We start from the raw sequence: 144,179 nt of genomic DNA on the forward strand, positions 1-144,179 counted from the left end.
AGAACATTGCCCCAATACACCAAGGTTGTGGGTTCAATCCCCAGTTAGGGCTCATATAAGAATCAACTAGCGAATTCAAAAATAAGTGAAACAATGAATTGATGTTTCTCCTTCTCTTCCTTCTTCTTTCTCTCTCAATTCAGGTTTATATTTGTTTTGTTTGTTTTAGGTCATAGTACTGTCATAAAAACAGACACATATATCAATGAAACAATAGAAAGTCCAGAAATAAAACCACACTATATGGTCCATTAATATTTGACAAAGGAGGCAAAAGCATATAATAAAGACAGGTTTGCTCAATAAATGGTATTGAAAAAACTGGGCAAATACCTGCAAAAATATGAAACTAGAACACCTCCTTACATCTTATACAAGAATAAACTCAAATTGTAATACTTGAAACCATAAAACTCCTAGAGGAAAATATGGGCCAATAAATCTTTGACATTTCTCTTTGCAATATATTTTTCTGATATATCTCCTGGGCAAGGGAAACAAAAGAAAAAATAAACAAATGTGACTACATCAAACTAAAAAGATTTTACATGGCAAAGGAAACCATCAACAAAAAAGACAACCTACTGAATGTGGAAAGATATTTGCTGATGATACATCTGATAAGGAGTTAATATCCAAAATTTAGAAAGAACTCATACAACTCAACACTAAAGAAACACACTAAAACAAACAAACTAACTAACTAACTAACTAAAAAAAACAATTAAAAAATTGACATGAGTAGACACTGCTCCAAAGAGGACATATAGATGGCCAATAGACCTTTGATAAGATGCTCAACACCACTAATCATCACATAAATGTAAACTAAATCACAATAGAATTTCACCTTAGACTTGTCAGAATGGCTATCAATAAATCAACAAACAAGTGTTGATGGATATGGAGCAAAGGGAACTCTCATGTACTCTTGGTAGTAAAGCAGATGGTAGATCAGGGCAGCCGCTATGGAAAACAGTGTAAAAGGAGCCAAATACTAGTAGATCATGACTGAAGATGATTCGATTTTGGGTTGTGAGAACACAATGCAAACACAGATCATGTATCATAGAAATATGCACTTGAAATCTATATGATCTTATTAACCAATGCCACCTCAATAAATTTAATTTTTAAAAGGTGCTAGCTAATTGAAATATTTTTTTAAAAAATTAAATAAATACATAATTCCAAAATAAGAAAAAATAAAAATTAAAAGTGGAACTGCTCTATGACCCTGCAATTCCACTTTGGCTTCATATCTGAAGAAACCCCCAAATATTAACTTAAAAGAACACATGCACCCCTATGTTCATTGCAGCATTATTTATAATGACCAAGATATGGAAGTAAACCAAGTGCAGTAGAAGAAAAAATACAATGGAACATTACTCTCCACGAGAAGAATGGAATTTTAGCATTTGCAATATCATGGATAGATATAGAGGGTATTATGTTGAGTGAAATAAGTCAGAGAAAGATAAATATCATATGATTTCATGTATATGTTGAATCTAAAGAAAAATAAACAAACAAAAACAAAACAGACTCATATATCCAGAGAACAAACTGGTGGTTGCCATATGGGAGGTAGATTGGGGGAACTGGTGAAAAAGGTGAAGGGATTTAGAAGTACAAATTGGTAGTTATAAAATAGTCATGGGAATGTAAAGTACAATATTGGGAATATAGTTCATAATCTATAATAATAAAAGGGTAATATGCTAATTAGACCAGAGGTCTTCCAGATGTCATTCTGGACATCCTTTCTGATGAAGCCGGGGCCGGAGGGAAGCCAGACGGGTCCTGGGTGCCTGTGGGTGGACTGAGGGAAGCCAGCCCGGGTGCCAGAGGGAAGCAGCCAGGAGAAGGAAGGCCTAATCTTGCACAAATTTTTGTACATCGGGACTCTAGTATTATAATAATTATGTATGGTGCCATGTAGATATTTGAAATATCAGGTGGGGGAACACTTTGTAAATAATATGATTTTCTAATCACCATGCTACACCTGAAGCTAATACCAAATAATGAATGTGAACTGTTATTGAAAAAAGTAAAATTAAAATAAAAAAGAAAAACTAGCCATAGATTCTTCTTCCTTCTCTAAGAAGGTAATGTAGTCTCATTTTGTCTGAATTTCAATTAGAAAACAGTCCTTTAAGGCAAAGCATGTAGATGTTATTATAAGTTTTTCTATGGTCATAATTTAAGTATCAATAGGTATAGTAACAACTAAGATTTCCAGATGGATGACAACTGCATGTCCTTGGCCTCACTTAGGGACAGTGAAACCAAGAGAAACTACCCTGGATATGTTATATCAGTTCCTATTCAATGTCTCAAAAGACAATATACTTTTATTTTATTTTTAAACTAGAAGCCAATGCATAAAATTCGTGCAAGAGTAGGCCTTCCTTCCCCCAGCTGACACCACCGGCTTCCCTTAGGCACCTGGGACTCAGGCTTCCCTCACAGCCCCAGTTTCCTCGAGAAGGTGGTCCAAAAGGACATCCAGAAGATCGTCCAGTCTAATTACCATATTATGTTTTTATTATTATAGATTAGAAACTATGTCAATATACAATAATCGAATATAAATGGTTTCTTTCTGCCAATCAGAAAACTATAGAAATTTAGATTTACTTGCTTTTGCTAAAATCATATGCCTGTCTTCTTTAGAAAAGTATCTATTTAGGTTCGTTGCCCAGGAAGGCTAAGAGGCATATGAAAACATGCTCAAAGTCACTAATTATCCGAGAGATGCAAATCAAAATGACAATGAGGTACCACCTCACACCTGTCAGAATGGCTATCATCAACAAATCAACAAACGGCAAGTGCTGGCAAGGATGCGGAGAAAAAGGAACCCTTGTGCACTGCTGGTGGAAATGCAGACTGGTGCAGCCACTGTGGAGAACAGTATGGAGTTTCCTCAAAAAACTAAAAATGGAACTCCCATTTGTCCCAGTGATCCCACTTCTAGGAATATATCCCAAGAAACTAGAAACACCAATTAGAAAGGACATATGCACCCCTATGTTCATAGTAGCACAATATACCATAGCTAAGATTTGGAAACAGCCTAAGTGCCCATCAGCAGATGAGTAGATTAAAAAACTGTGGTACATCTACACAATGGAATACTACACTGTGGTAAAAAAGAAGGAGTTCTTACCATTTGTAACAGCATGGATGGAACTGGAGAGCATTATGCTAAGTGAAATAAGCCAGGCAGAGAAAGATTAATATCACATGATCTCACTCATTTATGGAATATAATGAACAACATAAACTGATGAACAAAAATAGATCCAGAGACAGAGAAATATCGATCAGACCGTCAAACCTCAGAGGGAAGGTAGGGGAGGGTAGGGGTGAGGGAGAGAGATCAACCAAAGGACTTGTATGCATGCATATAAGCCTAACCAATGGACAGAGACAACAGGGGGGTGAGGGCATGAAGGGGGATGGGGAGTAATGCGGGAATAAGAACACATATGTAACACTGTAATCAATAAGGAAATTTAAAAAAATCATATGCTTATCTCCATACTGTCTTTTTATATTCTTGCAATTTCATGAAATATACTATAGACACATTTATTCAGCTTTTGGCTCCTCCTTTTTCTCCTCCTCCTCCTCCTTCCTCTTTCTCCTCCTTCTTCTTCCTCTCCCTCTCCTATTTTCTTCCCCTTCTCTTTTTTCTTATTTTTCTGCATCTGTTTTGGCTTCTGTAATTCCAGTAGGCACTACTACCAGTTTTAAATTCTAATAGTGGTATCTATATTTTTTATTAACATCATGAATCAATAGCAATAAGGTAATTACATAGGCTAGGAAATGTAAAATTATGAATTAGATGTAGACACCAGTAAGTCAAGGATTCATATTTTAACTACTAGCATAACAACTAATAATAATAATAATAATAATAATAATAATAACAATAATAATAATAAAACAATTCAAAAAATAAACCAATCTGATTAAAAAATGGATAAAGGACTTGAATAGACATTCCTCCAAAAAAGACATACAATGAGCACATAGGAAACTGCTCAACATAAATTATCATTAGAAAAATGAAAATTAAACCTACAATGATATATCACTTCACACCAATTAAGATGGATATTCTCAAAAACAAAAACAGAAAATAGCAAGTGTTGACAAGGATGTGGATTAAATATGAGTCCTTGTATATTGCAGGTAGAAAAGTAAAATGGAGTAGCTACTGTGGAAAATGGTACGGTACGTCCTAAAATAATTAAATACAGAATTACCATATGACTCAGATATTTATTTTTATTTGTATTCTGAAAAACTAAAGAGATATTTATATATCCACTAGCGGCCTGGGGCAAGAAATTTGTGCACAGGAGGGGGTTGTCCCTCAGCCCAGCCTGCACCCTCTCCAATATGGGACCCCTCGAGGGATGTCCAACTGCCCGTTTAGACCCGATCCTACTGGGCCTAAATGGGCAGTTGGACATTCCTCTCACAATCCAGGACTGCTGGCTCCCAACTGCTCACCTGCCTGCCTTCCTGATTGCCCCTAAATGCTTCTGCCTGCCAGCATGATCACCCCCTAACCACTCCCTTGCCAGCCTAATTGATGCCTAACTGCTCCCCTGCCAGCCTGTTTGCCCCTAACTGCTCTCCCCTGCAGGCCTGGGTCCCCCCCAACTGCCCTTCCCTGCAGGCCCAGTCACCCCCAACTCCCCTCCTCTGCCAGCCTGATCACCCCAAACTGCCCTCCCCTGCAGGCTTGATTGCCCCAACTGCCCTCCCCTGCAGGCCTGGTCCCTCCCATCTGCCCTGCCTTGCTGGTATGATCACCCACAACTGCCCTCCCTTGCAGGCCTGGTCCCTCCCCTGCTAGCCATTTCATGGTGGCCATCTTGTGTTCACGTGGGGGCAGGATCTTTGACCACATAGGGGCAGCCACCTTGTGTGTTGGAGTGAAGGGCAATTCACATATTACTCTTTTATTAGATAGGATAGAGGCCTGGTGCATGGGTGGGGGCTGGCTGGTTTGCCCAGAAGGGTGTCCCGGATCAGGGTAGGGGTTCCCTTGGGGCATGGGGCAGCCTGGGCAAGGGGCCTGTGGTGGCTTGCAGGCTGGCCACACACCCCGGCAACCCAAGCAGAGGCCTTGGTATCTGGGATTTATTTATCTTCTATAATTGAAACTTTGTAGCCTTGAGCAGAGGCTAGGGCAAGCCAGGTTGGGCGAAAAGCTTGGCTTCCTCCATTGCTGGGGAAACCCAAGCCTCCTGCTCATTCCATGGCCGCAGCCATCTTGGTTGGGTTAATTTGCATACTCGCTCCTGATTGGCTGTGTGGGTATAGCTGTGGGTATAGCAGAGTTACAGTCAATTTGCATATTACTCTTTTATTAGATAGGATGTTTATAGCAGCACTATTAACAGTAGCCAAGAAATGGAAATAATTCAGCTGTCCATCTATGGATAAATGGATAAGCAAAATGTGGTATATACAAAGATTAAAATATTACACAGCCTTAGAAAGGAAGGAAACTTCATTATATGGTACAACATAGATGAAACTTGAAGACATTATGCAAAGTGAGTACACTTATATATGGTACCTAACGTAGTCAAATAGTTTGTATAAAATGAATACTATTTTGTTATAATAATTTATTCTTAGTATTTTGGTACTTACCAATAATTTATCTATTTGAAATAAGGTATTTTTGTTTGTTTTACTGATTTTGGAGGAGGAAGGGAGAGAAAGAGAGAGAGAGAGAGAGAGAGAGATATCAATGTGAGAGAGAAACATCTATTGGTTGCCTCCTGCACATGCCCCATCTAGGGATGGAACACATAACCTGGGTGTTTGTCCTGACTGGGAATCAAACACATTGCCTCTGTTTTCAGAATGCATGATACCTATTAGTATATTGGTAAGCCTAACTAAAAGTGTGTAAGTTCCTAGGTTTAAGAACAGGTGAACACTTCTTATCTGTTCTATATGTAGATGATCTGCATTTAAGGGATAATCTTCACAACTTTACTATTGATCCATGAAAAAACTCTTTGACAGCTGAAGTTTTCTGTAAGAACATTCCCAGAATTTTGTTTTTTAATCTATTAATAAAACTTTATAATTTTCTAAAAACAAAACAGGGTTCTATATACCCCTACTAATTTATGTGGGACAGCCACATGTATTCATGCATCCAAGAAAATATGTGTTCCATACATCAGTTCTTTTCTCACCAATAAGATCACATATGTAGGGTATATTTCTATTCATACATGTTTATTTTTTGTTTATTTCCCTATGAGGAAACTTAATATATTAATTCATGGCTAAATTGAAAAAGATAAGAATAGACTATTTGCTATCCTTTAGTGGCAGCATTTTAATACTGTTGCAGGCTGTTTGCTTATTTTGCAATGCCTTCCTCCAGAGGAATTAATCTTCTTATACAAAGTTAAAGTAAAAAAAAAAAAAAAAAAAAGACATCCTATTGAACTGAAAGAGCAGTCATCTCTCAACACATAGCACGTAGGTGGTTGACACAGTCTTGCTTCCTACTTGCAAGCATCCTTTTGAAAAGGAACAGTGCCAATATTCTCCTGGAAAGATATGCAACATACAAATATGCCACCTTTATTATTCTGATTCTGTAACAATGCCTTGGACACCTCTAGGACAACTGATCAGATTTGCTGTATTGAGGTGATTATCCTTTCCTATTTTTTCTCCACTATCATTTAAGTATAAGGTCATCACAATTTCTCCCTGTCATTTTTATTCAGAAAATCCTCAGTGATAAGGTGACAGAGATTTTTGTGTGTTTTTTTTAATCTATTTTTATTGATTTCAGAGAGGAAGGGAGAGGGAGAGAGAGATAGGAACATCAATGACGAGAGAGAACCATTGATCCACTGCCTCCTGCACACCCCACATTGGGGATCGGGCCCACAAGCTGAGCATGTGCCATGACCAGGAATTGCATCATGACCTCCTGGTGTATAGATTGAAGCTCAACCAGTGAACTGTGCTGACCAGGCTAAGTGACGGAGTTTGACAACCCATTTACCTCTCTGGTTACTATCACTCATTCTACTGAGTGCTCTGTTTTCATTGTGAAGATACATAGGTAATTGCCTTTTTCTTACAGATTTTTCAAGATGATCTTGCAGATATTGGACAAGAGTTTATAAATGAGATTCCTCACCCTAACCACCTGCTTTCTCAAAGTTAATTCAGAATTTTCCCTTATGTAAATACTAGTATATAAATATGATTGCTAATTTTTAAAAAAATTTTGATGTTATATGAGTAGGTACAGAATAATAAATGAGATCTTCACAAAAAATTGAAGACAGCACATCCAAAACATTTGTAATCAGTAGCATTTATTGTCTAAATAGATTACTGAATGATAAAGCAGGTTTAAGGTAAAACAGAATATCAGTATCTCTATACTTAGTTCTTTATTATATGTCACACAATGTATGTCCATCTATTCATATAATAAGCATAACATTTATTAACTCATAGAATTTTAGATTCAGTTTCATTTAAACCCAGACTAGTATTTTTAACCTTTGTGACCAAAATAATTGGACAAACTTTTCTTTTGCCTGAATTAACTGGTGATTTAGCATAATTGAATGTTAAATTACAAGTCAGTTGTGTAAAAACTAAATCCCACTGTTAATGTAACTTGGAAATAAATTGAGAAAAAAATTCTCACTTGTCAAGAGAAACTTAATTCATAATGTTTGTTTTGGGGATTAGGGCTTAAAAAGGTTTCTCCATGCTGAGAAAGAAAGAAATCATGTCTCTGCTATAAATATGATTTAAAGTGCTTAAGATATTTGTGTTTTCTTTGTTACATGTTTTCTACTATATGTTTTATTTTTTTTCAAATCCATGAAGGAAATATTATTAAAAATTGCAATGAATATATCCTAGAGTTCTCATTCAATTGACATACTTTTCTTTGAGAATTATTCATCACCTAATAAAACTATCCTTTATATTTATAACCTAAATACAATCTACTTCTCTTTTCCTAGCTCACACACAAATGCCTATCTATAGCTGATAGTGCAGAAGTTGGAATCAAGATAAGCCAATCAGATTGTCTATCCAAGTCATGATACTGCTACTCAATACTAGGTCCCATGAGTAAGAGAAATCAGGAAGTAAATAATAATCTGGGTTATGGTGACATTGAAAAGAGTAAAAAATTAAATAGAAGTAAAAGGAAAACTATCATTACAAAGCAATATGGAGAAAAAGAAAACGTAAAGCATGGATCCAAACTTGCTGATTCCTAGTTCTCAGATGTATTCCTTCTAGAATTTGATTCCTATTCTGTGGTTAACAACTGTTAACTTTGTATGCTAACTTTTATGGGGAAAAAATGTAAATGTATTGCTTCATAATAATTGAATGTTCAAATCATTTCTAGTGATGGCACAGATCTATAACTTGACTATTCATGATATATTTGAACACTTGTTGCTTAAATTTCCATGTCTGTTGAGTAACCATCTGTTCAACTCAGGATTATTTTTTCTTCCATATCACGCAAGCTTCTACTTGATGGTGACCTAAACTCAAGGAGTACTGACATGTTGCTCTAGCATTAAAAATGAAGACTGCTATTCACAGTAAATCCAATTCTTTGAAGCTTTGCACTTGTGAGATTTTCATATAACCCTGTCAAATAATTATTCTTACATATTTCTATATTTTTCAGCTCTATAGGTTTTTGGTTAAATTTGGTGAATGATTTTGGACTTCTCTCAGATACTGGCTTTGTGAATACAAACCACTTTGGCTTTCAAGGCTATTTATTATCCTATGATTTTTCAAGGTACTATTAGTCACTTTGTTCTTTACAGTATTGGTCTCCTCCTGAAAGCAGTATGTATAGAATTGCATAGGTGCTCCCAGAATCAATGATATAGTGGAAGAGAATAAATAACATCTCAAAAAGTATCTTCTGCATAACTTTATAAATTGAATAAAAAACATTAACAGTGAATTCTGTAAACTGTGGACTCTGAGTGATAATGATGTGTCAATGTAGGTTCATCAATAATAGGAGGGGCTATGTATGTGTGGGGGCAGGACTATATGAGAATTCTCTGTACTTTCCACTCAGTTTTTCTATGAATCTAAAACTGATATAAAAAAATAAGTCTATGAAAAATTACTGTCATAATATTATCACCAATATTAGATTGCCCTGGGATAACTCATGCATTCAGTAACTTAGTGAGATGGTAGTTTAAGCATCTTTTCTTTCTTTCTATCACTATTTCTGCCTTAATAAACAATTTAACCCTTTGACATTAAAATCAACTCATTTATAGAATACATCTAAACAAGACCATAATTTTTTAAATCTCAATATGAAGTTTTATTTAGTAATTTGAATAATTTTTAGTTATTTTTTCATCTGCCTTTTTGCCATATTTATTTTGCATTGTGAAATATCAAAATGCAATTTGTAGTATATGGATTGCAATGAAATGAGCCGCCATATCCTATAGTTCAGGATAACACAATTCTGTATTCAATTGTTTTACAAAGAAATTTAGTTACTGGAAAACTGCATCTATATATCAATACATATAAAAATGTTTTTATTCTAGAATGAATCAGAATATGGTTTTATAAATGGATGTGATATTTATGCCCAGTCATTATATAAGGATCTGTTGTCCTCTAACCTTTCTCTTATTTATTATCATAATCTTACCTGAACTAAACTTTTCTTCACTCAGTTTCCTTTTGTCTTATTCCTTTATTTTGTACTCTAATTTTCCTTTAGAAATTTCCTGTACCCAATATTAATATTTATTAATGTTTTCTAGATTAATAGTGTTAATTACATAAAAACTTGCAATTATAAAAGTAAGAGACTACTTTGTATTAAATATTCATGGTTGACAAACCAATAAGCATTGAAAAATGTACGGATGTTTCATAGAGATTCATTTATATACAGTATATATATATATATATATATATATATATATATATATATATTATGAAATAAACATGAAATTATCAGAGAAATCAACTCATATAAAATTTTTCTACATTATAGTTGTCCCCCTCATCTGTGGGGGCATGTTCCAAGACCCCAAGTAATTGCCTGAAACTGCAGATAGTACTGAACCCTATATAAACAAGGTTTTATCCTATACGTGTATACCTTTCACTTAAAGGAAGCACTTTATGGCTTCTCTTAGGCATATCCAAAATACCAGCATTGGTACCCTTTCACTCTGGGGACGTTGTTAAATAGCATAGGGTTAGTTGAGCACAGCGCTGTGATAGCAGGACAATCAATCTGAGACAGATACCAAGTGACTCACAGGCAGGTAGCATATACAGGTGGAGACACTGAACTAAGAGATGATTTACATCCTGGGTGAAACAGAGCTGATGGTGGGAGATTCCATCACACGACTCAGAAAGGCCTGCAATTTAAAACTTATCAATTGTTTATTTCTGAAGATTTTTATTCACTATTACAGTATAAGACCGCTGTTGATTCTGGGTAACTGAAATGGCAGATAGTGAAACCGCAGATAAGGGAGGATTACTGTATTTAATTTCTTCCATTGCTTTATTTGTTCAATGGATTAGAAATCTTTTGTAAGCCCTGGCAGGGTGGCTCAGTTTGTGGGAGCATCGCCCAGTACACCTAAAGATTGTGAGTTTGATTCTCCATCGGGGTCTGTACGGAGGCAGCCGGTCAATGTTTCTCTCTCTCCCTTGAACTCTCTCTAAAAAATCAATAAAAACATATCCCTGGGTGAGGATTAAAAAATATTTTGTATTGCCTTGTTAATTATGCTGCCCACATTTAATAAAATGAAATGATGCATTTAAGGCCATTGAGCAAGTAAAGGATTTGGTAACTAGTGTAAGAACATACAGTAATTGTTATAAAATGGGATGAAAGAAAGCTAGTGTGTCCACTACACAATGCATTGATAATGTTTCTATATTCATTAAGATGGGGGAATTATACTACCACTTAAGTTCTGCACTTCGGTTATTGTAAAAAGAAAACAATAAAAAAAAAACACAAAATAAAATTTAATAAGTTCAAATAGTATGGTGCCAGATTTCTATTGTGTAGTATACATATTGGAAAAAAGATATTAATAAGAGATAAGATTTTGCTATTAACTCTCATTTTGCTTTTGATTTTTTAATAACATTATAATAAAACTGAATTTTGTTAACTTCACTGAATATAGGTGTAAATGTGCACATAAAGAGGATATCTACTTAAGCAGTGGCTGAATGGCTCGGTTGATTGGAGTGGCATCCCATACATCAAAAGGTTGCAGATTTGATTCTCTGTCAGGGCACATAGATAGGTTGTGCGTTCAATATACATTTCTCTCTCACATCGATGTCTCTCCCTCCCCCTCACTGCCTTCTTCTCTCTCTAAATATCAATAAAAACATACTTTAATGTGAGGATTAAAAGAAAGAGAGAGTACTCAAACGATTTTTGAAAGTGGTAAAGCATTAAACTGATGTCTTCTTATGAAAAGAAAAAATTACAGTGCTTAGCACTATTGCAATAGTCTTAGACTGCTCACCAAGCTTCTCCTATGTGTAAGCCAATAAATAATACTGTTGTTGTTTTTTTTAATTGGTTTGAGAGACTGCTGAGACATTTAAAATGTAAAATATCACTTTAAAGGTAATAAGGAAATTTTTATTATTTTAAATTAAAAGCATTTATAAAGAATATTATTCTGTCTCTCGGCAAAGGTTAGTTGTTACATTCTTGCTGTTATTGAAAAACAATGGTTGCCCTCTTTTACATTTATTGTGATCCCACTGAGCTACCTGTTTGAACAATAATGCTTTCTTGAATCTCATTATTTGATGATGTGATTGTGATATTGGATTTCATAGAGATAATCAACATAAACATAACTGAAATTTATACTTACTCTACAGTCCTGCTGTTTTTAAAATGTCCTAAAAATAAAAATTTTATTAGAGTATGATTTTTCATTTAAAAATAAACCAACATCAAGCACTTTTGAAGTTTTTAATAAAGAATTTAGGAATATAGTTTTTCCTCACAATCAGGATGTATTGTAAGCTCTCTAGACATATGATTACTAGTACATAGGTATACGATGTTCTATATCACTTATAATTAAATCAATGCATATGTCATGATACTAAATCACAGGTAAAAATAATTGAATATGTCATTTCACTTTGCTCGTGTCAACCTAAAAGCTTATATATTTATACATGTGTTTGCTATAAATATTTGTTTTCCTCATATCACCTATTACAGTACAACGAAAAGAAGCATCCTACCTAACAATAGACAAATATGCAAATTGACCATACCTCCGACACACCCACAAGCCACACCCACCATCCAATCAGAGTGAGTATGCAAATTAACCCAACCAAGATGGCTACAGCCACAGAGAGCAAGGTTTCCTAGGTAACAGAGGAAGCCAAGCTTTCCGCCTGCCCTTGCTAGGCCTAAGCCTCCAATCAAGCTACAAAGTTTCAATTATAGAAGGTAAACAAATTCAAACAGAAATGGCAGCAGAATGGAGCTTGAGAGAGCAGGCCAGGGTTGTCCCCGGCAATAGGGGAAGCAAAGCTTTCCTCACACCCTGGCTGGACTCACCCACTTAAGGCTACAAAGTTTCAATTATAACCCCAACACAAATGGCTGCCGACCTCGGAGGGAGTCCCAGGCTTGGCTCCGCTCCAGGCTACAAAGTTTCAATTGTAGAAGGAGAATAAATTCCAGATACCAGGGCCTCCGCTTGGGTTGCCAGGGGGCATGGCCAGCCTGAAAACCACCACAGGCCCCTCGCTCAGGCCACCCCACGCCCCAAGGGTACCCCACCCTGATCAGGGACACCCTTCAGGGAAAACCAGCTGGCCCCCACCCCTGTACCAGGCCTCTATCCTATCTAATAAAAGAGTAATATGCAGATTGATCATCACTGCAACACACAATATAGCTGTCCCCATGTGGTCAAAGATCCTGCCTCCATGTGGACACAAGATGGCCACCACAAGATGGCCAGCAGGAGAGGGCAGTTGGGAGGCACCCAGCCTGCAAGGGAGGGCAGTTGAGAAGGACCAGGCCTGTAAGGGAGGGTAGTTGAGAGGGATCAGGCCTACAAGGGAGGGCAGTTGGAGGTGATCAACCCTGCAGGAGAGGGCAGTTAGAGGTGACCAGGCCGGCAGAGGAGGGAAGTTGGGGGCATACAGGCTGGCAGTGGAGTGGTTAGGGGGTGATTAGGCTGGCAGGAAGAAGTGGTTAGGGGCAATCAGGAAGGCAGGCAGGCAAGCAGTTGGGAGCCAGCAGTCCTGGATTGTGAGAGGGATGTCCGACTGCCTGTTTAGGCCCTATCCCACCTAAACGGGCAGTCGGACATCCCTCGAGGGGTCCCAGATTGGAGAGGGTACAGGCTGGGCTGAGGGACAACCCCACTCTGTGCACAAATTTCGTGCACAGGGCCTCTAGTAGGTTATAAAGAATTTGGGTGTCTGTCATTAAATTTAAGGTTTTTTCCACTGTGGATTTTCTTCTATCTTAAAGAGAAGTATCCAGTGAACAGTCTGAAGTAATTTTATGTTTCTAAATGTGTTGTCTCTACAAGTATTTCCTAGAATTTTTTTTATTGAAAACCTCTTTGCCAACTTTCTCTCCCCCCACCCCCCGCCCCCACTCCATCACAATAAATGTGATAGAACATGCTTCAGGTAGCAGTTTAGGTTTATTTCCATGTCACAGGTCTTTCTTAAAAGTTCAATTTTAGAGATAAGACAATAGGGAACTTTATGGCACTGGTTTACACAGTTCTTTCCCTTGCTGAGAGAGAGGAAAAAGAAGAGAGAAAGAGATGGAATGGTGAGCACAGTCTGAAACTGATGTCAGAAAAGTTACAACTGTCCAACATGCAGTTATAAATGCCCAATAGAAAAAAACAAACAAACAGGTACATATTCTATGATATTAACAATAGAACCACTAGGCTATATTATGGTATGGAATGTGTATGGGTTTTGACAGTGAACAGTTTGTCAGAGTGACTAATGAACTCAGTTCACTGGATGTTCCTTAAGTTTCTAATAACCGCAGCTCAGCTGGAGGCCACCCCACTGTTTCCCCCTTGATGCTGACTAACTATATCCCTATGTTAACCTAGTTTTGAAACAGCTGCCTCTCCACAAGAAATTCAATCATCTCAAGACTTTTGTAGAAACACAAGCGATTTAAGAAACAACGGGGAGGAATGCAATCTGCATTCTGTCATCTAGCCCCCCCACTCCAGCACTCAGTCTCTTTCTTACACCCCTACCTGCCCTATGCCCCATCTCCTAATTCTTTTCATTTTATCATACAGAGTTCCTTCTGTCATGCTTGGAATCCTGGTAGTCAACCATCACCTGAGCTCTGTATTTCAATTTATAGACCAGGAAAAATTATTATGGCTTAGTCTCAATATTGGAAAATGCCTCCCTAAGAGAAATAATTAGGGTGTGTCACTACACAAAATAAATTTGTTTAACTCTTTATGTAATTAAATATTTGATTTGAACTATATGCAGAATCTATCTATTCTCACAATTGCTATGTGGGCATATTTGTGATATTTTGATTTATAATAAGAATATATATTTGTTCTATTTCTATAAAAAATGTCTTTGGTATTTTGATGGGGACTGCATTATATATATACATTGTTTAGGTAATATGGCCATTTAACTAAATTTTGTATGGAAACAAAAAATACCTCAAGCAGCCAAAGCAATCATGAGGGGGGCTGCTGGAAGCAAGCTGAAGGGATCACACTCTCTGAGTTCAAATTAAACCACAAAGCTACAATAATAAAAAAGTATGATCACACAGACAGAATTGAATTGAACAGAATTGAGAGCCCAAATATACACCCATATGTATATGAGCAACTAATTTTCTACAAAAGAGCCAAAAACATACAACAGAGAAAGGAAAGCCTCTTTAATAAGTGGCATTGGAAAAAATTGGAAACCCACTACAAAAGAATAAAACTAGTTTTATTTGACACCATACACACAAATTAGCATAAAATAGATTAAAGACTTGAATATAAGATCTAAAACAATAAGATGCATAGAAGAACACATAGGTTCTAAAGTTATAAGTTTGTCTTAGAGAGGTTATTATGAACTTGACCCCAAAGACAGGGGAAATAAAACCAAAAACAAATGAATGGGATAACATCAAACCAGAAAGATTCTGCACAGCAAAAGAAATAATCAATAAAACAAAAAGCCAACCAACCATGGGAGAATATAATTGCAAATGATACCTCCAATAAGGGGCTAATATCAACAACAAAAAAATTATAAATATATATACTCTTACAACACAACTGCAAAAATGCAAACAATTAAATTAAAAAATAAACAGAGGACCTGAACAAAGACTTTACCCATGAAGATATACAGAGGGCCAACAGATATATAAAAATATACTTGCCCTGGCCTGGTAGCTCAGTTGGTAGAGTGTCCTCCCCATATACCAATGTGGCGGGTTCCAGCTCCAGTCAGCACACATATAAGGAGCAACCAATGAATGCATAAATAAGTGGAATGAAAAAGTGATGTTTCTCTCTCACTTCCTCTTTCTCTCTAAAAATCAGTAAATAGAAAACATAAGTAGTAAAAGCTCAGACATTTCTCATAGCAATATTTGTGCCAATATTTCTCCTTCAGTAAGGGAAACAAATGAAAAAATAAATAAGTGGGATTACATCAAAATAAAAAGCTACACAGCAAAAGAAACCATGGACAAAATGAAAAGGCAACCTACTGAATAGAAGAATATATTCAGCAATGATACATTTGATAAGGGGTTAATTTACAAAATATATAAAGAATTTACTTTTACAACTCAACACCAGGAAGACAAACAATCCAATTTTAAAATGGGGAAAGTACCAAATAGACACTTCTCCAAAGAGGACATAGAGATGGCAAATAAACATTAGAAATTGCTCAACATCACTAACCAGAGACATGCAAATGAAGATGACAATGAAGTATCACTTCACACCTGCCAGAATGGCTACCATCAACAAGTCAACAAACAACAAGCGCCAGTGTGGATGTGGAGAAAAACTGTTGTGGGAATGCAGATAAATGCAGCCACTATTGAAAATAGTATGGAGTTTTCTCAAAAAATTAAAAATGGAACTGCCATTTGACCCAGTGATCCCACTTCCAGGAATATATCCTAAGAATCACGAAAATCAAATAAAAAAAGAATATATGCACCTCTATGTTCATAGCAACACTATTTACAAAAGCTAAGATCTGGAAACAGCCCAAGTGCCTCATCCTCTCTAATAAAATGGTAATATGCAAATTAACCATCACTCTGCTACATAAGCCACGCCCACCAGACAAGCCACACCCACCAGCCAATCAGGGAGAGTATGCAAATTAACCCCATCCAAGATGGCTACAGCCACAGAGAACAAGGTTTCCCATGTAATAGAGGAAGCCAAGCTTTCCAATAGCCATTGCAGGACTAAGCCTCCACTCAAGCTACAAAGTTTCAATTATAGAAGGTAAACAAATTCAAACAAATGGCGGCAGAATGGAGCTTGAGAGAGCAGGCCAGGGTTGCTGCCGGCAACAGGGGAAGCAAAGCTTTCCGCACACCCTGGCCGGGCCCACCCGCTCCAGGCTACAAAGTTTCAATTGTAGAAGGAAAATAAATTCCAGATACCAGGGCCTCCACTTGGGTTGCCAGGGGGCATGGCCGGCCTGAAAACCACCACAGGCCCCTCGCTCAGGCCGCCCCACGCCCCAAGGGAACCCCACCCTGATCAGGGACACTCTTCAGGGCAAACAAGCTGGCCCCCACCTGTGCACCAGGCCTCTATCCTATCTAATAAAAGAGTAATATACAGATTGATCATCACTGCAACACACAATATAGCTGCTCCCATGTGGTCAAAGATTCTGCCTCCATGTGGACACAAGATGGCCACTACAAGATGGCCAGCAGGGGAGGGCAGTTGGGAGGCACCCAGCCTGCAAGGGAGGGCAGTTGTGAGGGACCAGGCCTGCAAGGGAGGGCAGTTGAGAGGGACCAGGCCTTCAAGGGAGGGCAGTTGGAGGTGATCAACCCTGCAGGAAAGGGCAGTTAGGGGTGACCAGGCTGGCAGAGGAGGGAAGTTTGGGGCAAACAGGCTGGCAGGGGATCAGTTAAGCATCAGCCAGGCTGGCAGCAGAGTGATTAGGGGGTGATCAGGCTGGCAGGCAGAAGTGGTTAGGGGCAATCAGGAAGGCAGGCAGGCAAGCAGTTGGGAGCCAGCAGTCCTGGATTGTGAGAGGGATGTCCGACTGCCCGTTTAGGCCTGATCCTGCTGGGATCGGGCCTAAACGGGCAGTCGGACATCCCTCCAGGAGTCCCAGATTGGAGAGGGTACAGGCTGGGCTGAGGGACAACCCCCGCTGTGCACGAATTTCGTGCACCAGGCTTCTAGTCAGTAGATAAATGGATAAAAAAGCTGTGATACATTTACACAATGGAATACTACATGGCTGTATAAAAGAAGGAACTCTTACCTTTTGCAACAGTATGGAAGGACCTGGAGAATATAAACAAAATAAGCCAGTCAGAGAAAAACAAATGCCATATTATCTCACTTTTATGTGGAATCTAATGAACAAAATAAACTGAAGAACAAAATAGAACTAGAAGCATGAATACATGAAGCCAACTGACAGATCTCAGAGGGATTGAGGGGGAGGCAGTGGGCTGGAAGAGATTAGCCAAAGAACATATTTGCACACATGCATAGCCCATGGACACAGACAACAATGTCAAGGTCAGGGGGTAGGGGCTGGGTGAAGGGTGAAGGTGGGGGAATAGGGGACATCTATAACAGTGACAACAATTTTGAAAAAAACAATCATTATTTTTTTAAAAAGATGCTTAGCCCTGGCCAGTTTGGCTCAGTGGAGAGAGCATCAGCCTGTGGACAGAAGGATCCCAGGTTAGATTCTGGTCAAGGGCATGTACCTCAGTTGCAGGCTCCTCTCCAGCCTGGGCCCTAGTCGGGGCACGTGCAGAAGGCATCCAGTCGATGTTTCTCTCACATTGTTGTTTCTCTGTATTTTTCCCTCTCTCTTCCATTCTCTCTAAGGGGTAAGGGGGAGAGATCAACCAAAAGACTTGTATGCATGTATATAAGCATAACCAATGGACAGAGACAGCAGGGGGGTGAGGGCATGTACCATGTATGGGAATGGGGTGGGGGGGCAATGGGGGGATATGGACACATATGTAATACCTTAATCAATAAAATAAAATAAAATCAATGGAAAAAGTGTCCTCAGGTGAGGATTTTTTTTTTTTTAAAGAAGCTTAACTTCACTACTATAAGAGAAATATAACTCTGGCCAGGTGGCTTAGTTGGTTAGAGCTTCATGGTAATACACCAAGGTTGCAGGTTTGATTCCAGGTCAGGGCACTTGTAAGAATCAACCAAAGAATGCATAAATAAGTGGAACAATAAATCTATGTCTCTCTCTCTCTCCCTTTGTCTCTCTCTAAGCTTAGTAAATTAAAAAGAGAGAGAGAATTACAAATCAAACCACTGTGAGATACCTGTTAGAATGACAACTGTCAATAAATAATAAGTGTTGGAGAAGATGTGGGAAAAAAGGAACCCTTATACACTGCTGGTGGGAATGTAAATTGGTACAGCCACTATGGAAAATAGTATGGAAGTTCCTAAAAAATAAGTAAATAAGGATACAACCCAGGTATTTGGAAAGATGTTCTTACAGAGGGCATAGAAATTTCATGTCCTTTCCCCATACCTAGCCCTGTGCATCTCTTCCATCTGGTTGTTCCTGAGTTATGTGCTGTTGTAATAAAGTGGAAATTTAGTAAATAAATGTTTCTCTGAGTTCTGTCAGCTGCTCTAGGAAATTAATTAAACTCAAGGAGGGGGTCATTAGACCTTTGAGAGCCAATGGATCAGGCACATACGTGATAATCTGGACTTACAAATGGCATCTGAAGTAAGGGAGGGAGCAGTCTTGTAGGACTGAGCCCTCCCTTGTAGACACTATCAGAATTGAGTTAAATTATGGTATAAGCAGCTAGTGTTGAAGAATTGCTTGGTTTTGGGAGGAAATCCATACATTAGAATTGGTGTCAGAATCTTAACATTGATTCAAAGCACCTTCTATCTCTTCTGAGAAATTATAAATATCCCCTAACTGCTTTGCCCCTGAACCATACACAACAACCCGAGATACCCTATGAAATGGAAAATAGGGTATGTCCCTGTTATGTTCAAGACGTTACTGGTGTCCCATCTCATGCAGAGTAAAAGAAAATGTCCTTTCTGTTCTCATTATCTTATACCTAGCCAGGATCATGCCAAAGTACCCTCCTTTTGTACCATCTAACACATCAACCTGCTCCTATCAGGGCCTCTGTATTTGCTGTCCCATTCCCTAGAATGCTTTTTTCAAGATATCTGCATAGGTCATTCACTCTTTAACTTCTTTCATGACTCAGCTCTTGTGTCATCTTTTTTTTTTTTTTTAATATATTTTATTGATTTTTTACAGAGAGGAAGGGAGAGAGATAGAGAGTTAGAAACATCGATCAGCTGCCTCCTGCACACCCCCACTGGGGATGTGCCTGCAACCAAGGTACATGCCCTTGACCTGAATCAAACCCGGGACCTTTCAGTCTGCAGGCCGACGCTCTATTCACTGAGCCAAACTGGTTTCGGCTCTTGAGTCATCTTAAGAGGGCTGCAAAATATAGCAACCAACTTTTCCATATCTCTCTCATCATGACTGGTATCTTAATAAATACATGTAAATACAATAAATACATGACTGAAACCTCAGATTTATCTTTTGCGTATAGAACATAAAACATTATTTCAATTTATGAAAATGTATTTCATTTATTCACGTATTCTGCAAATAATTTAATTTTTGTTTGCCTCAATTTATTCAATTGTAAAATAGGAAAATGTTTTAGCAACTACACTTATGATGTTTTAAATAATTTAGATTCAGAAGATATGTTGAAGTAATTGGTTTAGTGCCTATCTAGAATTGCCAATCAATATTAGCTATTTATATTATAATTTCCTTGAGGACAGGTAATTACATTAATAATAAAATAAATAATAACATTCCTTTGTCTATTTATAGGTGCTTTTAAGTCTTAAGTAGCAGAGCCTGAAATGAGAATTCTCCTTGAGGAGATTAAGCAAAAGAAAGCTTTGAGGAGAGGGAGTGAAGAAAGTAGGACAAAGCAGAGAGAAAAAAGCTAAGTAATGTGGTGCCTGATCTGGGTAGATTTTTTAGGGGGATGGGGGAGGAAACAAACATACAGCCTGGATAGATGTGAGGAATATTGTGCCATAAGCAGATTTACTTTAAGTGGCTAAACTAAGTTTAAAAAGCAAAGTAACAATAAAAGAAAATATTTCCAGTACAGAACCAACAGGACAAAAAGTAATATATGAACGAGTACCTGAATAAATACCCTTTTTGAAATAGTTTAACTTATAAGTACATTTTGTTAACTGTCCATAGTCCACAAATCCACACTTCAACAACAACATGATGATAGTTCTTTAAAATAACTATTTAAAACCCAGGTGTTTCCTTATTTGACCAATCTTATCTAAGTTTAAAAGTGCAGAAGGACTTAGATATATACACTGAATGGCCAGATTATTATGATCTCTGAAAACATAATAATCTGCCCACTCAGTGTATATCCTATATAATAAAAGGCTAATATGCAAATTGTCTCCTCGACCAGGAGTTCGACCAGCAGGCAGGCCGGCCAACCACCCATGTCCCCTCCCCCTGGCCAGGCTGGCCGGATCCCACCCATGCACGAATTCATGCACCGGGCCTCTAATATACATACTGAGTGGCCAGATTATTATGCGTTCAGAGATCATAATAATCTGGCCACTCAGTGTATATCCAGAGTAAGCCACATGCAACATGTTACTTGATTAATTTTCTAAAATAAGGTTACAGGGTAATGATAGTAAGATAAGGGAAGAACCATCCACTAAAACTTCTAAAATTTTATCACAATGTCAGAAATTAAAGATAACATTGCAGAGATTGAAACTAATTCACGAATAGCTCCATGTTTCAGTAGTCCTAATTTATGTCCCTTCTATTGTCTCCCCACCTTTAATTGAACTCCAAGTTTAGACTGATAATCACACTCAATTTCAAAGCCTCACAGGAATCCCTGAAACTTGTAAAGCACACTGTGGAATGGTGATTGATTTCTTTCAGTTTGTTTATCTGAAATTACAAGGAGATTAACAGATGGAATGTCAGATTCAAATGAAGCTTTATTGGTTCAAGTGAAAAAGCACAGTCCACTTGAACCCCTATCAGTTCTAAATACCTACCACTAAGACATGCAACTATAAATCCTAGGGAGCTGAATAGCAGCCAAAGCATAACCAGCCATTGATAAAACTTTTTTATCCTTGAATTATACTTTCTGTTGAATCCACTTGTCAATAATAATAGCTATTTTGTTTTTTATTGTCCAAATATATGCTGAACAGGATAAATTTTAAAGATTTTGATGCGTCATGTTAAAATATAATAAACTGAAAAAAAATTTAATGATTAAAATGTCAACAAATGCAATGCAGACCATAAAGCACCTGATGTGGCAAATAAATAATGAGAACAGTTCCTGGATTATCGGAAAAACCAGGACTACTTTTTAAAAGGTTCATTTTAAATAATAAAAATCCACTAAGATTTAGCACCTCATGAACCTCTTCCCAACTCAAGCTTGGCTCTTCAGCCTTACAAAAAATGGATGTAGCAAAAATGGTTTTAATAGCAAAACTTACAATAGTTTATACTCTAGTATACTTTAAATCACTTCCAGATAGATAGCCATTACTTATATGATTTACTGTTTCAATTCATTTCAAAGAAACCTATGATACTATCCTCATAAAATACACACAACAAATGGCAGAAGAGGTGACAACAAGTAATATATGAGTATAGTTATATAACTCATACACCTGATAGAAGCACAATAAAATTTTGCTAAGCACTGAATTAAAAGTGACTAATTATATAGTACCTTATAGTATGGTTTCAAAACCTTGACACTATTGCAGTTTGGGGCAGATATTTCTGTATTGTGGGGGCTATCCTGTGCATTATTGGGTGTTTTGCAACATTTCTGACCACTATTCACTAAATGCTAGTAGCACCTTCTTCCTAACTTGTGGCAAGCAAAAATGTTTCCAGACATCGCCAAATGTCTTGGGAGAGTGTGTGTTGTCATGGGATGAGGGAGTGGGGGGATCCCCAATTGTTACATCTGATGTAAAATCATGTTAATTATTGAGGATGCAAAAGAGGCAATACATAAACTCAGTACTCAGCAATATTGTTGTTTATTACAAGGCTATGTAAGGTTTAGTCTTAGGTAAATTGAAGAGTCAAAGACGGCTGGGTGGTGGAGAAGGCACATGAAAGAATGTCAAGTCTACTATCCCATGGGCTGAACAACGTTCCAGCCAACTAATAGAAGCACCCCTGAGAAAAAGAAATTATAAAGCCCACCTGCATTCATCGGGTTTGCTATCGTGTTTTAAGCTTATGCAGACAACCTCAGAAGCTGTCTTTATTATATTTATACTAGAGGCCTGGTGCATGAAATTTGTGCAGGATGGGGGGGTGTCCCTAAGCCCAGCTTGCATCCTCTCCAATCTGGGACCCCTTGAGGGATGTCTGACTGCCCGTTTAGACCTGATCCTGGTGGGATCGGGCCTAAACGGGAAGTCGGACAACCCTCTCACAATCCAGGACTACTGGCTCCCAACTGCTCACCTGCCTGCCTTCCTGATTGCACCTAACTGCTTCTGCCTGCCAGCCTGATCACTCCCTAACCACTCTCCTGCCAGCCTGAGTGATGCCTAACTGCTCCCCTGCCAGCCTGTTTGCCCCTACCTGCCCTCGCCTGCAGGCCTGGTCACCCCTACCTGCCCTCCCCTGCAGGCCTGCCCCCCCCCACTGCTCTCCCCTGCAGGTCTGGGTCCCTCCCAACTGCCCTTCCCTGCTGGCCTGATTGCCCATAACTACCCTCCCTTGCAGGCCTTGGTCCCTCCCAACTACCCTCCCCTGCTGGCCATCTTGTGTCCACATGGGTGCAGGATCTTTGACCACATGGGAGCAGCCATCTTGTGTGTTGGAGTGGTGGTCAATCTGCATATTACTCTTTTATTAGATAGGTAGAGGCCTGGTGCACTGGTAGCAGGGCTCGGGGCCTGTGGTGGTTTATAGGTTGGCCACGCCCCCTGATGACCCAAGTGGAGGCCCTGATATCTGGGGTTTATTTATCTTCTACAATTGAAACTTTGTAGCCTGGAGCGGAGCCAAGCCTTCTGCTTGCTCCGTGGTGGCAGCCATTTCTGTTGGGATTTATGTATCTTCTATAATTGAAACTTTGTAGCCTTAAGCTGAGGCCTGGGCCAGCCAGGGTGTGTGGAAAGCTTGGCTTTCTCCATTGCCAGGGGCAACCCTAGCCTCTTGCTCTTTCCAGCTCCATGGCTGCCGCCATTTCTATTTGGACTTATGTATTGTCTATCATTGAAACTTTGTAGTCTTGAGTAGAGGCCTAGGCCGGCAAGGGCAGGTGGAAAGCTTGGCTTCCTCCATTGCCTGGGAAACCCAAGCCTCACTCCTGTTCTCTGTGGCCGTAGCCATCTTGGTTGGGTTTATTTGCATATTTGCTGATTGGCTGGTGGGCGTGGCAGGTGGGCATGGCTTGTGGGTGTAGTGGAGTGATGGTTAATTTGCATATTACTCTTTTACTAGATAGGATGTATAACTATAGCATTTCTGTCCTCCATCCTGACTGTTTGAATCACAGTCTGTATGGACCATATTCTGTGAAATCATGTGTGTGTGTTTGTGTGTGTGTGTGTGTGTGTGTGTGTGTGTGTGTGTGTGTGTGAAAGAGAGAGAGAGAGAGAGAGAGAGAGAGAGAGAGAGAGAGAGAGAGGAGAGAGAGATGGAGAATAATGGCAATTTTAATTTCCTAAACTCCTGTTCTAACTTCCAACATAACTATTCTTTATTCCAACATTTAGCATGCCTATACATTAAATAATTAAATTATATGAGAGAATGTTGAATTTTCTCTCCCAATATCCCAGTAAAATGCTAAAGTATATCCCATAACAGTTATAGAAATCTAGAAATATTGTTGGGAGACAATTCTCTATGACTCACATTTTTTTCACATCTTGCCAGCAGAGATACTAACTACCTTTATTTCAGATAATCTTTTCATGATGTTTCTAAAGTGGAAAGTTGTAGAGAGTAAAGATAATGTCTGTATCGAGGCACAAGAAGAGGCATGCTTACTGTCCAGTATAATAAAGAAAATGTTTCCTTCTGAGGCAAAAATAAATCATGTTTTTTGTTTGTTTGTTTTGTGTGTTTTGTTTTGTTTTTTGCCTATTTAAAAGATGTGGGTTTGCTAGCTCAGAGCTTCTACACAACTCACTGTATGTACAGGCTCATCCTTACACTTTTCACATCGCCCTATGGCAACTAGAGCTCAGAGAACAAGACCAAGAAAATGCCAAGATTCTGACTGCTGCCATTTCTGGGAATGATAGAGTCCTTTGTCTCTGAACCAGGGATGGCATGTCTTGTGTCAGCATACATGAAACTGGCAGGCAAATTTATACTTTCTAGTCTTTGATGCTGCTTCTCCATGCACATTTTTTAACCTAAGCTGTGTACATCCATCCTGGTTTGCCTAGACTTTCCCAGTTTTAGCACTAAAAACTCTGCATCTAAGGAAACCCCTTAGTTCTGAAGAAACCAGGACAGTTGGTCACCATACAACAAATATGTAAATTTTCTATTTCTTCTGTTTTTCTTTTATTTACTTTTTATCTTTTTTTTTCTTCTTTTTTTCCTTCTCCACCTTTGTCATCATTATCTTCTCTTCCCCCCTTTTTTCTCTCTCCGTTTCCCCTCTTCTCTCTTCTTTCTTTTTTTCCTTCCTTTCTTTTATTCTGCAATTATTCAATTAGGATTTTAAAAAGAAAGCACCAAAGAATTTGTTTCAAGTGTTGGCACCAATAAGACATGCCTCTGGTGTAGTTACTATAGGTTTCACTTTTGAAAACTGATCGAAACCAATTCTTGATGATTTAATAATTTTAATCTGTATTACCTACTAGCCATAGATAACTTTTCTCATGTATATTAATTTTAGGTTCTGAAATTGTTTCTACAACTGTTCTCAAACATTTGCTGCCCATGTTTGTGAGAGGGTTTGGTTCCCCATTCCACTCATCAGGCCTAGACATGTGATTTGAATGCTTCTTTTTGTGGGGGTTTTAAGCTTCCAACTTTATGAAATCAAAATTGCCTCTGTGACTTACCTTCATGAAGGAAATGTGAGAAAAATAACTCATAGCCCTTTCAAAAAGAAGTTTCAAGAGTCAGAAAATCATTCCACCATTTTCCTTTGCTTGTTTTAAGATTGGCAATATCTCACAAAAGACTAACCAAAAATTTGCATCAGTTTATCTTTCTCTCCCATATAGTGATACAAATATATATAATCTCAGGTTTTGCTAATGTCTTTTTCATTCTTTATCCATTTTAGCTTAGAAATGGAAAATTATTAGCCACATGGAATAGTTAGAAGTATTGCTGATTAGTTTGTTACCAGAGATCAGCAGCATAAAGCCATATAAGATTCTATATCTGATTTTAAGAAATTATTTATAAGTCTGAGGTATATTTTGTATTCTAGAATTATTCTATATATTTGAGGAAACAGTCTCTAAACCATAAAAAATAAGAAAATAGAAATAATTAGTATTAAGTAGAAATTTTAAATAAAACTACTTTAAGAGAACCTTGACAGAACTTATGTCTATAATAAACTATGACATTAAGTTTATGAGAAAAATAATATAGTAGTTGAGGAAAACATATACCCATACAAAGAAAGAGAACACAAATTACTAATATCAGAAATGAAAGAGGGGATATCATTAGAGTGCCCATGGACATTAAAAGAAAAATCAAGGAACACTGAAAAAAATATTAGCAATTCAACCAACACTGTGTAAAAAGAATTATACACCACAACCAAGTGGGATTTATCCCAGGTATGCAATATTGTTTCAACATTTGAAATCAATTAATGTAGTTCAACACATAGCATGCTAAAAAAGGGGAAAAAATAACACATGATCATATAAATAGATGTCAAAAAGGCATCTGACAAAATCCAATACCACTCATGATAATAACTCTCAGTAAATTAAAAGTCACCCTGCCCCACGTAGTTCAGCTGGTTAGAGCATCATCTCTATATGTCAAGATTGTAGATATGATCCTTGGTCAGGGCACATACAAGAATCAACTAATGGCCGAAACCGGTTTGGCTCAGTGGATAGAGCGTCGGTCTGCGGACTCAAGGGTCCCGGGTTCGATTCTGGTCAAGGGCATGTACCTTGGTTGCGGGCACATCCCCAGTAGGGAGGTGTGCAGGAGGCAGCTGATCGATGTTTCTCTCTCATCGATGTTTCTAACTCTCTATCCCTCTCTCTTCCTCTCTGTAGAAAATCAATAAAATATATTTTAAAAAAAAGAATCAACTAATGAATGCATAAATAAGCGGAATAATAAATCAATGTTTCTCTCTCCCTTTCTTTCTCTCTAAGAGTCAATTTAAAAAAATGTAAAAGTGAAATTTGTCAACTGGTAAAGAATGTCTGTATTAAAAAAAAAAACATCAGCCTACAGCTATCATATATTTCATAGTGAGAAACTCAGAATTCCTCACTAAGATGGGGAAACAAGGCTAGGATGATACCTCTCACCACTGCTGAATACATATCATGAAGGAAAAAAACAAAACTTTATTTTTTCATGGATGAAAATTCTAAGGTATTGACAAAAAACCTGGAACTAAAGCATTTCACAGCATGGTTATGGTATACAAGGTTAGTATACAAAAGTCAATAACTTTCCCACAAACCAGCAATGAGCAAATGGAATTTAAAAAGACTATTCTTTATATTTACAACTCCAAAAAATGAAATACCTAGTTACATAACTTTTTACCAACAAAATATGCACAAGGTTTATATAAGGAAAAGTACAAGATTCTAATGAAAGAAAACAAAGGAGAGCACAATAAATAGATATTCCATGTTTATGTAGAGACTCAATATTGTCAAAAGATCAGTTCTTTCCAACTTGATCTAATGATTCAAGACAATCCCAATCAAAATCCTGGCAAGTTATTTTGAGAATATCAACAAATTGACTCTAAAGTTTATATGGAGAGGCAAAAGACCCAGAATAGTCAACACAATATTTAAAGAGAAGTAGAAAATTGGACTGACACTACCCAATGTCAAGAGTTACTATAAAGTTACAGTAATAAAGACAATTTGGTATTGGCAAAATGATAGACAAATAGATAATGGGAACAGACCAGATAGACCAGATGTAGATCCACATAGATATAGTCAGGTTATCTATGACAAAGATGTAAAGAAAATACAATGCAACAATGGTAGTATTTTCAACAAATGGTGCTAGAAAAATTAAACATCCACATGCAAAAAGCAATGAATGTAGACACAGAGCTTACATGCTTAACAAAAACTATTTCAAAATGTTTCATAGACCTAAATGTAAAGTGAAAACATATAAAACTCAAAAGATAACATAAGAGAAAATCTGGATGACCTTGGATATAGTGATGACTTTAGATACATCACCAAAAGCACAATCCATGGAAAATATAATTAAAAGCTGGACTTATTGAAAGTAAACACTTCTGCTCTGCTAAATACAACCCCAATATAGAATGAAAAGACAAGCCACTCTAGAAGAAAATATTTGCAAAAACATATGTAATAAAGTGCCATTATGCAAAATATTTTTAAAAATATTTAAATAAAACAGTAAGAAAACAAACAACCTGATTAAAACATGGGCCAAAAATATTAACAGACTCCTCACTAAAGAATATATAAAGATGACAAATAAGCACATGAAAAGATGAGAGTATGTACATAGTAGTGTGGCAAAAATCGAGAACACTGACAACACCAAGAGCTAGTGTGGATGTATTGCAGAATAAGCAAACTGATTTCTTTCTTTTTTTAAAAATTATTTTTTCTTTATTGATTAAGGTATTACATATGTGTTCTTATCTTCCCGTTGCCCCCCCCAACTCATGCCCTCACCCCCCTGGTGTCTGTGTCCATTGGTTAGACTTATATGCATGCATACAAGTCCTTTGGTTGATCTCTCCCCCATACCCCCACCCTCTGTCAGAGAAAGGTAAATATCACATGATCTCACTCATTTGTGGAATATAGTGAACAACAAACTGATTTATTTCTGACAAAAATGCAAAATGGTACATACACTTTGTAAGACAGTTTGGCAATTTCTTAGAAAACTAAACATTTTTCCATACATCCAGCAATCACTCTCCTTGACATTTCCCCAAATTAGTTGAAGACTTATGTCCACACAAAAACTTGCATATGGATGTCTATAACAGCTTTATTTATAATTGTCAAAACTTGGAAGTAACCAAGATATTCTTTAATAGGTAAATGAATAAATACACTGTGTTACAGCCACACAATAAAATATTATTCATCACTAAAAAGATATGTCATGAAAACACATGGAGGAATCTTAAATTCTTGTCATTAAGTGAAAGAAGCCAATCTAAAAAGGCTATACACTGTATGATTCCAACTATATATCATTCTGGAAAATGCAAAACTGTGGAAACAATAAAAATGTGTGATTTCCATGGGTAGAGGAAAAGGAGATATGAATAGGTCAAGCACAGAGAATATTCATAGGGCAGTGCAATACTATAATAGAGTGTACATGTTATAATTATCCAAATGCTCAACACCAAGAGTGAACCTCAATGCAAACTATGGACTTCACATGATTATAATTTGTCAGTGTAGGTTTATCAATTGTAACAAATGTACCACTCTGGTAGGGGATGTTGATGATGGGAGATGTTTACATATGTGGGAGCAGGAGACATATGGGAAATCTCTGTACTCTCCACTCAGCTTACTGTGAACCTAAAATTTATTTTTTAAACTCTTTTACACATACACACTCTCACAGTTCTGTAAGCTTGGACAGCTGATTCTAGTCCTTGTTTTCCCATAATTAGCTGTTTAATTATTTGCAGGTCACAATAGATTTCTGTATATAGTTCCTTAATGGAAAGTGAAGTGAATGAGGTCTTTAATTATAATATTTAGTGATCTCTCTCCACTTTACTTTAATAAAAGTTAACTTTCATAACATGAATTTTCTTCTTTTATGAGGGGAATACATATTTTTATAATGTTATGTTCTAATATTGAGTTACTCTTCCTTTCTCTAAAATCCTTGAATGTTCAGATTTAATATGTTTATATATACAAGTAATCACTTCACTTATACGTGGAATCTATGAACAAAATGAACTAAAAAGCAAAATAAAGACAGACTCATAGAGAGTAGGGTGGCAACTGTCAGGTGTGGGGTGAGGGTAGGTGGAGGGATTAAGCTAAAAAGAAAGAAAAAGAGAAAGAACTCATGGACACAGGCAAAAGTGTGGTGATTGCCAGGGGGGTAGGGGGCTGGGGGTGGTAGAGGAGGGTGTAGGGGGGATAATTGGTGATGGACAAAGATTTTACTTGGGTGGTGAACACACAATACAGTGTACAGATGATGTGTTATAGAATTGTGCACCTGAAACTTGTGTAACTTTGTTAACCAGTGTTACATCAATAAATTCAATAAAAAATTAAAAAGTAAAGACATTGGCAGAGATTTAAAAAGTCAATTAAAAGTCAATAATATTAGAAATATTGGGGGGATAATGTAAAGAATATGATTATCTAACCACTATGCTATACACCTGAAACTAATACAAAATAATATTGAATGTAAACCATAATTGAAAAATAAAATTAAAAAAAGAAAAAACAGAAATTAAACAAAAAAGAGCAGTTAATAAAAAATAAACAATTTAGGACTGCTTTAAATAACATTACTGTTCAACCAATGTAGAAATACAAAGAAAATATTGAAAAGGTACAGACCAAATATTTTTCTTTGCAGAAAGTTGTGGACATACTTTCATGCAGGGTTCAAACTCTACTATCACCAATGTTTAAGACTGAATAAAGATGTACGAATATAATAGAATTCATGTGTCATTTCTGAAGCAACACAGTGGTCCTGAGTCACCATATGAGTCAATATTAATTATGGTTCAAATTACCACCTTTCTAAATGGCATGATGGCTCTCAATGGGGAGTAGCACTAGGCTGTAAAAATATGGAATCAGTTTGACTTGTACTACATACGATGTGAATTATTCTCTTTTGTAAAATAAATTTGTGTACAGATCAGAGTACATTTAGTTCTTTCTCCAGATCATAGCTGGCTGAAGACTCCAAATTAAGTGTTTCTCTAAAGGTTGTTAGAAAAATTTCAATTTGATATTGAAGCTGGAAAGATTCAACATAAATTAATGAGATTGGCCATCTGCAGAAGTGACCTATTCTAACAGATGGTTCCTAAATGTAAGAATGATTACACAAGGGTGCTTCTCAAATCTTATTAAAGAGACTAAAATAAAACCAATGTATGATAAACTGTGACCTAATTAATTGTCATTTCTTCTATGTAATGTCAGTAGAAGGCTAAGGCTTGCCTCTGAAGTCTGAGGTGGGAAGAAAAAAGAGCTCAGGGGTCCTATTTAACACTGCCATCCATTCAGACAACATTTATTGAATGCCTACTTATGAGCCAAGTATTAAGTAATATGTTAGAAAATAGGTACCACAACACTGAAGATAAATGTTTGTATATGCTTGGCAAATATTTCTTTTTGGTGTAGGGAATTGGATTAAACTACCAGTTTTTATTAATTCTACTAATTTAAATCCTCCAAATTCCTCCAGTCAGATATTTTAATAAATTTGCAAACTTATTAACCAATATATTTTATTTCACTATTATTTTATTAATTTCAGCATATATTAAAAATTATTTTATTGAGAAAATACTGAGTGGAAGATATTTAGAATAAAGCTATGGAGAATGCAATAATAGATGTGTCTTGATGTCTTATTTGCTGTTTTAACAGAGGATATAAAATCCATGAAAACATAGCTACAATATTAAGTAAAAGGATATAGAAAAGAGATAATTCTTCATTTGGCATTTGGAAAGAAGGGGAGAATAATAGAAGCTTTCATGAAGGAGATAACATGACCTGAATCTAAAAAAAAAAAAAAGTGAACAGCTGTAGGAATGAGGAATAGAACTCCAATTGGAGGGTATAAGGTAGTTAATTCAATAAAGCAGAAAAAGGTGAAGCTGGAAAAAATTCTGGATATAGGAAGGAAGGAGAGAAGTAATAGATAAGGGAGGGTTGAAACATGTTTGGAATAAGGCCACTGTGTGCTACATGACACGATAAATATAAACTTAATTTTATAGCATGCAGAAGCCACTTAAAAATTGAGTAAGATGTTAATGGGGATCAAATGGTTAAACATTTGAAAGTCTTCATTCACAGTTATAAAATTGTTTTCTGACTTATTATTTGAATGAATATACTAGCACATGAACATCCCTAGATAAAGTGACAAAATTAATATCCAGATTATACTAAAAGCCAGACTCTGGTTTCATGATATAACTGTCTTATGAAGTTTTAAGATAACAAAAAAAATGTTGTATATTTTTCCACTTGTCCTCTCTTTCCTCCCCAGTGATGGGCAACCTTTTGAGCTTGGTGTGTCAAACTTCGCCAAAAAACTGAGCATAACTCGGGTAGTGTGTCACTTTGAGGAAAAAACATTATTTTGCAAATGTTTCATCCTCAGGAGCAGCAAATGTTTCATCCTCGGCATGCGGCCGCCTCAGCAGCCACGTGTTATCAGAAATGGCTACGCGTGTCAGTGCTGACATGTGTGTCATAGGTTCACCATCACTGCATCTAGGCTATGATAAAGCCCAAATTTTAAAAGCTGAATTGTCGCCAAAACCGGTTTGGCTCAGTGGATAGAGTGTCAGTCTGCGGACTGAAAGGTCTCAGGTTCGATTCTGGTCAAGGGCATGTACATTGGTTGCGGGCACATCCCCAGTGATGTGCAGGAGGCAGCTGATCGATGTTTCTCTCTCATCGATGTTTCTAGCTTTCTATCCCTCTCCCTTCCTCTCTGTAAAAAATCAATAAAATATATATTTTTTAAAAAAGCTGAATTGTCACTGATTTAAAAACTAAATTTAGCCCAAACTATGATTTATTGGTAAAATAATGTCTTAATTAAAAGAAGAAGAAACAAAATGAGCATTACCTAAATAGTAGATCATCACATTGCTGTACATGTGTTCTCCTTAGAATTTGAAATTTCACATACTTTGAGTGGAGTATTGTTTCAGCTATCTTACTTCTAATGAAAAACCCATCTTTTGGTAGTATGTTTTAAAAATATATTTTCATTTGTACTTCAAGTCAGAGAGTATATAGTTTTAAAGTACTTGTCCATTTTATTTTTCTTTGGTAAGGAATATTTAACATTGATATTAGTAATCTCTACTGAACTGCTTTTCTTTTCAGTGTGTTCCTGAATTAGAGAACAAAGTGTCAAGGTATTTGCTCCTAGAGACCATTTCTCGAGAAGGCTACCATAAACATTGAGAAAATTAGAACAACTACTTTATTTACTAACTTCAATATAAATGATTTTTTTCTCTTCAGTTATTTTGATAACTTGATTCATTATCTAGACAAAATTTCTGCTTAATATCAGATCTCAGTACAAGGTAAAACTGAGAAAATAATTCCATATTTATATGTCACTTGGATATTCACTATATTATCAATAATATGTTTGTATGAAAGTACTTTTTAATTTCCTAATTTAAATATGTCGGTGCATTGCTGTTTCCTTCCAGATAAGCTAGTGTCTGTCACCTTAGAAATTCCTGTGGAAATATGCAATAATAAGTAAAAATAGAAAATGAAAAATTAGAAGTACTTTCATATGACCAAAAATATGAGAAAATATTATTTTCTCATAGAATAGTGTAATATTAGGCTGCCAGAATGGTGTGAATGCAATGATGATTTTGGTTAACTCTTACTCAAGACAAACAGAATTAGTTCAGAGCCCATGTGTTCCAACAGCACATTACCAACCCTTGGGTTTGTGTGGGCTTAAATGGCTCCTCCCCACTCAATTCTAACCATGCTGCCAGCTTCACTTCATAATACCCAAGAGCAGTGGTGATAGTAGCAGGCATCTTTTACCCTATGTGTAGCCCATCCTTGGCATCATGGGAAGTTATCCCACCTCTTGTGCAGGATCCATATCAGGCATCAGATAGTCTTCCAAGGATAAGCTTATACATTGCAATGTGTACCTGCAAATTAGTATTTCAGTAATGCTCAGAAACTGTGATTATGACCTTATTTGGAGAGTACTTGCAGATGATCATGGGAAGATGAAGGCATTAGGATGGGCACTAATTCAATGTCTGTGTCCTTCTCAAAAGGGAAAATTTGAACATAAAGATAGATACACAGAAAAAAATGCCATGTGGAAACTGTAATTATGCTGCCTCTAGCCAAGGAACACCAAAGACTGCCAGCAAAACAGAAACTAGGAGATAGGCACGAGGTAGGAAGTACTTGGGAGGAAACAATTCTAACCTCCAGAACTGAGAGACAATAAATTTCTGTTGCTTAAGCTATCCACTTTGTGATATTTTGTTATGGCAACTAATATAAGACACTAATACAGGTAATCATAACTATCCCTTCTGAAAGCAATTTAAGATTGTTGCTCCATAAAACTAACCAACTCTGCTAATCAATGTGGTATTTCCAACATCTCCTAAATTGGTCTTAAGCTCTGTCAGACAACAAAGGACAGACATTCTTATTTCATTCTTACTTAGTGTCCCTTCTGATGGTGGGTACAAAAAACATGGATGAAGCCAAAATTGGAGAAGATCACAACCTAGGAATGCAGTAGTTATTACCCAAAGACTTTTAGAGAAGATATTTTTAGTGGTGCATCATTCTATGTTAATTAAGTCACTAGTATAAAATTCTGAAAGGTCAACTTAACATGACCAAAAAATGAATTATTCACATTTTCCTGTATATTCTGGATAACACTTGATTTGTGGTTATCATCAATTAAGCACAGTAAAAATCTTTCAAGGAGTCATCAGGAGCCAGCATTCATGAGCAACACAGTGGATGATAAACATAATGAATAATAATGAAACCCTAGCATTATGCAAATATTAAGGAAATACAAAGGCAAGAAGGCCAATATTGGTTCAGTACCAACAAGTTCTGTACTAAATACAGAGGCAAGGCACTGTGAGTAACAGCAGAGTCTGCCTTTTTCTTTCTTTCTTTCTTTCTTTCTTTCTTTCTTTATTTCTTTCTTTCTTTCTTTTTCTTTCTTTCTTTCTTTCTTTCTTTTGTTTTTCTTTCTTTCTTTTTCTTTCTTTTTGGTAATAGGAGATATAAAATCAGTCAGTACTATAGACTCAAAGTTTGTGTTCTCCCAAAACTCATATTAAAACCTAGTTCACAGTGTAGTAATATTTGGCAGTAGGCTTTTGGGATGGGATTAGGTCATAAGGGTTGAGCCCTTGTTAAAGGGAATTAGTGTCCTTAATAGAGACCACAAAGAGGTCTCTGCTCCCAGTGAGAAGATATCTCTCATCGGACAATGAATCTGCTAGTGCCTTGATCTTAGACTTTTTAGCCTCCTGAATGGTGAGAAATAAATGCTCATTGTCGAAGTTACCCAGTCTATGGTATTTTTTAAAATATTTTTTATTGATTTCAGAGAGAGGAAGGGAGAGGAGAGAGAGATTGAAATATCAATGATGAGAGAGAATCATTGGTTGGCTTCCTCCTGCACACCCCCTACATGGGATTGAGCCTGTAATCCAGGCATGTGCCCTTAACTGGAATCGATCCCAGAACCCTTCAGTCTGCAGGCTGACACTCTATCCATTGAGCCAAACCAGATAGGGCTATAGTATTTTTGTTATAGCAGCTAGAACAGACTAAGACAACTAAGCATGGTGAATTTAAAAATAAAGAATACCAATAGATGATTTCTGGACTGGAATATAAAAATATGATAATAGATACCAAACATATATATGCTCACCAATTGAATAGTAAATAAATATATATTTGTTATTTGGCTTCTTTGATGTTTAAGCACCCATAAGTATGTAAAAAAAAATATGACTAGTTTATATCCATTACATGTTCTAAAACTTTATTTATTTTTTTTATGTTTTAAATCTTAATTGATAAATCACTATGCTTCACAAGTTCTCATAAGTTATGTATCACACTTGAACCAGCTTGTTTATATTGCAAAGAGCATTAGAAGTGAGGGTTGATATTAGCTAATGGGTGGGGAGAGTCTTTCTCCAGAAAGGGACCAGTGTTACTACAGATTACAAGAACCAGATAGGTCCCAGGAACCAGTGATCTCAGTGAAAATCACTTCCAGATCCCCTTGGCTGCCCTCATGTCAATCCTTTCGCCTTCTTTTTCCTCTGATCTTCAAAGTTCCTAGTGGGGAGCAGGCCTAAGCCAGCAGTTGGACATCCTTAGCGCTGCCATGGAGGCGGGAGAGGCTCCTGCCACCTCTGCTGCCCTTGCCAGCCTTGAGCTGAGCTTCCTGCGTTGAGTGTCCGCCCCCTGGTGGTCAGTGTGCATCATAGCGACCAGTCATTCCGCTCTTTGGTAGATTTGAATATTAGCCTTTTATTATAGAGGATTATTATAGAGGATACTTGAGGAAGTTCTCTTTCTTTTTATTTCCTCTTATTTTTTAATTGAATCTATTTGGGTGACACTAGTCAATAAAACTATACACATTGTCTGAATAATGCATCATGAGCTTTCCACTCAAAGTAAAGTCTCTTACTGCCACCATTTATACCATGTTTGCTCTCTTCCACCTTCCCCCTCCTTTTGCTCTGTCAATCACCATACTGCTGTCCATTATCTGTTTTGTGAGTTTTTTTTTTTTATTTTTAATCCATTTACCTATTTCACCCAACCTAACCCCCTTTCCCTCTGACAGCTGTCAGTCTATTCTATGTATCTATGATTCTGTTTCTATTTTGTTATTTTTTGCTCATTATATTACATGTTTAAGTGAAACATTAAAGACTTCAATGTAAGTAAAAAAAAAAATAATAACAATAAAAATCCTAGAAGAAAACATAGGCAGTAAAATCTTAGACATTTCATAGCAATATTTTTTCTGATATATCTCCTTGGACAAGGGAAACAAAGAAAAAAATGGGACTACATCCAACTAAAAAGATTTTGCACAGAAAGGAAACCATCAATATTCACCAATGATACATCTGATAAGGGGTCAATATTCAACATTTCTAAATAACTTATGCAACTCAACACCAAAAACAAAACAAAACACAACAATCTAATAAAAAAAAATGTACAAAGGACCTGAATAGACACTTCTCCAGAGGACACACATATGGCCAACAGATGTATGAAAAGATGCTCAACATCACTGATCATCAAATAAATGCAAATTACGACCACTATAACATATCCCCTCACACCTGTCAGAATGGCTATCATCAATAAATCAACAAACAAGTGTTGACTTGGATGTGGAGAAAGGGAATACCTTGTGCACTGTTGGTGGGAATGCCAACAGGTACAGCCACCTTGGGAAACAGTACAAAGTTTCTTCAAAAAATAAAAAATGAAACTACCTCATTACTCAGCCATCCCACTTCTGGGAATATATCCAAAGAAAATTGAAACACTAATTCAAAAGAATATATGCACCCCACTATTTATTGCAGCATTATCTACAATAGCCAAGATTTTGAAGCAGCCCAAGTGCCCATCAGTAGATGTGGATAAAAAATCAGTGGTACCTTTACACGATGGAATACTACTCAGATGTAAAAAAAAAATAAGAAGATTGTACCTTTTGTGACAGCATAGATGGACCTAGAGAATATTATGCAAAGGGAAATAAGCCAGTCATATAAAGGCAAATATCATAGGAAGTTCCCTTTCTTAATCCACTCCAGTAGTATTTATCTGCTCCAGTGATGCCTTCATGTTCCATGTGGTATACCAAATGTGGAAAATCAAGCCCATTTCTAGATTTCTTTCCTGTATTTTTTGTCTGCTTTTTTCCCACCCATGGCTCTGAGTCTCACAAGAGTCCCAGAAGAAGGTATTATCTCCTGAAGTTATAAATGTCAACAAGGTCGAAGACAACACAAAGGCTCTTATAACCAGTCCCAGCTACCCAGAATATACACACCCTCCACAAACACTTGAAAATGTGGCTTTGATAATCTCCTTTTCACTTGCACTAGTGGCAGTTGAAACCCTGTGGGAGAATTCCACTCTAGAACTGGTGAATTCTGTCAGTTAGCTCTGCATTTCACTGCCATTTCTTTTTCAGATGGGGGGCTGAAGTGAATGAATACTCATCCCCAGGAAATAAAGACTCCAGTAGCACTACCCTACCCACCTGAGGGTGATTAGATCTTGGGATACAAAAGCTGGTTAATGACTCCCATCAGGGACACCTTGTCTGTATGCCATAGACGCCAATGAATTGGTGACACACTGAAGTGCCTGGGGAAAGATTTGTTGGTTGTGTTTAATGGGTTAGACCATTATTGATGCCATCACCTATGGCATAGATGTCCATTCTACAAGTAGAGTAGACTTCAAACAAAGCTTGTTGACTGCCAAGGTTGACTACAAACAAAGGTTGTTAGGTCATTTGTAGAAAAATGATAATACATTGGCTAGTGTCAGGATACTGTATAAACTGAACAGAAAGTGTGTGTTGCAGGGACAAAGCTCCATGCCATGGTTACTCTGGCTGCCAGAACCTTTTATTATGCCAGAATATTTATTTTCCTTCACCCTTTTCTTGGGCCAGAAATATTTGCAAAAGTAAACACAAAATTATGACTTAAATTCCTTACAGTAGAAAAATATGTATTTTACTGTAAATAAGAACAAAAAATCATTCAACTTAAGATAAAAATCAGTAATCCTATATAATAAAAGCCTAATATGCAAATTGATAGAACAGCAGAATGACTGCTGGAACAACCAGTTGCTATGATGCGCACGCTCAACACAGGAACTGCCCCCAGCCCTCAGGCCCCAGGCCAGCCAAGGTGGGTGCCAGCAGGGTCCCCTGATTGCCCCGCTGGTCACCTCCCTCTTTGGAAGGCAACCAGTGGCGGCAGCAAGGTGCAGGGGGCAGGGCTGGCGAGTGGGCAGTGTCAGTTCAGCCAAGGCAGGTGCCAGCAGGGGCCCCCAATTGCCCCATGGGTCACCCCACAGATTGGCCCTGATCTCCAGCCAGGCCTAGGGACCTTACCCGTGCATGAATTTCATGCACCAGGCCTCTAGTTAAGAATAAATGTATAAAAATGGAATCAAATCAGAGCAAATACCTCTTATGCTATCAGGAAAACATATGAAATTTTCTAATTCACAGTCCAAATAATATTAATATTTCCTATATAAACCAAGAAAAGTCAGCCATGAAAGATGACAAAATTAGTACTGTAGGTTGAGAAATCACCTCAGACTTCCATCTTCTGCACTTTATTTTAGGACTAGTGGCTATGGATGGTCAATTACACTAGCTTTGGGACATTTTGTAAGTTTCAGTTCCTAAGAGCGTTAGGCAATTTTTGTTCTGCTGCTCAAAGATGAAACATTCTGCACTTCAGGGGTTGCTTTGTTTTCTTTGTTCTGTTTTATTTTCCAGGGTCAAATGGTGGTGGTGGAGCAGATCCTTTTCAAAGTTAATGTGTTTTCACTATTCATGGATTGCTGCTTGTAGCGTCTCAGGTGTCCCCAGCCTTTTAAAATTCAGTGCTTTAATGAGACATTTTTTGCAGTTCTGCTACAATTCTTTTAATTCCGCAATTGAAGTCACTCATAAATAATGATTGGCATGAGCTGGAAAATATCTGTTCAACATTAAAATTATTTTAATTTTAGGTTTCTGAAAATTGCTGATGATATAGCTATTTTGACTAGAATCTAACATATTTCCTAAAAACAATCTGGCTGTGAACACAATACTTTCTCATTATAAATCAATACGTACACTAGATGCTTTTCTGCATAAACAGTTAGTGGCTATAAGGTGTATTTTGCCTTAAAGAACTTTAGAGAATAATTCTGTCTTGGCTTTCTGCTCTAAAAAGAAAAATGTGTTCAAAATGAGTCCTCAGTTATTTACACTCTTTTTCATGTTGCAGAGAGGCAGTTTTTAGGAGTCACCACAGATGTTAACTGTTCTGATGTAACTGAATCCTGTAAGAAACTAGCCCTGGAGACTGCTTCTGCTAAATCAACTAATCTATCAGTAAGTGTTTATTGAGCTCCAGCAAACACAAAACTGAGCTAAGTAATGTAGGGAATATAAAAGAAATAGGTTAAACTCTAACCTTTAAATAGTCTATGAGAGTTCTCTTACCTAATTCTGTTGCTTTTTTATCATTTGTTTATCCAAGATTATTTCAGGGATGGCAGAAACTACAAGTTTGGAGGTCTCCACATCTCACTCACAAACCCGGAATTTCTAAACTTTCACACCCAGGCAGGTACTGATAACTAAATATATGTGTGTTCTTAATATTTAGAGTTGCCGGGCAGTTTGTAGCAAATGTCTAAATACTATTAACCACTTTGTTACCACTACACAATCTAATCTAACAATTTAAGGTACTGTATCTCATCACAAATATCTGAGGATCATTAGAGACTGTAATTTCCATAGTTGCTTAGAGACTTTGCATACATAATTTTGTGGAATATTTTAATCATAAGCAAGAGCAAGTATTTTAAATAATTGACATACATCATCCAGAGAATTTAGGTTTTATTTCTGTTTTAACATAAATTATTGTAAGAGTTCTGGAATTTCTTAGAACTCTACTCTTTAAAATGACGGATTACATTAGATAACATTTCAGATTCTTTGCTGGAAATATATCTATATAGATAGATAAATGATAGATGATAGTTAGGTAGATGATAGATAGACAGATGATAGATTCTATGGGATAGTAAAAGTCTAAAGTCATGGAAGCTTAGTTGGCCAAAAAGATCCTATATTATAAAAAGCTTGTGGTCATGATGCCCTCACGCTGTAACAACCGATCACCAGGAGGCTGTCTGTACAGCAGATGTGCGCCGTTGGGCGGGGACATGACCCTGCGTTCCTGCGGGTGCCAGCGGGGACTTGACCAGGAGGTACATCGGGGGAGTCCCACAGCACCAGCCCCACAGGGCTGGACTCCAGGACTCCGGGAAGTCCTGCATGGCTGAAGGTCTGGGTCTTGCAGGATTTCGAGGCATGTGAGGGTGGGCAGTGCTGCGTGCAGGGCAAGGCATGTGCAGGTGAGTGGGGACTTGACTCTGGGTCTCCTGGTGCAGGCAGGACTTGACAGTGCGTCCCTGTGGGCGCTGGCCCAGACTCTGACAGGAGGAAGGAGAGAGCCCAATACCCACACCCAGGACTTGGCAAATAGTGATATTAAAATACTTCTTCTAATTAATTCCCTTTCAATGTGCACAAATTCATGCACTGAGCCACTAGTCTATAATAATCATGAAAACCACTGGAAATGGCCAAACTTAGTAGTTATAGCTCAACTGTGGCTCTCCTAAACCTTCTTCCCAGCTTCAGTTCTTACTGGAAATAATTCCCATTTATATCTGTATCCTCAGTTGGGTGGATGGCATGCTAGCAGATATATTGGTTAAATACTGTATATATATAATTATTATGTGGGCTGTATTATTTATGTGGGCTTAATGCAATCACAAGGATTCTTATAATGGAAAGAAGGAAGCAGGAGAGTCAGAGGAGAAGATGAGATAAGTAAGCAAGTGTTGGAGTGATCAGCCATGAACCAAGGAAGGTGAGCAGCCTATGAAAATTGGAAAAGGCAAGGAATAGATTCTCCCCTAGAACCTTCAGAAGTAACTCAGTGGTGCTAACACCTGATTTTAGCCCCATTAGACTCATTCTCAGACTTCTGCCTCCAGACTTTAAGATAACACTGTCTTGTGGTAAGCCACTAAGTTGGTGGTAACTTGTTACAGCAATGACAAGAAACTAATATAATCTTTGTGTTTAAAATATTATGGTGGAAAATTTAAGTTTGAGGTCAAGTTGGCAGAAGAAGCAACCTTATCTGCCTTTCAGTTCCCTCTAACTCTTATTGCAATGAAGTACAAAATGTTAAAATATGTAACAGTTAGGAGTATAATGCTCATAGGATGGATGGGTCAGCAACATGCAAACACAATTACAATATTTCTTACAGGTTGAAAATCAGACAAACTTATTGAAAAATTAATCAAAATAGAAGTTGCAATCTAGTACACAGAAGGTCAAAGGAGAAATGGGAGGAAACATTTTATAAGTTCATGACTTTGGGACAGATAAGTTTTAAAAGTGGGAATAGTAGAACAGAAAAGAGGTTAATTAGTTAAAAGGTTTGCTATGGAATAAGTTGCTTGTTCAGTTGCTCCTACTCTCTCCCCATGCCCCAACTCAGCTTATAGAGGACTTTAACGTCTGATTTTTCTCTAAAAGGGAAAAATAAATCTAGAGTTCTGCTTTTAGAAATTGCACTTCTAGAAAAAATAAAGTTTTCTTAGATGATATTAGGACTTCGGAGTCATTCAATCTCATTTTAGATTTGCAGGGAAGGAGTAAGAGCAACAGCATGCCTGCTTCTAATCTCTACATATGTTTACCAAATCTTTGCAGGCAAGTCTCACAGCTCTCCCACATAGGTTCACCTGCCAGTCAGCCTTAGGACTAAGGAAGCAGGACTTTTGAGAAACTGAGCCCCATTACATAATGACAGAGGAAACCCAGGACACCTACGTATACTGATCAACATGAGCACAGTATTAAAGCATCTCTGACAGACTGGAAGACAAGGCATACATATTGAGAAATTAATCCAAATAGAAGAGCTGTGATCCAAATTCTTTGTTCTTAAGCATTAACAGAAAGCCAAGATTGCTGACTCTTAGAGAAAATAATATTTCAGACAGCAAGTAGAAAACTACATACATTTTACATATATTAAATTTATATCTTTTGATATGTTTGATAACTTATTAAAATGTAAAGAACACAACAAAAATTTAAAAAATAAAATTTACAATTTTAATAATTAAAAACAATCCTGTTGGATAATCCCAAAGAGGAAATGAGCATTTTTAAAAATAAATAAACAGAGAAATGGTCAGGGGAGATAACATTAAATTAACAAAATGATTGAAAAGATAAAATTTAAAAAATGGTAAATGAGAAAATTATCCCCTCAAACATTGGGAGAATCTTTCAGATTAAACAGGATTAGCAAATGCCCCAGAGGTTAGTAACAAACACACAGCCTCATGAAACGTCAGAAAATCAAAAGCGAAGAATCTAAAGGCATTTACATCAACAGCAATAAAAAAGAGGAGATTCCAACCAACATCAAACTTTTCTGGAATTTACTTACAAGAAATTTTAAAATAATTATATATAAATATTATTAATTTACAGCTGGAAATAGCTTTCAGTAACATTTAAATCAATTCACCATTTTCTAACCAACTGTTATTAGTATACTGCAGCTAAATACCTCTCCATAACACTTAGCCCTGTCTCTGTTTACTTCTTCACAATCTGCCTCTGCTACAATCTGGTCCCCAACTAGAATGTTGCCTCCTGCTTACCATCTAGCTCTGTACCTCTGGACTTGGCATTTATGTCAGGTTACTCAGCAGATCCCTGTCTCCCCGCTTGGACTCTGGCTTAGTTTCATGCTGGAAGCTATCCATTGATTACACTATTATGAAAGTGCATCAAGGAACTTGGAAGGCTGATGGACCTTGAGCTTTATCGAAGGCTAAAAGCTATGCACTGATTGTTCTGTTGAGACAATGGTGGCTCAAGCAATTTCCTGACCTAATAGTTTCAAAGTAAATCTTCACTAATATTTACTGACCTTTAAGATAGTCTGTCTGCTACTGGATTGCCTGCCTGACTAAGGGCAAGATGTGTATTCTAAAATTGAATAAAAGCTAACAGGGCCTGGGCCCCAGTGAAGCCTTTCCACTGGAAAGGGGTTCTCTGCCTGGCCCCCCATGATTTCTAAATTCATATTTCTTGTCTAGAGTCTTCATTTGTGCACAGCCCTTCTCCAGATCCTGAACCCTAGCCATGCTGGTTGCAGCTTTCACAGTTTCACACACTGACCTTCTTACAGTGAATTACTTTTGAAAGCACATAGCTTTCTTATCCTTCCAACCCAATAACCAACCAGAAAGTCCTCTGCAACAAGGAGAATGGAAAGTCTTATGCTTTTTGCTTGAAATGACCAAATTCATTTTAATCATTCAGGTGGATTTATCTTTTTTGTTGTTTTTAGGGAAAAGGTTTTTTTATTGTTCTTGTTTTTACTTTAGTTTATTTCCTCAGTGATTGAAATGAGATACAATTTCATCCCATAGTATAATTGTCAATTTTTTTTAGTCATTCAAAGTTTGCTCACTGTATAGTATGTTTCTGAGCCATCTGCAACTATAATTCACAACCCATGCATGTCCAGATCAGCAAATTGTATTTCAATAGAGATAAGTTGAATGATACCATTATCATTAATTCAAAAGTGACACTAATTAAAATGTTCAAAATATAAGATTTGTTGCCTGTTCTATTGACAAAAATTAGTCCTATTGAAAATTAGTTATGCATGCTGCACAAGGAAGCAAAGCCTAAAGAGGTTTTTCACCCTAAAATGTTGACTAAGAAAATGCTACATGATTTTCAAAAATGCAGTCATTCAAGAACATACTAGGTAAGAAGCTGATGTGAGCACTACTGTGTGCAGTTTTATGTGTAAACCCAGCAGTCACTTCTTACTGTAAATGAATGAGGTGGTAGAGACCTCCCTAAGAATAGTTTCTGAATGGACCTGAAGCCCCAAATCAATGTTTACCCATGTTTTTCACAGCACTTTGCTTTCAACATTGATTGAGCTTATTGAAAAGCTCCCATGTTCATTTTTAAGTATCAAGTTAAATTGAAAGTTCCCAGTGGTGTTACTGAAACCTACAACTAGCAGGCACCTTGGTTTTTCAAAGAGCCAATGACCCTGACTATCATTGGTTGTTTAATCTCTTGGCAAGCAGCCACAGGATATCTGAAATTAACTGCTTTTCTGGACTGTTTTCTTTGTATTAAAAAAAAATTATAGAAAGTAATTACAAAGGCTTTAACTTAATTCTAGTAATTAAATGTGACTGCATCTATTATCATTACTGCAGGAAAGGGGAGTTTCACATAGGAGTTTATGCCTCGCTGGGCATAATAAATTACATAAAATAAATGGACATACTACAAATGTATTATATTTGGACAACTCAAAAAAATTAGTATTCTTGTTTTGAGTGGGAAGAGATATTAATTTCATAATGAAAGTAAAGTTGTATGACCAGATCAAACAACACTAAAATGACCAAGTTCTACTTTTTTGCCCAAGTTTTGTAGTTTTGTTTTTTTTTTTTAAAAAAAGATAAAACTAGTATTGAAAATGGCAGGAATTCAGAGACTTGTATGACTGAATTCTTTTTCCTAAATTACCTCTACCTTAAGTTGAAAAAAATAAAGAAGCATTTTGGAGAAAAAAAGTATGCCATGCCATGTCTTCCATTTACTCTCCATGTGGTATTTATGGCATTTTGACTAATGCCTATGTATATGATTATCATTTATTGAGTACCAGTTTAGCATAAGAATGAGCAACAAAAGGAATGAGAAGATCTCTTTATGTATTAATAAAACTTGTGTATTAAATTAATACCTAGAAAGTGGTTATTTCTTTCTATGACACTCATAAGTCAAATATGAAGAAGCAGAAGAAAATTATGTATTAGTTAACAAATATTTATTTATTCCATTCTGTCTTCAAACTATTTAAAATTAGAGGGTTCCTCATGATATTCTCATAGGTTACATTAGAAGGTTAATAATTGCACTCATTATTACTGCTTACTCTTTACTATTGTTCCTAGTTCCTACATGCTATTCCAGGAGGTCAACCAAACTCCAATCTAGGAAAGCAGGCATGAATCCTTTATTACAGCAATCATCACAACCCATACCCTAACCACAGTATTGGTTTCAGTGATGAGAATGTGATTGAGCTGGTCCAACTGAAATGCAGCATAGAAACTTTGTGCACAATTCTAACGTATATGCTCTCTCCAAAAAAGATGATATATTGGAAAGATCGGTACTACCTTTTGACTACAAAATGAATGTCAGCTTAAGGAAGAACTGATACATGAAGAGATCAGAGTCAGTGATGAATTCCAAGCCTTCCACAATCATATCAATACATTTTAGTTAATACATAATATATATTTTTTGTAAAACTGAGTATATTCGTTGTTTGAATGAAACATCAAATGCCACTAAAATAGTAGATGATATTACATCTAGGCTTAGTCAGTTGCCCTAATCAGGAATTTGAATTCCAAGGATATCAACACTAATAAAAAAGAAAGATGCAAATTGACCGTACCTCTGTGACACCCACCAGCCAATCAGGAGTAAGTATGCAAATTAACCTGACAAAGATGGCAGGTTAATTTGCACACACAGGTGGCAAGCAGCCTGGGTCCTGGGAACATCCTCAGGACCCAGACCACTCTGAGCCTGTAGGCCGTGCATAGGCCCTGAGCAGCCAGGGTCCCAGGACACCTCCGGCCAGGAGTGGCCTACGGCTGTCGGTGCCAAGTGGCCCAGGTCCCGGGACAAGCAGCAGGGGCCACCAAGTGGCCTGGGTCCCAGGATGAGCAGCTGGGGGCACCAAGCGGGCTGGTTCCCAGGCCGCTTGGCGCAGACACAAGCGGCTCTTACCTGCAGCCGGACACAGTGAACGCGGGTCCATGGGTCCATGCCCCCCAGCCTGGGCCCATGCCCCACAGCCTGGCGGACACAGTGAACTTGGGCTGGGACTTGCACCTAGCCCAGTGGACACAATGCAGGGGATCCTCTGCACATGGGCTGCAGAGGAAACACCTTTTCTTTTCTTTTTAAAAAATATATATTTAATTGATTTTTTACAGAGAAGAGGGGAGAGGGATAGACTGTCAGAAACATCATTGAGAGGAAACATTGATCAGCTGCCTCTTGCACATTCCCCACTGGGGATGTGCTCCCAACCAAGGTAAATGCCCTTAACAGGAATCAAACCTGAGACCCTTCAGTCTGCAGGCCAACACTCTATCCACTGAGCCAAACCAGTTTGAGCATAAACACCTTTTCTGACGACTCATTGGCTAAGCTTCCTGTACGCTGCCACTTGCAGTGTTCTTGGTAACATGGGTAATAAGAATCCAAGAAGGTGATTTAGGGTTTTTCCACCTCACTCTTGGAGAAAAAAAAATGAAGGACTGCTGCTGGAGGGGCTAAGAAATGTCATATCCTGCCCTACCCAGTTTGGCTCAGTGGATAGAGCCTCGGCCTACCAACCGCAGCGTCCAGGTTCGATTCTGATCAAGCGCATGTACCTAGGTTACAGGCTCCTCCCTGGCCAGGGCCTAGGTCAAGACTCATGCAGGAGGCAACCAATCAAAGTGTCCCTCTCACACTAATGTTTCTCTCTGTCTTTCCCTTTCTCTTCCACACTCTCTAAAAATCAATGGAAACATATCCTCAAGTGAGGATAAAAAAGAAAGAAAGAGATGTCATGTTCTATGAAAGACACATCTTGAAAATGCCTAAAGAAAGTTGTCATTTTTTCATGGTAAAGGGACTGGAGTCCATGTTGATGAAAACACCTTGGTGGCTGGCAGTGGCTACAGCAGCGAGGTGATGGAGCTGGCACCTTCCCCTGATAAGCCCGGTCACCTCCCACAGAGGGAGGCCATACTGCGGCTTAGGCCCATCCCCATGGGGAGTGGGCCTAAGTCATCAGTAGGACATTCCCTGAGGACTCTCAGTCTGTGAGAGGGGGCAGACTGAGCTGAGGGACCAACCCCACCCCAATGCATGAATTTTGTGCACTGGGCCCCTAGTTCAGTTATAAGAAAACTTAGGAAATCTAAACTTAGGAATAACTACTGAAAGCACTTCTAGTTCTAGTATCCATGTTTCAATCTATACTAAGGCTTTTTCCAAATAGCATAACGAATATTAGAAATACATTTCTACTGGTGATATTAATGGCTTGTTAATCACCATCATGAATATTAGCAATGGGTTGTCAGTAAAATTAATAGTATTCAAGATATGTGAATTGACTAAAATAAGTAAGAATCACTCATATTTGCATAATCAAAGCATAAAATTCTTACAAACTTGATCATTAAATAGTTTGTGTCCAACTATTGGGTTCAAAAACATCTAATTTTTGTTATCATCTAAAAGTAAAATAGAATTTTATCTCTGGAATATTAGCATGTCTTCCTTATGTGAACCTTTCATTCAAGGTGTGGTCAAAGCATCAAAAAGTCAGAGAGCTGGGGTTGTATTGAACTCACAAGATAGTGGGATGAACTATTTTGTGTCTACTGGTTAATGTTTGCTTAATCAATTTCTGTATATATGGCTGGAATTGCTCTAAGGGTTTCTTTCATTTTAAGCTTTTAGCAAGACTAGAGATTGAGCTTATCTTCACCTACCTCAAAATTCTCCAGTGATTATAATTATCTAACAACAACAAAAACTAAGCATTTTACATAACACAAATGGCTTAGAAAAGTTCACAATACCTATTGTTGACACGGTGTCTCTCAGATATAACATTGTGATGCATGTATTTGAAGGTATAGTTTAGAGTTAGACAAAACCTGTTTCAAGACATAGGTAAAATTATAACTTTGTCAGATTATCTAGAGTTGAAAACAGTTATATTCTAATATTGACACAAAACTAAATGTCAACTGAATGAAGAACATTAGGCTTGGAATTATATATTTTCTCAAAGATATAATTGTATTTATTTTAAGTTGATTTTAAGTAAACTTTAAAGTTTTACTCTGAATGCAAAGCTCTTTTAATTGAAGTATAGTTGACATACAATATTAGTTTCATAGAGATTTGACATTTATATACCTTACGAAGTGATCACCATTAGAAGTCTAGTAACCATCTGTCACCATACAGTTACTCTGATATTATTGAGTATATTTTCTATACTATACTGTATAACCATGATATGAAAGCAACTGAGGTGTCCATCAATATATGAATGGATAAAGAATAAGTGGGTAGATAGGGTGTTCCAAAAAATGTATTCATATTTTAACAGCTGATGGCTTAGTTTTGAAAATTAAATGTATTTTAATAAACACTGCCTTTGTCATTATTAAAAGTATGTATAATACATTTTGGGATAATCCTGTCTAATAAAGAGGGAATATAATTGACCCGCACACTGTCGCAAAGATGGTGGCGCCCACAGCCAATAAGGAGGGAATATGCTAATTGACTGCCACGCCCTCAAAGATGGTAGTGCCCACAGTCACAAGAGGGCAGCGCCCAGTCCCCTCAGCCCTGCTGGGGTGGCAGGCATGTGGCAAGGCCTGCCTTTGGAGTACCCCAGTCCCCTGAGGCCACCAGAGAAAAACAAATACTCATTTCACTTACATGTAGACTCTATAAAAACTAAATAAATAAAAAGCAAAGAAAACAGTCTCATATATAGAAAACAAACTGATAGTTGCCAGAGTATTAAGCAGGGGGTAGATGGGCAAAAAGGTGAAGAGGGTTAATAGGTACAAACATAAATTAAAATTTTTATTACATAAATAACATAATTCTTTATACAAAAATATTGATTGATTATACATAATAATAAAGTCACTGCAAATATTGCTTATAATAAAACAAATCTATCTTCTCATTGGTTATTAATTTTTTTTCATCTCCAAGAAATGTTTTCTTTGTAGTCACAGCTACATGCACACACACATGTACCATGGGAAATCCTATATAATAAAAGGCTAATATACAAATCAACCGAACTGTGGAACAACCAGTCGCTATGATGCACACTGACCACCAGGGGGCAAACGCTCAATGCAGGAGCTGCCCTCTGGTGGTCAGTGCACTCCCACAGGGGGAGCACCGCTCAACCAGAAGCCGAGCTAAGGATGTCCAACTAATGGATGTCCCTGGGGTGTGGGCCTAAGCCATCAGTTGGACATCCCTTGAGGGCTCTCAGAATGCAAGAGGTCTCAGGCCAGGCTGAGGGACCCCCCTCTCTGCCTCCCAAGTGCAAGATTTTGTGCACTGGGCCTCTAGTATATATATAATTTAAGAGAGATGAAGAAAAGTTATGAAATATATTAGTTTTTCATTTAGCATTTTCTTAGCAAAGTAATGCACATAATTCCAACTATTGTTTCAACTTAGTCATATTAAATTGTGTATTTTTTCTCTATTACAAACAATGTTGCACTGAATGTAATTATAATGTTATTTTGTTAATAGAGAAGTATTTATTCATGGGTTAAGATGGGAGTATTTCTCCCACCCTAAATTATAAAAATTAGAAGTAGAATTGCTGAGTCATAGAGAAAGTATATGTAAAATTTTAATAAATAAAACTAATTGTCTTTTAAGTGCTTCTCCAGCTAATGTGAGGGTCTATACTAATTTTATATAGTAATTTTCTTAACAACTCTTGATTTTTTTCATTAGATTATCAAACATATTTTAATAGTTTAATCTATATCCCATTCACACTTTATCTGATTCTAAGTTTAAAAACTGTTTTATAAGTGTATTTGTGATTGGAATTTCCTGTTTTGTGAATTTCCTGTTCATAATTTTAGTCTAGAAATGCTTTCATAGGTACAGATGATCATTGCTATTTAGCATTAGCAATTACTAGTGATTTACAACTTGTTTATTGTTTTGACTTTTAATTTCTCAGTTGTATCACTTACAAAAACAATCTACTGATTTAAAAAGGTGGGCTACAAAAAATGATTGTGAATCACTGCTAAATTTAATGAATCTATACTTATGTAAATAGATATCTATACTAATAAAAGGGTAATATGCTAATTAGATCGGGAGACCACACATCTTCCTACCATCTGATTTCCTTCTGGACAAAGCCATCGTGGGGGGAGCCGAGGCAGAGGCAGTTAGGGGAGATCAGGCCAGCAGGGGAGGGCAGTTGGGGGCCATGAGGCTGGCCAGGGAGGGCAGTTGGGGGCCATCAGGCCAGCAGGGGAGTGGTTAGGCAGCGATCAAGACAGTAGGCAGGCAAGTGGTTAGGAGCCAGCAGTCCTGGATTGCAAGAGGCACATCCCCTGAGGGGTCCTGGATTGGAGAGGGTGCTGGCCAGGCTGAGAGACCCCCCATGCATGAATTTTGTGCACTGGGCCTCTAGTGTTTATGTAAAAAGTGTACAACCCTTCTGAAGAGGAAATTATGGGAAGAAATTACTAAATGTGTGGGGTTTTTTTTAACTTCACGTTCAAAGGCACAAAACATAATGGATTTTTTTTTATAAATTTTGAAAAACAAATTACAGATATGGAAATTTTATTTTTCAGAAAAAAAAAGCCTTATTTTAATGTCAACAAAAGTATTAAAAACAAATAAATTGTTCAATGAATTTATTTTCATTAATTGTTCAGTAGATCAAAATATACCTACATAGCTTTAGATATGAACTATTTAAATATTTGGAGTCTTGCTTAATTATATTTTTTCTTCTATGCCTTAAGTAAATTCTTCAACCACTCTGGTTTTTATTGTCCTTGTTCACAAAGTGGAAAAATATTTAAGTCACAGTGTTGTTATAAATTATTTTATTAATGATGTGAGCAAATCATGCACTACAGCAATCCTATATAATGAAGAGGTAATATGCAAATGGACCCTCACATCACAAGACGGATTCCCCCATGTCATCACAAGAAGGCCGCAACCACATTGTCACAAGATGGCTGGCAGGGGAAGGCAGTTGGGGGGGACCAGGCCTGCAGGGGAGGGCAGTTGGGGGGGACCAGGCCTGCAGGGAAGGGCAGTTGGGGGGACCAGGCCTTCAGGGGAGGGCAGTTGGGGAGGACCAGGCCTGCAGGGGAGGGCAATTGGGGGGACCAGGCCTGCAGAGGAGGGCAGTTGGGGTGGACCAGGCCTGTAGGGGAGGGCAGTTGGGGGGGACCAGGCCTACAGATGAGGGCAGTTGGGGAGGACCAGGCCTTCAGGGGTGAGCAGTTGGGGGCAACCAGGCCTGCAAGGGATGGCAATTGGGGGTGATCAGGCCAGCAGGGGAGGGCAGTTGGGGGGGACCAGGCCTGCAGGGGAGGGCACTTGGGGGTGATCGGGACAGCTGGGGAGGACTGTTGGGGGCGATCGGGCTGGCAGGGGAGCAGTTAGGTGTCAATCAGGCCAGCAGGGGAGCAGTTAGGGATATATCAGGCTTTCAAGCAGAGTGGTTAGGGGCAATCAGGCAGCCAGGCATATGAGTGGTTAGGAGCCAGCAGTCCTGCATTGTGAGAGGGATGTCTGACTGCCAGTTTAGGACCGAGCCCTGCGGTATTGGTCCTAAACCGGCAGTTGGACATCCCCCAAGGGTTCCCAGATTGGAAATGGCGCAGGCTGGACTGAGGGGCAGCCCTCCCAGTGCATGAATTTTGTGCACTGGGCCTTTAGTCTTACCTAATAATAGACAAACATGTAAATTGACCACACCTCTGCTATGCCACCAGCCAATCAGGAGTGATATGGAAATTAACCCAACAAAGATGGCAGTTAACTTGCATACACAGGCACTGAGTGACGGGGGCAGGATGCTTGCATCGTCGCTATGGCAATGACACAGGCGTTCTGCCCCACCCCCGATCTCTCAGGTCCTCTGGGCAGCATGAGAAGGCAGGGCTGGAGCGGAACAAGGCAGATCTAGGGCCTGAGCAGAAAGGGGCTGGGCCAGAGTGGAAAGGCAGTGCAGGCAGCCAGGAAAAGGAAAGCCCATTCTAGCATGAATCTTCGTTCATCAAGCTTCTAGTCTATACTAATAAAAGGGAAATATGCTAATTAGACTGGATAGACTGGATGTCTTCTGGACATCATTCCAGATGTCCTTCCTAACAAAGCCTGGGCCTGGCCTGACGGAAGCCACCTTCAGTCCAGGTTGCCTGCGGCCAGGTGCCCAAGCAAGCTGGCCCTAATCCTGGGTGCCTGCGGCCTGCCAATGGGAGGGAAGCCTGGGTCCCCAGGTGCAGGGGCCAAGGCCGAGGCAGTTAGGGGCAATCAGGCAGGCAGTCAAGGAGTTAGAGGCAATCACACAGGCAGGCTAGCGGTTAGGAGCCAGTGGTCCTGTATTGCGAGAGGGTTGTTTGAATGCCAGTTTAGGACCCATCCCACAGAGATCCCTGCCTAAACCGGCAGTTGGACATCCCCCAAAGGGTCGTGGATTGCAAGAGGGTGCAGGCAAGGCTGAGGGACCCTCCCCATGCATGAAATTTGTACACAGAGCCTCTAGTAATATACAATAATAAAAGCGTAATATGCTAATTGGACCAGACAGCCAAACAACCCTCCAGATGTCCTTCTGGACAACCTTCCAGACGAAGCTGGGGCTGTGAGGGCCATAGCAAGCCACCATGGCTGTGAGGGTTGTGCCCCTTGCACGAATTTCATGCATCAGGACTCTTGTGTATATATATCAAAGCTCAGTGAGTGGAAAGGTAGAATGACTAGAAGGATCAGAACCACCAGTGGCTACGACATGCACTGCAACAGCCAAACAGCCTGATCCAGGCCCCGATTGCACCCCCGACCCCCGGACGGCCCCATCCCTGATCAGCCCTCAACACCCAGATCAGGGTGGGGCCAGCCGGCCAACAGCCTGTGGCACCTCCCCCTACCGGTCTGGCTCAATGGGCCCCCATGGAGGTGGGCCATCTAGACACCACCCATGTACAAATTCATGCACTGGGCCTCTAGTTTGAGAATAAAATAGAAGCAAAAATTCTGCTCATTAAATTAAAGATGATTAAATAAAAACACAAAAATAGTATTTCTTAGGGAAAAACAAACACACAAAAGGAAATATTCTCCTTTTACTTTCTTATCTTCCTTAAAAATTCTGGATGACGATTTTGTCTTTTTAAAAGATTTAGAAATTTTTTTTTTTTTTTTTTTTACAATGTGGCTTTCAGATACATGCTAGCATTTTTTTATACTAGCATTTCATTAAGGCATTTTATCTTTAAATTTTCTTAATCTGTTTCACAAAAGATATATACAATTACTGAAATGTAATATATATAATGGAAATCTAAATTTATGGCTTGATTAGAAAAATTTTTAACAATTTTCATGTCTAGTGTTTCCTATCTTTTATGAACAATGTCATTCTTTTATTATGTAATACTAGAGGCCCAATGCATGAAAATTCATGCAATAGTAGGCCTTCCTTCCCCCAGCTGCCAGCACTGGCTTCCCTCTGGCACGAGGGACCTGGGCTTCCCTCCTCTGGCTGCCAGCAAGCAACCAGGAGCTGGGCTGCTTCCCTCCTCTGGCCACCGGCAGACACCCGGGACCCAGGGTGGCTTCCCTTAGGCACCCAGGACCTGGGCTGGCTTCCCTCAGGCTGCCCACAGGCACCCAGGACCTGGGCTGGCTTCTCTCTAGCCCTGGTTTCGTCAGGAAGGACATCCGGAATGATGTCTGGAAGACGTTTGTTCTAATTAGCATATTACCCTTTTATTATTATAGATAAAAATGTTCAGTTTCAACCTATTTATTTTGTGATCTTCTTGTTTCCCTATCTATTGGTTTATATTATCTAATTAGGTAACAGGATAAGAAATATGCTATTTTCTTTTTGAAAGAAGTAGTTTGTTGAGTGTTTTAGCCTATACATTATTCCCCCACTTCTGTTGTAATATTTTTTATGCTCCTCATTCTGATTATTAGAATGAATGGTAATATTGTAGTTTGTTTGAAGAGCATTGATTTATCAATTAAACAAGCATTTTTATGAGAAGTGTTTAAGACTGCTCAGAGAAATTTCCAAATAAATTCACTGTTTTAGAATGGTTTTAAGCAACATAAATGAAAGTTACACTCCACAGGTCAATATACCAAACTGATATCTCTATAGATTTTCAGGGAAATGATTGGGAGATTTGTGTAAACAATTTAAGTTATTCCCCTCTCTCCACTTATTTTGTCTTATTTTCAATACTACAAATGGTTGGTAAATCTTTGTATTTGTATGCCAAGAACTTCTAGAATATCTGGGAAATTACATGAATAGATTTTGAGTTGGACATGGAAAACATAGTTATTAATTAATTGACAATTCTTTAGATTGAAGTAATGAAATAGAAAGTTAATACCAGTGGAGAAACTAACCCCTCCCTTGTTCTATAAATTAATACCAAATTATTAGAGAAAAATGACAAAAATACAATTATGTCTTTTTTCTTTGCTGCTAGTAAGCATCCATAGATATCCTAAAAACACTGATGCCTCAGATACAGGACTGGTGATTCCTAAATTCTGGAAAGAGATATTATTGGACAACAATATTTTAGAAGATAATGCATTATCACATTAAATATCTGGCAAAAGATGAATAGTTAGTTCAATATCCTCTAATGTTATGTGTAAATTGTTCTTTCAATAAATTTAGCTTCCATATAGAACATTCTTGAAAAAAAGAGTAAAAAATATTTAATTTTTATTTGATTCTTGCAGAAGGTAAAAACAAAACAACAAAAAAACTAGTAAAAGTTACATGTTAGAAACTAACATGTTTGCCAAAATCATTTGGGTTACACACTAATAAAAATAGCATACTATTTTTCAGATGTTTTCCATGCTGGTTGTTGAGTTACAGCATTGATGACAGCAGCTGTTTTCTAATTATTATGCATAATCTGGTAAGTGTGATAAACTAGGAATAGAAAATATTGGTGAATAGATTATTTATTTGATTTATATTCTTGCTGAAATTATAGAGAAAGTTTCAAATTATATAATTCTGAGTTATTTAGTTTGATTTAATTCAGAAAGATGATAATTAACCTAAATAATAGGTCACAAAAGATTATAAGACAAACATTTAATTTGTAAGTGGCATCATTATGATTTGTCAATCAGACTGCTTTCCACTCTTATTTGTATAACACTTAAAGAGGTTTCTTATAAGAACTATAATTTTTACCTCTCATTGGAAACAGCCCAAGTTTCCATAAGCACATAAGTGGATAAAAACGCTGTCGTACATTTAATTTACACAATGGAATACCATAAGGCTGTTAAAAAAAAAAAAAAAAAGGAGGATCTCTTACTCTCTGAGACAGCATGGAGGGACCTGAAGAGTATATGTTAAGTGAAATAAGCCAGTCAGAGAAATACAAGTTTCACATGATCTCACTCATACGTGGAATCTAATGAACAAAACAAACTGATGAACAAAACAGATCCAGAGACATAGAAGCATGGAGCAGACTGATGAATTTCAGAGGGAAGGCAGGGGTGGAGGTTTGGGGAGTAGTGATTAACTAGGAACGTATATTCATATATGCATAACCCATGGACACAGACAAGAGTGGTGAGGGATTGGGGGGGGGGGTGCTGGATGGAGGGGGCCAATGGGAAAAACTAATAAACAAATGTGACATCTGTAATACTTTCAGCAATAAAGATATTTTTTTTAAAAATAAATATAATTTTTGGTATGCTTTTTGAATGCTGCACTTTCCCCCAAAATTTCCACTATGTGACAAAGATGTAAGAATACAAATGTTTTCTTTTTTTAATCCTCGCCTGAGGTTATGTTTATTGAGAGAGAGAGAGAGAGAGAGAGAGAGAGAGAGAGAGAGAGAGATTAATATGAGAGAGAAATATTGATCAGTCGCCTCACTTACATGCCCCAACCAGGGATTGAACTGTCAACCTGAATGTGTACCCTGACCCGGAATTGAACCAGCAACCTTTTGGTGCACAAGATAATGCTCCAACCAACTGAGCCCCCCTGCCAGGACCAAATGTTCATTTTAATAGCCCATTCCTTCTATATTTGGGGTATTCTCAGGCAAAAAACGTTCTTTCATCAGAAATATCATTCCATCAACCATGTGCAGGAGTCCTATGATAAATTGTGAAGAAACAAGGCAATTAATATGAATCCAATCTAATAGAGCACACTATATAAAAGAGAAGACAGGTTTATAAGCAATTAACTCTAACACAATGTAAGTATTAATCAAGCACTATGAATGCAGTAGTTGTAGAATAATAGGGAAAAATAAATTAATCTCTGAGTGGAAAGAATGAGATTGTTAAGAATTCATATAAGATATTGCATATGGACTCAAAGGGTGATTAGGTGTAGAAAGGGTATTCTAGACAGAGGGAGGAGCATGAGTAAAGACATCTAGTGCATTGAGCACCTGGGGTCACAGGTCCTATCCAGAGAAGTTGTAGTAAATGAGGCCAGGTTGCAAATGGCCATGAATGCATTTATGCAATGATTAACCACAAAATAAATTACTTGTTAGGATAAGTGATGATAATAACTGTTAATATTGGAGAGAAAGAGGGGCTGAAAGCAAGGATGCCTTTAGAAGCCCACTGAAATAATGCTAGCCAGAGGTGATGAAACTATATAAAGACAAGCTGAATTAGAGTGAAAATGGGTTCTTGGAAGCATTTTAGACATTAATTTACAGCGCCTAAGGTTGCTTCTATTATATTATATTAACTGAAATAAGGAATCCCAGGGGAATAACCTGTGAGGTTGAGAAAAAGAAAATATACTCGTATTTGAACTTGGTACACTTGACAGGACTATGTATACCCAGTTTCAATTGCAAATATGCATATGAATTTGATAAAATGTTTTGATCCAGCAGCTAGTGCTTGGGGATTATTGGCATATTAACAGCAGTTGGAAAGGCCTAAAATTAAGTATCAATATTCAAGTTTACAATAAATAAAAATTTTCAGTGGAAAGCTCAGGACTTCACCAGGGGCCCACTCTCTTTGCACATCAGACATTACCATTTTTTTTTTTTCTCAACACTGGGAAACTGCTGAATGCTCTGCTTAGCTTTTGAGCCCCCTAATGACTATTTTTGGTCAAGTTTAAGTGTGTAGCATTGTATTCAGGATATTGACCCTTTAAGTCTCAACCTTGTTGGTAGCCTTAAATCCAATATTTTTCTATTCAGCTCAGTGAGATGCCATAAACTTTAGACTGTTACTTTCTCTACAGTCTCTCTGTGTCTGTGGTAAATAAATTCTCTGACAGATAAATTCTACAGAAAAACTCAGCTCACCACAACACCTTCTTGTTCTTTCTGGAGTATTGACCACTAAATTCTTGGCTTTAGTTTTCTTTCTAATGAGTTCAAATGGTTCTTTTTAAAAAATACTATACTCAAATTCTATTGTTGGCCATGTGTTGGAAGGATGAATCCTATAACAAGGGCTCTATCACAGGCAGGTGTGAATTCTCCCCCATAGCATCTTATATGTGGCTCTATTAAAACATTATTGTAGCGGGCTTTTATTATTTATCCACTAGAGGCCCGGTGCATAAAATTTGTGCACTCAGGGGGTTCCTCAGCCTGGACTGTGCCCTTTCGCAGTCAGGGAGCCCTCAGGGGTGTCTGATTGATGGCTTAGGCCCGCTTACCATGGGATAGAGCCCATGGTAAGCGGGCCTAAGCCATCAATCGGACATCCTTAGCCCTGCCACAGAGGCAGGAGAGGCTACCGTTACCACCGCTGCACTTGCCAGCCATGATCCCGGCTTCTGGCTGAGCGGCTCTTCCCCTGTAGGAGCGCACTGACCACCAAAGGGTAGCTCCTACATTGAGCATCTGCCCCCTGGTGGTCAGTGTGCATCATAGTGACTGGTCGTTCTGCAGTTCAGTCAATTTGCATATTAGCTTTTTATTATTTAGGATACTGTTCTTAAGTCTAATGTGCTTTTCTCCCATTAGAGTTAACAACAGAGAATAGTTTATTATTTATATTTATTTTAGCACTTATTATCTGGTTCAGTAAAAGATAGATAAATAATGAACCTTTTACATCTATGTGAAATTTTCTGAGAGCTATAAAAGAGTATCATCTGTCCCTAAAAAAAAAAGAACCTGTCTTCCTAATCATGTAGTGGAATATGCCTGACACCCTCACACTTTACCGTCCATTATTCTCAACTTCTTGCTGGTTTCTGCCACCGCATTCATGCTGCATCCCTGCTCCAAGTTTTAATTTGTATGAAATAATTTGTTTTGCTTTTGTTTATCTCTCTATGAAACTAATTTTCCTTCCTCAAAATCTGGTTAAGCAGCATCTCCTCAGTGAAGGGTTTCTAAATGCCCCACCTTTCTTATGCTACCTCAATATTTTGCACTTTTACTGTTATGCATATTGTCTGCCTATATGTCTGTCTCTTCCATGGAGATCACTGCATATGGAGCCCACATCTAATGATTTTCCAAAACTGCTGTGACTAATAGCAGCTAATTTCCATGGAGGACCTACAGACTATGGATAGGAGCTTTGTAAGCATTTTTTCATTTACACTTACACACACACACAGCACACACACACACACACACACACTGTAGTGGTAGGTATTACTTACGTTTTATATATGAAAAAGTGAAGTTCAAAAAAATTGGGGAAATTATTTAAATTCACAAAGATAGCAGCAACATATCAGATCAAATAGTCATATATTGTCTCCAAAAACTTGTTCTTTTATTTTTTTCTTTTTATCTTCCTTTTTCTTTTGAGTTCAGCTTTTTATTGAATGCATTACAAAAGAAGTTTCATCAAAAAGACCAGAGCCCATGTCATTATCAGACTCCTCTTTCTTTGCTTTCACTTTCTCCTACTCAGCTGGGGCAGCAGTGGAGGATAAATGAGGGGACAGGCCCTCCTGCTGGGGCAGCACCAGCTGCTGGGCAGGTCCATCTGCCCCTACACTGCAGATGAGGCCCCCATGTTCACATGGGCCAGAGCCTTTGCACACAAACCTGGCCAGAAAGGTTCAATATTTACACAAGCAGCTTTAATGAGGGCACTGATCTTGTCCTGTGTCATTCTTAACCTCACCTTCCTTCAGGATAAGGACCCAGTAGGTGCAAGTGAGCTATGAGAAGAGGTCATGGTGCCTGTGAGTGCTGTGTCCGGAGCGGTGCTAGTCTCAGGATGCAGGGAGGGCTTATCCCAACAAGGCCCCAGGGTTCTGGGAAGAACCTTACTGGCAACTGGGGAAAGGGATATAAATGCTTGTTCTTAGTTTATATTCTTGCTGCTCATATCAGTGTTTGGCACAAGGCAGTCACTGCATAAACCTTGTGAAACAGGATATACTAATTCTATTATATATTATATTATATTATATTATATTATATTATATTATATTATATTAATTATATTATATTTATTATATTTATTATATTTATTATATTTATTATATTTATTATATTTATTATATTTATATTTATTATATTACATTGTAAAGAAATATAAGTCAGGATTATTTTATCACAACTATTTTGAGGTTAATCACCAAACAGTAAATCTGATTCATCTTCATTTATTTCAGACAAAACAATGAAAAGACAGCAATGAATCATTTACTCAAAAGAATCAACCATGTGAAAACCAGAACATTTAATGAGCAAATCTATATAGATGTCTGGTCTTAAAATTATATAATTTCCATATAGGGGATGTGTGAGTAAAAACTTTCATTTCAATACTTTGGTAATCTGCAAAAAGAAAAGTTGTGGGCAGACTTCATTGGTAACTCTGCAAAAGCTCCTTTATTGAAATAACATAAGAGATGACTGCTTGTGAAAACATAAAAATGTATACAAAGATTGAGGGCTTAAGTTTTATCAGTGCATTCTGAATGGTATTGAACTTTCTGTCTATTACATCACATTTACATTGTTGACACTGAAAAAAAAAAAAAAAACCTTTCACCCGAGGGCTCCTGGACTGTGAGAGGGTGCAGGCCGGGCTGAGGGACACCCCTGCCCCCCAATGCATGAATCTCGTGCACCAGGCCTCTAGTAATCAATAGAATCACACACACAAGTTTATAGTCAAATCTTTGCAACTGACTAGCAAACTGTACTTTGTGAAAGTTTAACAGTATGGTATCTCAGTTCTCTTTTCACTGTGACCTCACACTTTCTCAGGCTGTCTTATTCCCTATCTGTTTTGCATGTGTGGAAGTAATTTGAATTTTAATCAGTCAGAAAACTAATTTACTCAAGTAAATTACAGAATGCTTTCTAAAGTAAATAGCAATAGTCTGATTATTTAACGCCTTGTTTTATATTTTTACCAACAAATCTGTAATCTGTTTTTATGAACAAATTAGCAAGCTACAGGTCAACTCTGTTGGTGGTAGTTTCTGAAGTTTCACACAAGCTGATCTCAGGTTTGATTTCAAAGGTAACTTATTGGGTTGAATGGGGCCACTATGGAAGTTTTAAAAGAAAGATAAAAGAAATCACATATATAGAGATTTTCAAAGTGTTTTTGCTTCTTGCATTAGTTGGATTACATATGCATTCACACAAAATAGACCACTGGGGAAGTCCAACCATCAATTATAATTTCATTGTGGGGGGAGGGATTCCAAAACAATGGAACTATTATTAATTAGGAATTTAATGTTCATAACCTACTCAGTTTATCAACTTTGCATAAAAGACATCTCACAGATACTAGGATATTATTTGTGATACATGCTGTAAGATAACAACATAATATCAGTCTTTCAACACTACAACCAAATGAATTTTTTCAATAATAAAATTATTATATTCAAAATGTGTAAGCCCGACTGGTGTTGCTCAGTGGTTGAGCATTGAGCTATGAACCAAGAGGTCACTGTTTGAGTCCTGGTCAGGGCACATGCAGTGGGGGTCATGCAGGAGGCAGCTGATCAATGATTCTCTCTCATCGATCTTCCTATCTCTCTCTCCCTCTCCCTTCTTCACTGAAAACAATAAAAAATATATTTAATGTGAAAATAAGCCAGTCAGAGAAAGATAAATATCATATGATCTCACTAATTTATAGAAAATAATGAACAACATAAAATGATGAACAAAAACAGATCCAGAGACAGAGAAGCATCTTTCAGAGGGAAGGTAGGGGAGGGTGGGGGTAAAGGGGAGAGATCAACCAAAGGACTTGTATGCATGCATATGGGCCTAACCAATGGACACAGACAACAGGGGGGTGAGGGCATGAGTGGAGGAGAGGTGTAGGGGGCAATGGGGAGATAAGGACACATATGTAATACTTTAATTAATAAAAAAATAAAATGGTAAAAAAAATAGCTTTATACCAAAAAGTAAATATATATATATATATATATATATATATATATATATATAAAATTTAAGACAAAACCAAAAAGAATGCATAAAAATGCTTTCTAAATTATCAAAAAATAATGTATGCATTACTTTTGAATATATATACATATCATACATATGTATGAACACATGTGCATCTTTCATTGTTGAGAGTTACTTTTATTTATTTACTAGTATAAAGCAATGTTATCTATATAGTAACTTTGACTAAACCAGAATAGTGAAACAACCAGTCAACTCTCAGGAAACCACTCCTAATAAATGTTAGCTTACAATACAATACAAGAGTACCACAATGTTTACTCAGGAATTATACACACATTTGTCATTTTCTCTCTAGTTCAACTTTCTATGGAAAAAGATTTCTGATAGGCATCGTAAACGTAAAAGTGTAACTTTACTGGCTTCGTTTCTTAACTATTGCTAGACTAAAGCTAGAAACAAATAATGAGAACATCAACATAAAGAAGTCAATCTGGCATAAAAAATATGGTAATCAATGTATCTTTCTTCCTTTGAGCACTACTTCCTGCAATGATAGTGGCAGGTGTGTGAAGTTTGGTAGACGCTTTTGTTTTAAAAGGAGGAACCAGATTGAGGTATGATACAAGTGTTAAGAAAGGCATCTCGGGTAGACTTTAAGGGACAGAGGCAATTTAGGATATTAGGAGACTTTCATGGTATCAATCTCATAAGGTTAGAACAGGAAATCAAGTAGGATTCAGCAGAAACATACAATAATTATTTAAAAAGATACATTTCAGTGAGTTGTTTCTTTTTTCTTAATTATCAGTAACCTATCTGTAACAGTTTGGCGAGTTAGGGAAAGCAGCTGAAATAAAAGAAAACCACAGAAATAACATCATGCAATCAATTTCCTAAAACTCATTAACCACAATTTATTAACATATAAATACACAGAAATTATTATATTAAAAATGCATAAGCCTGACTAGTGTGGCTCAGTGGTTGAGCATTGAGCTATGAACCAAGAGGTCACTGTTCAATTCCTGGTCAGGGCACATGCCCAGGTTACAGGTTCCACCCCAATAGGCTACCTTACAAATACCCTATCTTTTAGGTCTGAAAACTTTACAAAGGCCCTATATTACAAATACTGTATATCTCAGATATGTAACACTGTCCTTATAGTCTTTATGCTTATTCTGACTCTGATCATGACCCCCCAAAAATTTATAAATGAAAAATATTAAATCATTCAGTGAGATTATGTAAGTGCAGAACATTTGGTAAAACATGAAGGTAGAAATCCCTTATTATGGCTGCATATTTTCACAACTGCTTCAAAATGTTTCTGTTTTTTGGCATATATGAACATTTGTTCTTCGTACTTTGCATTTCATAGAGCTAATATTTGATGCAATCACAAAGAGTAACTTAATAAAGGTCAAGACTGTTCATTCATACTTCTAAAATTTCCACACACTGTTTTTTGCACTCTAAAATTAGACAAAATGAGGTACTATCTGTGGGAGCAAGTTCCTCCTTGATTCTGCTGGACTGCACCAACTGTTGTGGGAGGACAGGTCCATGGACGCCAGGTATTAGATGGAAAAGATATGAGAAGTCCAGGCATATAAGAGAGGCTTTATTATAGACCAAGTACTATTGCTACCAAGGAGCCATCAGACAAAGCAGTTCTTCAAAGTAGCCTTACAAAGGAGTCACACAAAGCAGCCCTTCCTAATATAGTAGCAAACATAGGAACCAGGCACCCACTGGTCAGTAGTACATTTTATACCAACTCAGACAAAAGAGGCTTCTTGCCAAATAGTGACATCAATATTTGGGTTATAGAAAGGCACGCCTGCGCAATGCATACAGTAAGATTGTTGTTTCCTTGCTTTTGCGCCTGCAAGTTGGCCTTGAACATCTGGTGTACATTGGACAGGGCCCCCACATTATCTCATAGTGATTTGAATTTTCATTTCTCAGATAATTACTGACATTGAGCATCTTTTCATATGTTTATTGGCCATCAATATGTTGTTGTCCTTAGAGAAGTGTCTATTCAGGTCCTTTGCCATTTTTAAAAATTGGATTGTTTGTTTTTTTTGGTATTGAATTGTGTAAGTTCTTTATAAATTTTGGATATTAATTAAAACCATAATGATATATCACCTCACACTGTCAAATGTTGGTGAGGATGTGGAGAAAAAAAGGCTTCAGACAACTGTTGGTGAGAATGCAGATTTGTGCAACCACTGTGGAAAACAGTATGAAATTTCCTCAAAAAATTAAAATGGTACTACCACATGTCCCATCAATTCCACTTCTGGAAATATACCTAAAGAAACCCAAAACACTGATTTTAAAGAATACAGGATGGGGAAAAGTAGGCTTATAGTTGTGAGTATGCAAAAGACAGAATTTATTCTTGTATTATTATTTATTAATTATTTTCTTATTTTCTATACTACCAATTGTAAACTTACTTTTGCCCCACCCTTTATATTCACTCCTATGTTTATTGCAGCATTGTTTACAGCAGCCAAGATTTTTCAGCAGCCCAAGTGCCCATCAGTAGATGAGTGGATAAGAATGTTGTGGTATGTTTACACAATGGAATATTACTCAACCATAAAAAAAGAAGGAAATCTTACTTTTTGTGATAGCCTGGATGGATCTGGAGAGTATTATGCTAAGTGAAACAAGCCAGTCATAGAAAAACAAGTACCATATTATTTCACTTATATGTGGAATCTAATGAACAAAATAAACAAATAAAATAGAAGCAGACACATAGATACAGAAAACAGACTGACAGCTGTCAGAGAGGGGGGTTAGGTTGCTTGTTAAAAAGGTGAAAGCATTAAGCACACACAAAAAGAAGCTCATAGACACAGGCAATAGTATGTTGATTACCAGAGGGAAAGGGAGGTGGTGGGTGGAATAGGGTAAAGGTTATGGAAGGACACTTGACTACGGATAGTGAACACACAATATAATATACAGATTTTATATTATAGAACTAGTGGTCTGGTGCACAAAATTCATGCACAGAGGGGGGTTCCCTCAGCCCAGCCTGTACCCTCTCCAATCGGGGACCCCTTGGGGGATGTCTGACTGCTGGTTTAGGCCCAATCCCTGTGTGTGGGACATCCCTCTCACAATCTGGGACTGCTGGCTCCTAACTGCTCACCTGCCTGCCTGCCTGATTGCCCCTAACTGCCTCTGTCTACCTGATCACCCCTAACTGCCCTCCCCTGCCAGCCTGATCTCTCCCCCAATGGCCCTCCCCTGCCGGCCTGATTTTTCCCCCAACTGCTTTCTCCTGCTGGCCTGGTTGCCCCCAAATGTTCACCCATGCCAGCCTGATCTCACCTCCAACTACCCTCCTGTGCCAGCCTGGTTACCCCCAACTTCTCTCCTCTGCCAGCCTGATCTCACCCCCAACTGCCATCCTCTGCTGGCCAATTTGGTTCTGATTGGTCGGTTTCTATGCCAGTCAGTGTCAAAAGCTCTGCCTCCTAGACAGCCATTGGCTCCTCACAGTTGACCCAGATTTGGTTCTGATTGGTCAGTTTCTATGCCATTCAGCATCTCCAGGCCTTATCAGAGAGAAACAGAACGCAGCTGCTGGCGAAGCCTGGAGAGAAAGAGAGAGGCAGCGGCTGATCAACAGCTGCCACAGAGGCTGCAGGTCAGACCCTTCCTCTCTCTCCGGGCCTCTCTCAGGGCCTGATCTACAGCCCCCTCTGTAGTCAGTGCTGTGTCACCATGGCAACCCAGCATTGACTGCAGGACTGACTTCTGGTGTTCAGTGGAGCCTTCGGTTGCATTACAAACCCTGGGTTTTTATATATTAGGATTAGACACATGAAACTTATATTAACTATTATCACCCCAATACATTAAAAAAATAAAACTAGACAAATGTTAGAGACATCTTTAATAGCTTCATTTAGTAATTACTTACTACAAATGAGCCATATATTGTCCTTACTGCACTGTGTCCTCCATATTGTATACATTAACTCTTTGAAACCTCATAACAGCCCTATGATAAAGAAACTATAACTTTTCTTTATAGAGCATCATGTCTAAGTTCATAGAGCCAGTGACTATAACTGAATACATGCAGTCTGGCTGTAAAATCTGTACTCTGAAATGTTACTCTAACAAGCCTGTATCAATAATTGCATTTATATAGCATACTAGAGGACTGATGCATGAAATTCATGCAAGAGTAGGCCTTCCTTCCCCCAGCTGCCAGCACCGGCTTCTCTCTGGCACCCTGGACCTGGGCTTCCCTCATAGCCCCGGCTTCCTCTGGAAGGTCATCCAGTCTAATGAGCATATTACGCTTTTATTATTACAGATACTATGCATACATGTATTTTAATTAGATTTCCCTTTTATTCTTCACATCACCCAAATTCTACAAAGTTAGCTATTGAGAGTTCAGCTTTTAAATTCAAGTGGTTTGGTAAAAGTCCCAGTGATTATTCCAGTTCCTGGAAACTAGTAGAATTTTCATTAAGTTTAATAACTGAATGAATCAATATAGGAATGCATTTTTTAAAACTCAGTTACTAGAGAAAATACATTTAATATCATGAAAAGTTTTCTAATTTTAAATTTATAAACTAAATTCTGAAATCTTTTACTTGATCTTTTGAAAAGTCCATATAAATCACTACAAATATATAATGTCCATAATGGCCATTATTTTTAATGCAGTGTACTGATATGCTGTATACATTAATAGTCCTAAAACTCTCATTTAGATTATTTAAATGTTCAATTTGGGAAAACAATTTAATTCCTTGTCATGTAACAGAATACAGCCTATAAATATTATGTATTTTACCACAATAAAAAAGGGGGGAAAGATAGGTGGACAAGGTGGGAGCTGAATAAAGAAATCCATTTTATTTTATTTTATTTTATTATTGCTAGGAGGAGTATCATGTAGATTTCAAATTTTACATTATATAATTATATAGAGTGTGACTGGATACTAAGGTGCTTAGGCACTTCCCCCCTGAGAGGGATGAGGGTTGAGTATAAATGAGAATTAAAAATAAAAACCACATTAATATTAATTTGACAAGGACAGTAGTCTAATTGACTAATGATTCTTTTTTAGACAGGACAGATTCACTTTCAAAAGAATTTGTAAACATTAAAATGTATCTTTAAATTTATAAATAACATCAAGCACCTATATTTACTTTATGATATGGTTTTATAATGTTAGACTTTAAGCTTTATTTTCCTCCCTGATTTTTAGCATATTATACATACATAAAGTTAAATAAAAACCTTTTTAAAAATGTGTTAGAGGCATTTATATTTATTTTTTACAAAACCAAACAATATATTCATGCTATTGCTCTGAGTTGCAAATTGCTCATTAATCATATTTATAAGAAAGATTGAAAAATCTTCCATGTCATTGGATTCAGATAAAGAAAACCCATCATATTGCTCTGATAAATAATAAACATAATCATAAATTCTACAGCATCAACATAAATCACTTGAGTAAATATTGTTTTAAATATATTATGTTCAAAATATCCTGTTAGCTATTCTACAGTTAAGTTGCTGATTTTTCTTTTTAAGTGAAGCTCATATTTTCATGTAGTTACTTTTATTCATATAAAGTAATTATTGATGCTGAAACATATATTTTAATATGAACATTTTGTTTTTCCCATTAAAGGTTACTTAATGATTTTTCTAAATAAAATATGAGTGCCGTAATGCATTAAAATGTGCTAGTTGCACCACAGCTTGTAATTGGCATTTCAAAATAAAGTGAATATGAGTTTTTTCTTATTATTTTATAATAAAATAAACATTAAGAATTCTTTCAGCAATACACCTCTATTTTATTTATTCCAGTGTTTGTCCAAACTTACTATGAATATTAGTGTGTAAACTAAAATAAAGCTTAGAGTATTTTTCTCTCTTATTTAAATGTCTTTACTTATAAGTAAAATTCAAATCTGAATGTGGTTCATGTACAATTTTAGCTGCTCTACTCTAATTCTTTACTGAGATTTATTTTTTGCATTGGTTATTGTTTTAACTGCCTTATAATTAAATTTCTTAACTGACTATATGACATTAAAATGGTACCTTTTCTATAAAAATGAGAGATTATGTGGCCAGTTAATACTTTTCAGAATTTTCTATAGCTATTCTTCTTAACGACAGTCAAACAAGGGTTTTAGTTAAATTTGACTAGTATGTATATTCATAAGAAATGGTTCTTACTACTAAAATTTTACATAAATTGTGAGAGTCTGTTATTTATATTTATAATGCTTTACCAGTCATTTTTATTTAAAATTTTTAAATATTATCTGTTTTCTTTTGAGGAAGTATACTATATGGGTAAACTTCAATGCCTTGACAATATCTCTTCCTATTAGTCATTCTTTGAGTCAGATGTCTTAACTACCCTTAAAAAATACAGATGTTGCCCGGCCCCATTGTGCTCAGTGGTTGAATGTCAACCTATGAACCAGAGGTCACATTTCATTCCCTTTCTGGGTACATACCTGGGTTGCAGGCTCCATCTCCAGTGTGGAGCATGCGGGAAGCAGCTGATCAATGATTCTCTCTCATCATTGATGTATCTGTCTCTTTCTCTCTCTCCCTTCCTCTCTGAAATCAATAAATACACATTTTTTTAAAATACAGGTGTAAGAACATTCTTTTATCTATTGTTCCCTGGGTATTCTGATAACTTATTTGCTGTATTTAGCAATGGATGAAACGTGATAAGCTTCCCAAGACCTATGGTGAAATGGATTTGTCAGATGCAACTTTTGCACCTTACAGAATAGCAGCATATCAGCACACCTCTTTTCTCCTAAATTACTTCTTATTCTTTCACACACTACATTGAGCTAATAGGCACATAAAGGCTGGAGTTTGGGATACTTTGTTTTTTGTGTGTGTGTTTGTGTTGTTGTTGTTGTTTTAATGAAAATTCTAGGCACTAAATATAGGTTAAAATGCCTTTGCAACAGTATCATAGCAACGAAAGTTCTAAACTAAAGCAACCAGAATGGCAAAGTAAATAGGTATATCAGAAGGAATGAGTATAATAATTACAAATCACCACCAAACTGGCTCAGTCCACATCCCATGCCAATATCCCCCACAAAGATGCAATTTTCATCCCCTGGATTTCAAATCCTCCCCAACTCCTGGATTCTAGAATGGTGGAGAATATAAAGCTGAAACTTTATGTCTCTCCAACCATGGTCTACTTTAAGATGGAAGGTCTAATTATACACATATGCCAAAGTAGCCACTATATTTTAAATTCCTAAATGCAAATTACTTTTCTAATAGATAAAATATATACAATATTATAAAAGAAAAATCCAGAAACTTCAATTCATTTATCAGCACCTACTATTGGAAAAAAGGTTATGTAAAGGCAAAAGTGGTTACTGGTGTGAAAGTGCTTCACTCCACTCATTTTAGGAATGCAGATTGTTCTTTTTGTTTTGCAAGCCATGCTTTACAAACTAAACATTCTTTTAGAAAAAGAGTTTCAATACATGGACAGCCAAAAAGGAGGAGGTATGGAAGAATAAGTGCATAAGATAAAAGCAATGAAACCATTCCAAAATGAAGTTACATTGAAGGTGGCTGTAGATGTTTAGAAGCAAGAAAAACAGTGCCATTTCCAATATGTTTTAAGTAATAAAAACAAAACAAGCATTGTTTTAGCTTTCATTCTCTGGCTCTCTAGAGACTTGAGATACATCTGCTACATCAGTTTGGAATTACGTAGGGTGACACAATGACCAACAATTATCTAGTCACAAATAACTGAAAACCTTAAATTTTCTGTTTGGATGTTATCTTTTTTTCTGTTTACACAAGAATATTCAAATTAAATATCAATATTACTAAAACAGTGAATTTGTTGCCATGACATATTTTGTATCAAAAATTGTTAATTATTACTAGACAGGACATTGGTACAAATATTTTATCAAATACTGAGTAAAATAATTTATATGTGCCAGAAAAATGTGAAAAATTAACCCAAGAGTCCAGAGGCAGAATTAACCAGAAGAAGGATTCTTCCTATGATTCATGGAGCCCACTGATGTGAGAGGCGAGGAAAAAGATAGACTGAAAATAGATTTCTTCTATCTTTAATGAAAACTTTCTCAACTTTATTTCACTCCCTAACTTTAACTCTCATTTCCAACAAAGTGAAGATTTTCTGTATGCCTTGTTCTTGCTCCCCAATCATGATTCCCTACATCTACACTAATAAAAGAGGAATATGCAAATTGACCATTCCCCCGTGACGCCCATCAACCAATCAGGAATGTGTATGCAAATTAATCCAACAAACATGGCGGGTTAATTTGCATATGCAGGCACAGAGCGGCCAGGCAGGGTGGGACACCTGCTATGAGGGGGGGTCAAGGGGCGGAGGGAGCTACAGGAGTTGTGCTCCGGCCCGGAGCAAAGACTTGCACGCTCCCGGGCAGCCGGGAGTGAAGCCAGGGGAAGGAAGGCCTATTCTTGCATGAGTCTTTGTGCAACAGGCCTCTAGTATTAGTATAATCTTTAATACTTCTATGCAAGCATTTTACTAAGATGACAGATAGCCATCTAAAACAGTTTATTTTTAAAATATATTTTGATTGACTTCAGAGAGGAAGGGGGGGGGGAGAGAGAGATAGAAACATCAATGGTGAGAGAGAATCATTGATTGGCTGCCTCCTGCACGCCCCCCACAGGGGATCCAGCCCACAACCCTGGCATATGCCCTGACCGGGAATTATACATGACCTCATGATTCATAGGTCTGCGCTCAACCACTGAGCTACACTAGCCTGGCTAAAACAACTTTTCTTTCTTGAAATTTTTAAGACGTCTACATTAAAACACTTTCCTACTTTTTCTATCACTTTTCTAATGTTGTTTATATGCATTTCTTACTGTTTTTAAATCTTCTTCTCAGTACTCTGTGGGCTTCTGTTCTGAAACCTTTCCATAAAAGTTAGTGGTCCCTACATGTCTGCTCTTGGTCTACCCTTTGTCATTTTATGAACTTTCCTTCAGCAACCTTATCCATAGTTATGATTACAAAAATTGTGATGACTTCCTATAGGATATCTTCACCCTACTGACTTATAAGTGATTTAATTTAAGTGTCCATCATTGAACTAGTTACCTAATATTCAAAGTATCTCCTATCCCTGAATTCTTCATTTTGGTTAAGACTCCATGATCAATTTGGTTGCTCAAGCCAGAAACATAGGTCATGAAGATTTATTCACTTCCTTTAATATTTATTTCTTAGTCCTTATGCTTTCATGTATGTTTATTTTAGCTCTTTCTCTTCTTAGAAATTATAACCATTTTTACTTTAAATTTCTTGCCTTGACTGTCACAATGTCCTTTAGAAAAGTATTGACATTTCATATGCTTTTAATTTTAACATACTTTCCAATTTATTCTCCACTCCCCCATTCCACAGCCAGAGGTATATTTCTCAAAAGCACAATATAATATTTCTCTACTTTAAAATTTTTCAACATTCCACTTGGGTGTATGATAAAGTTCAAATTTCTTTGCATAAAAAGAAAAGCTCTGTAGCACAGTCACAGTCATACAGAGCAATGTAGTTTTTACCTAGCAGACCAAATAATATTTTCTACCTGTTTCTTTTGTCTTTAATGACCTTTTCTTATTTGACATCTACTGAAGGAAAACATTCTGGAATCTCTAGACAGGTTCATCCTCTTCTGAGATTGTATAGCAACTTGATTATGGCCTTCCATAATCCTTATTGTATTCATCAGGATTTATAATAATATATTGTATGCTATTCATCTATGTATCTTTGGTTCTTAGAGGTGTCTTAATAAACTATTTTGAAGAGAAAGGAGGATGAAGTGAAGGACAAATAGGATAAAATAAATTTTATCATTAATTCTAATATTAGGATTTCTCTCAGCTCTCCTCAAAATCTATTAACACAAATATTTCACATTCTTTTTATTGCTTACATACAAGATGGAGGTTAATTTTATATTCCAACTTGACTGGGCCACATGTCTAAATATTTGGTCAAACATTATAGTGGAGGTGTCAAAGAGGATGTTTCTGGATAAGAATAACATTTGAATAGGTGAACTGAATAAGCAAATTACCTTTCCCAGTATGGGCAAGCCTCATTCAATCAGTTGAAGGTGTATATAGAACTAGAAGGCTGGCACTCCCATGAGCAAGAGGGAATTTCCACCTGCCTGACTGCCTTGAGCTGTGACATCAGATTTTTTTTTTCTGTCATTAGATTTTAATTGAAACATTGGCTTTTTCTGATAGAGAGAGAAATACAGATATATATGTAGACATAGATACATAAATTCTATTGGTTATATTTCTCTGGAGAATCCTAATACACAAGAATTAAAATGTACACATATGAGAGTGGTACATTTTAAATATATCATACTCAGACTAAATTATAATTAACTTTTCAAGCCACAGAAATGAATGACTCATAATGGCTACTTATTTCTGCAAAAGGCGAAATGTACATAGGAATGATAAGAATGATGAAGATGGAAAAAAATCATTTCTTTTGATTCCACCACTTTCTAATATTGGCACCAAAAATTATTTTACTACTTTGGAGAACTAATAAGAAATAGAGACAAGATTCAAATTCAGGACCAGGGTTCTCATCACTGTTTAATTCTACTGCTCAGATCACAACAAGTATACCAGATAGGTACCTGTTCACAAAACAGGTTACAGGGTAAAACAAAGCACACAATATTCAGGATTCCAAACATATTATATATTTGAATATCATTACAATAAGTGAGTATAAAGGATTCAACTGTTCATTTACATGAATAAATGGTGAATATACAGTATTTCCAATTCCACTAAAGTATATTATTCTCAAATGGAAATATACCATTGTTTTTCTAAAAAAAAAAAAAAGACCTTTTCTGATACTCATATTGCCCTCACTGCATAGAAATGTAATAAATATTTAAGAAAGAAGCTACAAATGAAAAGCCTGAAAATAGTGACAATTTGTGGTAGTGTTTTCTGGTTAGATCTCTGCCCCAAAAATACAAAGAAATAGATAAATTACTATTTTTATGATGAGCTGCTGAGTGTATTACAACATAGGGAACTTTGTTAGCAGGAGGTAAAAAGAAAAGGGCAAATGGAAATAAATGGTGAGAGATGCATAGGAAATTGCAACTGTGAACTGGATTTGTTGAATTATCTGTTGAAATGTGCCTGACTTTATTTTCTGAACAAATGTAGGAGTAGAAGTTACAATAAATGTAGTTGTCATGTTGCTAATGGAGAGAACCCTGGAAGACATATTTAGTATTAAGCTATTCTAGAAACAAGAAATATTCAAAGTCTAAATTCAAAGAGGCAATCAGAGAGCATATATGCTATCTGAAATAAATATGCTTCAACAGAGTTAAGAAAGAACCTGAAGTCACAGCTGTACACACAAAGATTACTTTCATATCTTGGCTAATCTCACAAGAGGCACATGTATCTTTTTAAATTAGTGTTCTCACTTTTGTTAGGTAAATACCCAGAAGTGGAATTGTTGGGTCACATGGTATATCTATCTTTAATTTTTTAAGGCATCTCCATACAACTTTTCTATAGGGGCTTCACCACTTTGCAATCCCATCAAGGCTTCCCTTTTCTCTGGCTCCTTGCCAACACATATTATTTATTGATTTTTTTAAAAAATAATACCCATTCTGACTGGTGTGAGGTTGTATTTCATTGTGGTTTTGATTTGTATTTCCCTGATGATTAATGATGTTGACCATCTTTTCATAGGTTTGTTGGTCATCTATATGTATCTTTTGGAGAATACCTTCATGCATGTTACACATGTTTTGATTGGCCCATTTTTTATTGAGTTGTTTGAGTTTTTCATGTGTTTTAGATACCAAACCATTATCTTATATAGAATCAACCTATGTTTCAATTGATAAATGATTGGATAAAGAATATGTGACTATATATATATATATATATATATATATATATATATATATTTGAAAGAGAGAGAGAGAGAAACATTAATAAGAGAGAAACATCAGTCAGCTACTTTCTTTCTGCACACATCCTACAGGGGATGGAGCCCATAACCCAAACATGTGCCCTGACTGGGAATCAAACCAGCAACCTCTCAGTGCATGGGATGACACTCAACCAACTGAGTCACACCGTCCAGTGCCAAAGAGAGAATCGTAAGGCCAGCAATAGAGAGACAATTCAGTTACTTACATGTGAGGCCCCATAAGGTTGTCAGTTGATTTATCAACAGAAACACTACAGGGTAGAAAGGAATGGCATGAAGTATTAAAAGTAATGAAAAGCAAGGATTTGAAACCAAGACTACACTATCCATCAATACTATTATTCAAAACTGGAAGTGAAATAAAGAGAGGTTACCAGACACCCCTCTCCAAAAAAAAAAAAAAAAGTCTAAAGGAGTTTTTCATCACCAATCCAACATTGCAAGAAATGATAAGGGACTGTTAAGTCTAAAGGAGTTTTTCATCACCAATCCAACATTGTAAGAAATGATAAGGGACTGTTATAGAAGAAGAAATATATATAGAGAGAGTAACATATGAATAAAAAATTAATGTGCCTATAAATAAGTACCTATCAATAATAACATTAAATGTACGTGGATTAAATGCTCCAGCAAGAATATATAGGGTAGCAGAATGGATATGGAAACACGAACCATATATATGCTATCTTCAAGATACCCACCCTAGATCAAAAGGCTCACACAAGTTGAAAATGAAGGGATAGAAAATATTTTCCAAGAAAGTGAAATCAAAAAATAAAAGTGAGAGTAATCATATTTATATCTGACAAAATAGACTTCAAAACAAAGGCCATCACAGGAGATAAAGAAGATCACTACATAATACCAAAGATAACATTCCAAAAAGAGGATATAACCCTAGTAAACATATATGCAACCAATATAAGAGCACCTAAATATATTTAAAAACTGGAGGACTATAAGGGATAGACAGACAGCAATACAGACATAGTAGGGAACTTTAATATCTCACTGACATCACTGGATAGATCTTCCAGAAAAAAAAAAAACAACAAAAAAAAAAAAAAACAGGGACCTTAAATGACATAATATATAATAGGGATTTAATTGACATTTACAAAACATTTCATCCCAAAGCTGCAGAATATGCATTCTTCTCAAGTGCACAGGAAACATTCTCAAAGAGTGCCCACATGTTACGACACAAAACAAGTTTCTATAAGTTTAAGAAGATTAAATCACATGAAGCATCATCTCAGATCACAATGGTATGAAGCTAGATATCAACTACAATAAAAAAAAAAAAACACCTCAGACACACTCAAAAACATACAGGCTAAATAGTATCTTATTAAACAATGAATGGGTTACCATTAAGATCAATGAAGAAATCAAAAACTTCCTAGAAACAAATGAAAATGAACATACAACAACCCCAAATTTCTGGGACTCCATGAAAGCAGTCCTGATAGGAAAGTTCATAGCATTACAGGCCTACCTCAAGAAACAAAAAAGAGCTCATATAAATGATTTAACTCTACAACTAAAAGAATTAGAAAGAGAACAACAGAAAAGCACAGAAGAAATAGAAGGAAGAAAATAATAAAGATCAGAGCAGAAATAAATGACATAGAGACTAAAATAACAATGCAAAAGATCAATGAAACCAAAAGCTGGTTCTTCAAAAAGATAAGCAAGATTTATGAACCTTTAGCCAAACTCATCAGGAAACAAAGAGAGGACCCAAATAAATAAAATTAGAAATGAAAGAGGTGAAGTGACAACTGAAACCACAGAAATACAAAGAATTGTAAGAAAATTCTACAAATATCTACATGCCAACAAACCACAACCTGTGTGAAAGAGACAAAATACTAGAAACATACTGTCTTACAAAACTCAATCAGGAGGGAGACAGAAAACCTGAATAGATTAACAACTAATGAAACAGAACAGTAACAAAAAACAAACAAAAAACCTCCCAGCAAACAAAAGTCCTGGAGTGGATGAATTTACAGGCAAATTTTACCAAACACTCAAAGAAGAACTAACACCTATCCTTAGTCAAACTATTCCAAAGAATTCAAGAGTAAATAAGACTTTTAAGCACTTTTTACAAGGCCAGCATTATCCTAACTCCAAAACCAGATAAAGTCACTACAAAGAAAGAGAATTATAGGCCAATATCCCTGATGTACATAGATGATAATATCCTCAATAAAATATTACCAAATCAGATGCAGTAATACATCCCAAAGTTCATACACCATTACAAAGTAGGATTTATTCTAGGGATGCAAGGCTGGTACAATATTCTCAAATCAATAAATGTGTTACATTGCATAAACAAAATGAAAGATAAAAATCACATGATCATATCAGTAGACACAGAAAAAGCATTTAACAAAATCCAACACCATTTTTTTTATAAAATCTCTCAGGAAACTGGGAATAGAGGGAACATACGTCAACATAATAAATGCCATATATGGCAAACCTACATCCAACATTATTTTTAACTAGGGGCCCGGTGCATGAAATTCATGCACCTTAGTGAGGGGTCACTCAGCCCAGCCTGCCCCCTGTCACAAGTGGGAGCCATCAGGGGATGTCCTATGGATGGCTTAAGCCCACTCCCCATTGGGAGCAGACCTAAGCCGCAGTCTGGGTTCCCTTTGCTTGAGGCGGCCGGGCTGATCAGGGGAAGGCGCCCGCCCCATCACCCCTCTGCTGCAGCCACTGCCAGTCACCGCAGCCGCCCAGTTATTTTCATCAACACAGACCCCAGTCCCTTCACCATGAAAAAATGACAACTTTCTTTAAGCATTTTCAAGATGTGTCTTTCGTAGAATATGACATCTCTTTATTTTTCTTTTTATCCTCACCTGAGGATATGTTTCCATTGATTTTTTTTTCCCCTTCCCTCTGATTCCAAGCTCAGCCCTTTCCCAAGCTTAAAGCCTCCACCCCAGGCTTTAGGCTTGTGAAGGGATTCCCCCCCTCCAGAACCTCTGATCACAGGATCAGCCCCTACCCAAGCCTAAAGCCTCCGCCCCAGGTTTAGGCTTGGGAAGGGGTCCCTCCCCACCCCCTGCACCTCTGACAACAGGCTTGGCACCTTCCTAAGCCTAAAGCCTCCACCCCAGGCTTTAGGCTTGGGAAGGGGTCCCCCCCCCCTCACACCTCTGATCGCAGGCTCAGCCCCTTCCCAAGCCTAAAGCCTCCATCCCAGGTTTAGGCTAGGGAAGGGGTCGTCCCCCCCACCCCCCACCTGGAACCTCCAATTACAGGCTCGGCCCCTTCCCAAGCCTAAAGCCTCCGCCTGATGGCTGGCTGGGAGTGACCTGGGTGCCGAGGAGGTTCCCTGGACCTAGGTATGTATGCAAATTAACCACCATCTTGGTTGGGTTAATTTGCATACTCACCCTGATTGGCTGGTGGGCGTGGCTTGGGTGTAGCGAAGGTGTGGTCAATTTGCATATTACTCTTTTATTAGGTAGGATGGTTAAAAACTAAAAATATTTCCCTTAAAAACAGGAACAAGCTGGGGTTGTCCACTTTCATTGTCACCCTACCTCATTCAACATAGTACTAGAAGTCCTAGCCTCAGTGATAAGACAAGCAGAGAAAATAAAAGACATCTAAAATAGAAAGGAGGAAGTAAAATTTTAATTATTCACAGATGACATGATATTGTACATAGAAAACCCTAAAAACTCTACCCAAAAATTACTAGGTTTACTAAATGAATTTGGCAAAGAAGCAGGATACAGTATTAATATAAAAAATTGATGGCATTTTAATATGCCAATAATGAATTCTTAGAAAGAGAAACTAAACACACACCAAAAAAAAAAAAAATCCCATTTATCATTACAATGAAAAAAATAACATACCATGGAATAAACTTAAACAAAGAGGAAAATAAAAATAAAAAACCTGTACTCATATAACATTGAGAAAGGAAATAGAGAAAGATAAAAACAAGTGGAAGCATGTACTGTGTTCATGGATTGGAAGAATTAACATCATTAAAATGTCCATACCACCCAAAGCAATCTACAAACTCAATGCTATCCCTATTAAAGTACTATCAGCATATGTCACAGGTCTGGAACAAATATTTCAAAAGTGTATATGGAACAACAACAAAAAAAAGAGCCACAGCAAGACTGAGAAAAAGGAATAAAGTTGGAGAGAGCACAATACCAGAGATCAGACTATTCTACAATGCCATTATAATCAAAATAGCCTGGAATGGCACAATAATAGGCATATAGATCAATGGAACAGATCAGAGACCCCAGAAATGGACCCACACCAATACAGTCAATTAAGATTTGGCAAAGGAAGCAAGAGCATACAATGGAGTTAAGACAGTCTCTTCAATAAATAGTGTTTGGGAAATTGAACAGGTCCATGCAAAAAAATTGAAACCAGACCACCAACTTACACTATGCACAAGAATAAACTCAAAATGAATAAAAGACTTAAATGTAAGTTGTAAAACCGTAAGAATCCTAGAAGAAAAAAATGGGCAGTACAATCTCAGACATATTTCATAGCAATATTTTTGCTGATATTGCAACAAAGATTAAAAAAAAAACAGAAATAAAGGAAAATAAAAACAAATGGGATTACATTAAACTAAACTATTTCTGTATAGAAAAAAAAAACAAAAACGCAAAATATAAGGGGAACCCACTATAAGAGTAGAACATGTATGCCAATGATATATCTCATAAGGGGTTAATTTGGTTAATTTCCAAAATACATAAAGAGCTCATACAACTCAACAAAAGGAAGACCCACAATCCAATTAAAAAATGGGAAAAGGACCTAAATAGACACTTCTCCAAAGAAAACATACATATAGCCAATAAGCATGAAAAAATCCTTGACATCACTAATCATCAGAGATGCAAATTAAAACTACAACGAGGTGTCACCTCACACCTACCAGAATAGCTACCATCAATAAATCAACAAACAACAAGTGCTAGGGAGGATGTGGAAAAAAAGAAACCCTTGTATACTGCTGGTGGGAATGCAGACTGGTGCAGCCACTGTGGAAAACATTATGGAGATTCCTCAAAAAATTAAGACTGGAATTACCATTTGACCAAGCAATCCCACTTCTGCAAATATATCCTAAGAATTCTGAAACACCAATTAGAAAGAATATATATGTCCTCATGTTCATAGAAGAATTATTTACTACAGCTAAGATCTGAAACCTGCCCATGGGCCCATAGGTAGATGAGTGGATTAAAAAAAAAACTGTGGTACAGACCAACCTAAGCATGGACCTATGAACAAAGAGGTCAAGGTTCAATTCCTGGTCAGGGCACATGCCAGGATTACAGGCTTGATCCCCCAGTGGGGGACATGCTGGAGGAACCAATCAATGATATTTTCTCTTCATTGATGTTTTTATCTCTCCCGCTCCTTTCCTCTCTAAAGTCAACAAAAAATACATTTTTTTAAAAAGCTGTGGTACATTTATACATGGAATTTATGTGGCTATATAAAAGAAGGAAATCTTATCCTTTGAGACAGCCTGGGTGGACCTGGAGATTATTATGCTAAGCAAAATAAGCCAGTTAGAAAAAGACAAGTATCAAATGATTTCACTCATATGTGGAATATAATGAACAAAATAAATTGACAAACAAATAGGTTCAGAAACATGGAAGAGACTGACCAATCTCAGAGGGAAAGAGGGTGGAGATTAACCATAGAACTTATATCTACATATGCATAGACCATGGACACAGATAATAGTGTAGTGCAGGCCTGTTGTGGGGCAGGAGCTGGGCAGAATTGGTGGAGTAATCACATTGTAACATATAAAAATGTCAAATAACTATATTGTACACTTGAAACTAATATAACCAACATAGGACTGTATACTATCTATCTATACTAATAATAGAGGAATATGCAAATTATCTGGGATGCCGTCACATCATGACCATTCAGCAGAGTGGGCGGGGCTGTGGGGCCACGGGGCGGGACTCCGGGTCTTGCATGATTTCGTCCCACCCAGGCAGACTCCCCCATGGCCCTGCAGCCCTGCAGCCAAATCCCAATGCCGACCTGGGGTTTACTAAACTTTAGGACCGTGCTGCCTGCAGCAGGGTGCCCCGGCAGCCTCCTGACAGGTGGGCAGCCAGGGAGAGCTGAGTGGGGTGGGGGTGGCAGGGAGCCATGGAGGGGCTGGGCGGCCGGAGGCAAGTTCCCAGGGGTCTGAGGAGAGCACCTGACAGGAGCCCGGACTGCAAAGAAGGAAGAGGAAGCAGCCACGGGGAGCTCTTCCAATCCCCCTGCACGGACACCCTACCCCAGTCCCCACATCCCCGGGGGGGACAGAGAGGCTGCCTGGACTGGGAGAAGACCCAGCCTTGGGGGTAGCCGCAGCCTGCACCTCCAATTCCTGATCTCTTCCCCTGCCAGGGGCGCCCACAACAATAGCACATCAGCGATGACCTGTCAGCGCCTCTGAGGCACCCGGGGCCCATGGCCCGCTGCTGCCGGGCCCCCTCCGCTGGGGCCGAACACGCCTCTCCTCCCTACAACTCCAGACCCGTGTGGAGGCAGGCCTGAGTGGCCCCCCAGAGTCAGACCCTTCCCCCCTGACAGCAGCGTTATTGTCTCTGCAGTGGAAGCATACTGAACCTCGCCAGGGGCCTTGGTTAAACCCGCCCTCCTAGCCTGACTTACCCCACCCAGGCCCAGCCCCAGCCCTGCTCCAGGAGATTGGAGCCCCACCCTGAGCACATACAGCTGTAAAACAGCCAGGTACAATGTAAAGAATGGCGCCAAGTGGAGAGGTTTTACAGTTACTCCCCCTTCGGCCTTGCTGCTCCCCTAATGCCCCCCCAGCTAGTGCCTCCAAGGACAGCCCCCACTACAGGGCTGCTGGCCAGAGCCCGACCTTCCGAGGCCTGCAGAGCCCTCTGCAAAGCTTCCATAGCTACAGTCCCAGGAAACAATCATGCCCTCCTCCCCTAATCAGCACCTGCTACCTGCAAGGGTACCTGTGGGCTTAAAAATAACAATCCCTTCTGGTTTAGACATCACTTACTTGGTGAAACATTTCTAGGTTTATTAGCTCAGAACCTCCTCATGACCACTCAGTGAGGTAGGCAGAGAAGAGATTACAGTTCCCAAGGTATATGCGTATGTATTCAGAAATGAATCTCAGAGAGGAAAAGTGTCAAGCCCAGTGGTTCCCAAGGTGCAGCACACGCCCCACAGGGGGAAAATTTAATTTTAAGTGGGGGCAATTTGAGAATGAGTTAACAGTGAATTTTTTGCATCTCTTATGGTTCTAGGGGGCCTCATCTACAGAGTATCCTATATAATAAAAGGCTAATATGCAAATGACTGAATGGTGGAATGACTGGTCACTATGATGTGCACTGACCACCAGGGAGCAGACACTCAACACAGGAGCTGCCCCTTGATGGTCAGTGAGCTCCCACAGGGGGAGCACCGCTCAGTCAGAAGCTGGGCTCACAGCTGATGAGCACAGCAGCAGTGGTGGGAGCCTCTCCCGCCTCCGTGGCAATGCTAAGGATGTCCAACTGTTGGCTTAGTGGGTCTAAGCCATCAGTCTGACATCCCCCTCAGGGCTTCTAGACTGCGAGAGAGCACAGGCCAAGCTGAGAGACCCCCGAAGTGCACAAATTTCGTGCACTGGGCCTCTAGTACTTAAATAAATATACCATCTTCATTTAAAATTTTTAAGAAGTCTTTCCTAAGGGATTTGCACATAAATTTGTAGACCCTTTTTATAGAAATTATTTCTGACTTGACTTGACCAAGTATTGTAGAATGAAGTGTAATCCCAATTCCCTTGGCTTAGTACACCTGATAAAGTGGAACTAATTTTTTTGGGAAATTCAAAGCTAATTGTCTTAAGCCCTACATTGTCACTGGACCAAATCAATTATATTAGTTTTCTACATTACATAAGAAGTTACCACACATTTAGTGGCTAAAGCAACACACATTTATTGTTTCACAGTTCCTGGTGTAAAGAGTCCTATGTTGGCATAATTGGGTCCTCTTCTCAGAATTTTACAAGGTTAAAATCAAAGCTAGGCAGACTGCAGTCTCACCAGATACTTGAATGGGGACAATATCAGTTTCAAGTTTCCCTCAGATTATTGGCAGATTAATTTCCTTGCAGTTAAGGCGATACAGACTCATGGTGACTTTCTGCTTGAAAGCCAGAAGGAGAGAATCTCTGCTGCTTTGGGTCTCTGACTTCTAGACTCTCTTCTAATGGGCTCAAGTTTTAATTAAAATAAATAATCTCCCTTGGTTAATATCTCTTTTAAATTTAAAGTAAATTGATTTGGAACCCTAGTACGTCTACATAATCCCTTCACTTTTGTCATTGTCTGTTTGTTTGTTTGTAGGAACAGACTCAAGGAGAATGGATTGTGTAAGAGTATAGGTCATTAGGAATCATTTCAGAATACTTTCTACCTATACCTACCATGAGAAGTGTACCGAGAAGTCAGTATGCAGGACCAGTCACAAATTCAACTTACCATAGTCTTGAAAATTTCCAAACCAAAAGTACCTTTATTAAAGTTTTCTACTTTTAATACCTAAAGCACAGAACTCATCAATTCTACCAATCATGTCTATCCTACCTTATAATAGAGAAACATGCAAATTGACCGCACCTCCGCTATGCCCATGATTGGGCCTGTGAGAGGCTGGGGGCGGGACTCCGGGTGGCCTATCCGGCCGTTGAGAAGACCAAGATGGCGGCGCCCAATCCTCTTAGTTCCGGGGGTCCTGAGGGCGATCGCCACCCGGGGGGGTGCATGGCAGGACTCGCCCAGCCCCTCCCAGGGTCCCTGGGAACATTGCAGGCATGTGGTTGCTGAGACCCAGACCAGGCCTCTGGCCACAGATTCATAGCTTTGCAGAGACCTAGGGCAGGGATCTGCCTCATCTGCAGAGAGACAGAGGTTCTGCAGTGCCCCCAAGACGTGGGTGGGCCCAGCCAGGGATCAAGGGGCATGGAAGGACTCCTGGCAAAGGGGCAAGGACCCCCACCCCTGAGGCGGGGGTTGAGGGGTGGAGCCACCTCAGTGAAGGGGTGCTGCACTGTAGGGTACTAGATTGACTGACGTGATTCAGAGAAGCTCCCAGTGCTAATGGGCCTTGCTCAGGCGGCCTTCACACTTCAGAGGCACTGCCTACTGCTCCTGCCTTCACCCAAAAGCAAGCTCGCTACACCCTGCCCCATAGCAGAGCATGCCTAGGCAGTGAGTGGGAAGCCTTCCACCTGCTTCGGAGAAGGGGGGGGCAGTACAGAATGGAGGGAGAGGAAAGAATGTGGAGCATCCTCAATGAAGAGGTGCTTGAGAAAGAGGCTGGGAAGCCTGACTGGAAGGTTTGTTCTGTTTGTTGGGCCGCTGCCCCTTAGGAAGCGCAAAGAGCATGGCTCTGAGGGCTTCCTGTGTGCTGAGTCAAGTTCCACAGCCAACTGGAATTGGCCTCAGTTTCCTGGTCTGTAAAATGGATGAAGCGTGTCCCAGTGCCTTCACTGAGCTTTGATGGCCAATTGAGATACTATATAAAGAAAATGAGGGAAGAAGTGAGAAAGAAAAGGAAGGACAAAAAAACACAAAAGAAAGATTGAAAGGAACCTGTAAACCCATTGTCACTTAAATAGGGAATATAGTCAGTAGTGTTGTAATGATGGTATGATGCCAGGTGGGTACTAGAAATATCAGGGAACACTTTGTAAAGTATATAATTGTCTAACCACTATTCTGTAACTAATATAAAACCTGAAACCAATACAAAATAATGTTGAATGTAAAGAAATGAAAATTGGAGTGAAATTTTTATAAATTTCAAAGTTTAAATAAAAGCTGTAAAGGAAGGAAGGGGAGAATAAAAAGTGTTTTTCATTTTGCCACTTCATTAAAAAGACAGTTGTCTTTATGTGGTGCTTTTATACTTTTCTAAGTCATTATCTCATTTTAATTTCCTGGCAACTTAAAGACAAGATAAGTATTCCCTCCACTATTCAAAGAAAGGAAATCTTGGTGTCTGGTCCTAATGATTCAATCGTCAAGCCCTTATTGTAAAGCATGGTTAGTAAAATTTTCTGTGCAGGGTCATATCTATACTAATAAAAGCCTTGGGGGTGATCAGGCCATCAGGGGAGGGTATTTGGGGGCAATCAGGCCTGCAGAGGAGCAGTTAGGGGTCAATCAGGCCAGCAAGGAAGCAGTTAGGGGGCAATCAGGCAGGTAGGTGAGCAGTTAGGAGTCAGCAGTCCCGGATTGTGAGAAGGATGTCCAACTGCAGGATTAGGGCCTATGGAATCGGGCCTAATCCTGCAGTTGGACATCCCCCGAGGGGTCCCATATTAGAGAGGGTGCAAGCTGGGCTGAGGGACACCCTCCCCAGTGCACGAATTTCATGCACTGGGCCTCTAGTATCCTATATAATAAAAGACTAATATGCAAATTAACCGAACAGTGGAACAACTGGTTGCTATGACACGCACTACCTCCAGGTGGGAGACACTCAACGCAGGAGCTGTCCCCTGGTTGTCAGTGTGCTTCCACAGGGGGAGTGCTGCTGAGCCAGAAGCCCTGAGCCGGACTCATGGCTGGTGAGCACAGCAGCAGTGGCGGAGCCTCTCCCACCTCCAGGGCAGCTCTAAGGATGTCCGACTACAGACTGCCAGCTTAGGCCTGCTCCCCACAGGGAGCAGTCTTAAGCTATCAGTCAGACATCCCCTGAGGGCTCCTGGACTGCAAGAGGGTACAAACTGAGCTGAGGGACACCCCCCCCCCAAGTGCACAAATTTTGTGCACTGGGCCTCTAGTATTATTATATTCTGACTTTCTTAGTGGCATGAAATAATCAGCATTTTCTTAAAGCACTCCTTTATTTACTGTCAGCTTCAAATATTCTTGTATCACTAATGAGGTATATTTTTCTTATAAATACAATTTTCCATTCTTTTATATTGTTGCTTCCAATTTTCAAAATGTTTTTTAATTAAGTTGAAGCTTCAGTTGAATATAAGATGAGTCTAAGAAGATTTAATGTATGCTTGTGTACCAACAAGCACACTTTCTGATTTTTATAAACAACATATGTTCCACCAAGGAAGTGAGTAGTTTGCTGTTATATTAGTACACACTATTTGCAATTCATATTTGTTAAATATTGACTTATACCAAACATTTTCCTAATGTTTGCTGATTATTTTTTTCTAATATTTTACAATGATTTAATATGCTAACCCTATCCTTAGTTAAAAAGTGAGTTTTCTATATTGACATCTATGTCATGAATGAAAATGTTAAATAGAATTGGGCCAAGTGTCTACAGAGAATTACTTATTCTTTTCCATTCTCACCCTGAACTATTGATAATGATGTTTTAGATTAGCCACCTACACACTCATTTTACAATTAGTTTTGAGTCTAATACTTCAGTTAAACAGTTCGCATTTTCCCAATATATTGATGAGTTTGTCATGTAGAACAAAGTTAAAGTATTGTAATATAAAGATTGATTACATTTATTTTTCTTGGATATTCAAAAGCCATTAGTTTGACAAGTCATTTTTACCTTTAAAAAAAACCTCTGGCCCATCTTTCTGTAATTACATGGAAAATTTTTTTCTCTTCTTAATTAAGGTGCAAGCACAAAAGATAAATAAATATGTGGTTTTCAGTATAACCTCTTTCATATTTTTTTAGCTACATAGATTTTTAGATGCCTTGGTGATTCTTAATGAAATATAAAAAACAAAGTCTACTACCTCAATTCATGATTCAAATCATTGGTGCCTAACAAGTTTAACACACCCAGGATCTGTACATTTGTATACTCTTTCTCTATCCCATTCTTTTCTCTGTTCCATCTTGTTTTTTTGGTATGTGTTTTTGTCCCTGTATTCTATAGTTCCCATGTCGATTGTTTCCAATGTTACAGGTTAAAATAAGCAACATGTGCCTTTTTTCTTTTTTTAAATTTGTTTTTGTTTGTTTGTTTGTTTGTTTGTTTTCCATTTTTTTAATTAAGGTATTATATGTGTACATAACTTACAATTGCTCCGTACCCCCTCCCATACATGTCCCCACCCCCCAGTATTTTGCGTCCACTGGTTATGCTTATATGCATGCATACAAGTGCTTCGGTTGATCTTTTATCTCCCCCACCACTCCCTAATCTTCCCGCTGTAATTTGACAGTCTGTTTGATGCTTTACTTCCTCTGTATCTATCTTTTTGTTCATCAGTATATAATTTTCTTTATTATCCACAAATGAGTGAGATCATGTGGTATTTTTCTTTCATTGACTGGCTTATTTCACTTAGCATAATGTTCTCCAGTTCCATCCAGGTTGCTGCAAATGGTAAGAATTCCTTATTTTTTATGGCAGCACAGTATTCCATTGTGTAGATGTACCACAGTTTTCTGATCCAGTCATCTGCTGACGGGCACCTAGGATGTTTCCAGATCTTAGCTATTGTAAATTGTGCTGCTATGAACATAGGGGTGCATATATCCTTCTGATTGGTGTTTCTAGTTTCTTAGGACATATTCCTAGGAGTGGGATTACTGGGTCAAATGGGAGTTCCATTTTCAGTTTTTTGAGGAAACTCTATACTGTTCTCCACAGTGGCTGCACCAGTCTGCATTCCTACCAGCAGTGCACCAGGGTTCCTTTTTCTCCGCATCCTCGCAAGCACTTGTCGTTTGTTGATTTGTTGATGATAGCCATTCTGACAGGTGTGAGATGGTACCTCATTGTTGTTTTGATTTGCATCTCTCGGATAATTAGTGACTTTGAGCATGTTTTCATGTGTCTCTTGGCCTTCCTTCTGTCTTCTTTCGAAAAGATTCTATTTAGGTCCGTTGCCCATTTTTTTATTGGATTATTTATCTTCCTTTTATTAAGTTGTATAAGCTGCCTGTAGATGTTGGAGATTAAACCTTTATCAGTGTTAGCATTTGCAAATATGTTCTCTCATACAGTGGGCTTTCTTGTTGTTTTGTTGATGGTTTCTTTTGCTGTGAAAAAAGCTTTTTATTTTGATGTAGTCCCATTTGTTTATTTTCTCTTTAGCTTCCATTGCCCAAGGAGCAGTATCAGTGAAGAAGTTCTTTCGACATATGTCTGAGATTTTGCTGCCTGTGGATTCCTCTAGTATTTTTATGGTTTCCCATCTTATGTTTAAGTCCTGTATCCATTTTGAGTTTATTTTTGTGTATGGTGTAAGTTGGTGGTCCAGTTTCATTTTTTTGCATGTATCTGTCCAATTTTCCCAACACCATTTATTGAAGAGACTGACTTGACTTCATTGTATGTTCATGTCTCCTTTGTCAAATATTAATTGAGCATAGTGGTTTGGGTCGATATCTGGATTCTCTATTCTATTCCATTGGTCTATATGTCTGTTCTTGTGCCAGTACGAGGCTGTTTTGAGAACAGTGGCTTTGTAATACAGCTTGAACTCTGGTATTGAGATCCCTCCTACTTGATTCTTCTTTCTCAGGATTGCTGTGGCTATTCAGGGTCTTTTTTTATTCCAGATGAATTTTTGGAGAGTCCTTTCAAGGTCTGTGAAATATGCCATTGGTATTTTAATGGGGAGTGCATTGAATCTATAGATTGCTTTGGGTAGTATGGACATTTTAATGATGTTGATTCTACCAATCCATGAACATGGTATGTTCTTCCATCTGTTTACATCTTCCTCTATCTTTTTTTTTCAGTGTCCTGTAGTTTTCCGTGTATAGGTCTTTTACCTCCTTAGTTAAGTTTATTCCTAGGTATCTTAACTTTTTTGGTGCGATGGTAAATGGGATTGCTTTTTTAGTCTCTCTTTCTGTAAGTTCACTATTGGTGTACAGAAATGCCATAGATTTCTTGGCGTTAATTTGTATCCTGCTACATTGCAGAATTCATTTATTAAGTCTTAGTTTTTTATGGAGTCTTTCGGGTTTTTTATGTACAATATCATGTCATCTGCAAATAAGGACAGCTTTACTTCTTCTTTTCCAGTTTGGATGCCTTTTATTTCTTCTTCTTGTCTAATTGCAATGGCTAATACTTCCAGTACTATGTCAAACAGGAGTGGTGAGAATGGGCATCCCTGTCTTGTTCCTGTTTTTAGGGGAAATGGTTTTAGTTTTTGCCAATTGAGTATGATGTTAGCTGTAGGTTTATCATATATAATTTTACTATGTTGAGGTATGATCCTTCTATTCCCACCTTGTTGAGAGTTTTTATCAAGAAAGGGTGTTGGATTTTGTCAAATGCTTTTTCTGCATCAATTGATATGACTATGTGATTTTTATCTCTCAATTTGTTTATGTGATGTATCACGTTTATTGATTTGCAGATATTGTACCATCCTTGCATCCCCAGGATAAATCCTACTTGTCATGGTGTATGATCTTTCTGATGTACTGCTGGATCCAATTTGTTAGAATTTTGTTGAGGATTTTGGCATCTATGTTCATGAGGGATGTTGGCCTGTAATTCTCTTTCATTGTGTTGTCTTTATCTAGTTTTGGAATTAGGGTGATGCTGGCTTCATAGAAGGAGCTTGGAAGTGTTCCTTCCTCTTGAATTTTTTGGGAATAGTCTGAGGAGGATAGGTTTTAGTTCTTCCTTGAATGTTTGGTAAAACTCCCCTGTGAAGCTGTCTGGCCCCGGGCTTTTGTTTGTTGGAAGCTTTTTGATGACTGCTTCAATTTCTTCCATAATTATTGGCCTATTGAGATGTTTAGATTCTTCCTGATTAAGTTTTGGAAGGTTATATTTTTCTAGGAATATGTCCATTTCCTCCATGTTGTCTAGTTTGTTGGAATAGAGTTGTTCATAGTATTTTTTAACAATCCTTTGTATTTCGGTGGGTTCTGTTGTTATTTCACCTCTTTCATTTCTGATTTTGTTTATTTGGGTCCTCTCTCTTTGCTTCTTGGTTAGCCTGGCTAAAGGTTCATCAATCTTGTTTATCCTTTCAAAGAACCAGCTCTTGGTTTTGTTGATCTTTTGTATTATTTCTTTGGTCTCTATGTCATTTATCTCCACTCTGATCTTTATTATTTCCTTCCTTCTGCTTACACTGGGCTTTTCTTGTTGCTCTCTAATTCTTTGAGTTGTAGGGTTAGGTAATTTATTACCATTGTTTCTTGTTTTTTGCAGTTGGCTTGTAGAGCTATGAACTTCCTTCTCAAGACTTCTTTCGCTGTGTCCCATAGATTTTGGATTGTTGTGTTTTCTTTTTTCTTTTTTAAAATATATTTTATTGATTTTTTTACAGAGAGGAAGGGAGAGGGACAGAGAGTTAGAAACATCGATGAGAGAGAAACATCGATCAGCTGCCTCCTGCACACCCCCCACTGGGGATGTGCCAGCTACCAAGGTACATGCCCTTGACTGGAATTGAACCCGGAACTCTTCAGTCCGCAGGCCGACGCTCTATCCACTGAGCCAAACTGGTTTCGGCAAGGATTGTTGTTTTTTCATTGTCATTTGTTGCCATGATGTTTTTTATCTCTTCGTTGATCTCACTGGTAACACAGTCATTGTTTAATAGCATGCTGTTTAGTCTCCATGTGTTTGATTTCTTTGGATTGTTTTTATTTGAGTTGATTTCCAGTTTTATGCCACTGTGATCTGAGAAGCTGCTTGATATGATTTCTATCTTCTTGAATTTGAAGAGACTTTGCCTATGTCCCAACATATGGTCTATCTTTGAAAATGACCCATGTGCACTTGAGAAGAATGTATATTCTGTGGCTTTGGGGTGAAATGTTCTGAAGATGTCAATTAATTCCATCTGGTCTAGTGAGTCATTTAGGATTGATGTTTCTTTGCTGATTTTTTTTGTTTAGAGGATTTGTCCAATGGTGATATTGGGGTATTAAAGTCTCCTACTATGATTGGATTGCTGTCAATCTCTCCCTTGATATCCTCCAGGAGTTTTTTATGTATTTGGCTGCTCCTATATTGGGTGCGTATATGTTTACCAGAGTTATTTCTTCTTGTTGAATTGCTCCCTTTAGTATTATGAAGTGGCTTTCCTGATCTCTTGTTATATCCTTCACTTTGAGATCTAATTTTTCAGATATAAGTATTGCTACCCCAGCTTTTTTTTCATTTCCATTTGCCTGGAAAAACCTTTTTCCATCCCTTCACCCTCTGTCTGTGTGAGTCTTTTTTTCTGAGGTGGGTTTCTTGTAGACATCAGATATATGGGTCTTGTTTTCTTATCCAATCTGTTACCCTATGTCTTTTGATTGGGGCATTTAATCCACTTACATTTAAAGTTATTATTGATAGGTACTTATTTGTTGCCATTTTTATTCTTTACCCCTGTGTTCCTTCTTCACTTCCACTTTCTTTTTTTACAGCAGACCCTTTAGCATTTCTTGAATTGCTGGTTTGGTGGTAATAAATTCCCTTAGTCCTTTTTTGTCTGTGAAGCTCCTGATTTCACCTTCAGTTTTGATTGATAGCTTTGCTGGGTACAGTATTCTTGGATTCAGACCCTTCCTTTGCATGACTTTGTATATTTTATTCCATTCCCTTCTGGCCTGATGAGTTTCTGTTGAGAAATCATTTGCTAGTCTGATGGGGGTTTCTTTGTATGTAACTTTCTGTCTCTCTCTGGCTGCTTTTAAGATTCTTACATTGTCGTTGGTGTTTGCCAGTTTAATTATAATGTGCCTTGGTGTCGGTCTTTTGGGGTTCAGCCTGATCACCCCTAACCACCTCTGCCTCAGCCCCCACCACCGTGGCTTTGTCCAGAAGGATGTCCAGAAGATGTCTGGTCTAATTAACATATTTCCCTTTTATTAGTATAGATAAGATTTTATGTCATTTATGATCTTCAAAACTAAGAAAAGATGCTTCAGACTGAGGGAAAAAATCTAGAAAAAGAATCAATAGGTGAAAAAAGAAAAGTGAGAGATAAAATTCAACTTAAGACTTAACAGTGGATATATTAACAAATAGTTAAATCCAAAAATGGAGTGTCATGTTATGAAAAATATCAAATTATTCATCAATGAAGCTATTTAAGTTCCTGGTAGAGAAAGATCAAGCATGAAATGGGCTGAAATACCAGTTTAATTTTAAAGACTCTTCCTCTAAGTTTCATAATGCTTATACTATGTATTTGCTCCATATCTGCTACTTTCAGTATGTTAGGCTGTACATTTAAGTTCAGGATAAAGAAAATAATAGTTTCTCCTTTGCTAATTTCTACTGAGATGATTTTTTATTTTATTTTATTCATTCATTCATTACATATTTATTGAACTTGGGTTAAACAGGCTCTGAACTAAGTATTAGAATTACCAAATGAAGAAAGCAAGATCATGCCTTCAGAAATTCATAGAATACTGGCTACATAAAATAATATATAGGAAGTTAGTAGTACATACATAAGGTTGTATTTAACTCAGTCTAAGGGAAGCTAAGAGAGGATGTGCATTTCATCTGAAAAATATTAAGTTAAAAAGTTAAAAAGAGATGAAAGGGTATTCCAGGCCTAGGGAACTGCATAGACCAAGAAAGTGAGGTTTAGGAACTTGGGTTATAAGATCTGAGTTGTGAATTTTTCTTCTTTTATATATCACTAGAGACCCAGTGCATTAAATTTGTGCATGGGTGGGGTCCCCATGCCAGGCCTGTGATCAGGGGCTATCAGGTCTGTCTCGCCCAGTCCTGAAAGGGGCAGGGCCAGCTGGGGCCTGTCTGCTGTTGGTCGGGGCCTGGGGGCCTGTGGACAGGGCCTGAGGGCAGCCGGATGAGGCCTGCCAGATAGGTGGAGGGAAGGAGGAAGGGCCCGGGGAGGTTGGCTGGCTGTGGGAGGTTGGCTGTGGGAGTGCACGGACCACCAGGGGGCAGCTCCTGCATTAAGCACCTGCCCCCTGGTGGTCAGTGTGCATATTAGGGTTGATTTGCATATTAGGGTTTTATTATATAGAATTAATCAATTTATATATTATTTTCATATACATTTTACTAATTTTCTTTCATCTCTGACTCTTCTATTTTAGAGAAAGGGAAAATAGTGATATTAAAGTATTTCTTCTAATTAATTTCTTTCAATGTGCACGAATCCATGCACCAGGCCACTAGTACATTCATAAGATGGTATGGGTGCAAAACTGGACAAAACTGTGACATTGGAGGGGGCCCTGGTAAAGAGCCTAATTGAGATGGGCAGTGTCACTGGATTGATGAAATATGTCAGCAGAGTTTTATGTTAACAATAATAACTGTGAAAAGCTTTAGCATTAGTACTTTTAGTAGCAACAGCTACTATGTCTGTCTTTGCTTTAGCATCTGTTTTATGTAGGTGACAGGCTGACAGGAGAACAATCAGGGTTTATTTCTGGTTGAATTTTTAGTTTCTTCTTTCATATGCAGGTTATTGTTTGAAAAGAAATGTACCCATATTCTCTGCTTTGTCAGCAGTCTTCCTTTTCAAGTTTTTGAAGCTTGTCATAGATAGTGAGCACACAAGTGAACTTTTTAAAGCTTTTCATTGTATGTGCATGATGTCCTCTATGACTTTGAAATAAGTAAAATGAAGTTATCCATGCTTAAAAATTAGGATTTGGCATATTGTAACAGAACTACTTTCAACCTCAGAACTGCTGGTATCGCTGTGGAATTGTATCAGTTTGGCTTGCCTCGTGCACTACTGGTTTTCAGTAAATGTTGAAATAAATCATAATAATGGGCTTTCAAATCTGACTAGAGTCTGAGTAATTCCACTTATTTTGAGAAAGTGAGTTACTTTAATTGTGTAAGTATATTAACCTGAAAACTTTATTATATGGCAAATTTATTCTAATGAATTTCTCCCAGATAAAGTAAGGCATTTCTGAAGATACATGAATGCTCTCAGTCTAGAGTACCAATTAATTCACTACAGAGGTACTTTTCCAAATGGCACTCTAGTAAACTGAGTTAATTTTGTGCCTAATCACCTCTAGAATCAACATTCTAACAGGAAGTGTCTGGATATTTGCCAAACAAAATGATTTAAAGCAGTAATAACTGAAAACTGAAAATCTTGGTTAATACAATTTTCTTTAAATATCAAGAAGGATGGTGGTAACTCCTTCTGAGATCTCAGAAAGAATAAGGAAAACATTAGAGGAATTTTTATCCTCAATAGATTTAGAGGAGATCGCCATGACATAACAAATGCAGATTATTCCATAAAACAACACACACACTCTCTCTCTCTCTCTCTCTCTCTCTCTCTCTCTCTCTCTCTCTTAATGGGAATAATGAGCAAGATATTTCTAATTAACCTTGAAATAACATTTATTGAGTGCTTACAATGTATATATTATTTTAAGTGTTTCATCTAGCCCTAGCCAGGTGGCTCAATTGGTTGGCGATCACTCCATAAACCAAAGGTTGCGAATTCAATTCCTGTTCAGGGCTCATACCTAGGTTGCAGGTTCGATCCCTAGTCAGGAAAGGTATGTCAGGCAACTGATCAATGCTTCTCATATTACTGTTTCACTCTCTGTCTCTCTCTCTCTTTTTCTCTCTTCCTCTCTAAAATCAATAAACGTATCCTTGGGTGAGGATAAAAATAAAAAATAAATGCATCACCTCATTTAATTCTTATAAAAATATAATATATTAGAAAAGTAGCTATCTTTATAGGTAAATAAGTTGTTTTACAAAGAGGTTAAGTCATCTAATATAAATCATAGCTATTATTAAACATTTTTAGGCATTACACTATATCAGGGCAAATTTATGTTAAGCATATGGTTAATGATGGTATATAAATTCATTTTTATTTGATACAGAATATATTTGTCAGCTAGTAATATTTTATTGATAGTTCATTAAGTTATCAAGCTTTTATTGGGCAACATTAAATTTGTTGATAGACAACTTAAGGAGGTTTAAAATTAAGGCAAGTTTTATGATTACATAATCCTAAAATATGTTAATAGCCCAAGAAGAGTAAAATTTTAAGACAGCTAAGTTTTCAGTGAATATTATTTGATTAGCTGGGGCTTAGAAAAGTAGGAAATAAGATATCAAGATTTTTTTAGACTACTAAACTGACCATACATATTTCCATAATAACATTGAAAGGATAAATATAAAGTAAATTTTATTTTTATTATATATAGCATTCTAAAATTTAAAAACAAATATTATAATATGCTGTTTTGTTCACACCTGCAAGGACTCCCTCCCAGCTGAAAGAATAGTCATAAATATTTTTAAATTAGTCTGACAATAAGAATAACAAATGATGTCTTAGAATATAATTAGCTCACATAGGTATAAAAACAAAGACTGTAGTTTGTTTCATCTCAGTATGTACCTTAAGAACCTGAAGCATGCAAAAATGTTATATTTGGGTAAATCAATAGTTTAGAAATATAATACCTGTGTATTAGTCAGGGTGTTCCAGAGAAATAGAAACAATAAGAAATATATATATATATATTTATCTATATATATATATCTATATATATATATATATATATATATATATGTTGTTTGTTGTTTTATGGAGAAATTAAGTCTCTAACAAATGTATGTAATTATATATATATATATATATATAAATATATAGATATAGAGAGAGAGAGAGAGAGAGAGAGAGAGAGAGAGAGAAACACACATATACACACATTTATTATAGGAAGTGGCCCACAAGATTATGGAGGATTATTATTGAGAACTCCCACAATCTGCTTCTCAAACTAGAGAACCAGGAAAACTGATGCTATAATTTAGTCTGAGTCTGAAGCCCAAGATCCAGGAACACCCTTAGTAGAACACAGGATAAATTGTATGTCCCAATGCAAACAGAAAGCAAATTGCCCTGACAGGGTAGTTCAGTTGGTTAGAACATTGTCCAGATACCACAAGGTTTTTTGGTTTGTCCCCTAGTCAGAAGATATACAACAATAAACCAATGAATGAATAAATAAAACAATGCTCCACCTTTTTGTTCTATTCAGGCACTTAAGGGATTTGGTGATGTCCATCCTCTTTGGTGAGGAAGATCTTCTTTCCTTAATCTACCAACTCAAATGCTAATCTCTTCCAGAAACTCCCTCACAGACCCAGAAAGAATGTTTTACCAGATACCTGGGCATCCATTAACTCAGACAAATTGACACAAAGAAAACTAATCATCACAGGGTGTTAACTGAAAATATTTAATTAAAATAGAAAAGTCAAAGGTAGGATATTCTAAGATATTGAATCAGACTGTACAAAGGTAACCAAAATTTTCATTTTGCTGTATATCTTCAATCATTCATTCATTATAGATTACTTGTAATGTATATACACTTCACCTGTCAACAGGAACATATTGTTGCCCTCATGAATGTTAACGTATAGTGGGAATTATAGGCAAATTAACAAATAGTTTAATGAGTATGTGGATAAAATTGCAGCAAAGCTTGGATGTATATAAAATGATATCCTAACCTAGATTTTTTTTTTTTATCATAAAATGATTCCAAAAACAAGTTACCAAAAATAAGACCTGGGGATTTTAATTTATGTAAAAATTAGGGTAGGGACAGGAGAAAGAAGAGCAGAAATTCTTCTCAAACAAAGAGAATAATGTATGTTCAGGAATCTAGAGATGAGAGAGAATAGGATTATATTTTTTAAAAATTTAAATTCAGTTTCTGGCCCTATCCAGTTTGGCTCAATGGATAGAGCACCAGCCTGTGTACTAAAGGGTCCCAGGTTTGATTCCAGTCAAGGGCACATGCCTGGGTTGCAGGCTCAAACCCCAGTAGGGGGCGTGCAGGAGGCAGTCAATCATGATTCTCTCTCATCATTCATGTTTCAATCTCTCTCTTTGTCTCCCTTCTTCTCTCTGAAATCAATAAAAATGTATTTAAAAAAAGATTAATTCAGTTCCTGTAACAAAGTTTTCTAGAAGTAACGTGGAGGAATGTTAGTCTAGAGCGATAAATATGAGAATGCTCACAAAGAATTTTTAAAGTCATGATAAAAACTTTGAATTTTATCCTAAACAATATAACTATGAAAGGCATTTAAATAGGCAAGTGACTGCTTCTTTGCATTTGGAGAGATTGTGTTGGAGGGTGCTGAATAGTGGCAGCAAGGCCAGCTAGAAAGCTGAAGCAGTAATTCAACACAGAGGCAATGATGACTTGAACTGGTTGATGGTAATGGGAATAAAAAGAAAGTGGGTATTATAAATCTTATTTATTGGTTTAGAGATAATTTATTGTTGTTGAGATATATAAATAAAAAATGAAGACTAAGAGAGATTAAAAATGGCAGCAGAGTAGGTGGATGCTGCACAGACATGATCCCAGGAACAAGCTGGAATTACAACTTAAATACGGAAAGGCTTCCTGAATAATCAACAGAAACCTCACAGGAGAGAACCCTGATACCCAAGGACCGAAGGTGGAGACCACATAGAGATTGGTAGGAGGGGCAGAGGCACAAAGCGGCTGGCCGAGTGCACACAGACAGCAACTGAAATCCCAGAGAGATATCTCAGCTGTGGGGTATTGGCACTGAGATCTCTGGGGTCTAATCCCAAAGCTGGGCTCCTCACTAGAGAGCACCAAATCTGAGGAGTGTACCCACATAACATCTAGCTGTGAAAAGTAGTGGGATGCTGTCTGCCAGGGAGTGGCAGCTGAATGTTCCAGCACCCTCTTGAAGGGCCAAAAAACAAAAATTCCCTGTGGAGCACACTCCCTATGCTCTGGCAGAGGGAGAGTGAAATGGACTGGGGCAGTCAGAGCAGAAGCCAGGACTGGGGACTCTGGGAATAGAGCTCATAAGATAGACACCCCAAGTTTCCCAGGCTGAGTCATTCCCTCACACAGCAGAGGATATCTTTCCTACATAGACATTTGCCTTGCCTGGAGGGAAGATAGTCAACACACCCTATTGGAAAACACCTTGCCCTGAAGCCACTTAAGAAATTAAAAGTAACAATTAGCCTCCAGGCAGAAGCAATTGCCCCATCCTGTTAAAAAATAACTCTCACCACATCTGAGGAAGATTGCCTGGGGGGCAATTCAAGTGGGAATCCTATTAGTCTGTAGACAGAGGCAGTCTCTGGAGGCTTTTCATCTTAGCCTGTTCCAATTAGTCAGAAACAGCCTTTTACACTGTCCTGCACTAGAGATTGAGAGGTGTAGAGGATCTACCTCATACATAGTCACAAACCCAAACAGACAACCAAAATGAGGAGACAAAGAAACAACCCCCAAATGAAAGAACTAGTGAATTCTCCAGAAGAAGAGATAAATGAAGCAGAGATAAGAAATTTATCTGAAACAGAGTTCAGATTAATGATGGTAAAAATGCTCAATAGTATGAAAAAAAGATATAGTAACTATGAAAAAAGAACAGTCTGAGATAAAGAATGACATAACCCAAATAAAGAACATATTGGAAGGAATACACAGCAGATTAGGGGAAACTGAGGATTGAATGAGTGAATTAGAAGACAGTTGAAAATATCACTCAATCAGAGAACAAAAAAAAAAGAAAAAAAAAAAGAAAAAACAGGAGGACAGCTTAAGGGAGCTGTGGGACAATGTGAAACATAACAATATTAGAATAGCAGGTGTGCCAGAAGAGGCAGAAAGGGAGAAAGGAATAGAGAAGGTGTTTGAACAAATAATGGCAGAAAACTTTCCTAACCTGGTAAATCAAAAATTCACACAAGTTCAGGATGCACAGAGAACCCCAAACAGACCCAGACATATCATAATTAAAATGTCAAAAATTAAAAACAAAGAGAGAATCTTAAAGGCAGCAAGAGAAAAGAAAACTGTTACCTACAAAGGTGCTCCAATAAGGCTTACACCTGATTTCTCATCAGAAACTCTATAGGCCAGAAGGGAATGGCATGAAATACTCAAGGTAATGAGGTAATGGAAAGCAAGGATCTGAGACCAAGATTATTATATCCAGCAAGACTATCATTCAAAATAGATAGTCAATAAAGAGCTTCTCAGACAAAAAAAAAAAAAAAAAAAAGGCTAAAGGAGTTCATCATCACCAACCCAGCATTATAAGAAATGCTAAAGGGATTGTTGTAAGGGATTGCTGAGAAGAAGAAAAAGAGAGAGAAACCTAGCCATACAGAATTAAAATGGCTATAAATAATTACTTCTCAATAATAGCCCTAAATGTAAATGGATTAAATGCTCTAAACAAAAGGTGTAGGGTAGCTGAATGGATACAAAAACACGCTGTCTACAAGAGACCCACCTCAAAACAAAAGACACACACAGGATGAAAGTGACGGGATGGAAAAAAAAAATTTCATGCAAATGGAAAAGAAAAAAAAGCTGGAATAGCAATAGACTTTAAAATGAAGGCCATCACAAGACGCAACAAAGGGCATTACATAATCCTAAAGGGATCGATCCAACAAGAGAATATAACCCTGGTAAAAATATATGCACCCTATATAGGTGCACCTAAATATATAGTAAAAAAATCTTCTAGAGGACTTTAACGGAGAGATTGACAACAATACAGTCATAGAGGGAACTTTAACACTTCTCTGACTTCACTGAACAGATCTTCCAGACAAAAACTTGCCAAAGAAACAGAGACTCTAAAGGACACACTGGATCATATGGATTTAATAGACATTTATGGAATACTAGAGGCCCGGTGCACGAAATTCGTGCACTGGGGAGGATGTCCCTCAGCCCAGCTTGCACCCTCTCTAATATGGGACCCCTCGGGGGATGTCCAACTGCAGGATTAGGCCCGATTCCACGATTCCACATATCGGGCCTAATCCTGCAGTTGGACATGCCCCGAGGGGTCCCATATTAGAGAGGGTGCAAGCTGGGCTGAGGGACACCCTCCCCAGTGCACGAATTTCGCCGCCTGGATCCACAGGAATCGGGCCTAATCCTGCAGTTGGACATCCTTCTCACAATCCGGGACTGCTGGCTCCTCACCGCTCACCTACCTGCCTGATTGCCCCCTAACTGCTTCCTTGCTGGCCTGATTGACCCCTAACTGCTCCTCTGTGGGCCTGATTGCCCCCAAATACCCTCCCCTGCTGGCCTGATCACCCCCAAGGCTTTTATTAGTATAGATATGACCCTGCACAGAAAATTTTACTAACCCTGCTTTACAATAAGGGCTTGACGATTGAATCATTAGGACCAGACACCAAGATTTCCTTTCTTTGAATAGTGGAGGGAATACTTATCTTGTATTTAAGTTGCCCGGAAATTAATATGAGATAATGACTTAGAAAAGCATAAAAGCACCACATAAAGAAAACTGTCTTTTTAATGAAGTGGCAAAATGAAAAACACTTTTTATTCTCCCCTTCCTTCCTTTACAGCTTTTATTTAATCTTTGAAATTCATAAAAATTTCACTCCAATTTTCATTTCTTTACATTCAACATTATTTTGTATTGGTTTCAGGTTTTATATTAGTTACAGAATAGTGGTTAGACAATCATATACTTTACAAAGTGTTCCCCGATGTTTCTAGTACCCACCTGGCATCATACCATCATTACAACACTACTGACTATATTCCCTATTTAAGTGACAATGGGTTTACAGGTTCCTTTCAATCTTTCTTTTGTGTTTTTTTGTCCTTCCTTTTCTTTCTCACTTCTTCCCTCATTTTCTTTATATAGTATCTCAATTGGCCATCAAAGATCAGTGAAGGCACTGGGACACGCTTCATCCATTTTACAGACCAGGAAACTGAGGCCAATTCCAGTTGGCTGTGGAACTTGACTCAGGAAGCCCTCAGAGCACACAGGAAGCCCTCAGAGCCATGCTCTTTGCACTTCCTAAGGGGCAGTGGCCCAGCAAACAGAACAAACCTTCCAGTCAGGCTTCCCAGCCTCTTTCTCAAGCACCTCTTCATTGTGGATGCTCCACATTCTTTCCTCTCCCCCCATTCTTTACTGCCCCCCCCCCTTCTCCGAAGCAGGTGGAAGGCTTCCCACTCACTGCCTAGGCATGCTCTGCTATGGGGCAGGGTGTAGCGAGCTTGCTTTTGGGTGAAGGCAGGAGCAGGAGTCACTGCCTCTGAAGTTTGAAGGCCGCCTGAGCGAGGCCCATTAGCACTGGGAGCTTCTCTGAATCACGTCAGTCAGTCCAGTACCCTGCAGTGCAGCACCCCTTCACTGAGGTGGCTCCACCCCTCAACCCCCACCTCAGGGGTGAGGGTCCTTGCCCCTCTGCCAGGAGTCCTTCCATGCCCCTTGACCCCTGGCTGGGCCCACCCACGTCTTGGGGGCACTGCAGAACCTCTGTCTCTCTGCAGATAAAGCAGATCCCTGCCCTAGGTCTCTGCAAAGCTATGAATCTGTGGCCAGAGGCCTGGTCTGGGAATCAGCAACCACATGCCTGCAATGTTCCCAGGGACCCTGGGAGCGGCTGGGCAAGTCCTGCCACGCCCCCCCCGCCCCCCCCCCGGCAATAGCTGCCTGGATCACCCGCTGAGCGCCCGGCTGGGCCCGACCACGTCCCCCGGGTGGCGATTGCCGCCTGGATCACCCGCGGAGCGCCCAGCTGGGCCCGGGGCACTCCTCCCCCGGGTGGCGATCTCCGCCTGGATCACCCATGGAGCGCCCGGCTGTGCCCAGCCACGCCCCCCCGGGTGGCGATCCCCGCCTGGATCACCGCGGGAGCGCCCGGCTGTGCCCGGCCACGCCCACCCCGGGTGGCGATCGCCACCCGGATCACCTCGGGAGCGCCCTGCTGTGCCCGGCCACGCCCCCCCGGGTGGCGATCGCCGCCTGGATCACCCGCGGAGCGCCCGGCTGTGCCCGGCCACGCACCCCGGGTAGCCATCGCTGCCTGGATCACCCACGGAGAGCCCGGCTGTGCCCGGCCACGCCCCCCCGGGTGGCATCGCTGCCTGGATCACCCGCGGAGCGCCCGGATGTGCCCGGCCACGCCCTCCCGGGTGGCGATCGCCGCCTGGATCACCCGCGGAGCGCCCGGCTGTGCCCGGCCACGCCCCCCCCGTGGTGATCGCCGCCTGGATCACCGACGGAGCGCCCTGCTGTGCCCGGCCACGCCCCCCGGGGCGATCGCCGCCTTGATCACCCACGGAGCGCCCGGCTGTGCCCGGCCATGCCCCCCCGGGTGGCCATCGCCGCCTGGATCACCCGGGAGCGCCTGGCTGTGCCCGGCCACGCCCCCCCAGGTGGTGATCGCCGCCTGGATCACCCGCGGAGCGCCGGGCTGGGCCCGGCCACACCCCCCCAGGTGGTGATCGCCGCCTGGATCACCCCGGGAGAGCCCGGCTGGGCCCGGCCATGCCCCCCCGGGTGGCGATGGAGCGAAGGACCCCCGGAACTATGAGGATTGGGTGCCGCCATCTTGGTCTTCTCAACAGCCGGAATAGCCACCTGGAGTCCCGCCCCCAGCCTCTCGCAGGCCCAATCATGGGCATAGCGGAGGTGCGGTCAATTTGCATGTTTCTCTATTATAAGGTAGGATTTCACCCCAACACAGCAAAATATACATTCTTTTCTAGTGCACATGGATCATTCACAAAGATAGACCACATGTTAGGACACAAAACAAGTCTCTACAAATTCAAGAAAATTGAAATCATATCAAGCATCTTCTCAGATCACAGTGGAATGAATTTAGAAATCAACTACAGTAAAAACACCCCAAAACATTCAAACACATGGAGGCTAAATAGCATGTTATTAAACAATGAATGGGTTATCAATGAGATCAAGAAAGAAATCAAAAACTTCCTGGAAACAAATGCAAATGAACACACAATAAACCAAAATCTCTAGGAAACAGCAAAAACAGTCCTGAGAGGGAAGTTCATAGCACTACAAGCATAACTCAAAAAAAAAAAAATAAATAAATAACAAGAAAAATCAGCAATAAACAATTTAACACTGCAACTTAAAGAATTAGAAAGAGAAAAAGAAGAAAAGCCCAGAGTAAGTAGAAGAAAGGAAATAATAAAGATTAAAGCAGAAATAAATAACATAGAGACTAAAAAAAAATACAAAAAAAATCAATGAAACCAAGAGCTGGTTCTTTGAAAGAATAAACAAAATTGATAAACCATTAGCCAGACTCATCAAGAAACAAAGAGAGAGGACCCAAGTAAACAAAATCAGAAATGAAAGTGGAGAAATAAACACAGACACCACAGAAATACAAAGGATTTTAAGAAAACACTATGAACAACTATATGCCAACAAACTGGAAAATGTGGATGAAATAGACAAATTCCTAGAAAAATACAATCTCCCAAAACTGAATCAGGAAGAATCAAGAAACCTGAATAGGCTAATAACAACTGATGACATAGAAGCGTAACCAAAAAACTCCCACCAAACAAAAGGCCAGGTCCAGATGGCTTCAGAGGGGAGTTTTACCAAACATTCAAAGAAGAACTAACATCTATACTCCTCAAACTATTTCAGAAAATTTAAGAGGAAGGAACACTCCCAAACTCTTTTAATGAGGCGAGCATCATCCTAATTCCAAAACCAGATAAAGACACTACAAAGAAAGAATTACAGGCCAATATCGCTGATGAAGATAGATGCTAAAATCCTCAACAAATTATTAGCAAATTGTATCCAGCAATATATTAAAAAGATCATATACCATGATCAAGTGGGATTTATTCCAGGGCTGCAAGGCTGGTACAATATTCTCAAATCAATAAATGTGATACATCACATAAACAAATTGAAAGACAAAAATCACTTGATCATATCAATAGACACAGAAAAAGCATTCGACAAAATCCAACACCCGTATTTTATAAAAACTCTCAGCAAAGTAGGACTAGAGTGAGCATAACTCAACTTGATAAAGGCCATGTATGACAAACCTAAAGCCAACATCATATTCAATGGGCAAAAACTAAAAACATTTCCCTTAAGAACAGGAACAAGATAGGGATGCCCACTTTCACCACTCCTATTCAACATAGTACTGGAAGTGCTAGCCACAGTGATCAGACAAGATGAAGAAATAAAGGCATCCAAATTACAAAAGAAGAAGTAAAACTGTCATTATTTGTAGATGAGATGATATTGTACATAGAAAACCCTAAAGACTCCATCAAAAAACTACTAGACTTAATAAATGAATTTGGCAATGTAGCAAGATACAAAATTATACACCAATAATGAACTCACAGAAAGAGAAATTTAAAAAAAAATCCCATTTACCATTGCACCAAAAAAATTAAGATACCTAGGAATAAACTTAACTAAGGAGGTAAAAGACCTGTACTCAGAAAACTACAGGACATTGAAAAAAGAGGTAGAGGAAGACATAAACAAATGGAAAAATATACCCTGTTCATGGATTGGCAAAATCAACATCATTAAAATGTCCATACTACCCAAAGCAATCTACATATTCAATGCAATCCCCATTAAGATACCAATGGAATATTTCACAGACCTAGAACAAACTCCAAAAATTCATCTGGAATAAAAAAGACCCCAATTAGCTGCAGCTATCCTAAGAAAGAAGAACAAAGTTGGAGGGATCACAATACCAGATTTCAAGCTATATTACAAAGCCACTTTTCTCAAAACTGCCTGGTATTGGAACAAGAACAGAAATATAGACCAATGGAACCAAACAGAGAACCCAGAAATCATCCCAAGCCATTATGTTTAATTAATATTTGACAAAGGAGGTAAGAGCATACAATAGAGTCAAGATAGTTTCTTCAATAAGAGGTATTGGGAAAATTGGACAGATACATGCAAAAAAAAAAAAATGAAACTAGTTCACCAACTTACACCATACACAAAAATAAACTCAAAATGGATAAAGGACTTAAATATAAGATGGGAAACCATAAAAATCTTAAAAGAATCCATAGGCAGCAAAATATCAGATATATGTCATAGCAATATCTTTACCGATACAGATCCTAGGGCAAAGGATACTAAAGGGAAAATAAACAAATGGGACGACATCAAAATACAAAGCTTCTGCACAGCAAAAGAAACCATCAACAAAACAAAAAAGTCCATTGCATTGGAGAACATATTTGGGATCAAGGATCATATAAAATGTTATCAGGTAATTCATAAAAGTGTTGATTAGAGTCAAACATTAGGAATCATTTGACACAAATCCCACTGTCTATGGAGTTTCCTCAAAAAATTAAAAATGGAACTCCCACTTGAACCAGTTATCCCACTTTTAAGAATATATCCTAAGAAATCAGAAAGAAAATATGCACCCCTATGTCCATAGCAGCAAAATTTACAATATATAAGATTTGGAAACAGCCTAAGTGTCCATCAGCAGATGAGTGAATTAAAAAACTGTGGTAGATCTACACCATGGAATACTATGCTGTGGTAAAAAAGAAGGAACTCTTACCATTTGCAACAGCATGGATGGACCTGGAGAGCATTATGTTAAGCAAAATAAGCCAGTTGGAGAAAGATTAATATCACATGATCTCACTCATTTGTGAAATATAATGAACAACATAAACTGATGAACAAAAATAGAGCCAGAGGGGGAAAAATACTTTAGGATATAATAGAAATAATCTTGTCATTTGCAGATTTTTAATATTTCCTACAACTTTTGTGATATCATACTATGTTAGTGCAGTTTTGGTAATATTATTATACTAAAAATCATTTTTTCTTGAAATATAAATGTTTCTTGCATGCAATCCTATCTTATAAAAGAGTAATATGCAAATTAACCATCACTCTGATACGCCCACCAGCCACACCCACCAGCCAATCAGGAATGAGCATGCAAATTAACCCCAACCAAGATGGCTGCGGCCACTGAGGGAGCAGGAGAGAGGGTTGGGTTTCCCCAGCAATAGAGGAAGCCAAGCTTTCTGAACACCCTGGCTGGCCGAGGCCTCCACTCCAGGCTACAAAGTTTCAATTATAGAAGATAAATAAATCCCAACAGAAATGGTGGCAGCCACAGAGCTGGAGAGAGCAGGAGGCTAGGGTTTCCCCCAGCAATGGAGGAAGCCAAGCTTTCCATACACCCTGGCTGGCCCAGGCCTCCACTTAAGGCTACAAAGTTTCAATTATAGAAGATAAATTAATCCCAACAGAAATGGCTGCTGCCATGGAGCGAGCAGAAGGTTTTAATTGTAGAAGATAAATAAATCCCAGATACCAGGGCCTCCACTTGGGTCACTGGGGGTTGTGGCCAGCCTTCAAACCACCACAGACCCCTCGCCCAGGCCACCCCATGCCCCAAGGGAACCCCCACCCTGATCTGGGACACCCTTCAGGGCAAACCAGCCAGCCCCCACCCATGCACCAGGCCTCTATCTTATCTAATAAAAGGGTAATATGCAGATTGACCATCACTCCAACACACAAGATGGCCGTCCCCATGTGGTCAAAGATCCTGCCCCCATGTGGACACAAGATAGCCACCATAAGATGGCCAGCAGGGGAGGGCAGTTGGGAGAAACCAGGCCTGCAAGGGAGGGCAGTTGGGAGTGATCAAGCCTGCAGGGAAGGGAAGTTACGGGAGACCCAAGCCTGCAGGGAAGAGCAGTTGTGGGGGACGAGGCCTGCAGGGGAGAGCAGTTAAGGGTGACCAGGCCAGCAGGGGAGGGCAGTTAGGGGCAAACAGGCTGGCAGGGGAGCAGTTAGGCATCAACCAGACTGGCAGGGGAGTGGTTAGGGGGTGATCAGGCTGGCAGGCAGAAGTGTTTAGAGGCAATCAGGAAGGCAGGCAGGTGAGCAGTTGGGAGCCAGCAGTCCTAGATTGTGAGAGGGATGTCCAACTGCCCGTTTAGGCCCGATCACGAGCAGTTGGACATCCCTCAAGGGTCCCAGATTGTAGAGGGTGCAGTCTGGGCTGAGGGACACTCGCCACTGTGCACGAATTTTGTGCACCAGGCCTCTAGTATTATTATATTTAAGATTGTTTTTCTTGAAAAGAAATGAAGACTAGGTTTCTGGTTTGAGCAACTTAATACATAAAGTCACCATTGGCTGATAGGTAATCTAGGAGGAGGATCAGATTTAATAAAGAAGATGATCAGTTCACTTTGAGAGATGTTAAATCTCAAGTTTTTATTCCCAGGTTGAAATGTCAAGCAGACAGTTGAAGATATGCATACTCAGAGAATCCAAGCATCAGATTATCACACTGGCTATTGGGATTCGTGAGAAGAATGAGTAAAGTAGGCTCAGAGCTGGGGAGGTTAAGAAGAAATTTCAAAGAGTAACACTAAAAAGGAAGGTCATAGAGATTCATTCACTTATTTTCAATATACTTATCGAACATCTGTGAGACAGGTACTGGCACTGTGTTTAGGGTTTAAAGAAATTTAAAAGCCTAAGATACTGAATGACCAAACGACCGAATGACCAGTTGACTTGTTGCTATGACGCACACTGACCAACAGGGGGCAGACGCTCAAGGAAGGATCTGCCCCTGGTGGTCAGTGTGCTCCCACTGTGGGAGCGCTGCTCAGCTGACTGACGGGCACCAGACACAGTGCTCACGGCTGGCCACTGCAGCCTGGAGACCGCAGCAGAGTGGCAGCAAGTCTACCGAGTGGTGGTGCGGCAGGCGCAGTGGGGCCGGGATGAGCAGGAGCAGCAGGCAGAAGCGGCAGGCGGCATTGGACTGCCGGTTTTGGTCCGATCCCGACAGGCTATGCCGAGGGACCCCACCGGTGCATGAATCCATGCACTGGGCCTCTAGTTAGTAAATAAAATAGTCTAAAGTTCCTGCTTTAATGGTGAACTATGGAAATCAAGAAGGGAAGAACAGTGCTACAAGAAGTAAGTGGTTGAGCCCTAACCAGTTTGGCTCAGTGGATAGAGCATTGGCTTGTGGACTGAGGGGTCCCAGGTTCAATTCCAGTCAAGGGCATGTGCCTTGGTTGCGGGCACAACCCCAGTAGGGACTATTGCAGGAGGCAGCTGATCTATGTTTCCCTCTCATCAATGTTTCTAACTCTCTATCTCTCTCCCTTCCTTTCTGTAAAAAAAATCAATAAAATATATTTTTTTAAAAAGAAGTAAGTGGTTGATACCTGAGTTTTTAAAAACTATATAGTAACTAGAGGCCCAGTGCACGAAATTCGTGCACTGGGGAGGGTGTCCCTCAGCCCAGCTTGCACCCTCTCTAATATGGGACCCCTCGGGGGATGTCCAACTGCAGGATTAGGCCCGATTCCTGTGGAATCGGGCCTAATCCTGCAGTTGGACATCCTTCTCACAATCCGGGACTGCTGGCTCCTAACCGCTCACCTACCTGCCTGATTGCCCCCTAACTGCTTCCTTGCTGGCCTGATTGACCCCTAACTGCTCCTCTGCGGGCCTGATTGCCCCCAAATACCCTCCCCTGCTGGCCTGATCACCCCCAAGGCTTTTATTAGTATAGATATGACCCTGCACAGAAAATTTTACTAACCCTGCTTTACAATAAGGGCTTGACAATTGAATCATTAGGACCAGACACCAAAATTTCCTTTCTTTGAATAGTGGAGGTAATACTTATCTTGTCTTTAAGTTGCCCGGAAATTAAAATGAGATAATGACTTAGAAAAGTATAAAAGCACCACATAAAGACAACTGTCTTTTTAATGAAGTGGCAAAATGAAAAACACTTTTTATTCTCCCCTTCCTTCCTTTACAGCTTTTATTTAAACTTTGAAATTTATAAAAATTTCACTCCAATTTTCATTTCTTTACATTCAACATTATTTTGTATTGGTTTCAGGTTTTATATTAGTTACAGAATAGTGGTTAGACAATCATATACTTTACAAAGTGTTCCCCGATATTTCTAGTACCCACCTGGCATCATACCATCATTACAACACTACTGACTATATTCCCTATTTAAGTGACAATGGGTTTACAGGTTCCTTTCAATCTTTCTTTGTGTTTTTTGTCCTTCCTTTTCTTTCTCACTTCTTCCCTCATTTTCTTTATATAGTATCTCAATTGGCCATCAAAGCTCAGTGAAGGCACTGGGACACGCTTCATCCATTTTACAGACCAGGAAACTGAGGCCAATTCCAGTTGGCTGTGGAACTTGACTCAGGAAGCCCTCAGAGCACACAGGAAGCCCTCAGAGCCATGCTTTTTGCGCTTCCTAAGGGGCAGCGGCCCAGCAAACAGAACAAACCTTCCAGTCAGGCTTCCGAGCCTCTTTCTCAAGCACCTCTTCATTGCGGATGCTCCACATTCTTTCCTCTCCCCCCATTCTTTACTGCCCCCCCCCTTCTCCAAAGCAGGTGGAAGGCTTTGCACTCACTGCCTAGGCATGCTCTGCTATGGGGCAGGGTGTAGCGAGCTTGCTTTTGGGTCAAGGCAGGAGCAGTAGTCACTGCCTCTGAAGTGTGAAGGCCGCCTGAGCGAGGCCCATTAGCACTGGGCGCTTCTCTGAATCACGTCAGTCAGTCCAGTACCCTGCAGTGCAGCACCCCTTCACTGAGGTGGCTCCACCCCTCAACCCCCGCCTCAGGGGTGAGGGTCCTTGCCCCTCTGCCAGGAGTCCTTCCATGCCCCTTGATCCCTGGCTGGGCCCACCCACGTCTTGGGGGCACTGCAGAACCTCTGTCTCTCTGCAGATGAGGTAGATCCCTGCCCTAGGTCTCCGCAAAGCTATGAATCTGTGGCCAGAGGCCTGGTCTGGGTCTCAGCAACCACATGCCTGCAATGTTCCCAGGGACCCTGGGAGGGGCTGGGCGGGTCCTGCCATGCACCCCCCCGGGTGGCGATGGCTGCCTGGATCCCCCGGGAGCGCCTGGCTCGGCCCGGCCACACACCCCCCCCGGGGTGGCGATCCCCGCCTGGATCCCCCGGGAGCGCCTGGCTCGGCCCGGCCACGCCCCCCCGGGTGGCGATGGCCGCCAGGATCCCCCGGGAGCGCCTGGCTGGGCCCGGCCATGCCCCCCCGGGGTGGCGATCGCCGCCTGGATCCCCCGGGAGCGCCTGGCTCGGCCCGGCCACGCCCCCCCGGGTGGCGATCGCCGCCTGGATCCCCCGGGAGCGCCTGGCTCGGCCCGGCCACGCCCCCCCGGGTGGCGATCGCCGCCCGGGACCCCCGGAACTAAGAGGATAGGGCGCCGCCATCTTGGTCTGCTCAACAGCCGGAAAGGCCACCCGGAGTCCCGCCCCCAGGCTCTCGCAGGCCCAATCATGGGCATAGCGGAGGTGCGGTCAATTTGCATGTTTCTCTATTATAAGGTAGGATATTTTTCCCAAATGTTCTATTTATACTCATTGAATAATGTGAGTCTAACAAATTCTGTTATTTTCCAAAAAATAGAATGACTGTGCACTCCTTAAATGCCTTTATTCTTGTCCTAGACTCATCTCAGATCATAAAGGCATTATTGATACTAGTAACATCTGCAATGGCTGGTCTAATTGAATTTCAGCAGGAACATTTCTTTTTGTATATCACTAGTGGCCCGGTGCACAAAATTTATGCACATTAAAAGGGAATTAATTAAAGGAAACATTTTAATATTGCTATTTGCTCTTTCTCTATAATAGAAGTGTCAGAGATGAAAGTAAATTAGTAAAATGTATATGACAATAATATATAAATTTATTAATGAACTGGGCGGGGATGCATGCAGGCAGCATCACATCCCAGGTCAGGGATACAGGCAGGCAGCATCACGTCAGCGCTGGGTAGGGACACACACAGGCAGCATCCTGTTAGTGCTGGGCAAGCCTGTGCGTACCTCCACCTGGGGGCTGCCCCCAGGCTGGGCGGCCTCCGAGCCGGGCAGTGTGGCGGGCCTGTGCACTCCTCTGCTGGGGGCCGTCTCTGCTGGGGGCTGCCTCCACCAGGGACAGCCTCTGCCAGGGGCCACCCCAGGCCATGCCACACTGAGACCCTCCTGGTGATGGCAGTCCCTTCCCACCTGCTCCTGCTGTGCCTGCCTCCCGCTGAGCAGTCGAGATGTCACAGCGTCTCAGACAATTTGCATATTCCTGTATTCTAATATAGGATATCTCGGTTTGCAAAAGACTTCATGCTGGAAACATTGTTGTGTGCTTTTACTGACTTGGCTCTCACTGCAGAACATAATGTGTCTGTGTGTGTAAAATAGTCCCTACCCTAATGTTTTCTAAATGGGTGCACCACTGGTCTACCTCCTGTTATTATGTCAACAAGCTTATCTTTAAAGGCATAGATATCCATGAGGAATGTTTGCTATCACAGAGCTGGTCCTAAAAATCCCCTTTGTCCTTCAAACTATATGGGTAAGGTTTCCTCTATTCACTCCCTGTGATATTGTATTCCTTTCCCAGAAAGACAATATTTTATTAAGCTTTCCCTATTATGATTCTATATTCTAATTACAATGTGTGTGTTGGTGGTTGGAGGTATTTTTCCCACACTGTTAAGCAATCCTCCATCAGCTGGGTGTCCTAAAATTCAACTCATTTCTGGCACTATCTACCTGGAGCTACCATTAGATCTACAGGTTAGGGGCTCAGTTCTAGAAGACTGCACCAGAATTCTGATGTCAATTGTTAAGTCCAGGTTGTCATCAACTGGCCAAAGAATGGAATTTCCAATGACTTCGCCCTTGGGTTTGATTAATTTGCAAGAGCAGCTCACAGAACTCAGATAAATATTTTATTTATTGGATTATCACTTTATTACAAAAGGATGGAACTCAGGAACAATCAGATAGAAGAGATGCATAGAGAAAGATATTAGGAAAGGGTGTAGAGCTCCCATGCTCTCTCCAAGCATATCAACCTCTTAAAATCATTTTTGTTTTCTTTTTTCCTTTTTTTAAAAATATATGTATTTTTATTGGTTTTAGAGAAGAAGGGAGAGAAAGAGAGAGAGAGATAAAAACATCAATGATGAGAGAGAATAATTGATTGGCTGCCTCCTGCGAGGCCCTCACTGAGGATTGAGTTCACAACCCAGGCATGTGCCCTTAACTTGAATAAAACCTGGGACCCTTCAGTCCACAGGTCGACACTCTATGCACTGAGCCAAACTGACTAGGGTTCAAAATCATTTTTCTTCATTTTTAAAATAATATATTTATTTGCAATTTTATATTATTTAATTTTTTCTTGAATAAAATCTTAACATGTTTTCTAAACTGGAAGCACTCTAAACCATATCCTTTGGGGGTTTGATGGATGCTTCATTATATAGGCACAATTGATTAAATCATTGGCCACTATCAATTTAACTTCAAGTCCCTCTACCATTCCAGAGGCCTAGACTTAAAGTTCCAACTGTCCCATCACATAGTTCTCCTGGCAACAAGCCTTCATCCTTAGTTGGTGTCCCAAAGTCACCTCATTCACATAATAAGATACCTTTATGCTCACACCACTCAGGTAATTTCTAAGGGTTTTCGATATCAGAGTTCTAAAACAAGATGAAGATCAGACATATAAGTACTATAAATCCCAATATCAAAACTATAATTTCAATATGGTTCCATCTAAACTATTTTTCTTTAAAATCCTTGATATTTAGGCAAAGGCACACTATGAGAACTTTGTTTCTAGAATTTGTCATGTTCCTCTCCCCTATTTTCAGTTATTTTAGATATTTCAATGTTTAATTCTTTTCCATCATTTGGTAAAAGATTGTTTAAGAGGTAAAGGAAGAAAAATATTAACTTTCTATGTTACATTAAATTTCTCAAACTACCACTAATTTGACAAAAATTCATAAATACCATAGGTGCATCAGTTAAGAACTAAACTACAATATCAAGGAGAATAAGAACTTGATATCTGACATTTAATAACATTGTATATTAAACTAGAGTCCTAATGCACGATATTCATGCAAGGGGCTTGGCCCTCGCAGTCCCGGCTTCATCCGGAAGGTTGTTTGGAAGGATGTCTGGAAGGTCGTTAAGCTATCTGGTCTAATTAGCATATTATGCTTTTATTATTATAGACTAGAGGCCTGGTGAATGAAATTCGTGCACGGGGGTGGGGGTCTCCTCAGCCCAGCCTACACCCTCTCCAATCCGGGACCCCTCAGGGGATGTTCAACTGCCAGTTTAAACTGGCAGTCGGACATCCCTCTCACAATCTGGGACCACTGGCTTCTAACTGCTCACCTGCCTGCTTGCATGGTCACCCCCAACTGCCCTCCCTTCCAGCCCAGTCACCCCCAACTTCCTCCCCACCAGATTGGTCACCCTCAACTGCCCCTCCTTCAGACCTGGTCAGCCCACACAGCCTGCTCTTCAGTCATTTGGTCGCCCCTCACTAACCCCCCTGCTGACCTGGTCACCCCACGCAACCTGCTGCTCAGTCATTTGGTCACCCCTCACTAACCCCCCTGCCAGCCTGGTTTCCCCACACTAAGCCTGTTTGGTCATCCATTCGGTTGCAATGGTCACTTAGGCTTTTATATATATAGATTATATAAGGATTGTTCCCCCTTATCTTTTATGTAAGTGTAAACTTGTAATACAACTTTAACATAGCATCACTCACTTCCTGGATGTTTTATGAACACAGGAGATGCTTTTACCCTCAGGGCTTTTGCACTAACTTTGCTTTCTACCTTGAACATCCTTCTTCCTGACACCTGCATGGCTGGTTCTATCCCTCCATTAAAATATTTATTCAAACAGTGCCTTTCAGAGAGACCTTTCCAAGCAACTTTATATTTCTTCATAGCAATATTGCAAACTGACCTATTATATATTTATTTGTTTATATTCTTTCTACTTCTACTAGTTTCTAACTCCAAGATAAAATATATTTTGGTTATTTTCTTCATTGCCTCACACACAGTGTCAAGAATAGAACTTTACTCATAGTAAACACTCAATGAATATTTGTTAAGTGAATTAATGAATAAATCATTTACCTTCTATTCTATAGATCATTTGGCACAACATTATTATTCAAATTAAATAAAAATAAGATAGCTAAAGATTAAATTTTAATATATTAAACATTTGTCAATTTTGTAAACATATCATTTACTTCTAGGGAACCAGAGAGAAAAAATTCTTTATGAAAAATACAGAAAAATGTTTACAATGTACATATAATTTTAAAAGACCAGCCTAATCCCACTGCTAAATAATTTTACCATGTTCACTTGTTATCATTTGTGTCAGACCTGATTTCTCAGTTGTGTTTCATGTATCTCTTCTCTGCAAGAAACTCCAAGGTCTGCTCCCATTTATTTACTCAGATTTTATGCACAAGAATAAGTTATAACTCTTTGAGACAGAGCATCTCATTTACCAAGACATCCCACAGATACCAGCAATTACACTGCTATACAAAAGGTTTCCATCCAAGCAAATAATTTGTTTTCTAGTGAAAAATAAAGGATATCTCACCTCTGAAAAGAGATTTTTTTTTTGTTTCTTTTATAACTGTGAATGACCTGTAAGTCCCATCTGGTCTTTTCACAAATGAGAGAAAGAAATCTTTCAAGGGTAAAATATTACTTATTCCATGAGAAAACAATTTTTTTTTTTTTAAAGAATGCATTTGGCTTGTGTCACAGCATGTGTCTGATTTGCATCACTTTCAGCTAGTACTGTTGTACCATTTAATATGTTTTTGTTGTATACTTCATATGTAAAGGGAAGAAAATACTTTATTTCAGAATAATCATTTGCAATAAGAAAACCATTCTCACATTATCATAATAAATAAAATATTGTGCATGAATATTTTATTACTTACTGACAAATAAAGTCAATAACACCTTTGCACCTATACACATTTTTCTATGAAAAAGTTCTGAACATATACTGAAACATATTTCTGCCTCAGAGAATATGGAAATAGTAACTCAGCCATTTTCCAGAATATGTAATATAATTAAATTAGACAAAATAAAACATATTGCTCCCATATTTATGGAAACACATAAAGTGATTTTAATTAGCTTAATTTTAAAACTATCTTTCAATGGATTATTTTTGCATATAGGAAGTAATCAATTTCTCATCAAGCATTGCTTCAGTTAATTTGTGGGATTTGGCAGTCTAGGTTACACAATATGGATTAAAAGCCGTTCACCAAATTTATTCCAAAGCATTTATTTCTTTTCCCTTCACAATTACTTCCTTGGCTCAAATATTCAATATATTTAATCTGGATATGTTAATGGTCCCTTAACTTGTCTTTCTGGGAATAATTTCAACTCAGCTCAAGAGCTACTCAACACCACTTCTAGATAACTTGTTAGTATAATAGAAAATAGAATAGTGGATCTAATAGACTGTGTAAAATTTTAGAAACTTTTGCTAGATGCATGATTTTAGATCAATCAACCTCTTATTCAGTATTCTTGTCTGTAAGTTGAAGACAATATCAAATTTCTGTGCAAATAAAATGAGGTGAAATTTGGCAAGAAACATCATGGGTTGAAGAGGACAAGTGCTAACTTAATGCCAGTTCTCTTTCTTCTTTCCTGTGGCATTAAACTATTCAAGTCCACTCATTGGTGCCTTCCCATCTTCTGCACAATAAATTCCAACATCACTAAGGTATACAAACTCTCCATGATATGTCTGTATTTCCAAAATTATTTTTCACCATGCTTCCTTCAGAATATAGTTGATACCACAAAAATGGATAAGGCTATGCTCCTACACAAAATACTATTTTTGTGTGTTTTTAAATAACCTATATTTATTTGTTGATGGGACACTGTATTTTGCCATTTAAAACATTTCTGAATCCAGAAATTTTCCCTGTGGCTGGTTATCTACACCATCATTCCCCTATAACTATCATTGTTCACTTCTTTCTTGCAATATTTTCATGTGTTCTCAAAGTATACTTAAACCAGTTTGAAGAAAACAGGCTTAAAAAAATAAGCCAGAAGTATTCTCTTCAAAGAGAATGCATGTCTACTTAATGACAGTACAATAATTTTAAAATTTCAAATGACCATTTAATAGATTTTTTAAATCAGATTTAAGGTCATATATATTTCCACTTGGAACCTGGCCACTGCCAAGTTGGCAAGCCCAAGACAGTCTTTTTGGGGATACAACATGATATGGAGAAGAGTCTAAGTGTCACAGATGAGGAATTCCTAGACTAACCTAGAGATATTTGACACACAGACATAACTAGCAGAGCTGACTACAATATACAAGGTTGACTACAGACTTATGAGTGAGCTTAGCCAAGACAAGAGCCAACCAGGTGATCCATAGACTTATAAATACTACCAAATATTTTTAAACTGCTGCATTTTGAAGTAACAACTATTAAACCCTATGCTCTTTTATTCATATCATTAAGCTAGACCATATAGAATACAATGTTCAAAGTTCAATATTGAGTAAAGGGAAAATGCAAAAATAAGTTATATAGATAAATATATTCCCTTATGTCAATTTTAAATGTCTTAGTTTTATGTATATTTGGCATTGCTTATTTATTATACTGTATTTTACTTAAATTATATTTTATACTACTTCAGTTTTCAATTCACACTGAATATGAAAATAAATGTCTTAACATTCATAGTAATTTATTTAAAAGATATGTACTGAGTACTAGCTAAAGGCAAAAGCAGCCTACTCTGTATCAGGACTAGAGGATTAGACAATAAATCCTGAGTTGTCCTGCCAATGAAACTTTATTCAGGATAACCAAGAAATGTATGCTGTCAATGGCTTTGGCAAACGGACAATCATTTTCACTTCATACTCCAATCAGGAAGTTCCATTTACCACCACCATGAACACTACTATCAACAACAACATCCCCCACCCCTCACTGTCCTGTGTGACATGTTGATGTACATACCAGGGTATGACAGAGCACAATACTTCAGGATGCAATGCAAAATTCAAATGAAATACTGTTGCTGCTCTTAGAACCTTTCCTAGGGTATAAAAGCAAAGCAAGAATTTAGCAGTTTAAAATGTACAATGTAAGAATAAACATTCTCAAAATATGTTTTTCTCGCATATAATGTTAAGGATCCTGGTGTAAGAAAATGCCATCCCAGTATAAAACACATTAGCAGGTTAGCAGAAATTAGAGAATTCAATGAATAGGAAGTTGTTATGAATTGTACAAGACTATTACTATTCCAGCCATACTGGCTTAAGGGATTCCAAAGAAAAAGTTGGGAGGAAATACTATTGAGAAGATTATGAGAAATTTTATTAGCATCCCACTGCATAGAATCCATAATTTATTGTAGTTATGCTAAATTAACATAGTAGTAAAATTATCCTATCTAATAAAAGAGTAATATGCAAATTGACCATCACTCCAACACAAGATGGCCACCCCCATGTGGACACAAGATGGCCAGCACAAGATGGCCAGCAGGGGAGGGCAGTTGTGGGTGATCAGGCCAGCAGGCGAGGGCAGTTGGGGGGGAACCAGGCCATCAAGGGAGGGCAGTTAGGGGTTACTGGGCCAGCAGGGAAGGGCAGTTGAGGGCAACCAGGCCTGCAGGGGAGGGCAATTAGGGGCAACCAGGCTGGCAGGGGAGGGCAGTTAGAGGTAATCGGGACAGCAGGGGAGCAGTTAGGCATTTATCAGGCTGGCAGGGTAGTAGTGATTACGGGCAATCAGACTGTCAGGCAGAAGCGGTTAGAGGCAATCAGGCAGCAGGCAGGTGAGCGGTTGGGAGACAGCAGTCCTGGATTATGAGAGGGATGTCCGACTGCCTGTTTAGGCCCGATCCCGGGCAGTCGGACATCCCTTGAGGGGTTCCAGATTGGAGAGGATGCAGGCTTGGCTGAGGGACACACACCACTGTGCATGAATTTTGTGCACCAGGCCTCTAGTATTATATATTATACTAGAGGCCCGGTGCACGAAATTCGTGCACTGGGGAGGGTGTCCCTCAGCCCAGCTTGCACCCTCTCTAATATTGGACGCCTCGGGGGATGTCCAACTGCAGGATTAGGCCCGATTCCTGGAATCAGGCCTAAACCTGCAGTTGGACCTCCCTCTCACAATCCGGGACTGCTGGCTCCTCACCGCTCACCTACCTGCCTGATTGCCCCCTAACTGCTTCCTTGCTGGCCTGATTGACCCCTAACTGCTCCTCTGCGGGCCTGATTGCCCCCAAATACCCTCCCCTGCTGGCCTGATCACCCCCAAGGCTTTTATTAGTATAGATATGACCCTGCACAGAAAATTTTACTAACCCTGCTTTACAATAAGGGCTTGACGATTGAATCATTAGGACCAGACACCAAGATTTCCTTTCTTTAAATAGTGGAGGGAATACTTACCTTGTCTTTAAGTTGCCCGGAAATTAAAATGAGATAATGACTTAGAAAAGCATAAAAGCACCACATAAAGACAACTGTCTTTTTAATGAAGTGGCAAAATGAAAAACACTTTTTATTCTCCCCTTCCTTCCTTTACAGCTTTTATTTAATCTTTGAAATTCATAAAAATTTCACTCCAATTTTCATTTCTTTACATTCAACATTATTTTGTATTGGTTTCAGGTTTTATATTAGTTACAGAATAGTGGTTAGACAATCATATACTTTACAAAGTGTTCCCCGATATTTCTAGTACCCACCTGGCATCATACCATCATTACAACACTACTGACTATATTCCCTATTTAAGTGACAATGGGTTTACAGGTTCCTTTCAATCTTTCTTTTGTGTTTTTTTGTCCTTCCTTTTCTTTCTCACTTCTTCCCTCATTTTCTTTATATAGTATCTCAATTGGCCATCAAAGCTCAGTGAAGGCACTGGGACATGCTTCATCCATTTTACAGACCAGGAAACTGAGGCCAATTCCAGTTGGCTGTGGAACTTGACTCAGGAAGCCCTCAGAGCACACAGGAAGCCCTCAGAGCCATGCTCTTTGCGCTTCCTAAGGGGCAGCGGCCCAGCAAACAGAACAAACCTTCCAGTCAGGCGTCCCAGCCTCTTTCTCAAGCACCTCTTCATTGCGGATGCTCCACATTCTTTCCTCTCCCCCCATTATTTACTGCCCCCCCTTCTCCGAAGCAGGTGGAAGGCTTCCCACTCACTGCCTAGGCATGCTCTGCTATGGGGCAGGGTGTAGCGAGCTTGCTTTTGGGTGAAGGCAGGAGCAGGAGTCACTGCCTCTGAAGTGTGAAGGCCACCTGAGCGAGGCCCATTAGCACTGGGAGCTTCTCTGAATCACGTCAGTCAGTCCAGTACCCTGCAGTGCAGCACCCCTTCACTGAGGTGGCTCCACCCCTCAACCCCCGCCTCAGGGGTGAGGGTCCTTGCCCTTCGGCCAGGAGTCCTTCCATGCCTCTTGATCCCTGGCTGGGCCCACCCACGTCTTGGGGGCACTGCAGAACCTCTGTCTCTCTGCAGATAAAGCAGATCCCTGCCCTAGGTCTCTGCAAAGCTATGAATCTGTGGCCAGAGGCCTGGTCTGGGTCTCATCAACCACATGCCTGCAATGTTCCCAGGAACCCTGGGAGCGGCTGGGCAAGTCCTGCCACGCACCCCGTGGCGATGGTGGCCTGGATCACCCACGGAGCGCCCGGCTGTGCCCGGCCACGCCCCCCCGGGTGGGGATCACCACCTGGATCACCGCGGGAGCGCCCGGCTGGGCCCGGCCACGACCCCCCGGGTGGCGATCGCCGCCTGGATCACCCGCGGAGCACCCGGCTGGGCCCGGCCACGACCCCCCGGGTGGCGATCGCCGCCTGGATCACCCACGGAGCGCCAGGCTGTGCCCAGCCACGCCCCCCGGGTGGCGATCGCTGCCTGGATCACCTGCTGAGAGCCCGGCTGGGCCCGGCCACGACCCCCGGGTGGCGATCTCCGCCTGGATCACCCACGGAGCGCCCAGCTGGGCCCGGCCACGCCCCCCGGGTGGCGATCGCCACCTGGATCACCCGCGGAGCACCCGGCTGGGCCCGGCCACGACCCCCCGGGTGGCGATCGCTGCCTGGATCACCCACGGAGCGCCATGCTGTGCCTGGCCACGGCCCCCCGGGTGGCGATCGCAGCCTGGATCACCCACGGAGCGCCCGGCTGTGCCCGGGCACGCCCTCCCGGGTGGCGATCGCCGCCTGGATCACCCGCGGAGAGCCAGGCTGTGCCCGGCCACGCCCCCCCGGGTGGCGATCGCCGCCTGGATCACCCACGGAGCGCCCGGCTGGGCCCGGCCACGACCCCCGGGGTGGCGATCGCCGCCTGGATCACCTGCTGAGAGCCCGGCTGGGCCTGGCCACGACCCCCCGGGTGGCGATCGCCGCCTGGATCACCCGCGGAGAGCCCGGCTGTGCCCGGGCACGCCCCCTCGGGTGGCGATCGCCGCCTGGATCACCGCGGGAGCGCCATGCTGTGCCTGGCCACGGCCCCCCGGGTGGCGATCGCTGCCTGGATCACCGCGGGAGCGGCATGCTGTGCCTGGCCACGACCCCCCCGGGTGGCGATCGCCGCCTGGATCACCCGCGGAGCGCCCGGCTGTGCCCGGCCACGCCCCCCCGGGTGGCGATCGCTGCCTGGATCACCTGCTGAGAGCCCGGCTGGGCCCGGCCACGACCCCCGGGTGGCGATCGCCACCTGGATCACCGCGGGAGCGCCCGGCTGTGCCCGGCCACGCCCCCCCGGGTGGCGATCGCCGCCTGGATCACCCGCGGAGCACCCGGCTGGGCCCGGCCACGACCCCCCGGGTGGCGATCGCCGCCTGGATCACCCACGGAGCGCCAGGCTGTGCCCAGCCACGCCCCCCGGGTGGCGATCGCTGCCTGGATCACCTGCTGAGAGCCCGGCTGGGCCCGGCCACGACCCCCGGGTGGCGATCGCCACCTGGATCACCTGCTGAGAGCCCGGCTGGGCCCGGGCACACCCCCCGGGTGGCGATCGCCGCCTGGATCACCGCGGGATCACCGCGGGAGCGCCATGCTGTGCCTGGCCACGGCCCCCCCGGGTGGCGATCGCAGCCTGGATCACCCGCGGAGCGCCCGGCTGTGCCCGGGCACGCCCCCCCGGGTGGCGATCGCCGCCTTGATCACCCGCGGAGAGCCCGGCTGTGCCCGGCCACGCCCCCCCGGGTGGCGATCGCTGCCTGGATCACCAGCTGAGAGCCCGGCTGGGCCCGGCCACGACCCCCGGGTGGCGATCGCCGCCTGGATCACCCGCGGAGCACCCGGCTGGGCCCGGCCACGACCCCCCGGGTGGCGATCGCCGCCTGGATCACCCGCGGAGCACCCGGCTGGGCCCGGCCACGACCCCCCGGGTGGCGATCGCCGCCTGGATCACCCACGGAGCGCCAGGCTGGGCCCGGCCACGACCCCCGGGTGGCGATCGCCACCTGGATCACCCGCGGAGAGCCCGGCTGGGCCCGGCCACGACCCCCCGGGTGGCGATCGCCGCCTGGATCACCCACGGAGCGCCCGGCTGTGCCTGGGCACGCCCCCCCGGGTGGCGATCGCCGCCTGGATCACCTGCTGAGAGCCCGGCTGGGCCTGGCCACGACCCCCCGGGTGGCGATCGCCGCCTGGATCACCCACGGAGCGCCAGGCTGTGCCCGGCCACGCCCCCCCGGGTGGCAATCGCCGCCTGGATCACCGTGGGAGCGCCATGCTGTGCCCGGCCACGCCCCCCAGGGTGGCGATCGCCGCCTGGATCACCGCGGGAGCGCCATGCTGTGCCCGGCCACGCCCCCCCGGGTGGCGATCGCCGCCTGGATCACCGCGGGAGCGCCATGCTGTGCCCGGCCACGCCCCCCGGGTGGCGATCACCGCCTGGATCACCGCGGGAGCGCCCGGCTGTGCCCGGCTACGCCCCCCCGGGTGGCGATCGCCGCCTGGATCACCCGCGGAGCGCCAGGCTGTGCCCAGCCACGCCCTCCCGGGTGGCGATCGCCGCCTGGATCACCCACGGAGCGCCAGGCTGTGCCCGGCCACGCCCCCCGGGTGGCGATCGCCGCCTGGATCACCTGCTGAGAGCCCGGCTGTGCCCGGCCACGACCCCCGGGTGGCGATCGCCACCTGGATCACCGCGGGAGCGCCATGCTGTGCCCGGCCACGACCCCCCGGGTGGCGATCGCCGCCTGGATCACCTGCGGAGCGCCCGGCTGGGCCTGGGCACGCCCCCCCCCGGGTGGCGATCGCCGCCTGGATCACCCGCGGAGCGCCCGGCTGGGCCTGGCCACGACCCCCCGGGTGGCGATCGCCGCCTGGATCACCGCGGGAGCGCCATGCTGTGCCCGGCCACGACCCCCCGGGTGGCGATCGCCGCCTGGATCACCCGCAGAGCGCCCGGCTGTGGCTGGGCACGCCCCCCCCCGGTGGCCATCGCCGCCTGGATCACCTGCTGAGAGCCCGGCTGGGCCCGGCCACGACCCCCCGGGTGGCGATCTCCGCCTGGATCACCGCGGGAGCGCCATGCTGTGCCCGGCCACGCCCCCCCGGGTGGCGATCGCCGCCTGGATCACCGCGGGAGCGCCATGCTGTGCCCGGCCACGCCCCCCCCGGGTGGCGATCGCCGCCTGGATCACCGCGGGAGCGCCATGCTGTGCCCGGCCACGCCCCACAGGGTGGCGATCGCCGCCTGGATTACCGCAGGAGCACCCGGCTGTGCCCGGCCACGCCCCCCCGGGTGGCGATCGCCGCCTGGATCACCCGCGGAGCGCCCGGCTGGGCCCGGCCACGCCCCCCCGGGTGGCGATCGCTGCCTGGATCACCCGCGGAGCGCCAGGCTGGGCCCGGCCACGACCCCCGGGTGGCGATCGCCGCCTGGATCACCCGCGGAGCACCCGGCTGGGCCCGGCCACGACCCCCCCGGGTGGCGATCGCCGCCTGGATCACCCGCGGAGAGCCCGGCTGTGCCCGGCCACGCCCCCCCCGGGTGGCGATCGCCGCCTGGATCACCCACGGAGCGCCCGGCTGTGCCCGGCCACGCCCCCCTGGTGGCGATCGCCACCTGGATCACCGGGAGAGCGCCCGGCTGTGCCCGGCCACGCCCCCCCGGGTGGCGATCGCCGCCTGGATCCCCGCGGGAGCGCCAGGCTGGGCCCGGCCACGACCCCCGGGTGGCGATCGCCACCTGGATCACCCTCGGAGAGCCCGGCTGTGCCCGGCCACGCCCCCCTTGGCGATCATGCGGAGGACCCCCGGAACTATGAGGATTGGGCGCCGCCATCTTGTTCTTCTCAACAGCCGGAAAGGCCACCTGGAGTCCCGCCCCCAGGCTCTCGCAAGCCCAATCATGGGCATAGCGGAGGTGCGGTCAATTTGCATGTTTCTCTATTATAATGTAGGATAAAGCTTATTTTAGAGTATAGTGTGATTTTTTAAAACTTGTGTTTTTACCATGAAGTTCTGAATAGACTAAACCCTCCAGGTAAAGTATAGGTATCCATACCAGTTGGACCCTAATACAATTATTGAGTTCACTTTAGGAAATAGTATTTCTTAAGGACTATTTGTTTACTTCTATGTGCTAGGGAAAGGGGGAGAGAGAGGGAGAAAGGATTAACAAAACATAATCCCTACACTCAGAAACTCACAATCTGACTTTGAAGATTCTACAACACTGTTTCTTAGTTGAAAGCATTATTGCATTTTGAAAAGCACTAGAATAGTAATAGTTTAGGAGCTATGGGGGAAAAAAGAGGAACATCTGTAATAATCGGAACAATAAATTTATTTTTTTTTAAAAGAATGCCTAGAAATTTATAGTACTTCCTATACCTCAGACTCAAATCAAAGTATTTCACATAAGTGTGCTCATTTAATGTTCACAAGAAATATATGTGTTAGGAACTACCAAAAAGTTTATTTTGCAAATGTTGGAAATGAGGCACAGGCTTATAAGTACTACTATTGCTATTGGAAGTAGCTGGACTGGAACTTGAAGCTAGCCAGTCTGGTTCTGGTTTGTGTGCCCTGAACAACTATACTGCTATAAAAACTCTCCTGGCATCTTTTAATGTACTTTACAGAGCAGTTTAATGTCTTTCTAGGCTAGTACCTCCATATCTTACAGTCTACTATATTGCTCAAGCTCTGATTTTGAAGCCAAATGGGGCAGATATTGAATCCTGAACTCACATCATCCTGTATAAGATGCTTCTCTTAACTCTAGTAAGTTTTCTCAGTTCTAAATGATAAGTTATAATAGTACTCTTAGTCCATGTGATTTCAGCACAGCGGTGATATACAGCTCCCTGCTAACACTAGGCATCCCATTTTGGCGGCAGTAGAAATCTTTTCTGCCTTGTCATTCTCAAAAGCAAGAGGATGTCTCTTAGCATCAGCACCAATAACATTTTTCAATTTCTCATCCTTTGGGACAGACTGTTCTGAGGTGCATTCTACAGCATTCCTCAAACTGTTCCTAAAAGGACTGAACCCCAATCATCAACTATAATAAACATCTCAAGACCTACCTTTAAGGATTTTGTTGTTGCACTTTCCCTTCACCCTATGACCTCCAAAATAAACTACCTGTGTACAAGATTGTCTCAGACACTGTTTCGGGATGAGGGATAAAAGAGAGAAAAATTAAAGGAGATAATCTATACAAAGTGTTTAGTTCAGTAAATGGTTTATAGAATCTGCTCATTAATACTATTAAATTATACTATCATCTACCCTGAAAATTTCAGGCTTTGGGAAACATCTGTGTTTCAAGTTTTTATCATGAATTTTCTTAGAAAGAGGAAGCAATGAAACAAAAAGATAATGACTGCACAATGAGTGAATAGAATTGAAGCAATCTGAAACACAAGGAGATTCAGTTCTGTTCTTATGAATTCTTACTATCATAATCACTAAAACACAAGAAAAGACTGAAAGTCTGAAGTTATTTGCATCATATTATGCTGTAGCAAACTTGACTTTTTCAATTGTTATTTTGAGAAAGTAAATAAGACTACACATCAGAGATTTTTACACTATTTATTTAGACAATTCACATCAGAATAATTACCTAGAATATCTTAATATAGCAAAGTATAGGAAGTAGTTTTTTGGCATATAGTCTGAATAAGAAAAATGTTTTTCTTCATAGACAATGATACAGGTTTAATTGTATGCATGGTCCAATTTTCAAGTTATCACATTTTTGTATCCTATATATGAAATGTGTCATCAAACTATAAGAAAAGATTTATACTGTCCATTAGATGGTGTGCACTTTTTTTCTTCCCTTAGTTTCTTATATGTTCTGATGCTTCTCAAACTACTTTTTAGAGCTTTTTTTTTTTAAAAAAAATATATGTTTTCTCACTTCAGGGAGTTTACAGTGTAGTTGAAAAGATTTGAAAACTAAAAGATATGTAACTCTAGAAAATGTGCTTTATGCTATAGGAAGTAAGTGGACATCAAAATGTAACAAGGTAATTGAGGATAATTATAAGATTGAATTTACTGATGATTGAAATTTTGTGATGTAGAAAAATATATAGATTGAAAACTGCATCTGGAAGAACACCAATGACTAGAAGAATAAAATTTGTTTGTTTGTCTGGAGTCAATCACTAGAGACTATGAAAGATAATTTCAAGCAATTAGAGGCCAGTTATCAAAACGTTCTAAATTTCCACCTATCTCAGTACAAAGGAAAAATTGGAGGAAGGACGATCCTTATACAGTGGCAAAGAACTCAGCTGAATTGAGTCTTAGTGTTTTGTGGAAGGTAGAACTTGTAAGTGATGACCTTGAATATGTAGCTGATATTTACTATCTCAGTACAAAATGTACAGATTTACTAAGTCAGTACAAAATATTTTGTATCACAATACAAAATGTAAAGCACTACATATGTAAATATAATAATTCCATAAATTACATTAATTGATATAAATAATTTAGTCTTAATTGATATAAATTTTAATAAAACACTGTATCATATGTTTTATAAATATATACCAGTTTAGAAATTAAAATGATTACATATAATGGAGTTAAATAATATATTAAAGTTATACATAATAATGCCATTAGCTAAAATTTTCTTTATACTTAGAGAAACTTCTGTGGTTGTAAAAATATTCAATAAACCTTGAGAATTGTATTTCTGAGGCTGAATTCTTGTCAGATCACATTGTTCTTTTAAAGTATGTGTAACAACATAATGGCTTAATTCATAAATACAGGATGGGGCAATATTAGGTTTATAGTTGTTCATATGGAAAATAATCTAAATATATATAAAAGCCTAAGTAACCAAGCGACTGAATGATGGAGTGACCGAATGACCAGTCAACAGGTTGCTATGACACGCACTGACCATCAGGGGGAAGACTCTCAATGCAGGATCTGCCCCCTGGTGGTCAGTGTGTTACCACAGCCAACCTCCTGCAGCCAACCAAACTCTTGCAGTCGGCCAACTTCCTGCAGTCCCTCCCGCTGGCTGGCTGGCCAATCTCCCACGGTCCCTCCCCCCAACTCACCCACCCATAGGCCCCAATCAGGTACTCTAGCTGGCCAACCTCCCGCGGTTCCTCCTCCCAGCTGGCCAGCCCCCACATCGACCCTGCATAGGGGCGCCAGCAGGCCAACCTCCCAAGATCCCTCCTTCTGGATGTCCAAACTCCCTTGTCCCCTCCCCCTGGCTGGCCAACCTCTTGCAGTCTCTCCCCTTGTATATATATATATATATATATATATAACGAAACATAAAACGAAAGTGTGGAGGTATCACAGTTAATCTCTCTGTATTATGAAAACCTTACCCATCTCTCAGAGAGCCTTTGACACATTGTGTGACACTGCAACAACATCAATTTATATATAACTTATTAACCAATAATCTATAATAATAAAAGCATAATATGCTAATTACACCAGACATCCTTCCAGACAAAGCCAAGGCTGCTAAGGAGGCCTGGATCCCAGGTGCCAGAGGGAAGCCAGTGCCAGCAGTCGGGGAAGAAAGGCCTACTCTTGCACAAATTTCATGCATCAGGCCTCTAGTAATCATATATTTGTACTAAAATGTTGATATATACATAAGTGCTAATGTTTCATTTTCACATTAATAGAGATAGAGTGTGTGACCAGGATATAATACATCCAAATTTAACATCAAATTTTAGGAGACAATAAAAAATCAGCAGGTGACCATGGCTTTGTACAACAGAGTAATTATAAAGCATTTATATAGAGACAGTTTCCCCTGTTTAAAAAAATTACCTTATGTGATTTGAAAAACACATGCTCAGGAAAAAATAATCTTGAGTGAGGAAGGATGGTTGACTATTGATTCCTGCCTGCCTATACTTTTCTTTGCTCCATTTTCTCTCAAATGTTTTTGTATTTTCAATCATATTATTGTTATTAGCATGACTTCTCCTAGGTTTGCAAGATATGTTGAACCCCATTTTAAATTTTTGCCTGAAACCTCCAATATAAAGTCATTTTCATTCAGGACACCAATTACATTATAAAAAATATATTAAAATGCTCTATTCTACAAAGATGAACAGCCTGGTAGATGATCCAGATGCAGAATACCACAACATTTGGGCTATGCCAGGTGATTCTGGCTTCAGGGCTGGTGAAGAAAAAGTTTTTATCCATCTCCATAGTGCACAATGAAAACAACAAAAGTGATGTAATGATAGAAAGGGAAAAGAAATGATTCTGGAGCTTAGATTTTAGTATATTAATTTAGACTAAATTTAGAGAAGAAACAAAGATAGGGTTCAGGGGAATCAATATAAGATCCCCAAACATATAGCAGAGGCGGGGGTGGGGGGTGGGAGTAAGGAATAAAGGAAGGGGAGGGAGGGAGGAGGAAGGTGGAAAAGGAGAAAGGAGGAAGGAAGGAAGGAAGGAAGGAAGGAAGGAAGGAAGGAAGGAAGGAAGGAAGGAAGGAAGGCTTTAGATTCAGAACTATATCTAAGACCAGGGTTAAACATGTTTGATATGAATATTAAATTAAGATAGAAAACAATTCTTTACTTTTTCTTCTATCAGTAGGTGAGGTCTGATTTCTCTCTACTTGATGGCTTGCTTTACAACAGAATTTGGCAGAGGTGATATTCTGGAACTGTTAATACTAGCATTCCTAAGAAGCATGGCAGTCTCTGCTTGGCTCTCAAAGCACACTCACTATTGGAACCCAGTTTTAAAGTTGAAATAAGTCCATGCAGCCCATGGAGAGATTCACATCAGAGAAACTTAAACCTCCAACTAAGACCCAGCTGCCAGCCAGCATCAGCTTGACAGTCAGTAAGCTGACTTGCAAACAGATCCTCCAGCCCAATTGAGCCACTCCAACGTATGCCACATAAAAAAGAAACAAGCTTTCCTAATTGAGCCATGACAGAATTGCAGGTATGTGAACAAAATATATAAATATCCTATATAATAAAGAGGTAATATGCAAATTAGCCCTCACGCCCTCACAAGATGGCTGTCTACGACCAGACTGGCAGGGGGGTTAATAAGGGATGACCAGACGACTGAACAAGCTGGCTGTGTGGGGTGACCAGGCCAGCAGGGGGGTTAGTGAGGGATGACCAAACGACTGAACAGCAGGCTGCATGGGGCGACCAGGCTGGTAGGTGGGCCATGAGGGGTGACCAGGCTGGCAGAAGGGGCAGTTTGGGGTGACCAGGCCAGCAGTGGGGGAAGTTTGGGGTGACCAGGCTGGCAGAGGGGGGCAGTTAGGAGCAACCAGGACAGCAGGGAGGCAGTAAGGGGTGACCTGGCTGGCAGGGAGAGCAGTTAGGGGTGATCAGGCTGACACACAGAGGCAGTGAGGGGTGATCAGGCTGGCAGGGGGGGGGTAGTTAGGGGCGACCAGTCAGGCAGGCAGGTGAGCGATTAGGAGCCAGTGGTCCAGGATTGTGAGAAGGATGTCCGACTGCCGGTTTAGGCCCAATCACCAAGATCGGGCCTAAACTGGCAGTTGGACATCCCCCGAGGGGTCCCGGATAGGAGACGGTGCAGGCTGGGCTGAGGGTACCCCTAACCTGTGCATGAATTTCGTGCACCAGGCCTCTAGTTATTGATATAACCACACATTGATTGTAACAGAGCAATAGATAATAAAAACAATGTTCTTTGGGAGACAGTAAACTGGCTGTGTCAACTTTCACAGAATTGCAAGTTGATTCCTTTATTGGAAAAATTCTGAACACATTCTAGGCATTGACTAAAATTAAAGGAAACAGCTGAACGAAAGGCATATCAGAGTTAACAATTAGTGAAAATCAATGAAAAGAAAATTGTTTTTCACAGAAAATTAATGTGATCCTTGTATTAGTCAAAGAAAGTAAAAACAGTAAAACAAAAAAGGTCAGGAATATTACATGCCCTACTTATTGTTGAATCTTTAGTACCAAAAAAAAATGACTCATAGAAAATATTCAAAGACTACTTTTTGAATGAATTAATGAATCCAATGATAAATCAATCAAGGCTATGCTCAAAGCATACTTCGCTAACCAGTAGATTCTATCAAATAACTCAAGTCTCAGCATGAGTTTCTCATTTTCAAGCAGCCTCAGGCATTGGATAAGTATTACTTTGTTTTGGCACAGCCACCCTGAAATGGCCCTTTTGATGATGTGGTCATTTAGAAACATTAGAATCTAAAGTACTCAAAACAAACCTGTTTTCATTTATATCTGGTGATAGTCTTCTTCAATCAATCAAAAATAACATGCTGGTAAAAGCAAATGAACCACCCTGATCTAGACTGTAGATTATAGCTATCAGGAAAAAAGATATTTTACGCATCTTGAAGACATTAATAAAGTTGTGAATCTACAATTCCCTGCCCTCTTTGCTATTAGATGTTGAAGATAGAACTTAACAATATATAATAAATTATAATGTTTTTTTTTAAAAAGTGGTTGAGTAAATCCATTTTCTCCTGAAAATTAGAAATTTATTAATATAAATTTAGAATTCTATAATGTATTTTTTAATACTAGGCATCATATTTTTCAGCCTGATGTAAAAATTTGCTTTTAAAGTTTACAGTTTAAAGTCTAAAAAGTGTACAACTAGATTTTATCCTTTCAAATGTTATCTATTTTTAATCTTTAAAAATATTACATGAAGTCATATACTACTAGCAAATGTGAAGCTAGGTATATAGTTTGCCCATCTTTAACACTGCAAAGTGTGAAATATTTTTCAAATGTGTAAATGTTCTAGTGGGAATGGTGATTATTGCAGTGAAGTAAAGAATATCCCACTTTAAAATGTGCTTGTTATTTTAAAATGCTTTCAGAATGAGAAAGTACAGGTTTCACATAGATATACATACATAGTATCTAAAAAAAATACATACTATAACCCGGTTGGCGTTGCTTAATGGTTGAGCATCTACCCATGAACAAGGAGGTCACGGTTCTATTCCTGGTTAGGGCACATGCTCTAGGGTTGCGAGCTCAATTCCCAGTAGGGGGGATGCAGGAGATAGCCAATCGATGATTCTCTCATTCTTTTAGTTTTTTTTTTCTTTTTTCTTTTTCTATACTTTCTCTTTATTGTTGAAAGTATTATAGATGTCCACTTTTTAAATTTTACTTTGTTTTATATTTTTCCCCATTAAGCCCCCTTTCCCGACCTGCCCCTCCCAAGCCTTTGCCACACTATTTTCTGTGTCCATGGGCTATACATATCTTTATATATAAAAGCCAAGCGACTGGAACACCAGAATAAACAGTCACTATGACATGCACTGTGGCCAGCCAACCTGTCCAATCAGGGGGTGGCACCTTTCCCCAGCTGGCTTCAGCCAGATCAAGGGCGGGCCGGAGGGCAGAGAGGACACGGATGGTTGACTGGCCAGCCCTGCCCCCAATCGCGCCCTGACCCTGATCAGGGTGGGACCAGCTGGCCAACTGCCCATGTCCCCTCCGCCCACTGGCCCGGCCCAATCGGCCCCCATTGGGCCAGGCCAGCCAGACCTCACCCATGTACGAATTTGTGCACCAGGCCTCTAGTATGCATATAAAATCCCCAGTTAATCTCTATCCCTTCATCAGCCACCCCCACCTACCATCTGAAATTCATCAGTCTATTCATGGTTCTTTGGCTCTAGATCTATTTGATTCATCAGTTTATTTTGTTCATTAGATTCCACATAAAAGTGAGATCATGAGATACTTGTGTTTCTCTGACTGGCTTATTTCACTTAGCATAATGCTCTCAAGTACCATTCATGCTGTTGCAAATGGTAAGAAATTTTTCTTTTTTACACCTGCATAGTATTCCATTGTGTAGATGTACCAAAGCTTTTTTATCCACCCATCTGTTGATGGGCACTTGGGCTGTTTCCAAATCTTAGCTATTGTAAATTGCCTTGCTATGAACATAGAGGTGCATATATTCTTTCTGATTAGTGTTTCAGGTTTCTTAGGCTAGATTTCTAGAAGTGGGATCACTGGGTCAAATGGGAGTTCCATTTTTAATTTTTTTCAGGAAACTTCATACTGTTTTCCTTAGTGCCTGCACCACTCTGCATTCCCACCAGCAGTGCACAAGGGTTTCTTTTTCTCCACATCCTTGCCAGCACTTGGCCTTAGTTGATTTGTTGATGATAGCCATTCTGACAGGTATGAGATGGTATCTCATTGTCATATTGATTTGCATCTCTTGGATGATCAGTGACTTTGAGAATATTTTCATATACCTCTTGGCCTTCTGTATGTCCACTTTGGAGAAGTGTCTATTTAGGTATTGTTCCTATTTTTTAATTAGATTGTTTGTCTTCCTTTTGTTAAGTTGTATGAGTTTCTTATATATTTTGGAATTTAGTGCCTTACCGGATGTATCATTGGCAAAATGTTCTCCCACACAGTGTGCTCTCTTTTTACTTTGTTGATAGTTTCTTTTGCTGTTTAGAAGCATTTTATTTTAATGTAGTCCCATTTATTTATTTTCTCCTTATTTTCCTCTGCCCTAGGAGATGTATCAGTAAACATATTGCTACAAGAGAAGTCTGAGATTTTGCTACCTATGGTTTCTTCGATGATTTCTATGGTTTCATGCCCTACTTTTAGGTATTTTACCCATTTTGGGTTTAGTCTTATGTATGGTGTAAGTTGGTGGTCTAGTTTCATTTTTTTTACATGTACCTGTCCAATTTTCCCAACAGCATTTATTGAAGAGACTGTCTTAACTCCATTGTATGCTCTTGTCTCCTTTGTTGAATATTAATTGAGCGTAAGGGCTTGGGTCAATTTCTGGGTTCTCTGTTCTGTTCCATTGGTCTATTTGTCTGTTCTTGTGCCAGTTCCATTGGTCTATATGTCTGTTCTTATGCCAGTACTGTTTTGACTATGGTAGCTTTGTATCTGTTTTGAGTACAGTGACTTGATTTCTGACATTGTGATCCCTCCAACTTTGTTCTTCTTTCTCAAGATTGCTGCAGCTATTCAGGGTCTTTTTTGTTTCCATATCAATTTTTGGAATGATTTTTCTAGATCTGTGAAATATTCCATTGATATTTTAATAGGGACTGCATTGAAACTATAAATTGCTTTGGGTAGTATGGACATTTTAATGATGTTCATCTACCAATCCCATAAACAAGATATTTTCTTCCACTTGTTTATATCTTCCTCTATCTCTTTTTTCAATGTCCTATAGTTTTCTGAGTGCCTCCTTTCTTAAGTTTATTCCTATCTTAACTTTTTGTTGTAATGGTAAATGGGATTTCTTTTTTTTTTTTTTTTTAGTTTCTCTTTCTGAGAGCTCATTATTTGTGTATGAAAATGTCATAGAGAAACAGAGTGGGGAACCTTGGAGGGGATGCGGGGGAGGGTAAGTGGGTGGGAGGTAATCAGCCAAAGACCTTGTATATAACCTATGGTCACAGACAATAGGGTGGTAAAGGCCTGGGGCAGGGGTGCAGTGCCAGGCTGGAGGGGTCAATGGGAGGAAATGGAGGACATATGTAATACTTTCACTAATGAAGAATTATTAAAAATAAATGAATGTATAAATAAAAATGAATAAATAAACAAAATAAAAATAGAACTTCCATGTGATACAATAAATAAATAAATAAAATGCATATATTCTAACTGTTAATTTTGTATCCTGCTATGTTGCCAAATTCATTTATTAAATCTAGCAGTTTTTTGGTGGAGTTTTTAGGGTTTTCTATGTACAATATCATGTCATCAGCAAATAATAAGAGTTTTACTTCCTCTTTTCCAATTTGGATGATTTTATTTTTCCTTCTTGTCTGATCACTGAGGCTAGTATTTTCAGTACTACATTGAATAATAGTGGTGAAAGCAGTAATCACTGTCTTGTTCCTATTCTTAAGGAAAATGGTTTGCTTTTGCCCATTGAGTATTATGTTGGCTGTAGGTTTGTCAGGTATGGCTTTTATTATGTTAAAGTGTGTTCCCTCTATTCCCACTTTGCTGAGAGATTTAATAAAAAAAAAGTTGTTGGATTTTGTTGAATGCTTTTTTCTGTGTCTTTGGATATGATCACGTGATTTTTGTCTTCCAATTTGTTTATGTGATGTATAATATTTATTGGTTTGTGAATTTTGTACCAACCTTGCATCCCTGAAATAAATCCCACTTGGTCATGGTGTTTGATCTTTTTAATGTAATGCTGGATTCAACTTGCTAATATTTTGTTGAGGATTTTAGCATATATGTTCATCAATGATATTGGCATATACTTCTCTTTCTTTGTAGTGTCTTTATTGATTTGGAAATTAATCTAATGCTAGCTTTGTAAAAGCTTGGAAGTATTCCTTCCTCATGCATTTTTTTAAAATAGTTTGAGGAGAATAGGTGTTAATTCTTCTTTGAATGTTTGGTAAAACTCACCTGTGAAGCCATCTGAACAAGGGCTTTTCTTTGCTAGGATTTTTTTTTTTATTGTTATTACTGCTTCAATTTCATCAGTAGTTGTGGTTATATTCAAATTTTCTGATTCTTCTTGATTGAGTTTTGGAAGATTGTATTTTTCTAAAAGTATGTCCATTTCATCCACGTTGTCCAGCTTGTTGGAATATAGTTATTCATAGTATTTTTTTAAATAATCCTTTGTATTTCTGTTGGGTCGGTTGTTATTTGGACTCTTTTATTTCTGATTTTATTTATTTGGGTCCTCTCTCTTTGTTTCTTGTTGCCTTTAGCTAAAGGTCCATCAATTTTGTTTTTCTTTTCAAAGACCCAGCTCTAGGTGTTATTGATCTTTTGTAATTTTTTTTTTAAATCTCTATGTCATTTATTTCCACTCTGATCTTTATTATTTCCTTATTTCTACTTACTTTTGACTTTTCTCATTGTTCTCTAATTCTTTAAGGTGCAGAGTTAGATAGTTTATTAGAAGTTTTTCTTGTTTTTTGAAGTAAGCCTGTAATGCTAGGAACTTCCCTCTCAGGACTGTTTTTACTGTGCCCCATAAATTTTTTGTTCTTGTGTGTTCATTTTCATTTGTTTACAGGAGGTTTTATATTTCTTTCTTCAACTCTTAGGTAACCCATACATTGTTTAATAACATGCTACTTAGCCTCCATGTGTTTGAATGTTTCTGAGTGTTTTTACTGTAGTTTATTTCTAATTTCATGCCATTGTGACCTGAGAATATGTTTGATATGATTTCAATCTTCTTGAACTTGTTGAGACTTAGTTTGTGACCTAACATGTGATCTATCTTTGAAAATGTTCCATGTGTACTTGAGAAGACTGCATAATCTATAGCTTTGGGGTGAAATGTTCTGTAAATATCAATTAATTCTATCTGATCTAGTGTGTCATTTAGGGTCACTATTTCTTTGGTGATTTTTTTTCTAGAAGATCTATCCAGTGATGTCAATGGTGTGTTGAAGTCTCCTACTATGATTGTATTCCTGTTCATCTTTCCTTTAAAATTATCCAGAAGTGTTTAATGTGATACTAGAGACCTGGTGCATGAAATTCATGAATGGCAGGGGTGTCCCTCAGCCCAGCATGCACCCTCTCCAATCTGGGACCCCTTGAGGGATGTCTGACTGCCCATTTAGGCCTGATCCCATGGGCAGTCAGACATCCCTCTCACAATCCAGGACTGCTGGTTCCCAACCATTCACCTGCCTGCCTGCCTGATTGCCCCTAACTGCTTCTGCCTGCCAGCCTGATCACCACCTAACCACTCCTCTGCCAGCCTGATCAATACCTAACTGCTCCCCTGCCTGCCCGATTGTCCCTAACTGCCTTCCCCTGTCAGACTGGTCGCACCTAACTGCCCTCCCCTGCCAGACCAGTCACCCCAAACTGCCTTCCCCTGCAGGCCTGGTCACCCCAACTGCCCTCCCCTGCAGGCCTAGTCACTCCCAACTTCCCTCACCTGCAAGCCTGGTCACCCCCAACTTCCCTCCCCTGAAAGGCCGGTTACCCGCAACTGCCCTCCCCTGCAGGCCTGGTTGCCCCTAACTGCCCTCCCCTGCTGGCCCTGTCACCCCTAACTGCCCTCCCTTGCCAGCCCAGTCATCCCAAACTGCCCTCCCCTGCAGGCCTGGTTCCTTCCCCCAACTGTCCTACCCTGCAGGCCTGGTTGCCCCTAACTGCCCTTCCCCTGCCAGCCCTGTCACCCCTAACTGCCATCCCCTGCAGGCCTGGACACCCCCAACTGCCCTTCCCTGCTGGCCATCTTGTGGTGGCTATCTTGTGTGTTGGAGTGATGTTCAATTTGCATATTACCTCTTTATTATATAGGATATATATATATATATATATATATATATATATATATTTGCTCCTGTATTTGGTGCATATGTGTTAACCAGAGTTATATCCTCTTGTTGTGCTGATCTCTTTAGTATTATGAAGGCTCTACAGCAGCGGTTCTCAGCCCACAGGTTGAGAACCGCTAGCAGGGTCGGTTAAGACCATCGGAAAACCCAGATATTTACATTACGATTCATAACAGTAGCAAAATTACAGTTATGAAGTAGCAACAAAAATAATTTTATGCTTGGGGGTCACCACAACATGTGGAACTGTATTAAAGGGTCACGGCATTAGGAAGGTTGAGAACCACTGGGCTAATGTCTTCTTCCATCTGTTCTTTTCAATTCCTTGCTATAAAAAAAATTTTAGTTTGATGTAGTCCTGTTTGTTTTTATTTGTTTGTTTGTTTGTTTTTCTAACCCAAGGAGATCTGTCCAAAAAAAAAGTATTACTAAGAGCAATGTCACAGAGTTTACTGCCTATGTTTTCTTCTATGAATTTATGGTTTGAGGTATTACATTTAAGACTTAAATCTATTTCAAATTTATTATTGTATATGGTGTAATAATATGGTCTAGTTTTATTTTTTTGCAAATAGTTCTCCAGTTTTACCAAAGCCAATTATATAATAGACTGTCCTTACCTCGCTGTACATTCTTCTTGCATCTTTGTCACTTATTTATTTTTACTCAGGGAGTATTAAAGACTAGATAGCCTGGGGATAATATAATCATGGAGATTCAAACTTTAAGAAAATTTTTATACAACGTGATAGAAATATAAACCAAGTTCATGCAATCTCAATAAAGCCTAGCTAACTGCAATCTAGTTTAAGCTTAGTGTAAAATCCAAAGGATACAACCTTACCAACATTTAGCAAGGATTTCAAAGTTATTTTATTTTATTTTTTCCCTTATTTTATTAAAGTATTATATGTATACATATCTTACCACTGACCCCTACCCCACTGCCATAGATGCCCTCACCCCCCAGTGTTTTGCATCCATTGGTTATGCTTATTTGCATGCATACAAGTCCTTCGGTTAATCTCTTATCTCCCCCACCTCTCCCTAAACTTCCTGCTATAATTTGACAGTCTGTTCGATGCTTTACTGCCTCTGTATCTATCTTTTTGTTTATCAGTTTATAATGTTCTTTATTATCCACAAATGAGTGAGATCATGTGGTATTTTTCTTTCATTGATTGGCTTATTTCACTTAGCATAATGTTCTCCAGTTCCATCTAGGTTGCTGCAAATGGTAAGAATTCCTTTTTTTTTTTTAAAATATATTTTATTGATTTATTACAGTGAGGAAGAGAGAGGTATAGAAAGTTAGAAACATCGATGAGAAAGAAACATCGACCAGCTGCCTCCTGCACACCCCCTACTGGGGATGTGCCCGCAAACAAGGTACATGCCCTTGACCGGAATCGAACCTGGGATCTTTCAGTCCGCAGGTTGATGCTCTATCCACTGATCCAAACCGGTTTCGGCGAATTCCCTCTTTTTTATGGCAGCATAGTATTCCATTGTGTAGATGTACCATAGTTTTCTGATCCAGTCATCTGCTAATGGGAACCTAGGCTGTTTCCAGATCTTAGCTATTGTAAATTGTGCTGCTATGAACATAGGGGTGCATATATCCTTTCTGATTGGTGTTTCTAGTTTCTTAGGACATATTCCTAGGAGTGGGATTACTGGGTCAAATGGCAGTTCCATTTTTAGTTTTTTGAGGAAACTCCATTCTGTTCTCCACAGTGACTGCACCAGTCTGCATTCCCACCAGCAGTGCACGAGGGTTCGTTTTTACCGCATCCTCACCAGCACTTGTCCTTTGTTGATTTGTTGATGGTTGCCATTCTGACAGGTAAGAGATGGTACCGCATTGTCGTTTTGATTTGCATCACTCGAATAATTAGTGACTTTGAGCATGTTTTCATGTGTCTCTTGGCCTTCCTTCTGTCTTCTTTTGAAAAGATTCTGTTTAGGTCCGTTGCCCATTTTTTTATTGGATCATTTATCTTCCTTTTATTAAGTTGTATAAGCTGCCTGTAGATGTTGGAGATTAAACCTTTATCAGTGATAACATTTGCAAATATGTTCTCCCATACAGTGGGCTTTCTTGTTGTTTTGTTGATGATTTCTTTTGCTGTGAAAAAGCTTTTTATTTTGATGTAGTCCCATTTGTTTATTTTCTCTTTAGCTTCCATTGCCCTATGAGCAGTATCAGTGAAGAAGTTCTTTCAGCATATGTCTGAGATTTTACTGCCTGTGGACTCCTCTAGTAATTTTATGGTTTCCCATCTTATGTTTAAGTCCAGTATCCATTTTGAGTTTATTTTTGTGTATGGTGTAAGTTGGTGGTCTAGTTTCATTTTTTTTGCATATATCTGTCCAATTTTCCAAACACCATTTGTTGAAGATACTGTCTTGACTCCATTGTATGTTCATGCCTCCTTTGTCAAATATTAATTGAGCATAGTGGTTTGGGTCGATATCTGGATTCTCTATTCTATTCCATTGGTCTATATGTCTGTTCTTGTGCCAGTACCAGGCTGTTTTGAGAACAGTGGCTTTGTAATACAGCTTGAACTCTGGTATTGAGATCCCACCTACTTTATTCTTCTTTCTCAGGATTGCTATGGCTATTCAGGGTCTTTTTACATTCCAGATGAATTTTTAGAGAGTTCTTTCTAGGTCTGTGAAATATGCCCTTGGTATTTTAATGGGGAGTGCATTGCATCTATAGATTGCTTTGGGTAGTATGAACATTTTAATGATGTTGATTCTACCAATCCATGAACATGGTATGTTCTTCCATCTGTTTGCATCTTCCTCTATCTCTTTTTTCAGTGTCCTATAGTTTTCCGCGTATAGGACTTTTACCTCCTTAGTTAAGTTTATTCCTAGGTATCTTAATTTTTTTGGTGCGATGGTAAATGGGATTGCTTTTTTAGTCTCTCTTTCTGTAAGTTCACTATTGGTGTATAGAAATGCCATAGATTTCTTGGCGTTAATTTTGTATCCTGCTACATTGCCAAATTCATTTATTAAGTCTATTAGTTTGTTGATGGAGTCTTTGGGGTTTTTTATGTACAATATCATGTCATCTGCAAATAAGGACACCTTTACTTCTTCTTTTGCAATTTGGATGCCTTTTATTTCTTCTTCTTGTCCAATTGCAATGGCTAATACTTCCAGTGCTATGAAGTGGTGAGAGTGGGCATCCTTGTCTTGTTCCTGTTCTTAGGGAAAATGGTTTTAGTTTTTGCACATTGAGTATGATGCTAGCTGTGCGTTTATCACATATAGCTTTTATTATGTTGAGGTATGATCCTTCTATTCTCACCTTGTTGAGAGTTTTTATCAAGAAAGGGTGCTGGATTTTGTCAAATGCTTTTTTTGCATCAATTGATATGACTATGGTTTTTATCTCTCAATTTGTGTATGTGATGTATCACATTTATTGATTTGCGGATATTGTACCATCCTTGCATTCCTGGGATAAATCTTAGTTGGTCATGGTGCATGATCTTTCTGATGTGCTGCTGGATCTGATTTGCTAGAATTTTGTTGAGGATTTTGGCATCTATGTTCATGAGGGATATTGGCCTGTAATTCTCTTTCATTGTGTTGTCTTTGTCTGATTTTGGTATTAGGGTGATGCTGGCTTCATAGAAGGAGCTCGGAAGTGTTCCTTTCTCTTGAATTTTTAGAATAGTCTGAGGAGAATAGGTTTTAGTTCTTCCTTCAATGTTTTGTAAAACTCCCCAGTGAAGCCGTCTGGCCCCAGGCTTTTGTTTGCTGGAAGCTTTTTGATGACTGCTTCAATTTCTTCCATAGTTATTTGCCTATTGAGATGTTTAGATTCTTCCTGATTGAGTTTTGGAAGGTTATATTTTTCTAGGAATATGTCCATTTCCTCCAGTTGTCCAGTTTGTGGGAATAGAGTTGTTAATAGTATTTTTTAACAATCTTTTGTATTTCAGTGGAGTCTGTTGTTTTTTCAACGCTTTCATTTCTGATTTTGTTTATTTGGGTCCTCTCTCTTTGCTTCTTGGTTAGCCTGGCTAGAGGTTCATCAATCTTGTTTATCCTTTCAAAGAACCAGCTCTTGGTTTTATTGATCTTTTGTATTGTTTCTTTGGTCTCTATGTCATTTATCTCCGCTCTGATCTTTATTATTTCCTTCCTTCTGCTTACACTGAGCTTTTCTTGTTGCTCTTTTTCTAACTCTTTGAGTTGTAGAATTAGGTAATTTATTACCATCGTTTCTCGTTTTTGCAGTAGGCTTGTAGAGCTATCAACTTCCCTCTCAAGACTGCTTTCGCTGTGTCCCATAGATTTTGGATTGTGTGTTTTCATTGTCATTCGTTGCCATGATGGTTTTTATTTCTTCCTTGATCGCTCTGGTAACCCATTCATTGTTTAATAGCATGCTGTTTAGTTTCAATGTGTTTGATTTTTTTGGATTGTTTTTATTGTAGTTGATTTCAAGTTTTATGCCACTATGATCTGAGAAGATGCTTGATATGATTTCTATATTCTTGAATTTGAAGAGACTTTGCCTATGACCTAACATATGGTCTATCTTTGAAAATGACCCATGTGCACTTGAGAGGAATGTATATTTTGTGGCTTTGGGGTGAAATGTTCTGAAGATGTCAATTAATTCCATCTGGTCTAGTGAGTCATTTAGGATTGATGTTTCTTTGCTGATTTTTTCTTTAGAGGATTTGTCCAATGGTGATAGTGGGGTATTAAAGTCTCCTACTATGATTGTATTGCTGTCAGTCTCTCCCTTGATATCCTCCAGGAGATTTTGTTTGTATTTGGCTGCTCCTGTATTGGGTGTGTATATCTTTACCAGAGTTATTTTTTCTTGTTGGATTGCTCCTTTTAGCATTATTAATTGGCCTTCCTTATCTCTTATTATGTCCTTCACTTTGAGATCTAATTTGTCAGATATAAGTATTGCTACCCCTGCTTTTTTTTCATTTCCATTGGCCTGAAAAACCTTTTTCCATCCCTGTTCCCTCAATCTGAGTGCGTGTTTTTTTTTTCTGAAGTGGGTTTCTTGTAGACATCAGATATATGGGTCTTGTTTTCTTATCCAATCTATTACCCTATGTCTTTTGATTGGGGCATTTAATCCACTTACATTTAAAGTTATTATTGATAGGTACTTATTTGTCACCATTTTTATTCTTTACCCCTGTGTTCCTTCTTTGCTTCCTATTTCTTTTTTTTACAGCAGACCCTTTAGCATTTCCTGCATTGTTGGTTTGGTGGTAATAAATTCCCTTAGTCCTTTTTTGTCTGTGATGCTCCTGATTTCACCTTCAGTTTTGATTGATAGCCTTGCTGGGTACAGTATTCTTGGATTCAGAACCTTCCTTTGCATGACTTTGTATATTTTATTCCATTCCCTTCTGGCCTGATGAGTTTCTGTTGAGAAATCATTTGCTAGTCTGATGGGGGTTCCTTTGTATATAACTTTCTGTCTCTCTCTGGCCGCTTTTAAGATTCTTACTTTGTCGTTGGTATTTGCCAGTTTAATTATAATGTGCCTTGGCATCGGTCTTTTTGGGTTCATTTTGCTTGGGACTCTGTGAGCTTCTTGGACTTGTGTGGGTTTTTTATTCCCTATATCAGGGAAGTTTTCTGTCATTATTTCTTCAAACAGGTTTTCTATTCCTTGCTCAGTTTCCTCTCCTTCTGGGAACCCTATTATGTGAATGTTGTTTTGTTTCGTATTGTCCCAAAGTTCCCTTAGGCTCTTCTCCTGTTTTATAATTTTTTTTTTAGAAGCTGCTCTGCTTGGGTATTTATTTCCACCTGGTTTTCTAGCTCACTGATGCGGTCCTCTGCTTCTTTTAGTCTACTCTTGATGCTTTCTATTGAGTTCTTTACAGCAGCAATGTCATTTTTCATTTCTTCTTGGTTCTTCTTCATTTCCTCTTGGTTCTTACTCATATTGCTGAATTTGTCTTCCATTCTTTTCAGCCACCTTATGACCATTTCTCTGAATTCTTTCTCTAACAGGTTGCTTGCCTCCATTTCATTTATTTCCTTTTCTGATGTTGCCTGCTTTTCTTTCATATGCAGGCTGTTTCTTTGTCTCCCCATGGTCTCTCTTCTCCGGATGTCTGGTTATATAGTTCTCTCTCTCCTGTGTTTATTTAAAGGCACATAATACAACACAACCAAGTACAACACACAAGGCAATGAACAGAAATGTATTTATGATATTAATAACCCCCAATAAAGGTGACCACCAGAGAAAGGCAAATTAGGGGATAAGAGAGAAAGAAGCAGAGGAAAAAAAACAAAAAGAGTGCCAAAATGAAATTGGGAAAAGGATAAAACAGTTAGAGAGAAAAGAAAGAGAATAAGAAAGAAGAGGGGAACAAACTATATATATAGGGAGAAAACTCCAATAGAACAGCCACTAATCCCAGAAAATTCCAGCAACAAGTACCTGGAGATTAATACAAACTACAAACACCAACTAATATCAAGCGAGGCAAGGGAAAACAGAAGCAAAAACCAAAGCAAACAAAAAAAAATAAAAAGAATAAGCAAAACAATCTCAGAAAAAAGCATAAAAAATCGATATAATCAACATTCAAGCAAACAACAACAAAAGGACAGAGAGAAAAACAATTTTTTGGATAGTTAAGACAGAGAAGAGAGAGGTGTGTATGGACTTGGAGCAGGTGATTGGAAATTAGATATATAATAGGGAGAAATTTTAACAGTGGGTAAACAGAAAGAATAGGGAAAATCTAAAGCAAGAAAAGGGTAAGAGAAACAGTACACCAAAAGGGGAAAAGTTAGGAAGAGAGTGATGGCACAAAGGTAGAGTTGAGATAGAGTAAAACAATGCTAAAGGAAAGGTGAAAATAGAATGTAGAACACTAATCCCAAAGTAAAATAAAGATAAAATAAAATGACACTTAAAAAAAAAAAAGGTGAAATAGTAGTAGTAATACTGATTGAAAATAAAAATGTAATAATTAAAAAGGTAAAATCAAGTGAGGAAAAAAATTAGTTTCTTAAGTAAAAGATGAAAAAAAAAAATAAAAAAATAAAAAAATAAAATGTGCAGTAGTGAAGGTCATTCACTTCCTCTACTGTTCTGTTTGGCACGCCTGTTTCCCAGTCAGGACAGTATTGCAGTTCCCTGCATTCCACTGTTTCTCAGTGTTGTAAGCCAGTCCTGATTTTTAAGCAGGCAGTGTCTTAATTTTTTGTACTCCTTTATTTGTGATTCAGCCCCTGGGTGGCAGTGTTTCTGGATTGACCTCCAGGTCTTTAGGTCCTCTCTAGCCTGTACTTAGATCCTGCTTTCCCTGTGGCACTCAATACCAGTTTGTGGGAGTGGGCTGTCCCAGAGCTGGCTCTCCGCCGGTCACTTCCCGCTCAGATCCCCAGGTTCCAGAAAAACAACTTTCCCCTGCAGTCTCCCAGGGTGTCCCCAGCTGGGTGATCCTATGTATTGGGCTTAGTAATCAGAAGCAAGGATTTGAAGAGGAAAAAGCCCAAGTGTGTGAACAACGAGGCTGTGCACAAGTCTTCGCAGTCCCCCTTGGGTCTAAGCAGCCAGCACACTTTTAAAATTTTTAGGCTGTCCTTTTGTATCAGATCAAAATGGGTTGCTTTTTAGAGATCCGTTCTGCTAGCAGCTGTGAGGCCCCCCTTCCACATTCACGGATCACACCAGCCCCAACAGCCACGGATTTTTCTAAGGACAGACTTCCCCCGGTCCTCCAGCTCCCGCAGTGTCTGCATTTCTCTGTCCTGCTGGGACCAGAGAACTCACCTTATCCCAGGCAAAATCTGACCTTTCCATGGTAGAATGTAGAGCTTCTCTGAATCTGCTTGTTTGCGCCAATTGGGGACCGGTGTTCTGGGGCTCACGGCTGTTCGGTGGTTGCCGCAGTTGTAGATTTTCAGGCTTCTGATAACATCCACTATACCCTTCAAGATCGCGCAGTCTCCACGTTCTAGCCGGTGGCTCTGGGAGGGAACCCAGCAGCAGTGGGGGCTGCCTGGTTAGGGGAACCCCGTCCAACAGTCCCCCACCTTCTCCTGGAGTATAGCTGTCCCTGAACTCGCCAACAAACACTCCCCGTGCGACCCTCAGCTGTTCTTTCTTTCTGCTCCAGGGCAAGGCTCAGGATACGTCTGTCTATTCAGCTGTCATTTTCTTGGTCTCTCAAAGTTATTTTAAATATTTATTGTTTTGTTTTGTTTTTTCAAAATAACTTGCAAATTTAATTAATGTGCAAAAAATTATTCATTAAAAAATGAGTTATGCAGCTCAGTAAAGATGATAAAGACACATCTACCATATGTGCAAGTTTCTACTTCCTTTCTATAAAATCTCCAGAACTTTCCCCTGAACCAAGTATACAAAGTATACTGATTTCAATCCTCTTTGTTCATCTCACTTTAAGAACTACTAATTGACCAAAACCAAGAATACAGATCTTCTCTCTGTACTTGCCTATTTAAATCTCTCAAAGCTGTAAATATTTGTACATATTTTCTGTCTCATGTAAAAATTAAAAAAATACAATATAAAAAATAACATAAGAAAACAATCTGAAAATATCCAGAACATTGAAAAATATAAGGTAGAATGATCATTCAGTGTGATCATTCTACCTAATGATCATTTACATTAATATAAATTGTTGAAAAGATTCAACATTGATATTTTCAATGAAGAACTTCAAATGTTGGGAAAAACTTCAGAGAGAGGGCATTATTGGGTAAAAAGAAAATATTTGGATCTGTAAAAATAGGGAAATACTATTGACATCACAAATTGCATGAGAGGGCAATGGGTGTAAGTTTTGCTGTTGAAAAGACAAGTTTCTGGGCAGATTCCCGGGAAACTACTTTATTACTAGACTAGAGGCATGGTGCACAAAACTCGTGTGCAGGTAGTCCCAAGGCCAGGCCTGAGATCAGGGCCATCTTCCCCTGCTGCCCGAAGCCGGCCCACCCTGTCACCACCCACCCCTGGTTCCCTGTTTGCCATCAGGTGTTGGTGCCTGACAGCCGGGGGAAGGGACCGAGAGGTAAGCTGTTCCTGCCCACTTGCCAGCCCTGCCCCTGCCATGGGTCACCCTCTGTATGTGGGGCAACCGGCGGGGCCCATGTCTCCCACCACCCACCCCAGGTTCCCCATTTGCCATCAGGTGATTGGAGCCTGCTGGTCAGAAAAAGGGACCAAGAAGTGGTCAGTGTGCCTCATAGTGATTGGTCCAGCAGTCATTCTGGTCATTTCGTTGTTAAGGTCAATTTTTATATTACATTATATTATATAGGATAGAGGTCTGGTGCAAGGGTGGGGGCCAGCTGGCCTTCCCTGATGGGGGCCCCAAATCAGTGTGGGGGTCCCTGCCAGGGGGCAGGGCTGGCCTCGGTGTGGGGCAGCCGTCATTCTGGTCTCTGGTCATCCTGCCATTTTGGTCACTGGGATTTTATTATATAGGATAAGGGAAAGAGGATAAGTCAGATAACAGAGAGCATGAAGAAAAGAAGACAATAATTCTGGGTCAGGAAATAAAAATATGAGGAAATAACAGAAGCCACAAAGAGATTAAGAAGTTCAATTGTATATAGGACTATTTAATATATACTACGGGGTTATTCTTGTGTGATAGGTAAAATTTTCTTTGAAACATATTTAAAAAATGGTATCAGAAAACTGTTTATATTTTTTAAAATCT

Source organism: Eptesicus fuscus, chromosome 3 (genome assembly GCF_027574615.1).
Source record: "Eptesicus fuscus isolate TK198812 chromosome 3, DD_ASM_mEF_20220401, whole genome shotgun sequence".
NCBI classification, from domain to species: Eukaryota; Metazoa; Chordata; class Mammalia; order Chiroptera; family Vespertilionidae; genus Eptesicus; species Eptesicus fuscus.